The 144,179-nt window shown below is 38.0% G+C and overlaps 1 pseudogene across 1 annotated transcript; it reads right to left on the bottom strand.

Moving 5' to 3' along the window:
* Positions 1-40,266: 40,266 nt before the first annotated feature.
* On the bottom strand, positions 40,267-110,977 carry LOC149252897 (inactive poly [ADP-ribose] polymerase RCD1-like; annotated as a pseudogene). The gene is made up of 12 exons (XR_016265463.1): positions 110,950-110,977; positions 110,393-110,511; positions 109,057-110,255; positions 108,627-108,868; positions 108,362-108,465; positions 105,672-105,854; positions 105,471-105,566; positions 99,072-99,125; positions 77,133-77,237; positions 75,645-75,749; positions 40,747-40,860; positions 40,267-40,597 (listed from the first exon to the last, which is right to left on the bottom strand). The product of XR_016265463.1 is annotated as an inactive poly [ADP-ribose] polymerase RCD1-like (transcript).
* Between the last annotated feature and the right edge of the window lie 33,202 nt (positions 110,978-144,179).

The following is a 144,179-nucleotide window of genomic DNA, read 5'->3' as shown; positions in this document are numbered from 1 at the left end:
GAATTGTACCATACATCTCGTGGTGATCCAGAAAGGCAAACTTCTAAAAAAGATCAACCTAAAATAAACTGAATGAACTTAACAATGCTTTGCAACATAACACACAACATAGAGGTCTAGGCTAGAGACGTGTTCCGGCGTCGTAAAGCCTGGTGACTGTCGATCTCGTTGAAGGTGGGTGATTCCTCCTGAGGGACGATAGCGCCAGTACGGATTGTACTCCCACGTACCGTCGCGTATACATTGGGAGACCCCTATAGGCATAAAACCTTTATCCTTAGGAAGCCGTGTCGGCCGCCCTACTGATCGCAATGCACTGAACACAGCATTCAGGAAGATCGACCGCCCGTATCCTAAAAAGTATTCTGCGGTTTTGCGAAAAGTTTGGCACACCCTCTACCTAGAACTCCAGAGCAGTTCCTTTTGGCCTTTTTCAGACTCTATAACGGAAAAAGTCCATCCGAGCATTTGTCACTTCGGGCTCGTTAAAACATCGAAGGAGACTAGAGTCATCTTTAGCTTTTTCTCGACTCTCTAAAATTGAAAAAGCAAGTTGTGTCTAAGCGTCGTTAAAAATTTATTTTAAACGGAACAATCACCCTTTATTCCTGCGTTGATCTTTAGGTTGAAAAAATGGAACCCACCAACCAAGGAATTCCCCTTGGTGGAAATCCTAGTCCCTTCTCCTCTTGGGGAGATGTTGGTGCGCCCCATATGGCCACATTGTCACTTCCAGGACTGACAATTGGCCTGCCGGTCTGGCTCTTTTCAACCAATGTCGTTCAGAACACCACTATTCCTGAACAGTCGAGTCAACAGTTAGACCAGACCAGAGTCGCCCACCAGCCTTCTACTTCATCTAAGTCTTCCTCTCCTCCTTCCTCTTCGCTTGACGGAACTGGTAAAACAAAAAACCGAGTTCCTAAGGAGAAGAAGGAGAAGAAGAAGAAAGAGAAGAAGAAGAAGGAGCCAAAAGCAACTGGGGCCAAACAAGTGTCGTCTGACAAAAATCCACACACAGCACTGGCAAGGCCTAAATCGCCATGCGTCATATGCAAGGGAGACCACTTCCACAGAGATTGTCCCTGCATCCCTCGGATACTAAGGGACTGGTCTCCCCATTTGCACAATTCGGTGGCGTCAACCTCTGATAGCCATGTTGATAGCACACCGTCGACTAGTGAAAGTGAAGCCACAGGACAGAGAGGGAAAGCCAGATTTCCCTGCAAACTGTGTGAAGGCGACCATGCCATCCACCGTTTTCCCTTCTTAGACGAGGCTAAAAGAGTTTTGGAAGATCGCCCGATTTTACGAGCGCAACTTCCTCCTGGATATCAAAAACTCCTGCCAAGTCCTTCACTAGTTGAGAACCCGGCTGGCCCGCTCAGGTGCTCAGCTGAAGCACCTATCATTGAAGATGAACCGTCTGAATCCATACCTGACGAAAGTCAAAAGGTTGAGGCGGCAGTTGACCCGGTTTTGCCTTCAGAGGCTCTATCTTCGAATGATACCATCACAGAGGAGAATAAAGACGACACCGTCCAAATTCTCTTCATCAACACAAACTCCGACGAACACAGGGGCAATGCACCCATTCCTTTATCGCATGAAGGAAGTTCGTCAGAGTCATATCCGGCCGTCTATTCGGTCCCACCACCAAGCAACCTAGTTGTCTCGTTCGACTGGAACCAACTAGGCAGACCCCGCTTGCCAGCCAGCATACCATTCAGAATTATCGTTCAAATATACAGAATGGTAATGGCTGGCACAATCATTGATGAGGGGGCATCTGTGAGTATCCTTTCCTCTATTGCTTGGAAAGCGCTTGGTTCGCCAGCGCTTTTGCCTGAAATGAGAAATCTATCAGGCTTTGATAAAGGAACCAGTCGACCTTTAGGGATCCTCCCCAATGTGCCTATCACATTGAAAGGGAAGACCGTTCAAATGAACGTGATGGTCGTTCAAGGACCCTTGGATTATAACCTACTCCTTGGACGCGACTATATATATTGCATGGAAGCCATCGTCTCCTCACTCTTTAGAGTAATGTGTTTTCCGCACGAAGGAAGAGTGGTCAAGCTCGTGGACCAACTTTCATTTCCCGGATCACGCATCGCAAATAGTCATGTACCATCCCTAAATGGTCTCTTCACGCAAGAAGTGTCTCAACCCACGGTCCGTCCTCCTGATGAGCGCGAGTAATCCGAGAGGATATGACTGGAACCCAGGGGGCATGCGTCCTGGTCTGCTTCGGCAGGAAAACTTTGGGTATAGGGTAGGTTTCCGCGGGAGAATATGACTAGTCTGTACCCCGTCCGTCTAGGAAGAGGGGTTATTCTAGAATAAGATTCTTTTATCAAAGTTATGTGAGTTGGCGGGCTTCGTCGCTCACCTTTGTCTATTTCGGTAGACATTGCCGAGGAAGTGTTTTGTTTGAAAGATTAACGAGACAATCTTTGGGTAACCTGAAAGAGGTAAGCCTCTCTCGTTAAAACAAATGTTTTGACGGAAAAGAAGTAGAGGTAACCTTGAAATCATACTTTATGCCTGGGGGCATGCAAACCTTTTTGAGTGCAAGCAAGGGGCGGCTATTTATTTTTTAAATTTTTAGGACCTCTAACCCTTTAAACTCGTAGGATTAGTCGTTTCCGAACTTGCATAACGGAAGGATGCGGGGCATAGCTTTGTGAGATGAAGCTCCATAAAAAATAGAATCTTAATGAGACTTTCTTATCATATGACTGGGTTATTCGAGCAGTTTTAGCACACAGTTCATGCTCGTTAAAAAATAAACGCAAGATCCGAGCAGTTTTAACGCGGACTTCATGCTCGTTAAAAAATAAACATAAGCAATGAGCAAGTGTTTCCACCAGCGTTTAAGCTCATTTTAAAATAAAAAATGAACCACTACCCGGTAAATAACCACTGTGAATGTAACCTTATCAGCCATTAAAGCCTTGGTCGTGTTTGCACCGTCACCTCCACTTTTCATTTGGCCGATCGTTCACCTCCATATGATTGTTTACCCATTTTGAGGAACAGTTGCGAAGAGTGATTTCACCTAGCCATCCTTGTGACACTACCGTGATTGGAAAATTCCAACTTGTACCTGGAATCAGCTGCTAACCCTGTTTATCACTCGTTCCTCAAAAGACGAGTCTTCTTTAAGCTCTTTTCATCTGACTCGTAAAAAATGAAAAGATTGTCGAGTCCTTGGCCTTCCAGCTCGTTAAAGGGACAGGAAGTGCTATCCCTCCTCTAGATTTTAATCTTTTTGGACCTGAGGGATTATTGCACAAAAAGATCGAGTGCTTGTTTTGTTCGGCTCGTTAAAACTATCGAAAACTCATCCCTTCTGTATTGTTTTATACTTTTTTCGGACTTAAGGGATTAGATGACGAAAAAGGAACTTTGGAGTTATCTTTACGTACCTTTTCAGACTCCCTAAAAATGAAAAGGACCGAGTTATCTTTGTCGTTAGACTCGATAAAATCATTAAATAGCGACAAACTTGTCTTTAGACGAGAACGAGTTTCACTATCGCTAGGCTCGTTAAAACATAGCGATGGGCTTGCCCGAAGGGCGAGTTATAGAACAAGCATATGTTATCCTCCTCAAGCTTGACAAAAATAAAGAGGTACTAGTCAGCAATGACTGGGGAAAAATTGGGAGAAACTCAAGAAAACTTTGATGGTAGCAAGTCGCTCTTGGACATGACACTTTTCCTCCGTACCACAATCGGGTTGGGTTGTTTCATTCACCGGTCACATCACCATGGTCTCGCCATACCATCCATATTTGGGGTAATGCTACCGATCCATCGCATCAGTGTCGCCATATGTTCAAGAGAAGTCGTTCAGAGAAGTCAACCGTGTCCCATCCACTGTCGTACATTATCCTTCATCCTTTCATGACCGCCACCCTGAATCATATGTCACAGATCATTTTCACCTCCATCAAAATCATTAGCTTTGTTCCGTGTCATTGATGTGGGATTCATTAAGGCCCTCCTTTGATGGATCACTTCTTGTCGACATCAGCTCATTATCCAAGAAGTTGATCTAGGAACACCCCCTTCAGTACTTTGAAGCTTGCATGCCTCAATGGCAAGTTTCTCACTTTCGGCGACAGGTATACATCAATGACCTTCAACCGAAAGATTTTGCGTGGTGTTCGACGCCAAGTCCTTTATTCACACCACGTGAATTGTACTGCAGTACCTTGAGGGTCATTATCATTATCGGTGATTCCTCTCGCGCTTGTTAACGGTTTACCTCATTGACCGGTAATCAAGCGATGTCTTTCCATGTTCGACTTCAGAACATTTCTCACATGGATCGACTTGTACTTAGAGTGAAGATCGAACGAGTTTGAAGACCCCGGATCTAGTTTCATCCATCCGAGCTGCGATATATATTCAGGAAAAATAAAGACATTGACATGTACATCATTGCAGCAGATAATCATCCTACTCAAAGGATGATAATTTCATCAAAATTATCAGTCTACCATCAGACGATTGTCTGTTCTATGTACAGAAAAATGAATTTATAAAGCTGAGCATGGGAATGCCCGCCTCAGCTAGATCATGAAAGCAGTATGAAAAATAATGTATTGTATTGTATCTTATTACAGGTCTCCTCCCAGCATTGGATGAACTTCGGACCCTCCTGGATAAAGCATTTCACCCGATAAACGGCCTCATACTTTAGGGGGCAACTGTTATAGACATTTTTGTGCCTTGCAGCATTGAGCGTGAAATGTCCGTAATCTAAGGGATCCAAAGTCCCTAAACATGTTGTTCCTACCCCTAGAGGAACAAGGCTAACAAACCACAGCAATTCACAGAAGTTCTCCACCAGAAACTGCTCAAAAACAAGTCAATTCAGGATCAATTCAGTGGCTCCACTAGCTGTCTGCGCTGAATGTCAAAGCCAACACTGGCTACCTGCGCTGAATGTCAAAGCCAACACTGGCTACCTGCGTTGAGCGAGAGTTGACATGTGGCAAGTTCATTTCACAAGGTGTCAAAACCCAGGAAGCTTCCAAAATCTTCCTCAATGACACTTGCCTCAGAGAATTCGACTGGTGATGAGTAAGAGGTTCCAAATCTCCAAGTGGAAGCAAGAACCTCCAAGTGGAATCAAGAACTGACAGAGGGAGAGGACACTAGTCAGATCTCAAGCTGACTCATCCTCTCTCCAAACATCTATATATGGATCTCTCCTCCATGAGATCTAGGGGCTGGAATTTTGTTATTGCAAAGAATTGCTGTTGGTTTGAGATTGGAATTATTGGGTGCTTAATGCTTTGAAGGGAGGTGAAGATAGGAATTCCATTTGCCGGGAAGGAGATGCTGGATTGGAGCCTTCTTGGTTGTATCTCTTCCTGAACCTTGTTATTCATCAATAAAGCTATCTTGGTTTCTCCTATATACTGATGTATCTTTGATGTATGATTGCATTAGTATGTTTAGTTTATTTCTAATCCTGAACTAGTTATGAATATGAATCTATGTCTTTGTGTAGTGTTCTCTTCTTGTGATCTTGCAGAGACCTGTTGAAGTTGGGCGAGCGAGAAGGCAAGTAGCTGGGAACTCTCAAAGAGAAGAGAAGCCGGATCGAGGGACAAACGGAAGACACCGGTTAGTCCATCCATCTCTCTTCATTCTTAATTCATAAAGGAAGAATACTAGAATAGCTGTTTTTGTTTGTTGCTAAGGCACTGTCACACCTTAGGTGGATAGGATCGTCCTGCATAGGCATTTTTCCCCACAACACCAGGGTCTGGGAACTACTTCCCATACATCATTCTCCATAATAGACTCATATTCTATGGTCATAGAACCCTTCCATAGTTAATGCTTGACGACATCTGAGAATGATGAAGGCTCATTTTGTATGATCGTGCTCACGATGGTCAGGTATCCCTGATACCTGTTAAGTTTCTTACTTTGATGGAAGGTTCCTCAGGGTGCAGCATGTCCTTCAACATCATCAAGTATCCCCTAAGCCATGAAGGCATCTTCCTAGAAGAGGAAGGCTCATGTGGATGAGAATCAATCAGATCCATGGGTTCTTCTACATCAGGCATTGATTCATCATCCTTTTCTTTCGGTTCCCTGGTGTTGGCTTCTTGAGAGCTCCTCAAAGTCGGAAGATTGTTCACCTTGTGGTGAACTTTTCTTCAGGAGTCTTGGAACCCAATGCTTGATGAGGGCATCGATTTTGTACATATACGGTGGTGATTGTAGTTTCATCCCATGGAAACTTCGGAAGTCTTTGATCAAGTAGCATGTCCCGGACAGCTTCCATCATCGTGCGGTTCTTCCTTCCCACCACACCATTCTACTCAGGAGTATGTGGTGTAGTAGTCTCCCTCTTAATGCCAACATCAGGTATGCCTGAGTGAACCAACTGTAATATATTGGAGGTCTTGATTTTGCTTGAGGGGAATGGTCCCCTTTTGAGCTTTCCTTTGGCACATCCTAGACATACACCTTCTTTCTCTACTCAGAATTCGGGCATCCCTGTCACCATTTTTCTTACACCGAGTATAGCTTTATAATGAAGGGGGGAAACCTCCAATGCCAAAGTTCGGACTGAAGAGATGTGTCATAAGACATGACACCTAGCGAACTTCCATTGACCTGATATAATGAATCAACACTAAACCCAAGAGTAAAGGCATCTTTAACATTATTTTTCCATATACGTACCTTGCCATCGCTAAAGGTTACCTTTTAGCCTTTGTCTTCCATTGCCAAGATGGACACTAGGTTCCTTTTGAGGTCAAGTGCATTTAATACATCCTGGACTTTCTAGCCTTCTTGAATGGTTGTCCTCTTCCTCGATTCCCAGCTCTCCTCTTACCTTTGCTATTGAATTTTCCATCCCTTCGATTACCATGAGAGGGATTTTGATCAGCGTCCCAGTGTGAGTCCTTCCTATCAGGGCACTCCCTTGTATAGTGGTCTGCTTTATCGCAGATGTAACATCGTCATTTTCTTCCAGCCTTAGGTCCAACCTTTCCTTTTGATTTAGTCCCGGAATTATTTCTTTTCTTAGCATGAGAAGAAAAGGCAGCAGGAGGACCTTTAGGCATGTGCATTTCTTGCTCTTCTTCCCTTGTTTCTTCTTGCATGCATCTAGCCATTAATTCTTTGAAACCAGGAATTACATTATAGTAGAAGAGTAGTCCTGAACACGTACCATTTGGATGGTAATCCAGTCTATCATAGATTTCCTTAGAGGTGTCCAGTTCAGAGATGTAGGCCACCAAGTGCTTGTCGATAGAGTCTCGGATGATCTTCTATTGTTTTGACTTCTCCATTTTTCCATTTGTTCCAGGCAGCAGCGGATGCATTTGATGGAGGCTCAATAATATTGCCTCTCACATGATCCAACACTCCTTGATTCTCAAGGGTTAGATCAATAGACATCTTCCATTCGTGATAGTCAGCTTTCTCACGGAGCTTGTCTTCGGTAGGAAAGAGTGTTGAGGACCCCATAGTTCTTTTAGGATAGCCTTGCCAATCTTCTCTTCGATGATTTCTCTTGCTCTTGCTCGGGTTTTGTCTTCACCTCAGCTTTGATACCATGTTAAGTTATGGTATGTTCTATGCTTATAACAGTTTACTTCTTTTCCTTATTATATTCCAAAGATTAGCAATCACATGTACATAAAGTAAAGTGCAGATAGAACATTAAACGATCGACAGAAAACAAGCCAAGACAAGAGACACAAGATGTGGCGGCTAGCCAGGGACAAACCCCACAATGTGTGGGGAAACCCTTTGATCAAATCTTCTTTTATCTTTAATAATTCAGCAGAGAGAAATAGTACAATAATTCTTATTCATATCGGTAGTAGCAAACCCTAGATCAATAGCATCAGCATTAGCGGCTTCATTATCAAACTAGGGCAGACGATATCTTGCAAACCGTTCGTCGAATTGACTTCATTCCACCACCAAAAGTTGCGGCTTTTAGAGGAGGTTCAGATGAACCTACAGCGCAGTTCCAAAGAGGAGATCTTCTACGCCACACAGGTCAATCTTTACTTCTGCAGTTGAAGCTTCAGTTTCAGCAGTTTCCAGCTTCAAACTAGGGCAGTCGATATCTTGCAAACCGTTCATCGGATTGACTTCATTCCACCACCAAAAGTTGCGGATTTCAGAGGAGGTTCAGATGAACCTACATTGCAGTTCAAAAGAGGATATCTTCTAGGCCACGCAGTTCAATCTTTACTTCTGCAGTTGCAGCTTCAGTTTCAGTGGTTTCCGGCTTCAAACTAGGGCAGTCAATATCTTGCAAACCGTTCATCGGATTGACTTCATTCCACCACCAAAAGTTGTGGCTTTCATAGGAGGTTCAGATGAACCTATAGCGTAGTTCCAAATAGGAGATATTCTAGGCCACGCAAGTCAATATTTACTTCGCAGTTGCAGCTTCAGTTTCAGCAGTTTCCGGCTTCACATGTGTGAGAGAGAGACCCATTTCAGCGCAGTAGAGAAGAGACTCATTTCTACGTAGTAGAGAGAGAGAGAGAGATGTGATGAGATGAGTGAGTCCAAATGAGGAAAAGTCCTCTTATATTTATACACAACGTTGGTGGGTGAATAGATGCGACTGTTGGGCTTCTGAGCCTACATGAGTTGTAGGCGGCTTGATAATAATTCCATAATCAAAATAAATTCATATCTCCATGAATACTTATCGGAATCGGATGATCTTTATATCAATCCTACACCTCTCGACGAGAGGAATCTAATAAAAATATTATCAGCCATGAATAAGATGACCCACATGAAGTTTTGCCCTAGTTTCCAATTTTAACAGATGGCCCTGTGCAACCACTGTTCAAGCCTCTGATAGCCTTGTTTTCATGGTTTTCTTCATGTTTTTAAGGCCCGATAGTGTAATCCGATATCCTTAAGACTTCCCCTTTTTCGATGGTTTTGCCCTTTTGGGAGATTTGGAAGACTTAGATGGTTTTTAGACCCATTATTCAAGGGATTTTTGCCTCTTTTTCCTTTGAAAAAGGGTAGCTTCATTTTATGATAGCTTTCCCATCTGAAGTCTGTTTTCACTCATTTAAGTTGCGTAGGCTTCTGGCTTCTTTTCCTTCTTCTGCTTCCTATATGTGGCCATTTTCTTCCAACATCTAGAAACATTATGGTTATCCAAACCACAAAAGGAACATGCAACTCTTTCCCCATACTTATGTGGAAATTTATCATGCTTTGCAAAATCACAAGGAATATGTTTAGAACCAGATTTATACCTGCCTCTTTCACCTTTATTGCCTTCATGAGGGGGTGAAGAAAATGAAGAAGTAGCTCCCTTTGGAATGCCATCAAACTCTTCAAGGTTGTTAGAGTCTCCCAAAATCTCTGGTTCAAGTGTGTGCTTCTGAACACCTGTGCTTCTGAACACCTACATCCTGCAATTGATGTTTCAAGCTATTGTATTCCTCTTGCATACAACCTTCACACTTCTGAGGTAGAGGACATGAAATGAAACTCCTTCTTGGGACTGTTTCAATGGCATTCATGGCAGCTTTGGAATTCTCTCCATAAGACTGTCCATAGCCAAGACCCAAATACTTAGGCCTTTCCTCAACCATTGTTGGTTCAACAATACCATTTGCATGCTTACCCAAGCCTTTTCCTTCATAGCCCATCTTGGACATTAGCTTGGAACCTATGCCTTTAGTATATTTTTCAAAAGAACCAATACAAGCATTCTCAGAAGAATTTGAAGAAAAACTAGAATGGCTTACCTCTTCTTTAACCTGGTACTTGACTAAGGCTTCTTGGGCAACAAAGAGTTGTGTTTCCAACTCATGCATCCTTTTCAGGTTCATATTTGCAATATGAAGTTGCCTCTCCATTTCCTATAATTTGTCAACAAGCAACTACTTCTCTTCCTTCATGGAATTCAACTGCTCTTTAAGCATGCTGCTCTTTCTTCCATCCTCATACATTTCTCTCACCATATCCATCATGGTGGAAAATTCTTGCTTCATGTCTTCATCAAAGAATCTTGTGAATGACGCAGAATTTGAGGACCCACTTGTAGAAGTTGTTATTATGCCAATGAACAAAGAACTTCAATCAAGAACAACAAAGAGCTTTATTCAAGCAACCTTTTGCAACAAACCTCTTATGCTTCAAGGACTGCTTTGAGGTCCTTTGGGATAGAAGAATGCCTTCAGCCCTTCTCCTTCTTGTCCTTCTTGGACTGAGCTATTAATAGCTTTCCCTTCACCTCTGCAAACTCATAAAATAGTCAGTCTGCAAAACAAGCATACAATCAATCCTTGATTGCCCAAACATCCTTTAGACAAGCAATATTTACCCTGTCAACCAAGCATTCTGATATAACCTTCTTAAAGGTGTGGTTAATCAATATTAAGCTCTGATACCACCTGATCTGAAAATGGGGCACTAAAGGCTTCTTGTCTAACTTACAAGAACCTCTCCCACTTCCAAAGCTTGAATATTCCCAAGTCTATTTGATTAACCAATGCGAAAATAAGAAATGCTTGACAATATAGTGTATGCTTATGTTTGTCTTAAACTGATTATATGCTTTAAAAATCTGTTGTTTGTGTTGATATGTAAATGTGCTTACTGATATATATATGCATATAACAGTGAATAATACAGTAGAAAAAACAAACACATAAGACAGCAAATTAATTAGGAGTTCACCCACAACTCTTGGGCTACATCTCCGTGAGCTCTAGTTAACTCAACTAGGCTCTCTGGGATTATGGTATAAGTATTTTTACAAGCTCTTTGGCTCAAATCCTATTGCTATACACATAAATAGTGGGTTCAGACACCATGTTATCCCCTGGCTCTTGAAGCTCTGGCTCTTGGCTCTAGCTTTTGGCTCTTGGTTCTGGCTCTTGGCTCTGACTCTAGCTCTTTGGCTATAGTTCTGCCTCTTGGCTCTGACTCTGGCTCTTTAGCTCTAGCTCTAGCTCTCTGGCTCTTCGCTTTGGCTTTTTTCTTCCTTCTGCAACCTTCAACTGTCTCGCTTTTCACTTGAACTTCAAGTGACCACAAAGGCTCCCTCAGCTGCTCGATGCAATAGCTCTTCGGCTCTCTCTCTCTTTGCTCTCCTGGCTCTCTGCTACTACTACTTTCAGCATCCAGCAACAAACAACAACTTGGCCACCATCAACAACTCAGCAGCCCTCCATCTTTGACATTCATGGCTTAAAAGCCAAATCGGCGTTGTCTGTTGGTTTTCCCTTTCGGGCTCTATGTCTTCCTGCCACAGTCTACTCGAATCCCTTCTTTGAGCATTATCAATCATTGTTAAATGCCCTTGGGGATGAATGCCACCTATTCCACAACAGAAGGAACCACCGGGGCTTAAAATTCCCCAGAAACAGTTGTTCTGTGTTAACACAGGAAAACGCTGCAATACACAGAAAAATCCGCACGAAACACTATTCCCGGACTTCAAATTTTCATAACCGTGTTTTATTTTCCTATCGGGTCTACCTGTGAGTCGCTATCGCATGTCGCAATGCCTGCTCCATAGGTTTCCCCTTTGTGTTTTTAAAATACGTTAAAACATGGAAAATAACACAAATATGGCTTTGGATGGATTTGAAATGTTATATATTTTCATTCCGGAACCTTTTCGAGTCCGGTTTACATCACATTGCACTTCCCCTTTGTATTTCACTTAATAAGCGAGATATGCAAAAATGCATTAAAAATGCCTTTCGATGGATTTTAAAATATATAAAACCCGATTCATATCGTTGTCGGGTCCGACCATCGCATCGCATATATACATTTATATGTGGCCCCGCTCCATTGTAATGCTCCGAGGCGATATTGCGATGCGACATGTCGTAATCACAAATCGCTCATGCCCCGGGCCTGTGTAGCGCTCCGTTATGGTCGCCAATTCTGATATCGCTCTGTTGCAATCATCGATCGCAATCTCAATAACCATATATTGTGCTCTGATATCCTTTGATAGCCACTACCGATTGCGATTGCCGATCGGATCTGGACCATTGATCGACCAGATCCGACGGCCCCTATGCAACCACTGTTCAAGCCTCCGATAGCCTTGTTTTCATGGTTTTATTCATGTTTTTAAGGCCTGATAGTGTAATCCGATATCCTTAATACTTTCCCTTTTTTGGTGGTTTTTCCCTTTTGGGAGATTTGGAAGACTTAGAGGGTTTTTAGACCCATTATTCAAGGGATTTTTTCCTCTTTTTCCTTTGAAAAAGGGTAGCTTCATTTTATGATAGCTTTCCCATCTGAAGTCTGTTTTCTCCCATTTAAGTTACGTTGGATTCAGAATGAAGGGATCTCTGCAATGAGACTATTTCTGAGAACAGCCTGTAACTTTCATTTTCCTCTTATTTACAATGGATTTTTTCCATTTGGCACCTTTTACCTCTTGTTGAAGTCTTTTAGACATAGAGGTTTGTCTAGGATCCATTTTTGGATCACTCTGCAATCACACTGTCATACTCTGAATTTCCCAACAAATACTCCAGCAATTCAAGTTCCCTGTGACACTTCACAAGTACTTCATCATCCCTTATAATTCATGCATTTATACTTAAATTATCAATTTGAAAATTACAAAGTTCAACAATCTCAATTGTTGCTTCACATATCAGTTCTTCTGATTCTCGTCTCCTTCTTTCAAAATAATTTGTTCTTGTCTTGTAACAGCTTCAAACATCATTGTTACCAAAGTCTTTATGATTTTTAAAGTCCTCTACATGACTCATAAATATTTCAATGGTCTTCTCTTCAGCCTCTTCAAGCCCTCCAATTGGTTTCTTGATATCCTTCTCCACTTCTTCTTGCTTTTGGTCACCATCATAAGTCAAATTTCCTCTGCTTTTAGTCTTTGCAATATGCTGAAAAGTAAAACTTTTCCCCAACTGTGTACAAGAATTTACATTAGACCTATCTATCTCATCTTCTTTCAAAACATAATTTAGACTATGCTTGTCTTCTTCCTCCTTTACGACAATATCAGAAAATTGTCCTTCCTCACATATTTCATCTGTAAACATACCCAAATTTTCAGATTTAAAATCATGTGACCCTTCGGTCTCACTTGAAGTTTCAGTCTTCAAGTCTTCATCTTCACCCAGAACTTTGCCCTGCTCTAGTTCACAAATGGACTCTTCCATTTCTAACTCATCCTCTCTGAGTTCTTCCACCAGGCTCTTCACTTACCTCTATTGTAGTTTTCTCTGTAACTTAGACCACTTCACTGCCTTTTTCCTCAAGGCCCAACCTTGTCTTTGGCTTTCCTCCAGTATCCTTCTTAATGCATCGAGTTGTTCTTTTAACTCTACCATCTCCTTATCACATTCCTCTTGACTCATTGTTGGGTCCCCATAATACTAGTGATTACCCCATTACTATTGTAGTTATACCCCTTATTAATATTGTTGTGCCCCTATTGCCCCCATATTGTTATTACTGTGCCCCATAGAATCCCTCTATTGTTATTCTTGTGGCTTTATATTATTATTGTTAGGTCAACTGGATTATATTGTGACTCCTTAGACTCCTATATATAAAAAGCAGGTTTTGTCATTTGAATCATCCAAGAATTGTTCATTTATGTAATGTAAAGGAGGTTACCCCCTCGAAGAGGCTGAATTCTAAGGCGTTGATCTATCTTTTCTATCTTTTCTTGAGCTGGTTTCATAACATTTGGTATCAGAGGTTTGGATTCTAGGGTTTCGCTGCTCCAAACAGGTCATCGTGGCATTTTCGTTATAACTTTTTTTCTGCGACGTTTCAGAAGTTTCAAAAAAAAACCCATTTGAGAAGAAATCGTGTTGAACCTCAGGTCAGAATTTCAGAGCTTTTCGCGCTATATTTGCGGAGATATGATCTGAGGAAGTTGGTCTTTTTGCAGACTCCTGAATTACATTCCAAACAGGTGACCTGGGGAAAATCGTCATAACTTTCTTTCTGAGCATCGGATTTAAATTTCGCAAGAAGGTATAGAAATAAGATGGCCTGTAGTTTTCTTTTATATATTTTTTAGAGACAAAGGTTGAAACAGTGACGCGTGGCACTTCATACAAGTTCGCTCTACTGAACTAGTCTACAATCAGGTCACTGCAGGAGATTGTGCATAACTCTTTCTTGGAGAATCCAATTTGGATTAGACTAGTGGAATTGGAAAGAAGACACAGAAGGCTAATATAGATCACAATTTTAGAACTGGATGATTTGAAATTACAGAGATACATCAGATTCAATATTAGGCTTCTACAAAGTGAAAAAAGGTGTGTAATTTTTTTTTAATTTTTGCGTAAGCCTGGTTTGAAGGAATTCAAAGGGCATAGTAAAGCATTATTATTGGTAATTGATGCCCCGAGGAAAGAAAATGCAAACACCTAGTAAGAAACCTGAAAGCTCTAGCATGACTTATGAAGAAGAGGAAGAAATGCAACATGATATAGCAAAATTACGAGACCAAGTGCAACAAGTGTCACTTGCACAAAAAGGAATAGAATCTAAGATGGATGGTTTAAAGAAAGATGTAGAAGCTAAGATGGATGGTTTAAATAAAGGCGTAGAAGCTAAGATGGACGATTTGAAGATAGATTTGAAGACAGACATGGAAGAATTGAAGAAGTTGCTACAAGAAAGGGTCACTAATGGTGAAAGGGTAGTAAAGGAAACTCATGATGAGAACAAAAGAAATGTTAATCAAGATTCCATAGACTCTAATGTTGGATCGAAGACCCACCATATTCCAAAAATCAATATGAGGAAGTTTGATGGCAAGGATCCCGCAACATGGATATTACAGATGGGGCAATTCTTCGATCTCAATAATGTGCAAAACACACAAAAGGTACGTATGGCAACTTTATATTTGGAACCAAATCAGTTTGTATGGTATCAATGGCTTTGGTCTCGTAAAAAATTTATCACTTGGGCAATTTTTATAGAAGAATTGATAGCACATTATGAGGATACAAAAAGCAACACTTTTTTAGCCAATTGATAAGTCTCAAACAAAAGGGTTCAATAATGGAGCACATTGAGGAGTTCCAAAAATTGAACATAAGGGTAAAAGATATTCCAGAGGAGCATAGAATTGATGTGTTCATAGTGTCTTTAAAGGATAATATCCAACATGATGTTCGCCTTTGGGAACCTGATTCATTAGAGAAGGCATTCAGGTTAGCAAGAAAAATGGAAAGCAAAATTATGGCAACCAGGAAGCATACCACTCACAACTATAAAGACGGAAGTGTTGTTGCCCCTAGTCTTCCACAACCTATAAGGTTGACACCACAACAATTGGAAGAAAAAAGAGCAAAAGGGATTTGTTACAGTTGTGATAGCAAATACACTAAAGGTCATAAGTGTGCTGAGAAGAAATTATTCTACATAGATTGTGAAGAGGAAGAAGAAAAGGAGCAAGAAAGGTCAAAAGAAGAGGATATACTCCAGGAACAAAGCCTAGATGAAGAACAAATAAATCCGACCATATCTTGTAATGCATTGGCGGGAATTACCACTCCTCAAACCATCAAGATAGAAGGACAAATCAAGAAGAAAAAGGTAATAGTGTTGATTGTTAGGAAGCACCCACAATTTTATTCATTGTAAGGTAGCAAAAGAATTGAATTGCTTCCTATATCCAGCACCAGAGTGTCAAGGGATGATTGCAAATGGAGGAACAATAAAGTGCTCTAGAAAGTGCCATAATATCAAGCTATCCATGGGAGAATATGTATTCACTAGCCCAATGCTTTCCATTCCAATGGGAGGTGTTGATGTTGTACTAGGAGTCCAATGGCTACAATCCTTGGGTACAATAGCTTTTAATTTTCAAGAACTTTTCATCAAATTTTCTACAGAAGGAAATGAACTTGAATTAAGGGGTATTGTAGGGAAACCAGGAAAGATAATCAGCTCTAATGGTATGACAAAGCTTCTAAAAAAGGAGCAAAGAGGTGTAATTGCACAATTATGTTCGCTAGAAGGATAATAAATTATCACCAAAGTATTATGGTCCGTACAAGGTGTTGCAAAAGATTGGTACTATGGCATACAAATTGGAGCTTCCTACAGCTTCTCGATTGCACCCAGTTTTCCATGTTTCATGTTTAAAGAAGGTTATAGGCGACAAGCTCCCAGTTCAAACAATATTGCCAGAACTTGACGAGGAAGGAAAAATTATATTGGAACTGAAGCAGTCACAGAAACAAGAACTCGACAGCTACGAAATCGATCAATTTCAGAGTATCTTATCAAGTGGAAGAACTTATCCGCTGAAGATTCCACATGGGAGGATGAGAATTTTATGCAGAAGTATCCATAACTACTCAAGCGTTGAGGACAACACTTTTTTGAAGGAGAGGGGCATGTTGGGTCCCCATAATACTAGTGATTACCCCATTACTATTGTAGTTATACCCCTTATTAATATTGTTGTGCCCCTATTGCCCCCATATTGTTATTACTGTGCCCCATAGAATCCCTCTATTGTTATTTTTGCGGCTTTATATTATTATTGTTAGGTCGACTGGATTATATTGTGACTCCTTAGACTCCTACATATAGAAAGGAGGTTTTGTCATTTGAATCATCCAAGAATTGTTCATTTATGTAATGTAAAAGAGGTTTCCCCCTCGAAGAGGCTGAATTCTAAGGCGTTGATCTATCTTTTCTATCTTTTCTTGAGCTGGTTTCATAACACTCATCATCTTGCCACTTACCTTGGCATTCTCCTTATTCACTTTTCTTCTCCTGTGGTCTTCTTCAGAACCTCTGTTATGACTATCAGTGGTCATCTTATTCTCCATCTCTATGAGTTCCTCACTCATTCACTGTGAGCTGCATTAAAGCCTCCGCACAGCAAGTCCTCCCTGCTGCCACTTACCTCACCAAGCTTTCCTTTGTACTTGGTCTTTTGGCAAGCCCTTGTTTCTCTGGAACCTCTTTTGAGCACTTCTCTTTTCTCCTTCTAGGCTTCAATTCATCTACATATTTTAAGAATACAATCATCCTCTTGTACTTCAATCACAATTGAAATACTAATTTCTGACCACCTCTTCTTTTACTCAGAAACTCTTACCAGCTTTCTTCATCCCTTAGCAATTCTACCCACATCCTTTGTGGAATTCCCTTTGTGAGCTGCAACAATACCTCTGCAGTAACAAGTCTCCTTCTTGCTACATATGCCTCACTAAGCTTCTCTCCTCTGAGCTCAGTCTTTTAGCATTTCTCTGGTTCTTTCCTCTTGAACCAATTGAGCACTCTTTGTTCTGGGTTGCTGCAATCTTCTCACCTTCCTTTGCTGTCACCTGTATATCAATGTTATTCAAACCAAAGATCATTTCCAAGCTTTCAAAATCTTGCTTCTCAGCTTCCTTCTGAGAACACTTCTTATCCTCTCTGTCCAACCTTCAATTGGATTCTTCAGGTTCACTGCCACTGCATGGCTCCACAAGCAGTCTCCATCCATTCTTCACATTCGAGTGAATCTCCATTCTTCTCAAGAAAACCAACATCACTATGTTTTCCTTATGCTTCTGCAATCTTTCCTTAAGAGTATCACTTACTCTCATCTTATCTCATGCCTTCTACTTATCAGATTCAAATAACTTGATCTCCATCTGCCGGTATACACATCTTTAAAACATAACACAGAATTTCCTTAACCTGGCTCTGACTCCACTATGACGCAGGTTTAAACCCGCTATACCCACATTATGCATATCGAATGCATATTCTCATTTTTCCCAGGAATTTCTATGACCTGTTTGGCCAAACCTTCATAAGCTACGGTTAAGGCCCCATCATTCTCACAAAATGCGGAAACGTTTCATTAGACTTTCTATAGTCTAAACCTTCATCAATCTTTCTATCGGGACATTATAACTCAACCCTTCATCTAAAATTTAATCAATCCTTAAGCCCGCACATATATAACCATACCTTTTCGCCTTCTCCTCGGTCTTCGCACATTACACGATGCTTACTTTTATTGCAATCACAATCTCCCTCCACCATTAGAACATGCCTTCAGAACTCTTGACTTACGATATGCGACTGCCTTCCCTACCATTGATTTCATTCACCAGATCAATGGCTGTCGCAATATCGCATCAAACCATCTTGCGACTTCATCGCCTCTCGCATGTGATATGCGATCACAACTGGAATTCAAATAAAATGAAACTGTGCCTATAACCTCCTCGATTCTGCCTTTTACATTTTCTTTATCACTTCAATCTCCACCGTCGATCTTACTTTCGATCCGATGGTTGTACTTCTTCCCAATCAATAGACTTGCCCGACACTTTATAACCGTTGATCAAGATCCGCTTGATCCGACAGTCCACAATGATATCGGGTGGAACACTTACGCGACATTTTAACATCTTTTCGGACCCGATGAGAATTATAAACACTCTATCTAAAGAAGTTCGGGTCTACCCTTTCCATTAAAGCTCAATCTCTTTAAGGCCCGATATCTGTTGGATGATGAGGCTTTTAGATCCTACGATCTGCGGCCCTTCAACTAACACATAGTTTATCCACTCACTTAATCCCGCAGTTGACTATGATGTAAGCATTGACTTTGGCGATCGACGGTCAAGATTTACTATGGGACTTCAACTACGATCAAAGGAATTTGTTCTTTCCTACCCCCGCTGCTCTTTACTTTGGGTTTGCACTGTTTCTTCAATGTCCTTCTGTGGACTCGCTTCTTTCAGGGTTCCGGTCCTTCGTTGTTCCGCCACAATTCTCTCTTTAACTTAATTCCACTCGTGCCTTTATGATCCTCCACCTTCACTGTAACACTAAAGGCTTCCTCCTCAATGTGTACAGAGTCGTAACACAAGCTTCTATGGTTCTCTCCTTGAATTGCTTGCCGACTAACAATTCTAACCAACACTTCTTTTGCTGGAATTGTTCTCCCTAAAACAACTCTACCCACAATCGCAACTGTGGAGTTATCTCAACAACTTCTACCCAACGGCAGCTGGAAGTTTTTCTGTTACACTTCTCTGTATCTCGCCTCTCTTCTGGCTCTGTACCTGCAACCTATGTTACACTGAATTACTCTAGTCACACACAAATTATAATTCAGTTACATAGTACACATTTTACAAACTCTGAATCGAGTTATCTGTATTAAATAACAAGTATTTACACAAGAGCCTCCCTCTCTAGCCTGATTTTCTGATCAATGGCCTTTTCCTCTTGCCTGTAGGCTTACAATCTAACTCTTTGACTTACTAGCTACTCTTCTAACTATTGACTTCCTCCCCTCGCCTTTTAGGTTTACATTTATACAAGAAGGTTCTGTTGAACTAATTCTATTTCAAATCCTTAATTTTCTAAACTAACTCCTAAATATCCTCTCTAAGTCCACTTTTGACTCCTACTTACCCCTAAGAACCCTCTCTAGCTCCTCGAATCATGAAACCACTTTCTAGTCCAAGACTTACAATTGATTTCTAACTCTCTCATCATCATTAATCACCCATGTTCCCCTACATTCAAGAACATCCTCACAATATCTAATCAATTCCTACATTAACCACTCAAAACATTAATAATTACATACATAGGAATCCCACTTTCTTGAAAACACAAGACCCCCTAAGTCAACTAAAACATAATGAAATTGTTGAGCTGTATGCTCCTACATCAACTTTCAGGGCAGATGTATGAGGGGTTCAATTCGAATTTTATTTCTCTCATACCCAAAGCTGATAACCCTAAATCCTTTTATGATTACCGTCATATATCCTTATGCAATTGCATATACAAAATTATATCAAAAATTATTGCAAATTGTATCAAGTGTATTCTATCCAAGATGATTTCCAAGGAACAATTTGCTTTCCTTAATCATCGCTAGATCCATGAAGCCATTGAGACAGCACAAAAAGGGATCCACTCATTAAGCTCAAGAATTCTAAGAGTATCATACTAAATATTGACCTACCTAAAGCATTTGACAAAGCTAGTTGGACATACCTCCAACTCATTCTAACCCATATTGGATTCCATCACTCATTCATTAAATGGATCATGTGTTGTTTCACATCTGCATCATATAGCATACTCATTAATGGGGTTGCATCTGAGTTTTTCCATTCTTAACGTGATCTGCGACAGGGGTGTCCTTTATCACCTCTACTATTCCTCCTGATCATGGAGGTTCTAAGTAGACTTATATCAAAATCTTGTGTTGAAGGGTCTTTAGGTGTTGTAAAGATGTCAGATGTTTCATATCTTTCTCATCTACTGTTTGTAGATGATGTACTTGTTTTTTTAGATGGTTCTGTTGTAACATGATTATTTTTGATAATTTAAATTTGTTGATATAATAGGTTTTAGTAGTTTAGAAATAATAAATGGTCTGCAAGAGTAAATGCACCCTCAAAATGTAAATTTAAGTTTCATTAGCTAGTTGATTTAGTTAATCATGCATTTAAACATGATTAAAATGATGTAATAAACTAAATTCAAACATGGTTTACAAACCTCTGAGAACACATTTTCGAAAAATGAAAGATGTGTTTGTTTATAACATCCTCATGTACAAAAACCTCTCTTCGTTTTGTAACAGCTATTATGGATTGAGAGATGCAAATGCATCTTTGAAGGAATGTTTTCCAGAAATTTCCTGTTTTAGTGACCTTTTTGCAGAGGATAGTGTGACTAAACAAAGATGAATATTTGAAAAATGGAAGAGGTTTTGTTTCATAAGATTCCATAATACAAAAACATATCTAACTTTTCACACAGGTGTCAGGGGTTGGTATATACACTCTCATCATGTTTATCCTATTTTTCTGATTGTGCAATGTCCTGTTTAAGCCACCTTTTTGCAGAAACTATTGTGGATAATCAGAGATGATTCTTGAGAAACTGATGGAGGTTTGTGTTCCTAAGATGCTCAAGTACAATAATCCACTTCAGATTTTACTCAGCTATTACATAATCAGAGATACAAGTACATCTTAACAACCTATTTTTCGGACTCAGTAAATTCCTTTTTAGACATTTTTTTGCAGAAAGTATTGTGAACAGCTGGAGCCGAAGTTTGGGAAACTGAGAGAGGTTTATCTTAAGAACATATTCATCTACAATAAACTCTCTCAATTTTTACATAAATATCTTGGATTGAGATATAAAAATGCATGACTGGACCCTATTTTGCAAGATTTCAGGAGGAAAATACTCAAAGACTGTTAGGCCACCTCATCAACTAAGAGTTGCAATTCAATTCAAATTTCCCTTTTTTGTAAACAGCAATGCATAATGATAGTGCCAAGTAGATACATTAGTTTTTAATGTCCTATATTTAAATTCTATAAGGGTAAAACAGTTTAATATATTTGTAAACAAATCTTGATATTTTTTCAAGATATTTGAATTTAGAATTTGTATAAATACTTCATCAATTGAAGTAATTGGTGTTGGCTTTTGATGCCAAGACTCTTCACTCTGTAATAAGGCTTTTTTTTATTTTTTCTAATGAAAGCCTTACGGCTCTAGTTTTGACAGAATTTTGCGCTTCGAGTATGTTTTTCCAGTTTTTCATATCTTATTTCTACACATGAAAAAAGTGTTTATAGGAAGGTCTGCAAAATCATTATCTTTAGAAAGAGATTTGTTTATTGGATTGTTTGTTCATCATAACTCCTCTTTAACTGGTTTTGTTTTGTGCTTTCTGACAACCATTAAAGAGATTAGCTTATTGGACTATCTATCTGAAATAGCTCCTCTTAGAATTGGTTTCAGTTTGGCCTTCTTGAATACTCTATGTTTTGTTGGGCTGTAGAAATCTTCTACACGCGTCCAAATTTCCCTATTTGTTAAGTAGTCAGTTTGACTGCTCAATTATTAGGAATCCCCTTAAATTCTTCTACCATAATTCTTGAAAAAGCTAAGTCATTTTGTCAGGCTGGAAGCTGACACTTTCAAAAGGGACCCTGTGAGAGAGGCCTTTAATCATGATTAGGGATTTTCATTGATCGCCAACCACCCCAATTAAAACCATAAATCTGGCCATTGTGCTTCAAAGGTTGTTGTTCAGTGACAGGTGAATAACGTTAAACAAAGCCTTGTAACAGCTGAGGGGGCCCCTTCTGGTTCAAGGGCCAGCTTGAACCTAAAGGCTAGTTGAGTTGGTTTCCTGGCGTAGTCCTCACAACCAAGCACTGCCTATGGGAAACAGGTACAACATTTGGCGTCGTTGCTAGGGAGCAAAGTAAAAAATATCTTTCTCTAGGCAACGATAAAGTTTAGATATATTTCTTGCTAGTGAACAAGGAACAGGCATTTGTATTAGTTGCATTATTTTCACCTGGCGATTCCACTGGATTACCGATCTCACTCTTGTTTTGAAATTTTAGCTGCATTTACTGCTATGCAAGGTTCATTGATACTTGCAATCAACAGTGTATGTCTTTCCCTCTCAGCCATGGGATTTCATGTTCATATTGTATATATTCTTCAGATTTTTAGCTGCTAGCAACTTGGTTTGTCAATAAATCCACTCCGCACTTGGTTACATTGGAAAGCATATTACACCTAACAATGTAAAGTTTTTCAGTTCAGTTAGATAGAGGTGTGGGATTGATTAGCTACTTTCAGATTCAAGGTGCAATAGATCTACAATTGTTTCAGTTATATTTCAATATTGCAGTATTAAGTATGGTTTGGTTGAGTGCAATGACTTCCAAGGGATTAACTAATTAACTCCATAGCTCGTGAATTAGGCACTCTTGTGCTTATTTCCACTTACATTGTCAGTTGTTTCACTTCAGTAGTTTTCAAGTTTCAGATTTCAGTGTGAAAGAGTATTCGAATTAGTGCAGGCATATGGTTGCATTTTACAATTGTAGGTTGCAATGTGCAGTAGCATAGTATTGAAATGACAACATTGATCCATGGGGATTGGTTATAATTCTACATAAGATGGAAAAACAGTGGTTGGTGGTTTTATGGTATGACTCCATGCCCAACACTAAGGCAACTAGTCTACTAGTTCTTTGCATACCACAGGGGGAAGCAGTGCCCATTGGGGCCGATGTTGTAACATGATTATTTTTTATAATTTAAATTTGTTGATATAATAGATTTTAGTAATTTAGAAATAATAAATGGGTTTACAAGAGTAAATGTGCCCTCAAAATGTAAATTTAAGTTTCATTAGCTAGTTGATTTAGTTAATCATGCATTTAAACATGATTAAAATGATGTAATAAACTAAATTCAAACATGGTTTACAAACCTCTGAGAACGAATTTTCAAAAAATGAAAGAGGTTTTGTTTATAACATCCTCATGTACAAAAACCTCTCTCAGTTTTGTAACAGCTATTATGGATTGGAAGATGCAAATGCATCTTTGAATGAATGTTTTCCAGAAATTTCCTATTTTAGTCAACTTTTTGCAGAGGACAGAGTGACTAAACAAAGATGAATATTTGGAAACTGGAAGAGGTTTTCATTAATAAGCTTCCAGAATATAAAAACCTATCCCACTTTTCACACAGGTCAGGGGTTGGTACATACACTCTCATCATGTTTAGCCTATTTTTCCGACTATGTAATGTCCTGTTTAAGCCACATTTTTACAAAAACTATTGTGGATAATCAGAGATGGTTCTTGAGAAACTGAAGGAGGTTTGTGTTCCTTAGATTCTCAAGTACAATAACCTACTTCATATTTTACTTAGCTATTGCATAATCAGAGATACAAGTATATCTTCACAGCCTAGTTTTCGGACTGGGTAAATTCCTTTCTAGACATCCTTTTGCAGAAAGTATTGTGAACAACAGGAGCCGCAGTTTTGGAAACTAAGAGAGGTTTATCTTAAGAACATATTCATCTACAATAACCTCTCTCAATTTTTACAGAACTATCTTATATTGAGATATACAAAGGAATGACTGGACCCTATTTTGCAGGATTTCGGGAGGAAAATGCTCAAAGACAGTTAGGCCACCTCATCAACTAAGAGTTGCAATTCAATTCGAATTTCTCTTTTTTGTAAATAGCAATGCATAATGATAGTTCCAAGTAGATACATTAGTTTTTAATGTCCTATATTTCAGTTGTATTTTTGTAAAACAGTTTAAGATATTTGTAAACAAATCTTGATATTTTTTCAAGATATTTTAGTTTAGAATTTGTATAAATACTTCATCAATTGAAGTAATTTGTGTTGGCTTTTGATGCCAAGACTCTTCACTCTGTAATAAGGCTTCTATTGTATTTTTTCTAATGAAAGCCTTACGGCTCTAGTTTTGACAGAATTTTGTGCTTCAAGTATGTTTTTCCAGTTTTTCATATCTTATTTCTACACATGATAAAAGTGTTTATAGGAAGGTCTGCAAAATCATTATCTTTGGGAAGAGATTTGTTTATTGGATTGTTTGTTCATCATAACTCCTCTTTCACTGGTTTTGTTTTGTGCTTTCTGACAGCCATTAAATAGATTAGCTTATTGGACTATCTATCTGAAATAGCTCCTCTTAGAATTGGTTTCAGTTTGGCCTTCTTGAATACTCTGAATATGTTTTGTTGGGCTGTAGAAATCTTCTACACGCATCCAAATTTCCCTAGTTGTTAAGTAGTCAGTTTGACTGCTCAATTATTAGGAATCCCCTTACATTCTTCTACCATAATTCTTGAAAAAGCTAAGTCATTATGTCAGGCTGGAAGCTGACACTTTCAGAAGGGACCCTGTGAGAGAGGCCTTTAATCATGATTAGGGATTGTCATTGATCGCCAACCACCCCCAATTAAAACCATAAATCTGGCCATTGTGCTTCAAAGGTTGTTGTTCAGTGACAGGTGAATAACGTTAAACAAAGCCTCGTAACAACTAAGGGAGCCCCCTCTGGTTCAAGGACCAGCTTGAACCTAAAGGTTGGTTGAGTTGGTTTCTCAGCGTAGTTTTTGCAGCCAAGCACTGCCTATGGGAAACAGATACAACATTTGGCGTCATTGCCGAGGAGCAAAGTAACAAAGATCTTTCTCTGGGGAACGATAAAGTTTAGATATATTTCTTTCTGGTGAACAAGGAATAGGAATTTTTATTGGTTGCATTATTTTCACCTACCGACTCCACTTTGTCGGATGGCGATTCCACTAGATTACCGATCTCATTCTTGTTTTGAAATTTCAGCTGCCTTTACTGCTATGCAAGGTTCATTGATACTTACAATCAACAGTATATGTCTTTCCCTCTCAGCCATGGTTAGAAATCTAAAATGTCTATAGAGGATGCAACTTTTAAAGTACACTTGTGAGTATAAGTTTTCCATGGGATTTCATGTTCATATTGTATATATTCTTCAGATTTTCAGTTGCTGGCAACTTGGTTTGTCAATAAATCCACTCTGCACTTGGTTACATTGGAAAGCATATTACACCTAACAATGTAAAGTTTTTTAGTTCAGTTAGATAGAGGTGTGGGATTGATTAGCTACTTTCAGATTCAGGGTGCAGTAGATCTACAATTGTTTCAGTTATATTTCAAGATTGCAGTATTAAGTTTGGTTTGGTTGAGTGCAATGACTTCCAAGGGATTAACTGATTAACTCCATAGCCCATGAATTAGGCACTCTTGTGCTTATTTCCACTTACATTGTCAGTTGTTTCACTTCAGTAGTTTTCAAGTTTCAGATTTCAGTGTGAAAGAGTATCCGAATTAGTGCAGGCATATGGTTGCATTTTACAGTTGTAGGTTGCAATGTGCAGTAGCAGAGTATTCAAATGACAACATTGATCCATGGGGATTGGTTATATTTCTACATAAGATGGCAAACCAGTGGTTGGTGGTTTTATGGTATGACTCCATGCCCAACACTAAAGGCAACTAGTCTACTAGTTCTTTGCATCCCACAGGGGGAAGCAGTCCCCATTGGAGCCGATGTTGTAACATGATTAGTTTTGATAATTTAAATTTGTTGATATAATAGGTTTTAGTAGTTTAAAAATAATAAATGGGTCTGCAAGAGTAAATGTGCCCTCAAAATGTAAATTTAAGTTTCATTAGCTAGTTGATTTAGTTAATCATGCATTTAAACATGATTAAAATGATGTAATAAAGTAAATTCAAACATGGTTTACAAACCTCTAAGAACGAATTTTCAAAAAATGAAAGAGGTTTTGTTTATAACATCCTCATGTACAAAAACCTCTCTCAGTTTTCTAACAGCTATTATGGATTGGGAGATGCAAATGCATCTTTGAATGAATGTTTTCCAGAAATTTCCTATTTTAGTCAACTTTTCGTAGAGGATAGTGTGACTAAACAAAGATGAATATTTGGAAACTGGAAGAGGTTTTCGTTAATAAGCTTCCAGAATACAAAAACCTATCCCACTTTTCACACAGGTGTCAGGGGTTGGTATATACAGTCTCATCAAGTTTAGCCTATTTTTCCGACTGTGCAATGTCCCGTTTAAGCCACCTTTTTACAAAAACTATTGTGGATAATCAGAGATGGTTCTTGAGAAACTAAAGGAGGTTTGTTTTCCTAAGATGCTCAAGTACAATAACCTACTTCATATTTTACTCAGCTATTACATAATCATAGGTACAAGTATATCTTCACAGCCTAGTTTCGGACTCGGTAAATTCCTTTTTAGACATCCTTTTGCAGAAAGTATTGTGAACAGCAGGAGCCGCAGTTTGGGAAACTGAGAGAGGTTTATCTTAATAACATATTCATCTACAATAACCTCTTTCAATTTTTACAGAACTATCTTAGATTGAGATATACAAAGGAATGACTGGACCCTATTTTGCAGGATTTCAGGAGGAAAATGCTCAAAGACAGTTAGGCCACCTTATCAACTAAGAGTTGCAATTCAATTCGAATTTCTCTTTTTTGTAAACAGCAATGCATAATGATAGTGCCAAGTAGATACATTAGTTTTTAATGTCCTATATTTCAGTTCTATTTGTTTAAAACAATTTAAGATATTTGTAAACAAATCTTGATATTTTTTCAAGATATTTTAGTTTAGAATTTGTATAAATACTTCATCAATTGAAGTAATTGGTATTTGGTTTTTGATGCCAAGACTCTTCACTCTGTAATAAGGCTTCTATTGTATTTTTTCTAATGAAAGACTTACGGCTCTAGTTTTGACAGAATTTTGTGCTTCGAGTATGTTTTTCCGGTTTTTTATATCTTATTTCTACACATGCAAAAGTGTTTATAGGAAGGTCTGCAAAATCATTATCTTTAGAAAGAGATTTGTTTATTGGATTGTTTGTTCATCATAACTCCTCTTTAACTGGTTTTGTTTTGTGCTTTCTGACAGCCATTAAAGAGATTAGATTATTGGACTATCTGTCTGAAATAGCTCCTCTTAGAATTGGTTTCAGTTTGGCCTTCTTGAATACTCTGAATATGTTTTGTTGGGCTATAGAAATCTTCTACACGCATCCAAATTTCCCTAGTTGTTAAGTAGTCAGTTTGACTACTCAATTATTAGGAATCCCCTTACATTCTTCTACCATAATTCTTGAAAAAGCTAAGTCATTCTGTCAAGCTGGAAGCTGACACTTTCAGAAGGGACCCTGTGAGAGAGGCCTTTAATCATGATTAGGGATTGTCATTGATCGCCAACCACCCCCAATTAAAACCATAAATCTGGCCATTGTGCTTCAAAGGTTGTTGTTCAGTGACAGGTGAATAACGTTAAACAAAGCCTCGTAACAACTAAGGGAGCCCCCTCTAGTTCAAGGGCCATCTTGAACCTAAAGGCTGGTTGAGTTGGTTTCTTGGCGTAGTTTTTGCAGCCAAGGACTGCCTAAGGAAAACAGCTACAACATTTGGCGTCATTGCCGAGGAGCAAAGTAACAAAGATCTTTCTCTGGGGAACGATAAAGTTTAGAATATTTCTTGCTGGTGAACAAGGAATAGGAATTTGTATTGGTTGCATTATTTTCACCTACCGACTCCACTTTGTCGAATGGCGATTCCACTAGATTACCGATCTCACTCTTGTTTTGAAATTTCAACTGCCTTTACTGCTATGCAAGGTTCATGATACTTGCAATCAACAGCATATGTCTTTCCCTCTCAGCCATGGTTAGAAATCTAAAATGTCTATAGAGGATGCAACTTTTAAAGTACACTTGTGAGTATAGGTTTTCCATGGGATTTCATGTTCATATTGTATATATTCTTCAGATTTTCAGTTGCAGGCAACTTGGTTTGTCAATAAATCCACTCTGAACTTGGTTACATTGGAAAGCATATTACACCTAGCAATGTAAAGTTTTTCAGTTCAGTTAGATAGAGGTGTGGGATTGATTAGCTACTTTCAGATTCAGGGTGCAGTAGATCTACAATTGTTTCAGTTATATTTCAAGATTGCAATGTTAAGTTTGGTTTGGTTGAGTGCAATGGCTTCCAAGGGATCAGCTGATTAACTCCATAGCCCATGAATTAGGCACTCTTGTGCTTATTTCCGCTTACATTGTCAGTTGTTTCACTTCAGTAGTTTTCAAGTTTCAAATTTCAGTGTGAAAGAGTATCCGAATTAGTGTAGGCATATGGTTGCATTTTACAGTTGTAGGTTGCAGTGTGCAGTAGCAGAGTATTGAAATGACAACAAATATCTATGGGGATTGGTTATATTTCTACATAAGATGGAAAACCAGTTGTTGGTGGTTTTATGGTATGACTCCACGCCCAACACTAAAGGGAACTAGTCTACTAGTTCTTTGCATCCCACAAGGGGAAGCAATCCCCATTGGAGTCGATGTTGTAACATGATTAGTTTTGATAATTTAAAATTGCTGATATAATAGGTTTTAGTAGTTTAGAAATAATAAATGGGTCTGCAAGAGTAAATGTGCCCTCAAAATGTAAATTTAAGTTTCATTAGCTAGTTGATTTAGTTAATCATGTATTTAAACATGATTAAAATGATGTAATAAAGTAAATTCAAACATGGTTTACAAACCTCTAAGAACAAATTTTCCAAAAATGAAAGAGGTTTTTGTTTATAACATCCTCATGTACAAAAACCTCTCTCAGTTTTGTAACAGCTATTATGGATTTGGAGATGAAAATGCATCTTTTAAGGAATGTTTTCTAGAAATTTCCTATTTTAAGTCACCTTTTCGCAGAGGATAGTGTGACTAAACAAAGATGAATATTTCAAAACTGGAAGAAGTTTTGGTTCTTAAGATTCTAGAATACAAAAACCTATCCCACTTTTCACACAGGTGTCAGGGGTTGGTATATACACTCTCATCATGTTTAGCCTATTTTTCTGATTGTGCAATGTCCTGTTTAAGCTACCTTTTTGCAGAAACTATTGTGGATAATCAGAGATGATTCTTGAGAAATTGAAGGAGGTTTGTGTTCCTAAGATTCTCAAGTACAATAATCAGATTTTACTCAGCGATTACATAATCAGATATACAAGTACATCTTCACAACTTGTTTTTCGGACTGTGTAAATTCATTTTTAGACATCTTTTTGCAGAAAGTATTATGAACAGCAGGAGCTGAAGTTTGGAAAACTGAGACTTTTATCTTAAGAACATATTCATCTACAATAGCCTCTCTCTACTTTTACAGAATCATCTCGGATTGAGATATACAAAGGCATGACCGAACCCTATTTTGCAAGATTTCGGGAGGAAAATGCTCAAAGACAATTAGGCCACCTCATCAACTAAGAGTTGCAATTCAATTCGAATTTCTCTTTTTTGTAAACAGAAATGCATAATGATAGTGCCAAGTAGATACATTAGTTTTTAATGTCCTATATTTCAGTTCTATTTGTGTAAAATAGTTTAAGATATTTGTAAACAAATCTTGATATTTTTTCAAGATATTTTAGTTTAGAATTTGTATAAATACTTCATCAATTGAAGTAATTGGTGTTGGCTTTTGATGCCAAGACTCTTCACTCTGTAATAAGGCTTTTGTTGTAGTTTTTCTAATGAAAGCCTTACGGCTCTAGTTTTGACAGAATTTTGTGCTTCGAGTATGTTTTTCTAGTTTTTCATATCTTATTTCTACACATGATAAAAGTGTTTATAGGAAGGTCTGCAAAATCATTATCTTTAGAAAGAGATTTATTTATTGGATTGTTTGTTCATCATAACTCCTCTTTAACTAGTTTTGTTTTGTGCTTTCTGACAGCCATTAAAGATATTATCTTATTGGACTATCTGTCTGAAATATCTCCTCTTAGAATTGGTTTCAATTTGGCCTTCTTGAATACTCTAAATATGTTTTGTTGGGATGTAGAAATCTTCTACACGCATCCAAATTTCCCTAGGTTTTAAGTAGTCAGTTTGACTACTCAATTATTAGGAATCCCCTTACATTCTTCTACCATAATTCTTGAAAAATCTAAGTCATTCTGTCGGGCTAGAAGCTGACACTTTCAGAAGGGACCCTATGAGAGAGGCCTTTAATCATGATTAGGGATTGTCATTGATCGCCAACCACTCCCAATTAAAACCATAAATCTGACCATTGTGCTTCAAAGGATATTGTTCAGTGGTATGTGAATAACGTTAAACAAAGCCTCGTAACAACTGAGGGAGCCCCCTATGGTTCAAGGGCCTGCTTGAACCTAAAGTTTGGTTGAGTTGGTTTCTTGGCGTAGTTTTTGCAGCCAAGACTGCCTACGAGAAACAGGTACAATAGGTTCTATGCATGATACCACTTGCTTCAACAATATTATATCCATTTTTTGTAAAGCTACAAGTATGGAGCCCAACTACAAGAAGTCCACCATCATGTTGGTGTCCTGCTTACCAAATGAGCAAAGACATGCATTACATCACTCTCATTTTGTCAGAGAAGAAATGGAGACAGGACTCAAATACCTTGGATTCAGGCTCAAGCCAAATGATTATCGCATTGTGGGCTAGACATGGCTTATCGAAAAAATCGAAGGGCGAATCAATATATGGCAGCAGAGATGGCTTTCTAGAGCGGGAAGACTAACTCTTATAAAATTTGTTCTGGAGGCCATCCCAATATATTGGATGGCTCTTGCCTGGATCCCAAAAGGCATAATCAACAGAATACAACAAATTTGTTGTCAATTCTTATGGCGAGGGAAAAATATTGGGAGGACTTTTACTTGGGTTAGATGGGAAAGAATTGGTAAACCAAAAAAATGGGGAGGTTGGGGTATAAAGGATCTGCACTTATTTGCAAAGGCACTTGTTGCGAAGATGGGGTGGCAGATTATCACATCTGATAGCCTATGGAAAGAGGTGGTTTATTATAAATACATACACCCTCTATCAGTAATGGACTGGATACGCAAGCCAAGCCGAGGCAATTCTTGAGCCTCTATCATATGGAAAGCTATCACTCATTCCATCAATGTCATTAAGAATGGACTGGCCTGGCGTATTGGAAATGGTGAGCTGGTGCAACTAGGCATTGATGCTTGGTTGGGATGTGGTAATGCACACATTCTACCACTAGAGCTCAGACAGACACTTGCACTGGACGGCATCACTCAGCACTCACAAATAACAAATGGAAGAAACTCATCCTGGATCTCACAGAAATGGTTTAATGCACAAGAACTCAGGATACTGCAAAGGTGGAGTAGGGTTTGACATCATTTCATAGGAGCTCTGGAAGAAGCACGCATCAGGATCACTAAGCAAGAGGATGAAATCATATGGGCGACAGCATCACATGGTCGATACACCCCCAGGGAAGGATACTCAACTCTAATATCTGCACAGGATCCAGTGGAGGTCATTTGGTGGTGGAGATCGCTTTGGAAGCTTAAAGCACCTCACAAAGCCCGCCTATTCATGTGGTGTATATTATCAAATAAAGTGCCCACAGATGATAATCTAAAGCGTTGTGCCTATCTTGGCCCATCTAGATGTCTTTGCAAATACCAAGACAAAGATATTGATCACCTATTCCTTCATTGCCCTGTGACTAGTCAAGTGTGGCTACATATTACTCGCTCCCTCAACATAGTGCTCAGATGGGATGGGTCTCATCTATCTGATGTCTGACAATCTTGGTGGAACTTTACAGCGACACAAAAAATTAAAAACCTCCCATTGCTAGTATGTTGAAGTAGTTGGTTGACCAGGAATCATACTATTTTCAAGATGCCCCCATACTATGGTCAGTCATATATCATTTGATCCCTGAGGAATTGGCAAAAAACCCTGCTTGCGTCATCAATTCTGAAGTTACTGATGAGAATATGCCTTGGGCATATTTTGACGGCTCAACACAAGACAATGGATGTGGGGATGGTGTTGTACTACACATTACTAAATCACATTATTTCAAGCTCAAAATGGGATTGGGGAGAGGCACCAACAATTTTGTTGAACTAAATTGTCTTAGATACCTTCTCATTTTTGCTCTGAAACAAAATTGTCACAAGATTCAGATCTTTGGGGACTATGATTGTTATAAACTAAATCAACTCTGCATATCATTGTCACATGCACACACTCATGGGTTTACTAGATGAAGTCATCACTTTAAAATTGCATTTTGATTTTATTGTATGCTCACTTATATACAGGGAAAGGAATTTGGTCGCTGACTTTCTTTCCAAGAAGGTCACGTAGCAACACATGTTAGTGGTTGATCCAAGAATTCTGACACCAAGAGTTCTATCAATTCTTCCACCGGTCATTCATTGAACAGGATGGGTTTACATCTGAATGTTTTGCCAAGATCATTCGGTTGCTAGAAGCATTTTTTATTTTATTTGTTTTGATCTATATGGACAGCTATGTTTTTATTTGTATATATTTATGTCTTTTATTGTATATATTGGATTATCTATATGAACATTGATCTAGATAGGATGGCGTGGTACATTACTTGTGATTATACATACTCACATGCATATGATACAACATGTAATTTTCTTATTTTGCTAATAAAAATTACGATTTTTTCCTTGGTAAAAAAATTAATTAATTAATTAATTAACTATCCATTCTTTATTTTATTTTAATAAAACATACCAATATTAAATCCTTCACATTTTTCCACTAAATATTAATCATTATCCATATATTTTTTATTTTTTTAAATATTAGATCCTTTGCATTTTTTTCCACTAAGTAACATATATTGAATTCTCCATATGCAAATGTCATCACATAACCAACCATTTAACCATATAATTATATAATATTTGCCTCTTAAATTCTTCTTATAATAACCAACCATTTAACCATATAATTATATAATATTTTCCTCTTAAATTCTCCATATATAAATGAGACCATTTTATAATAGTGTAGGTATGAAATAATGATATAATTAATAAAGAGAAAAATATCTTCAATTGAAAACCAATAGAGTAGTCTTTAAATGTGCATTTTGGGATTTTTTAGCTAAAATCCGGTGAAAAAAATTGTGATCAAATCTTGATTTGTGTTGTTTAAACTGATTTTTTGATTACATATATGGATTCAACGTCCTCAAAAACTCTTTGGGCACTTCAATTTTGAAAAGTTCACTCGTCAATCTTGTGATTTCATTGAATCCTTGTCAGATTCTAGACAAATTAGATCAGAAAATAAACCAAATAACTTTACAAAAAGTCAACACTTATAACCTACTAAAAAACCAACCATTAATCATATAATCTTTACATATTAAATTTTCTTATCATTAAATTTCTCATATATAAATAACATCATTTTATCTTTTATAAATAAACATTATTTATAATGATGTTTATAAAAATAAATTAATTAGTTAATACATCATTTTAATGAAATTTATATATCTTTTACTATACATAATTAATTGAAAAAAATGCAAAATAAAGTATTATAACGTGTATAATAATGGTAAAATAATTAACAAATATCATTCAAATATCAAAATCATTATATATATCATTAATCGACAAACTTTTTCGCATAAAAATATTAACATAATTTCAAAAAACAAATAATAAACTTCATATATCATTATCAACTTTAAAAACATATCATTTTAATATTAAAGACAAACTCTAAATCTATCATTAATCAACAAAAAAAATTCAAATATAATATAATTTTTAAAATCCAATAATAAACTTCATATAATATTATTTCTTCATATAATATTATTATCTCTTATATATATATATATGATCTATCCTAGGAAACATCTCTATGAGTAAAAGGTGGCTTACTATCTCAGCCATCCCCTGCCCCTTACTCTAAGAAGACAACATTGAACAGCAATTCAAACAATAATGGTGTTGTTTCCATCGCAGTGATGGTTCATGATATAATTGTCTAGGATTTGGGCAATGGGCAAGCCCCTAGCGTTTGGGCGTGTAGGACACCAAGGTGAGTTTATATCGTCCTTGCTCAAGAGGTCTCTAATATTTCCCTCTTGCAAGTAAAATTTTCAAGCTTAGTAGCTTTTTTGTTCAAGATTTTCTCTTCAGTTGCATTTGCATTGTCTTTGTAGAGGAGTTCGTTGGGCTCCAAGTGTTGCACGGTGAGATTGCCAAGGGTTGTGGTAGCCCAACTGTGGCTTTTGTTCTTCATCCTTTTAATATCTCTTCTCAGGTAAACAAGTGGGGAGGTGGGTCGATCAACTTATGTTTTTTGCTTCAGGTTGCAGGGTCTAGGAGCTACCTTAAAATTAATGGGAACTTTGAGGGGGTCGTATCTCCAATCGTGGAATGTGTTGGGTGTAAGTTGTCATGGGTACTACCCAAAGTAGGAGGGCAGAACCTGGTGGTCTTTACTTTCATGATTTTTCTTGTGTCTTGCATTGTGCATCATGCATTGGTATTGGTTTTCTTATTAGAGAAGGTTCCTAGGCTCATCCCCATAATTGGCACCACTGGTTTAAGGCTCCCAGTGGATCGTCTAAGTTAGTAAGTTGGATGAACACGCTGCTCTGGTAGGGACACGCTCGCAGGGGCACAAGGCCTCAAGATCAAGGCATTGTCCACTATGCGGAACACTATGATTTTGGTGAAGAGGTGGACCAACAACTCACTAATTCACCAAGAAGAGTACATTTATCCCCTCCCTTTGACTCTCTAGAAGCACAAATTCATACCTCATTGGTGTAGCAACTAGCTCAAAATCGACATGAGCACCGTAACGATATTATCGCTTCTATGAACAATCTCCTACGCAATCAATGGCACATAATGGATAGGCTAGTCTCATTAAGTCATGGTCAGAACAAGATTCAAGAGAGGTTGGATCGTGTTGAAGGTAGGATGGCATACATGGAAGCTCACGTTCATGAAGCCTTTCGTCCTCCTTCGTCACCTAGTAATGGACCAAATGCTATAGATCCAGAAAATTTAGCTGATCACAAATGACTGTTGATTGTATTTTGGTTCTTGGGCTCTTTTGGTTAGTTTGAGCTAACTGCATGGGTTCTCTAAGTTTCCGTTTGTTGTTGTCAATGTTTTATTGTCATTACTTTTTCGCCAACAAGTCCAATAAGAACAATGACATAAGCTTTTTGTAATCAAATTTCTAACGATGTATTTTAAGGTGACTTAATAGAAAATTTTGACTAACAAAAAAAAATTAAAAAAAAAGTGTGTTTAGAAAAGAAAGATAAAAACTAACACATTTAATAAAGACTAAAGATACAAAGGAATAATGACATACATCAAACAAAAAAAACATATATGCATTATAAAGAAATTTACATTGTTTATAACTGGCTTTAATTTAGTTATCAATATAACCCAAAAATACAAAGGAAATTTTGAAAGTATAGCTCTGCTAAATTCAAAATTAAAATTAAAGCATATGAAAATATATAATGCAAATTTATAAACACTTTAACGAAAACTTAGCTCACATAATGACAAAGCTTTCATGTATATGAAACCAATAACATCTAACATTTTGAGATGTGCTCCACAAACATTGATTTTGCTAAAAGGAAATTACTCTAAATAGACCAGGATAACTAAAACAATAAATTGAGATGGAAGAACTACATATTAACTATATTCACTACTCGAACAAAATATTGACCATTACCAAATTTAACTAGTTACATAAAGTAACATCCATGTTCAGTTGCGGAAACTTATTTGGTCTTGTAAAACTGTATAAATCCAAAGTTCACTTTAATAACAATTAAAATGAATACAGCGCCACACTATTTTTAAACATAATTATGTAATTTCTTATGCTTAAAATCCAATAACAACATTAAAATGAAACAACTATAATATTTGTAAACATAATTATGTACTTTCCTATGCTTGCAACTAACTGAAATTCAATGAATGCTCTCAAACTACACCGTCAACCAACTGAAATTCAATGAATTCTCTCAAACTACACCGTCAACCAACTGAAATTCAATGAATGCCATCAATAAGCAGACATTTAGAATAAGTTCCATTAGCAAAGCCACAATATTTGTAAACATAATTATGTATCTTTTATGCTTGCACCCAATAACAACAAAGATGATATTTGTAAACATAATTATGTACTTTCATATGCTTACAACTAACTGAAATTTAATGAATGCTCTCAAACTACACCATCAACTAACTGAAATTCAATGAATGCCATCAATATTTAGCAGAGGTTTCATTAGCAGAGCTACAATATTTGTAAACATAATAATGTATTTTTATGCTTGCACCCAATAACAACAACAAAGATGTTTTAAGATGTGCTACACATGCACCAATTTTGCTACCACATTGAAGTTGTTTTAAAATGTGCTACACACGCACCAATTTTGCTACCACATTCAAGTTAGTTTAAATAGAACAGTATTTTACAAAGATAACTAAACCAATAAATTGATATAATACTATATTCACTGCTCCTCAAACAATATTAAAATATTGACCATTAGTAAACTTAATTAGTAACATAAAATAACATCAATGTAACATAGCAGTCACATAAAGTAACATCAATGTAACATAGTAGTTACATAAAATTAGTATAAATCCAAAGTTCATTTTATAAACATAATTATGCACTTTCATATACTTTGAAACCAATAGAAATTCAATAAACACAAATGAACATGAACATAGACAACTAAAGGTTCAAAACAAAGATGACTAAATCAATAATTTGATATAATAGCATTACTATTAGCTATATTCACTGCTCCTCGAACAATATTAAAATATTGACCATTATCAAAATTAGTTACATAAAGTAACATCAATATGTAACATAGTAGTCACATAAAGTACCATCAATGTAACATAGTAGTTAGATAGGGTTGGTATGAATCCAAAATTCATTTTATAAACATAATTATGCACTTTCATATACGTATATGAAACTAATTCAATAAACACTCTCAAACTACTCTCTATAAATAATTTATAAATAATTTATAAACATAATTATGCACTTTCATAATTCAATAAACACTTTCAAACTACTCTCTAAATGAACATGAACATAGACAACTAAAACTTCAAATGACTATGATTTCATCAAGTACTATTTAAAAAGCATAATTTCATAATAAAATATAAGACAAACAGCTAAAAATTCAATTAACCATATCATTTCTTAAGATTAACGGATAGAGAAACACATTAATAATTTCAAAATGGATAAATAGTGAGTTTAGTACAAATTAAAATGCTACGAATGTCCATTTATTAAAATTGTGTCTACACAAATCAGATGTTCTGTTAAGACACTCCTTTGATATGAAGTCACTGGTTCAATTCCCCACCCCGATCAAAGTGATCTATTGGACACGATGAATATGTAGTCCTGCCAAACTTGAAGAGAAAAAAAAAAATAGTCGTAAAAATCAAATGTTAATATTGCACAACATAATCAAATTGTGATAAAGGTTGTCATAAAGGTATTTAAAGATGCTGCAACCATTTTCACTGATCCAAATCCAAAATTGCATTAAAAACTAACTTCACCAATCCAAAATCGCATTAAGAACTAATGGTCTATCTAACATCAACATCATAATTTTCATGAAAAGAAAATGGTAATCGTAAAGGAAAACATGAACATTTTGTACGGTAAAATCAGCAAGGCTATGTAGATATTTTAAACCATGATAGCAACAATTTTCATGAAAAGAAAATGGTAATCGTAAAGGAAAACATGAACATTTTGTACGGTAAAATCAGCAAGGCTATGTAGATATTTTAAACCATGATAGTAACAATGTGGCACGCCTCAATGTTTTCAAAAGGTTAAACATCGTTTGAAATAATTAAAAGATATAGGTAAGGAAAACATAAACATTTTCAAAAGGTTAAACATCGTTTGAAATAATTAAAAGAAATAGGTAAGGAAAACATAAACATTTTGTATAGTAAAATCAGCAAGGCTATGTAAATATTTTAAACAATGATCGCAACAATGTGGCACGCCTCAATGTTTTCAAAAGGTTAGACATCGTTTGAAATAATTAAAAGAAATATTAAGACAACAGTAAACTGTTGCATTTCCGAAAAGGAGACTTGGAAATACTTTCTAGCCACTGAAAAAAAAAACTTATGTAAGTCAACTGTTGCATTTCCCAAAAGGATATTTTCATGGAAATTTGAAAAATAGGAATTTTAACTATTGCATTTCCCAAGAGGGGATTTGGATATATGAAAGGTTAACTGATGCATTTGGAAAGACATGCACGGAAAGGATGATGACTATTGCATTTTAGGGAGAAAAAACAAATAACCGGAGGCAACTGTTTCGGAAATTACCAAAAGGTGTAAAATTTTCTTACAACAAAGTTTACAAACTAAATATCATTGAGAAGCATTTCACAAAAAGACGAGGCTAGAAATATTTTTTTAACGTAGACTGATCACTAAATCACTGATATCTTTCAACATCATATAAAAACTGAAGTATCACTTGAGAAAAATAATCATCAGCATTACAAAAAGGAATGAAAAAAATCATTACCAATGGGTGTACATTGCCAACGCCCTGAAAAGAAACTTTGGAAATATTAGAGAAAATATTGGAAAATAACGGAACATAAACCAGGACCCCAGAAAACCTTGAAAATATCTACGACCTGAAAAACTCAGAAAGAAATCAAAAGCTTCAGGTTTAATTAAAACTAACCGGGGCACCCGCTTGAATAATCCTACCCAACAGAAATGCAAAGCAACAGCACAAGTCCAGTGTAATTCTAATGTTATCACTTGATGCTTTAGAAGAACCAAAATGGATGTAAAGGGCAAACAAGCACCAAAATAGTAGGTGATATCACTTGAAATAGTGTATGTGAACCACTTGCTACATATTTAAGAGTGGGTGGATTTCTACAAAATCAATTCTAAATCTGACATGGGACCAGATCATAGCAAATTGAACGGATATGTATAATTACCAATTTGTTCGAATTCCCCAGTTTCAATAACAAGTGAATATAACTTATAGGTGCAAAACTGGCTCATCATGTCACACTTCATACCAGTTTACTTCTTATTGCTGAGAGGTGGAAAACATAAATAAAATAAAATAAATATCATTAATAGATCATGTTTTGTATGCCATAACGACCAAAGCATGCTATTGCATACTGTTCTTATCCACTTTCAATATACACAAACTGCAACACTGCATCTTTTATTGCATTTGCTATGACTGACAGAAAAAAACCCTGGTAAATCATACACTGCCCAATATACTTACCCAGTCATTCATTTTTTTTTCTGAAAACATATTTTGGAACATTTTGCATATACCTAATGTATTTACAAACTGGTGGCACAGTGGCACTATGTGTACCGTTGTGAACATGACAGGAAAGGCTTCATGCAATCAACAAAATTACTACTGCACTGTTTGAAAACAATCACCACAGTGAAAACACTGGAGTAGCCTTCACTCTAAAATTATAAATATGCCAAACAGTCGGTACAATAAATTCCCAACCAGTATGGTAAAATTCTTAATTTCAGCGATCTTTTGCGATGTATTTTTAGCAACTCTAGAAATGCACAATAAACTCCTGAAACAATATCTTAATGTTTCTAGCCTGCCACCCAAGTGTCTTAACCTAAAATAAATTCTAGAATATACAACTAATAATTATTAGACAAAACAAAACTAAGTCATAAGTTACTGACGCTGAATGTAAAATAGCCAGCAATAGAAACCCAATTATATCATCGATTAATAGTAAGTTTTATTTTGCATCCTACATATTCTGACAGATTTCACTGGTAACTAGCATGGGATCGCATATGGAAGACCAACAAACACATTATGACACTGGCCATATATCGATCCAAGAAAAGCCCATTTTTTAAACCCGCCAAAATAAAATGCACAGCATCGTATTAAGTCGACAAATTTCCTTCTCAACAACTTGTATGCAGAGTTTATGCTAGATCTACAAAGCTGCCAAACCACCACTTGTTTCGGCATCATCAAGGTAATTAACTTGTGACAACCATACATTAAAAGACAAAAGCATAGGAACATGTTAACCATAAAAAATTAGATGTGATTGTTTGCAAATGAAAAAGCCTTCAGTGAGTGGAGACTTTTATCCCAAAAAGAGGTCCAAAACTCTTTCATGCAAGTTAAAATCCAGTACCTAGAAGAGTGCCTGCAAATTTGACCAATTTACAAAATGTTGTTCCAGATTAGAAGGTCGATCTTAAAAATGCCATTGCCTGTCAATTATTTTTAACCAAAGGAAATCTTGCAGAATGTCAGCACAAAAAAAAAAAAAGTGTTTTCCCATCCTTAGCTCACCTGACTGCTGTGAGAAGTAAACTCATTTGTACAACGAAACTGTTGGGCATCAACGATGGGCTTGGGCCTATGTGCACTCTGACCCTGCAATCCTGATGGTCCAATTACAGAGGTCTACAAAGCCATGGAAAAACAATTGCATCATAATCCTGGTCAACAAGACTACTCAGTTGAGTGACGCCCAATCAACAAGTGTAAGCTGCCACTCTGACTGTCTATTACATGCTATATTCCAAACCGTTTCAATAACCTGGAACGCCTTCAGCATGTATTGATAGTTTTCTCCAGAGTGAAAAATAAAAAACATCACATTAAATTTTCATGAAAAGCTACTAAAGGCGCTTATAAACTGTTCTAGTATAAAAATCTCACAGTGATGTTGATGGAACAAACAGTTATTTCTGACATTGGTTGTTGGTTTGTACCATGTAAACATTTGTATCCATTTATATTGTGATTAATGTTAATGACATGCAACCAACATGTGGCTATTACTGTTAAACCACCATAGTAGATTTGTGATATAAATTGCGTATGATGTGTGGTATAATGTGACTCTACTATCTAAGTTTACCGACATTATGAGCTATTCCCTCGCCTCTATTGTGTACATTGATGATGCGATACATATTCTTCAACACCCAGCAGGGTATTCAAATCAGGTTAAACAATGCTTGTATGGCCCATCAATGAATGTAATCTGGGTGAAGGCAAAACAATACTTGTGTGGCCCCATAAATGTGTGCAGTCTAGTGAAGACAAAACAATATTTGTATGGGCCTATGAATGGTTGTAGTCTCCTGAGAGCAAGACACTAAACTACCAGCAATTGATGAAGACTCTGCCTGTTCATCGGAGTGACATGGGTTGTGAAAAGAGAAATGAGATGACATGCAACAAAGATTAGAAGACGTTTTAAAATATAAGATTTACAAGAGATCCTAGAATCAAAGATGCAGAGAAAATTATGGAAGGTGTCAGAGACCCACTGAACCAGGCACAGCCCAATGTCACAGCAACCATACAGCCAACTATTTTTTCGCAGGTGTGGTAGCAATTGTTGATACTGGGACAGCAGAAGACGTGAGTTATTGAGCAGTGTAGAAAGGTCCATGTAACAGAGGATGAACCCACGATTTGTGATCGACAAATCCACAAGTATCAGCCACTTCTGAGACATGACAACATCAAATGATTTGCAGAAAGCAGCAGCTCCTGGTAGGCAACCACATTAGGGATCAAACCTGTCTGCAGGAAGGAGGAGATAGAAACATATTTTCAGTGTCACCATAGGAAGTACAATCAATTTTTGGCACTGCCAATTTGTTGGAGCCTGGAACCCAGCCTGGGGAGAAATGCTAGCAGGAAGGGCCTGGCCAACGTAGAATAGCAAAAGAAAAGTAAACCCGTAATATATACACTTTCAAGCAGCAAACCAGCAGCACCATGCCTGTTCCTGTATGTGCATTAGTTGTGCTTCATGTCTGTGATGTTCCTCCGTTCTGATAATTGCTGTTACCCAGAGAAAACACTGAACAGTTTCAGCAAAGAAGAAACAATGATGCCAGCACAGGGCAGTGTCAAAACCACACATGAATATCTGGCCAATCAGCAAGACTGTAGCAGCTCCAACTATAGTTTGACATGCAGAATCAACGACGGTTGAAGTTGTTTGTAAGAGCGTAACAGTTGATGTTGTTTGAAACAGAATAACAGAAGCAAAATCAATAACTGTTCAGTTTCGAGAAGGGGAGACACAGTGATAAGGAGGTAATATATTACTTTGTTGGGATTAAAAATTATAAAGATGCGTTGAAAAAATGTATCGACCGCAAAAGGAATAGACACCGTTGTATCAGAAAGTGAAAACAAGGACACATTTGCATAAAAAATCAAATTCAAACTTATTAAATTTTGTTGATGATGCCAGTAAATTTAAAATAATTGGAAATTCCGGCACAAGATATTTCCATGACCTAGTGAGACAGTTATAGACTGAAATGTTCAATCAGATGTAGGTTATCCAGCCTCTCTCATTTCGTCCAGGGATGTTGGTTTTGCGCTAAGCTGGAACTCGCTCATATACGTGAAGTCATAATGGGGCCTGTCACCTATTTGAGTTTTTTCCTTAGGTGTCCGAACCACCCTTCTTTAGTTCCCCCATATGGGTAACTCTTTATACATCATCTTTTTATATTATCATCCTTATCCGGAGTGGAATCAAGAGAGAGCACCCTTCGTAGTGACGCACCGGAGCACCTTAAATAAAGAAATACGGTGTCCCTTCGTCCTGGTTCAACCTTTCCCTGGCAGGAATGAGGTGAAGGTGGCGCGAGTGGTCTTCGTTTGATTACTTCGTCCTGGTTCAACCTTTCCCTGGCAGGAATGAGGTGAAGGTGGCGCGAGTGGTCTTCGTTTGAATGGGTAATCGTACCCTTAATTCCAAACGTTGCAAGCTATCTTCGTGCTAATCCTTTTGACTTGCCTTCACCTCTAATTGTGCGAGTGGTCTTTTTCTGGTCACAGAAAAAATGAATACTCTCTCTTCTGGTCACAGAAAAAATGAATACTTTTTCTCTTTCCTCTTTGGTAGCAAGAAGCATTTAAGGTCTCGCCAATGCAGTCCTGCTATGACATTGAACATGGCCAGCTCAATATCCCTTGGCATCTTGATTGGTTGAAACTAGCAATTTCAGCTTTATGTAGAAATTATTCTGATGTGTCCAAGGTGAGACCAAACATAAAGTTTGGTTATCCCTTTGGAAGACAAGTTGAAAAGTTGTGTTGGTTTCTCAGAGATCAAAATAAAACTCACAATAACATGTCAAGTAATATCGACATTCAAGTCACTGATAATGTGAGAATCACATTAATGGTCAGTGTTCACTGTTATCGATGGTCAGTGCTATCTGGATCTATTTTGCCTAAAATCACACGCGACAGGATTTCTATTGGCAAGAACATCTCCCAAAACCACAATCACTAAAGAAATCGATTTCCAACATCAGTTTCCATTTCTGGATGGGGAACCCAATTCTGGCGTCCTTTTCCCATTTTCTTGATTGGGAACCCACTTCTGGCGTCTGTTTCTGTCTGTTTCCCATTTTTCTTGATGGGAAACCCACTTCTCAAGAAACTGTCCATATATCACAAGGTCGACCTACAAGAAACACCCCAACATAAATTTAAAAAGCACAAACTAATCCTCGTGCTATCTTCGTGCTAATCCTTTGACTTGCCTTCACCTCTAATTGTGCGAGTGGTCTTTTTCTGGTCACAGAAAAAATGAATACTCTTTCTCTTCTGGTCACAGAAAAAATGAATACTTTTTCTCTTTCCTCTTTGGTAGCAAGAAGCATTTAAGGTCTCGCCAATGCAGTCCTGCTATGACATTGAACATGGCCAGCTCAATATCCCTTGGCATCTAGATTGGTTGAAACTAGCAATTTCAGCTTTATGTAGAAATTATTCTGATGTGTCCAAGGTAAGGTAAGACCAAACATAAAGTTTGGTTATCCCTTTGGAAGACAAGTTGAAAAGTTGTATTGGTTTCTCAGAGATCAAAATAAAACTCACAATAACATGTCAAGTAATATCGACATTCAAGTCACTGATAATGTGAGAATCACATTAATGGTCAGTGTTCACTGTTATTGATGGTCAGTGCTATCTGGATCTATTTTGCCTAAAATCACACGCGACAGGATTTATATTGGCAAGAACATCTCCCAAAACCACAATCACTAAAGAAATCGATTTCCAACATCAGTTTCCGTTTCTGGATGGGAAACCCAATTCTGGCGTCCTTTTCCCATTTTCTTGATTGGGAACCCACTTCTGGCGTCTGTTTCTGTCTGTTTCCCATTTTTCTTGATGGGAAACCCACTTCTCAAGAAACTGTCCATATATCACAAGGTCGACCTACAAGAAACACCCCAACATAAATTTAAAAAGCACAAACTAAAAAATAAACAAGAGAAATCACCTGCAAAGTAAAATGCTTTGAGCTACATGAGGAAACAAATAGTGTTACATGGAGATGTGTTTCCAAGTGTAAGGAACATGCTCCCAGCATATGCATACCCCAAGTCGAACACATTTCCCCCATCCCCTTTCCACGGGGGCTCAGTCGAGAAAATCCCCCTCCAAAAATGAGACAATTCTATGCTCCCTTTTGACCAAAGTCCATTTGCAGGAAAAGAAGACAATAAAGCAAAGTTATAAAACACAACAACAAAACAAAAAAGCGAGTGTAATCCTAATGAACATGTAGGTAACCACCAGGGGATCAGCTCAATCAATTGAACTATCCAGCCAAGGCATGTTTCCAATGGAATGACCTTACATCATAGGTTCAAATCCGATAGAGACCCTTGCGGTTACCTACTACTATTATGGACACTAGTAAAGCTGTCCACCATATAAATGTTCCAGTTGAAAAGGGGGTTATCCAGCAAGATATTCCTTGGAAGTTGGAATTAAAAACATGACGAGGGGCCTAATGAGGCACAACTCAGGTTGGTTGATATGCCACTGAGTAAAAATAAAATGAATGTAAACTCAATGCACAGATAGATGAAGAGCACCTGATGATGCGCAGCTCAAGTTGGTGTGCCATTGAGTAATATTATGTAAATGATTTTATCTAGATAGCATCATTCTGACGATTGGTCCTTGTCCCTTTCTGCAGTAGCTGGATGCAGCAATTAATCGGGCATTGCCATGAGCAGTGATGCTCAATTGTCATTTGCCCTCTCATCAGATCAGTGATTTTAAGATTTAGATCTATATCTCCTAAATTTTCTAAATACAATGAAAAATACAAGTGATATATGATTTGTGATTCATGATTATTATGTTCTGTTACAACATTACATTTACCATGTCTAATTTATTATGTTACATGTAATGGTGTATGTTATTGCCGCATCCTTATGCATAAGATTTCAATTATTTGAATTTTAGATTTCATATATTTTATTTTATTTTATTTTGTATTTTAGGCAGAATCCCCACTCTGTCAAAAGTCATGACATTCCCTGGAGTTCTGCATACCTCCCCATCTCCTCTGGATCCACTTCGACATCACTGTGTCCTGTAAACTTGGGGGAACAATGGCCAATGTTCCACCAGTTTTATGGGACACACGGACTGGATCCTGTGACCTCACGTCATGTGACATAGGTCCACAGCTTTGGCAACTTTGAAAGCAAGGAGGTTAACAAAGAAAACTTTAATTTCAAAGTGAGCCTTTCGAAAATAAGTCCAAGATTTGGTTAGACTACATTGTAGAGTTTGCTACACTGCAATATCCTTGATCTACAATCCACTAGAGTAGAACACTCCATCTACAAAAATGCGTGCTCTAAACTTGGTTTCTCCATCCTCTCACAGTTACAGTTTTTACTTTTAAATAAAGAATGGCACAAGGACTTTTTCCCTTAAAAGTTTCCTTTACAAGGAAAAACCTCTTGTGCCATTCTTTATCGAAAATTGTAACTGTGAGAGGTTGGAAAAACCTTGCACATGGTTGTCCTGGAACTCAAAGTTTAGAGCACAATTTTTTGCACAAATGTTGTCTTGTGCTCTAGGAAGTTGTAGGTTAACGATATTGCACTACATCAAACTCTATAATATAGTATAATATAGAAGTTCAGAATTTAGAGCCATGAAATGCAGTTTTCTTATTAAATCTTTTGATATCACCAAAATAAAAAATCTTACATAGTAAGTCAGAGACTCTATAGGTGGAAATACTAGTGCCAAATACAAAATAGGATAGATACTCATAGGTCATCATTGCCAATAGTCCTCCATGTCAGAATCATCAAAATCACTACCACTACCACTGCTCACTCCATCCTCCTCCTTTTCCTCCTCTATATCTAATCCAAGATCTGCATTCACTGGTGTGGAGGATGACCCCTCAAGAGGATCACCATCATCAAAAGAATTATTGGCTCGGTATTAATAATGTTAAGAGGGTGAAACAAATGAGATGAGTCAACAAAGACGAAGTTGGCCCAAAAAGAAGCACACATGAACCATTCAAATGGCACAACCAACCCAACCAAAGTCAAGGGTCATGGCTCCAGATGAGACAAGGGTGGAGTCGTAGAACACGAGTGAACTCTAGAGGAGACAAGAACTCGAAGTTCATAACAAGTCGTAAGACAAGTGGGGAGACAAGTACAAGGTCGCACTAAAGAGCAGCGGAGCAAGTAAAGGCAAGGACGACCTAAATTGAGACAAAACTAAGGGCGCAGGAGCTCAGGTAATTCTGTGTCAGGGTAGACAAATCGAGCGGGACAAGTGAACAAAACCAAGGGTATCGCAAGTAAGGTGAAGATGACCCATCGAGTCGGTCAAAACTAGTTATAGGTTTTGTTAGGAAAGTAAGGTTTTGTAGCTTGTTTGTTGTATTAAGAGTCAAGTGATTGTCTCAAACCCTCGTGTAAAGAAGATTTGCATTGATTAATAAAAGAATGCCAAGGACCATTCCATACAATTCGTGCATTTTCCATTTGTGTGTGATTTATTTACATGTGTTGCTCATGAATGAATGATAACTGAGGTAGTGTGACAATAAGATTTACTTGCACTGCATTAAAGGGTTATGAGGGTGGAGTAACATTGTACCACACTAGGTTGTTGCAAAACATGAAAACACCTTAGTGTGGAGGATGACCCCTCAAGAGTATCACCATCATCAAAAGTGACATGTTCACTAGTTCATTGATATCCAAGGTGGCTAATGCCAACCATTGTTGCACGAAGCGGGGACGTTTTTTGGAAGTGGGGATGCGGAAGCGTCATTTTCCAAAAATCTAGGAAGCGAAGCGTTTGCTATATATACATATATATATTTTATATTTTTTTGCATTTATACTCGAAACAAACATCCCAAATACCAAATTAGTTGTAGAAGAAATGAAAACATGCATATTTTTGCATAAATCAAGATAGATATAGCATCCATTGTGCATTAATGATTAATTATTCAGGCATCAACCATTTAGATGCATCAACCATCTAGATGCATCAACCATCTAGAATCTAGATTCTTCTCCTCTTGTCTAGCCTTTGCCTCTACCTCGATTGTCTAGAGATATTAGTCAACATTGCCCAATTTTGATCAAACTACCTAATTCAAGACTTAAAATATGGTAGAAAAAGCTTAACATGCTTGATCGATGATTTTGACTTGATTGAAAGGTAATTTTTTGCTAAGGGCGTGCCACGTGACAAAGGAGTTCAACAATTAACACCACCAACACTAGGGTACATATAGGGCTTGGTGCTCCTAATTAAATGCTAATCGCATACCTTCACTTTTTATAATCTAATGAAATGCCACAATCCCATTGAAGCTGAATTCCTGAAAACTGTTAAGTATGCTAAATTTTGAATAGGATATGAAATTCTATTTTCTCCATAATGAGGCTGGAACCACTCAACCATCCCGAGTCATTTCATGGTAATGTTAAAAATTTAAGTAAACAGATGAAAATGAAAAATAAAGGAGAATGTCACTTTTTAACATTACCATGAGGAAGCATCTGCTATATTTATATTTTTTTATATTTTTTTTTTTGCCTTCATTCCTCACCATAACCCAAGGTGGACCCACCCCCAACAAGCAAACTCACCTAAAATTACAAAAAAAACGATTTTCTAAACAGCGGGACATTTTTCCGGAATCGTACGGAAGCGTACGCTTCACCCTCTGAAGCGCCACGCTTCGTACGGTCAAAGCACCGTACGAAGCGCGCTTTGGAGGAAAGCTTCGGAAATTTCCAAGAAGCGTCCAAAACAGGCGGAAGCGCGCTTCTGAATTTTGGAATCGCGCTTCCGAGGACACTTCCTGGACGCATCCGCACAGGACGCGCTTCGGGCCTTAGAAGCGGGGAGGCGCTTCCTGCAACATTGATGCCAACTAAACAGAGGATGACCCCTCAAGAGGATCACCATCATCAAAAGTGACATGTTCACTAGTTCATTGATATCCAAGGTGGATAATGCCAACTAAACATAGTTATCCAAACCCATATCATTAAGAAACACATCCCACATTTTTGTCTTCATCAAGAACCACCTTTTAATGTCGGCATTATGATACAAGTGTTGTCCTTGATGGCAACTCACTCAGATGAAAGATCACGGTGTAGCATGACAACAGCAAAGAATTACAAATCAGACTACAAAGAATGAATAAAGAGAGGTATACACAGGTTCACCTTGACCAAGCTGCGTATACATGCAAGTTTACTGAACACAAGTGGCGTGTACATACACACGCACTTTCACAAAAGGAAAAGCGCGTATATGTTGGAAAACTAATTTTTTGGTCCGAGGTCTTTGGTCCAAGGTATTTTGATCCAAGGTATTGGTCCAAGCTATTTGGTCTGAGGTATTGACCCTAGGTATTTGGTCCAAGGTATTGGTCCTAAGTGGTTTTGATCCATGGTATTGAGAAAGGCCTAAAACTACATAAGGAGGAGAAGATCATTAGGCCAAAGTGTGCAATTTGGTCAACAATGTACCAAAGGGACACACACTACCCGATTTTGAGAAAATGGAAATCACGCCACATTCTTCCAACATTTGAGGATCTTTGGGATGTGAGAGAGCTTACAAATATTGATGCATCAATTAGAAGTCTTCTTTGAAAATGTCATCACATTAAATGTAGGTACATCTCCTAGAGACAGCATACAATTTGGTCAACAAAGCACCACCTAGTGACTACCCAAATTATGAGAAAATGGAAACCTCAATTTTCACATAAGAGAAGGCTCATAATGACACTAGGAAAAGTTGGAGGGATTTTATGTCAAACATTATCTCAAATGCTTGGACAAATTTCAACCAAAAGTCTTAACCTAGGTCGCCATCGTGTGGGAAACATGGTAAGAGCAAGAGCACCATTTCACAAAAAAACAAGCAGCAAATCATGTCGGGGGTGCTTCTCATCTAAAATATATTCATATATATTATATTGCATTTATTTTAAAAGACATGCAAAATGGCATTAATTGCAAAATATATGAAACCATGCATATTTGAGCTACTTGTAGAAAAATACTACATTGACATAAACTTTGAAATGCCACCCCACACTACATTAAGCATCAATGATCAGTCTTTCATACCCAAACCATCTAGCAATTGCAAACATACAGATTTTTAAACTATATATTAGGGTGTAAACTATTAATGATCAGTCTTTCACACCCAAACCATCTAGCAATTACAAACATACAGATTTTTAAACTACATATTAGGGTGTAAACTATTAACTTATAGAATGAAATAGGTCATCTACCAACTGAGGGAATTACCGATATGTGATGTTAAAAAACAATAGGAAGCAAACTATTAACTTATTGAATGACATAGGCTATATACCAACTATGAGCATGACCAAAAAGTAATGCTTACAAATATGTGATGTTACAAAACAATAGGAAGCAGACTATTAACTTATTGAATGACATAGTCTATCTACCAACTATGAACATGACCAAAAAGTAATGTTTACAAATATGTCATGTTACAAAACAAGAGGAAGCAGGCTATTAACTTATCGAATGACATAGGCTATCTACCAACTATGAACATGACCAAAAAGTAATGTTTACAAAATAGACCATAGATCACAAGTTCTAAATGATAATTTCGTGGAGGATGAAAAACCAAAAGGACCAAAACACTATACTAAAAAAAAGCCAATGACAAACAAAGTAGGGAAAAGGAGAAACAATTACCCTAATTTCTATCAACTTTACTTCCTCTTTGCTCCACTGCGATTTCCTCATGAGCCAAGATGTGTTAGTGGAGTTAGAGCCAAAGCTAAAGTTGAACCCAGAGGTAACTACGTAAATGTACATGAAAGTAAATCTAAAAATGAAGGACCTACTACTGGAGCCTTCGTCAAGGTGACCATGGACATAGATGGGAGCAGCATCTCACCATAATCATCATCATCAAATATATCATTCTCCAATTGCTCCAAGAGCAATGCTACATCCTCAAAATCATCTTCTTTGGATAGTTTTTTAAGGTGATTCACGAACACTGGGTGACTGCTACATCCACGAAAAAATCCAGGCAGCTCAACCTTAAGGGATCTACCCATCGACTAAACAAGCAGGGCCTAACCCCCAACGTGTTGAGGAGATTTGACCTCGTGACCTCCCAACTAGCAAGGTACTTAGCAACGGGAACTCAACCAACTGAGCTAACCCTCACAGTAATGGGACGATATCACAAGTTGTAATGCACATTCACCAGGCTCTCTGACCGTTGATTTACATTCAACCCATTTCTTCTAACACTTTAGATAAACCTTTAGGTGCTCCAACAGCTCTAAGTCGAGAAGTGTTCACCCCCTATGACAAATTTCCTCACTCTCTACATTCAAACCATTTCTTCTAATACTTTGGAAGAAACAATAGGTGCTCGAAGACATCTATGTCGAATAAGTGTTCACCACTTATGAAAGCACTTGTGTTGCCATGCATATGTTCAACACTCAAGAAAAGAACAATTCCCTCAATCTCTAATTTCATAGTTAGTCCCAAAAGCATGGTTGCCATTATGTAGTGGCTCAATTCCTTCTCTATGGTATCACACCCCTCATCAAGGACTAGTTTTTGTAATGCTTGCATATAACGAACCAAAACCTCTAGATAATAGTGAGAATTTCGCCCCACCTCTACAGTGCTTGTATCCATGATGTATGACAATATTTTGGGGTAAGCGCATATGCTAACTCAAGTAATGGAATATTTAGCTTTTCCAACCATTTTCCTACCTCTATATCAATATGACAATAAACGTCACATCTCTAGAGTGAAACATGTCCTTAATATGGCTTAGCATGGTGTCAATCTACTCATACACCTCCTCAAGACTCATCAACCTGAATCTACAAACCAAATCATGTTATAAATTGGCTTGGAATATCGCAAAACATAATAGTGTCCAAACATGACAATAAAGAGTTTCCTTCATTACATTAGCACCCCTTATATCAATGCTCAAGTCATCTCGCTAATCATCATAGTACCCACATCATGTCTTACTCCCACGAAGCACTAGATGGTGAGGAAATAGTTAGTAAATCTAGTCTTTGCAACCTAGAATGAGTACCATAAAGGAAATGGATGAATGTGTGCCCAGAGGAAAACTTGTTGAATTTCTCCCATCTTGTATACATCATTAATCCATCCACAGCATCTATGACTGACAATATCATGCATTAAACACAAGACCAAAGATATGAGGTTGCACCCACATAATGATTTGTCCTACTCCTTCTAACTTGTTGCATTATCAATGCTTATTTGAATCACAATAAAAGGACCAACGTCATTTTGATTTTCTGAAGGAGGTCTAAAATATTTTGCACAAATGTAAGTAGAGTCATTTGATGCAAGGAAAACTACATCTCTAGCGAGGAAACCAACAATATTTATCAAATGTGGGTTTCTAACATTGCATCCTCATGGTGGGCTTTGTTGATTGCCTAAAACATATCATGCCAACAGGGGAGACGGAACGTTGATTGATATACCACATGCTTAGAGAAAATGCACAACTTTTTCATCCACCTCATCCCTACCACTAACATAAAGAAACCTACTATTGTTTTTCCAAATCCTCCCCTTTGCATGCCCTCAAGTTCCAATAGCACAAGGGAACATGCCATGAAATCTAGATGATGCATAAAAAGAAACCTTTCATTTTTTAACCATGCATTCTTCACACGACTTCCTCTAACTTGATGTATTTTTATCTATCTTCCTTTGGTGCCCTCAGTGAAATTCATATCCAAATGGCCCTATCATTATCATCTCTCTCCCATACTTGACAAGAAGCCCATGCACACAAGTACATACATGAACCAATGCAAGGTTTCCCTAGATGATAATCATGCCTTCATAAAAATTCAATGGTTTCAAGCCTTTCACCCCTTCTAGTTTTGTCACACACCTCCACAAGGGCGTTAATGAAGTTTTGCTACTACCTTCATTGCGACCAACTTCATAGCATTACAAACCTTGTTCACGTTAATATAATGATCAGTATGACTATGATTATTGTCCCCTTCTTCCTTCACATGTTTATTCCCCGCCAACAGCATGAGAACCAAAATTGGAAGCATAACCATAAGCAGAACATTTTCCTCAAGTCCATGATGAACAACATACAATAGAATGAGGGAGGAGAAGAAATGGGCAAAGTAGTAAAAGAGGAAAAATTCACAACCAAACACACGGAGATGCAAACAATTACAAAGAACGAGCTTTGGTCTTACCAATTTTGCTCTCTAAGTATTTGCAGTAGTAGTATGTGTTTCTGGCATTTTCAATCACTCCTCCAAACACTCGCAAACTTGCCTTCCTCAAAAACGAGAAAGAAGACCAACGTACCCGCTCTAAGCTCGAGCACACAAATATGAATGTAACCAGGAAAATGTTGAGGGAGAAATGTCTTTGTTTCCCCCTTGAGCTTATCCTAACAACCTAACCCTACCCTAGGGCCCCATCTTTTTAAGAAAACAACAAATTAAACAAAACCAAAAAAAAAAAATCTCTTTCTACAACAAAGCATGTGTGCACTCAAGGAGCTCACAGGGAAGCATCCAACATCATCTATGATTGCACGCTATTCCATACAAGCGCTAGGAATTATCAATACACTCTCCCAAGGGCACTCCTTGCCAAATTGCCACTCAAACCATGTTTTCAAACTAAAAGCATGGCTTAAGTGAACACCATCCCAATGCAATAGATATGTGACTAGTTCAATGATGTGTCAAAAAAATTGTAGTAAATATTCCTTCATCCATTCGGTGAAGAGAATTTGTCTAACTTCACAAAAGGCTCAAGATTTGGTGTGTATTTACTCACATCCCTTGTCTAACTTCACAAAAGGCTCTAAGATTTGGTGTGTATTCACTCACATCACTTGTTCGCAAACAATTCGGAATTTGGTGTGTATTCACTCACATCACTACCTTCTATCCTCACAACAGTTGAACTACATAGAACACACTAAAATGTGGAATTATTGTGGTTCTCAGAAGGATGATGATAATGCATTCCCTTTGATTTGCCAAACCTCACCTACTAACGCAATAACATACGGCCTACCTAACAAGACCCACTAGAATGTGGTATTATGGAAATTCATAGGATGATGATGATGATAGTATGCCTTTGGAGTGTTGCAATTGAATGCAAATAATCAAACTTCGAAGTACTGCCACTAGATCATTCACTCCATAAGAAGCAACACGTGTTCGATCCCAAAATATTAGTCTATTTGTGCATTAATCTATTATTTATGAACTAACCAATCAAACAATTTATATTTTCCATTTTTGCAAACTTTTTGTTATAAAGATGAATCATGTTATTGGGGATGGCACGATTTTTGTTACTAATATGAATCCCTTCCCAAGCCTATACACTTGACAGTGACTGATCAACTCAAAAAATTTCCATCTTCTTACTCCAGTTTGTGTCTATTATTCACATATGTCTGTTTCTCTAGTAGGCGAGCTTGACACAAGTGTCGATAAGTGTTACACATTATTTGTCGCATCCAAGGAAATGATGTCAAATCCAGATCTTTCGCCATCCGAAGAACTATTGTCATCAATCCCCAAGAAAGACGGAAGAAATACCTCTCCACGAAAGATAAGAATCTTGGAATAGATACCTTAAAAACTCTGTTTTTGGAGACCATCCCAGGTACTAGCATTACAACTTGTAACATAACACCTTTCACAGTTAACATCTTGCGAAGTCATTGTAACTTGCCTTCATAAAAAGTGTGTCGGTCTTTTTCCATGGGTAAAAAATAAAAAAGGTTACGAAACTTCCATTTTAGAAGCCTCGTGAAGGTATCTTTTCGATCGGTGAGGATATGTGCTCAAATTCCTACCATAGTGGGGATCTCATCCATAGCTTTGTGGATCTGGTTCCTACCTAAGTGGATCTCAAACTTCCATCCTTAGCCTACAAATAGTATGCACTCAAAGGAAACGGGGTTGGATTTTTTACTCTTGAAACTAAACTTTCACTCTGCTAAAGTATCCATTGAAGGCTTTTGAATGCGAGGTTAGAATTGAGGACTATTGGGAGAGAGCTATATACCCAAAGCTATATACATCAAGCCTTTGGTTGTAACTCTCTCCTTTTTATTACTAATACAAAGTATAGTTCTTTCCCACAAATGTTGTATCATTGTGCAAATATTGTAATGGAACTACATGATCATTCATTTAGAATCTGTTGAACATTTTATATATCAAATGCTTTGATTAGTTGTTGGTGATAATGCAAGTTTTCGATTTCAAGGATCAAAGACAAAACAGGAGCTACAAAAAACAAAGAATTAGCAAGAAAAAACTTCAGATTACCATGTGTATCCATATTCACATTTTCAACAGTATTCTATGGAAAGTTTATACATTTTTGTCAGTGTTTTGTTCTAGTGTTTCATTTCCAAACCTAGGGAGATTGCAATTGTCTGCAAGAGTGATTTACCCATCAAACAAAATTGGCGACAATACTGGTGAATGAGTTGTTCCTTAGTAGTTTTCCTTGTTTTCTTAAGTCGAATTGTGCCCGAGTCTCTGGCAAACCCCAATTGATTATAAAAACACAGATCTTTTAGATTTTTTGAAAGTTTATTATAAATTTTCTTGAGTTTTTGCGCTTGTTTTAGAAACTGCAACTATCCATGTTCATCGAATTGATATGTATTGGATACGTGCATCAATCTTTAAAAAATTGAAATTTTCCCCAAGGTTTCCTCTATGTGATCTTGCATTTGTTGATTATTGTCGTTTTGAGTCTGTTACCAGCCTACTATAGGTCAAACTGTAAAGTTTTGGTTTTGTTTGGTTATCTTATTGTGAAAAATTATCCTTTTTGCAAGTACTTTGATTTGATTGTTTTATTGATTTATTGAAAGAACGATAGTCTCTTGCGTCTTTGAATATTCAAGTTTGTTGATTCTTTCTTTCTTTATTTCAATGATCATTTCTAGAGTTTTGTCATTTATATTTTGGTGAATAGCTTTTATTCCTTTACATAAAATATTTTTTTCACAAAGAACAAAAAAAAAATTAAATAAATATAAAAAAATAAAAATAAAAATTTGTTGAATTAATTTGTTTGACACTGAACTCATTTGCATTATTGTGTGTTTCATTCTATTTGGGAAAAAAACAAAAATATAGATTCTTGCATCTTAGACGGTATATTGTTATGTTTTCAAAAAATTATTTTTGGAATTGATTTTGGTTTAAAGAAATTTGATTAAAGGACTTTTGCATCTTCGGAATTGAAAAATCTTGTCCTCTCTATAATTAGGAGTTCAATGAGTTGAAAAGATCGCAACTTCATATTCGTTGCATTAAGATTTGAGTCGAGTCATAATACCATTGGTTTCATTTCCATTCACCTATTGAGTAAACAAAGACTGTAAAAATAATGCTTAATAAAATCAATCAGACATTTTTATATTTCTATTGTAGCTACACCTACATTGGTTTAAGTGTAGGGATCTAGATTAGGCATTGGAAGTTAATAATAAAAAGTTGTAAAAAAAACATAGAAGTTTGTGATAGGAAGAGAAATTCATTACTGCATCATCTCTAGAAAGCTCCTCTTACACAGGAGTCAGGCACGAGGTCACATCTGACCCAATGAAGTAATTTACCCAACTTTGTTGGTTATGGTGGCGTTGATTTGCACACGTTACAAACGATGTTAGAAGGCACTTGGGCATCGCTTGAAAGGACTACCTCATTTTGAGGGATGTTTCAAGGTGATTTTGAGCTTTCTTACTCTGCCCTTGTATGTGTATCCGACTTACGAATGTCCCCCAAGCCAGCTTTTTGTAGGTGATAACTTTAGTGACCATAATCCTAGGGCTATTACACAAGGTGACGATGAGGGGGAAGTCCTTCTTGTACCTGGGATAGATGTTGACTAGACTCACTCGGGCCTTCCTAGAGGGTGCTTCTCTATATGTGAAGTTACTTGCACCGGGTCGTGACCCCTTAAGTAGGGTGTTAGGGTAACTAGTTCCACCCACTCTATCTCTAGCCACTTTCCATATTTATCTCTGTGATGTTGGATTCCATCACCCACTAGTATGGTCACTGTTAAAAGGTTGTTTGTGTGGTTTTCCTCATATTTATTAGTGTTTGTCACTTTGTTTTACTTTTTAGCAATACCACAGGTGTGAATTGTTAAATTCTTGATAAACATTCAACGTGGCATGTTTACCTAGAACATCATAAGTTACAAAACCTGAAACATCATCACATGTTAAAGAACCTTAGATCACAAGATCTGAAACATTGCAAACTAATGTGGTAGAAACTCTTATAGACCCCTGCAACAACAACACATGTTATTAAAAAACCTTAGATCACAGGATCTGAAACATTGCAAGCTAATGTGGTAGAAACTGAAACAATTGAAACTTTAGAACCAAGAGTAATTGAACATGAGATTTCAAAAACTAAAGTCACTGAACCTGAAACTAGAATTACTTTCACCCGAGGAACCAAAATTTGCCGAGTCAATAACTTCATAAACGTATGTCTCTCCTTCAATATGTCTAGCATACCCTTTACCAATTACATCTCAAGAACTTGTGTCTTTAGGTGACAAAGTAGACTATCTTCCACCCGGTCTCTTGAGTATCAAAGAAATCATTGAAGAATTTGATCCTACCAATCCTCCCATTACTTGGGTTACATGACCTTATCTTGTTCACCCTATATCTCCTTTATGACAAAACCAATAGCATCGAGCTCTTTTAAACCCTCCAAGACCCATCTCTGATAGTCCACCTGGGAGAACTCCCTCCTTACGCACTCCTGCATCATTTCTACCTATCCCAACCATGACTAGAGTGGACCTTTTGAATCAAGTATGACTTCCATGTTCACTAGACCCTCTAAGTCCTACATTTATGGTGGACCTTCTGCACAAGTTGGGTATCAGTGACTCAGCGGAACCTTTTCAAGAGCTATAGTTGGTCCTTTTCCTCAATTTCGTACTTTGTCCTCTGAAATCCCGTCTAGTTCATCTCTAACAAGTATTGGTCAAACTGTCGAAACTGTAGTTGCTCTAAAAACTCCCTTATCTCGGGTACATCCATTTGATCAACAACTTAATTTGTTATTTGTTGGTGTAGGGTTTCCACAACAACTCCCAATAAGATCTTATCCTCTTAGGGGGCAATCTTCCTATGGTCCTTATTTTTCCAAAGGGGGAAACCTCTTGTAGGAACATATCCTCCACTAGGGGGGGTTGACGGTGATGGACATCTATCAACCAAGGGGGTCTCCCCGATGTGAAGTCCACATTAGACCTCACACAGTTTGGAATAGGAGACTTATCCGAGGCATCAGCCCGTCTGCCATATTTTCTTACAAATTTTCCTTGGCTCTAACTGTCAACAAGAGAGAGGAATGCAAATGTGCCTTTGAAAAGCAAAGGGGGTTTGCCTAGTGAGTGTTGAGTCGTATGTGTGTAAAAGTTCTTTTACCGCGGAGGGGGTAGAGAAGTGAGCCTCTAAGAGAGGGGTAATAGTACCACCCTAGCAGAGACACATAAACAAGAAGAATATGTTCAACATCCAACAAAATAGTCCACAAAGATGCGACGATCATTGCAACCATTAGAAAAAGGAATATCTGTCTAATATCCAACGGAATAGTCCACGAGGATACGACAGCGATAATTACCATTACAGCGCATTCTCAATATAATAAGTACCAAAATAAACGAAATAGTGCAACTACTTTAGTACAGATGAAAGCAAGCATGAATTACAAACATTCATAGAATAGTCTTACAAATATTCATAATCCATGCATGAAGAATGTGTTGGCCATAAGGCTTCTAATATTAAGTAAAAATTCCAAGACACATGTATACACTGAACACCACTAGCTCCAATAGTGGAGAGTTGGAGCCACTCCTTTCTCCCCAAAAGAACTAGTCTGTCTCTCTAATGCCTTGCGAGAGGAGCCATGGTGAAAAGTACTTTCCTCATACAATGAGGGTCTATATGTAACAAAGAGGTCATGCTTCACCTTCCTTGTGGCTCTTTGACTACCCTCATGATTGTTTGACAGCTAAGAATTTTCGACTTTACATGACTCTTGATATTCTGAATATGTCCTTTGGACTTCCACTTTACAATACATTTTGAATACGTAGTTACATAATCCACAATAATGATGTGGCATATGAGACTTATGACAGGACATGACATGACACTTGTGACATCCAGTGCATGACAATGTGACAGTGCCAAGTTTGTCCTTCTTGCCGCTTCTTTCTTCATGTCTTCTTGAAAATATGGTACATGTTCTTCTTCTTCCTCCTCCCTATGACTTGGAGATGAGGAGTCTTCCATGTGATCTTTATCTTCATCTTTTGTTATAGTTCGGTGCTCCTTCATCTTCTATGATCATCTTATCTATTCAGCTCCATGTGTCTTCTAGCATGTCCTCCTTCTCCATCTTCATCATCTTGCCATAACATCATGGAGTACATGCATCTGCAATCCACTCATGAAAAGACTACATCAATCTGATAAACCCCTAATCTAAGATGGTGCATATTGATCCATTGACTTAGCCGGAACCAGGTGACAAGCTGGGAAAGAGGCTCAGTAATTGCGCGACTAAGGAAGTGCACGGTGAAGCTTGAGCCTTGAGACTACACAATGCACTTTTCAGGTTGGATTGAGGAAGAAAATTGCGCAATCTGGGAACTCAGTGTGACAGGTTGAGGAGATGGGCATTGGATCAACCTATTGCGCATTTTTGGAGGACAGAGGAGCCCAAGTGATTACGCAATTGCACAGTTTAAGAGCTCAAGGTTGAGGGTTGAGCCTTCAAACTACACAATGCTGACCAGGTAAGAGAGGGAAATTGCGCAGTTTTGGGAGTCGGTGAGCCAAGTTGAAGGGATTTAACATTGTTTCAGCCAACTACGCAATTCTGGAAGGCAAAGAAGGCCTGGTGATTACACAGTTCAAGAGCTCAAGTTTTGAGCTTAAGCTCAGAGATTGTGCAATACACAATTAGGGACAGGCAGGTGGTTTGAATTGCGCTATTCTGGGAGCCAAAGGTCAAGATTGAGCACTGGAACGCACAATGCACAACCCTGGGAAGCAAGAACTGCACATTGCGCAGTGTCAAGGGACAAGGATGCAGCTTAAGGGTTGGAAATGCACAGTGCGCAGTTAAGGAAGGTCGGATGCGTCTAGGTTGCTGGGGAATTTCCGAATTGGCTACGTGTGGGACCGAAGAGACAGATGTGAACAACAATATGACTTTATTGTGATAACACACTTGAAACACTTTGACAACACAACAACATAGATCATCTGGAACACGTTAACAACATAATTCCCTCAATGCGACAACTTTGCGACAAGTGCAACACTAAAGGTACACTTTGCAATTACTATGACCACACTTGTGCGACAGTGCTTAAAACTTTGGGAATGAGTGCAACTAGTGTTTACATGGTTAGACCAACTCATTCACACAAATATAACCCCTTGAAACCACCAGAACAAGCATAGATACATTGTGTGACAGCTAACATGCGAAAAGACGACAATTGCTAAGTGCAAACGACTCTTGTGAAATGTGAAAGACAGTAAAAATGACACATGCCAGAGCAAAGATAACATCAAAACGACACTCATTAGAGCAGTGTTGACAATATCGTCGGTATTCGCAAATATCGCGATATTTTCGGGGAGACAAGATATCACCGAGGAAATATCGTGATATTTTCAGGGAAACGACACTCATTAGAGCAGTGTTGACAATGTCGTCGGTATTCGCAGATATCGCGATATTTTCGGCGAGACAAGATATCACCGAGGAAATATCGCGATATTTTCGGGGATTTCCAAAATATCACTGATATCTCGAGAAAATATCACGCTACGATGCAAAATATCGCCCATGCACAGGAAAAAAATTTATCCCCGAAAATATCGCGATATTTCCAAAATATCGGCGATATCTCGAGAAAATATCGCTCTACGATGCAAAATATTGCCCAAGCACAAAAAAAAAAAAAAAAAATGTCGCCGCGGGCTAGGAAAGGCCAATTTTGCATTTTTTCATTCATTTTCATTTCTAGTTGCTCGAGAAGGAAGGGGAGAGCTATGTGCTTGCTGCCAAGGAGGATTTGAGTGTTGAATAGCCATTATCACATGCAACAACGAAGATTTTGTTGATCTAAGATTGAAGAATAGTGAGACAATTTCATTTCTTCCATTAACAAGTATGTTCAAATAAACCCCTACGTTAATGAATTTTTTGATAGTTTTAGGATTATTTTTGCTCACCTATTTGCCTACAAAAATTTTGCTTGTTTTTTTCCATTTGCTATGCTTTTCATGCCCATAAGCAAATGCAAGGGTTTTCTCCATATTTTGACAGCAAACTCCATTTTTTCTCTAACTTTCAAATGCACCCTCTTATTGTCATTTATGGTTTTTCATTGAATTCACATTGCAAATGATGTAGCAAAAAAATTATTTTGTAAAATGAGGTGGTTATTACTTATTAATTCCAAAAAAAAAAATATTTGGTGCCCGAGGTTTGAGTTAGCTCACTACAAAATTCAAATATGCCAAAAGCCTTGGACCCATTTTGGGAGTATGGGGAGCCTGATGGTGGGACAAATCGAGCATATCTTACATGCAAATTGTGTGGGACCAAGATGATAGGAGGGGTCACACAATTGAAATACCATCTGGTTAGACTCAGTGGACATGATGTTGGGATTTGTACAATTTCTAGTCTGGAGCTTATACAAGTAAGCTCTTGAGGCAATTGATGAAAAAGACAGAAAGAAGGAAGAGACAGAAAGAAACAAGGCTGAACGTGCAGGTAGATCTTTCAGGATATCTTCTCCTGATTTTGATGCTGAGGGTAGTGGGGCTCCACAGCATCACCCGCTAATACTAGTGCGAGGTCATCATTTTTTGTTCCACGAACAGGACATGGATCACAACCTGGCATAAAATCACATGTTAAAAAAAAGGAGAAGCAAGAAGTAGATAGAGTCATGGGAAGGTGTCTTTCCTGGAGCGACTTACCTCTCAGCATCACTAAAACCAATCCATTTTGGCAGCCAATGTGTGATGCTATTGTTGTTGGGGACCCAGGGTACAAAAGTGCTACATATGAGGAGTTGTGGGGGCCAATTCTTCAAGCAGAAAAGCAGGACATCAACTCTAGATTGGCGGAGTTGAAAAAAACATAGGAAGTTACTGAATGCACAGTGATGTCTGATGGTTGGACAGATAAAAAGGGTAGGACCCTTCTAAATTTCTTGGTACATTGTCCTAAAGGTACCATGTTTATTAAATCAGTGGATGCATCAGAACATATCAAAGATGCAGCAACGATATGTGAGTTGTTAAATGGGTTCATTCGGGAGATTGATGTGCAGAATGTGGTGCAATTCATAACATACAATGCAACTAATTATGTGTCTACTGACAAGATGCTTATGGAGAGGCATCGCACATTGTTCTGGACTCCGTGTGCAAAACATTGTCTCGATTTGCTGCTTGAGGATATGGGGACACTCTCCTTCATCAAGGAGGCAGTTGATATGGCACAGCAGCAAATATAGGTCAAACTTCATGAGGAAGTTCACTAGAAACAAGGAGTTGTGGCGTCCTGCGATCACATGTTTTTCCACAAACTTTATTACTCTTCAATCTTTGCTTCGATGTCAGTTCGAGTTGAAGCAAATGTTTGTGTTTGATGACTAGCGTAATTCTGGATACAGCAGGAGACAGGACGGGAAAGCCATTGCAAAAATGGTGTACTCTGAGATGTTTTGGCGTGGAGTAGAAGAAGCATGCTTAGTTAGTGAACCTATAGTAAAGGTTCTCAGATTGGTAGATGCGGAGAAGCCTGCAATGGCTTATTTGTATGAGGCCATGGATAGGGCCAAGGAGGCCATTTGTTCTTATTATGTAGACAAGGGTTCTGCTGGCCTTAATAGGCATATGATGTTATGGGATGTGATTGATAGTCAGTGGACAGTGATGCTTCAGATGCCGAGGTGATGGAAGGGCTCCATTCCTGTATTCATAGGATGGTACCTGATCCTGAGCTTCGTAGCAAAATCAATCACAGGATACAATTTTATCGGGATTGTGTTAGCCTATTTGGCTTTGATGATGCTATTAGAGAAAGGACCCTCTTCATGCCACGTAAGTGACAAGTCATCACTCATTAGAAATTAGAATTTTCAATTTCGAATTTCCTTACTTATAATTCTATTTTTTTTTTAAATTCAATTATGTAACTTTTATTTGAATGTTTAATTATGTTTTAAGTTTTTGAATTATTTATTTCTTTATTTTGTTGTAGATATTTGGTGGCGAAGCTATATGGTGCAAGGGCACCAAATTTGCAGAAATTGGCCATAAGAATCTTGAGTTAGACATGTAGCTCTTCAGGGTGTGAGCGCAATTGGAGTGTATTTGAGAAAATACACACAAAAAAGCGCAACAGGTATAACTTTGAGCTCCAACCTTCAATTGAGCAATTACACTTATTGTAATTTTTAATTTTTAATTTATGACCTTCAAGTGTCAAGAGTCAAGACTCGTTAGTTTTTTTGACACTTTTACAAGTTGGAGTTCGCACGCCTCAATGATTTAGTGTATGTGCATTACAACATCCGACTTCGAGTGAGGCAAATAGAAGCACTAATGGATCCAGATTCCATTTCCTTAGACAATATTGATGTATTGTCTCAGTGGAGGGTGGAGTCTGAGGATCACTTCTTGGAGGAGTCACCTTCATGGTTAGAGCCAGATGATCCATTAGAACAGGGGCACCAAGAGGAGGACTCGGAGGAGGAGCAGCACTAGGAGGAGGAGCAGGACGATGAGGAGGAGGAGGACACTGTGGGAGAATCAACATCAACACCATCTGCTATAGATATAGGAGAGCACAGCTCCATACCTAGCACTCATTATTTGACATTAGGTGCAGAGGCAGGACCAGGGCCTTCTACTACTAGGGACAGGCCTGGCAAACAGCCCATCATGTTTTCCCGTAAAAGGGGGAGAGCGTAGTGATTTCAGATAGATAGCTGCTAGTTTATTTGTTTTGCTACATATAACTCATGATGATGAGACACTTTTATATATGTGATGTTATTTTGTATTGGTTCTCCACATTTGAATCCTTGAATGGACAATTATCAATTTATCAGGGATCAGCACGATTTGGTATCGCCTTTGATGTATCATTTCTATTTGACATCATCTATATCAGTGATTTCTTCATATTTATGTGCCAATGTGTTTATTTCATGTTGTTATTGCTTTATATGTTTAAAAATCTGAAGAAAAAAAATATAATATGCATTTTTTATGCTTGCCGATATTTGCCGATATTGCTGATAAGATGTTTTCTGGACCCTCGCCAATATTTTGTCGATACCGATATTTTCAACATTGCATTAGAGTGAAAGCAAGCGAAAGCGACAACCAAAAACATGAAAACGGCACTCGGGAAAACAAAGGTGCATGGAACCGGCACTTTGCAAAACTCACCGAAATGAAAGTGCAAACGTAGATAGAATGTGAGAAATTGTCGTTATCAGTGCGCACTGACTATCGACATGGATTGGACATCGCACAGGCACAATCTTGATGGAACGTGCTATGCTTGTCCAAGCTTGCATAAAAGAATGCGCTCATGCACTTGTTACAGACTGAGCATGTGTGAGCAAGTGACTTTGACAATTCCAATCCCTTCTCCAAGAAGTAACTACAGAACGACTAAATTGCAAAATCCACAATAGGCTCCAAAATCCAAGTATAAGAAAAATTTTGGAGGGTGTTTGTCGCAGCGACAACAGGGGGCAACTTGATGTTGCATCTTGTCCACCTCCTGATCAAACACCTCAAGTAAGTTTAATGCAACCTACCGGAACTTAAACTCTTACTAGGGCCCCGTTCCCAGGATTGGCTAATACTTCTTAGAACCTTGCTTATGGCAGTGTACCTTAGATTCCCTCCTCTCAACCTATTCAAGGTGTACCACAGATTCCTTTTGGTCAACCTGTTCAGGGTGCACCTCAGATTCCTACTGGTCAACTTATTCAAGGTACACCTCAAATACCTATTGGGAAACTTGTTCAAGGTATACCTCAAATGCCATATCAAGGTTATCCTCAAATGAAAACAGGTCAACCTTTCCAAGGAGTTCCACTTATAGCTCAACCTGCTCCAGGATACCCTAGATTTCCTCCTCTGACTTTTCCTGGTAGAATGTAGATGCCTATGGTGCAACCTATTCCAGGATATCTCAAGTATCCTCCGACAATTGGAATTTATCCACAAGGCTACTCGTATCATCGGCCTGATTTCAATATGCAATTACCATTTCTTTCTAAGTTAGATTTACCACACTTGTCTCAACATACCAATGATATGATTTATCACCACCCTTTTATGCTTGGCTATTCCTGCAAAGCTACCAAGCGATATACCAATATTCTCCCTTGGTCGCTCCCCCAACCCAACATTTCTCCACTTCTACTTCATCGAGATTACTTCTAGTATCTAGCCACATCATATGGTATTATTGCTATGGTACTTGTCCAAGAAGACGATTCGAGTGATGAACATGTGATATACTATCTTAGTACAAATCATACCACTTCTGAAATGAAGTATTTATATGTGGAAAAATTGGCCTTGGAAGCATTCAAGTTGTCCAACGATTGCGTCACTACACTTTGTTACACAAAACCACTTTGATTTCTAATTGTAACCCCATGCAATATATTCTCACTCAACAATTACTTGGGGGTAAATATTCGAAATGGATTGTAATTCTTCAAGAACTTGATTTGGAATTCAAATCATCCAAATCTATGAAATCTTTGGTTTATGCTCAACTAATATGTGACCTTTCCTACACTCATACAAAAATGGTGGCAAAAGATTCTATGCTTGATGAATTTATACTTTTTATCTGTTCCTCAAATCCATGGTATGTGGATATTATTGTTTAACTCTAAACTCAAAACTTTCGACTCGAATTATCTTGTACCAAACATCGTTGGATCCAATAACCAAACCCAACAATATCATATTGTTGGCAATACCCTTAATCGTCGTTGTGTCAAACTAGTTTTTCAACAATGTTTAACACACGAAGAAGCTGAAAAAGTTTTCAATGACTGCCATGTTGGAGCATGTGGTGGTTATATGCCCGCATATGCCACTACCCAAAAGATCCTGCGTACCAAATATTTTTGGCATTGTCAAATATATAATCGTAAAACGTGTGCACCTACGGCTCCACTCCATCCTATAGTCATTTTTAGCCCTTTTGCAAAATGGGGCCTTGATTTCATGACATGTGACCCACACTCACTTGGGGTGCATGGGTATATTATGGTTACAACCGATTATTTTACCAAATTGGTTGAGGCCATGCCTACATTCAATAACGACGGAGAAATTGTTGTCATATTCGTATTCAACCATGTAACCACTAGATTCGGTGTTACTCAAGCCATCGATAGTGACCATGGCATCCATTTTCGAAATTTTATAATGTTGGAACTAATTGCCAAGTTGGGTTTATGCTATGATAGCTCAACTCCTCCTTATCCACGGGCCAACGGCCAAATATAAGTTGTAAACAAAGTTTTGACTACCATACGGACAAGGATTCATAAAACGAATTGGCATCTCATGCTTTTTTAAACATTACGAGTATACCACACCTTAGCAAAAACGGATACCAAATTTACACCTTTTCAACTTTTATAAAGTTTGGAAGTTGTCTTACCAATTGAATGTGAAATTCCATCCCTGAAGCTAGCCATTGAATTACTCCTTGCTACTTCTGCCAAGGAAAATTATTTTTTGTATTTAGCACGTATAAATGAGACTCTTCGAGATGCCACTCTGGTTAACAAGGCCCATAAAAAAATATTAAAGCACACTTTGAGATAAATGTTAATCCTTGAGTTTTTTCTAAAGGTGACTTGGTTTTTTATATGATTAAGAGCATAATGCTAATTCTTGAGTTTTTTTCTGAAGGTGACTTGTTCTTTTATATGATCAAGAGCACAATAAGCTAGGAGCTGGTAGATTGAAGCCTATCTGGCATAGCCCTTACATCGTCAACCGTGTACTTGAAAAAGGTGTCAATGAGTTGATGGATTGCGATGGAATTGCTTTGTCTAAGTCCAAAAATGGTTTTATCTTAAAATGTACTATGCTTAGGTTTTCTACATGTACCATAGTGTTTTGTGTGTTGCATTTTTGGTTTTTTTGAATGATTTTTGCCTCTGTTGCTTATCTCGTGTTATACTTGGTTTGTAAATATCAATGTTCCCTTTACCTTATGTTGGCTTTGCTAATGGTGCTAGCCTTGGTACTCAAAATCCTTTCTCTTCTGCATTGGCAATCTATATGCCTAATGATGAGTTAGTGAGTCTACCTGGGATATGTCTGCATCGTACAACTAACAACATTGTGGAATATAGTGCAGTAATTGGACTATTATTCGATGCCATTGTTTTTGGTATTCGTTATTTAGTTGTTAGACTAGATTCTCAGCTCATAGTACTACAACTAAGTAATGTTTATTTTGTCAAAAGTCCCTCAATTGTAAGAATGTTTTTAAAGGTTCATCTCTTGGAAAGAGAATTTGACTACTTAAAATATCAACACATTCCGAGAAGCATTAGCAGACAATATATTAGATAGACATTTGCAGAATTTGTAAAAAACAATAACATGCATACATTGTACAAAGATAAATAGCTCAAATAGAAACCGTTTCCATACATAGTTTTTGCAAAGAGTTTTACAACAAAAAGTGTTCAAGGCACATGAGGCTTCCAACCTTTATTTATCTCATATATGTCAATAGTACCAAAACCAAAATCCAACCCTAAATGCATAATTCCTAGGCATGATGCTCATGGTAACAAACTACAGCCCATGCTACTCGCTGAAGCAACCAACTTATTTGTCAAGGTACTCCTACATTTTGTCCCTGGTAACAGAGAGGGATATCATCAATATGTGAATCGGGAATGCCTCAAGTAAGACCCTCAAGGTTTTGCTCAATTTCTCCAAGTGCCTTAGTTGCTTCTAGATTATGTTCACCTATCTCAACCTATTGTTGGTCACACCTTGAAGTAGGTTGCATTCTAGCTGGTCGTATTGGTCTTGCATTTGCATGATAATTTAATGTTAACCTTGGCACGAAATCCAAAATGCATAAAAATCAAATATGTTAAAAAAACAACAAAAAAGGGAGTCTTTTACCTGATTCATCCCACTACATTCCCTCAAGAAGTACTAATTATGGATCTCCTCTGAAGTTAGTCCCTGCATATGGGTAATCCTCAATCATGATGATTTGTTGGAGTAGCCACATGAAGAAAGTATGATTGAAGGACATCATTTCGCCACCACCATGGTGTGCCATCAAATCTACCCATCTCCTCATATGAGGCTCTCTCGGTCCAAGAATCTCCACTTTTACCCTCTAAGAACAAAGTTGTGGTACTTTCTCAAGGGAAAAAGACACAAGATCAAATTCTAACCAAAGTGTTTCATTCGACTCATTTTGCATCTCGTAAGTTGTTCTTTCTTATTAACTAAGAGCCCCTCACACCAATTGAACAATGTTTGACTCCATGCAATCAAGGGCATACTAGATTTGGGCCTTTGTGGCCAAGTGTGGAGTCATGCTCCCAACAACACAGATGATAATGAACAAAATGGTTTTCAGTGGAAGCTCTCTTGTCCTTAATTTCAATCTTTCCATTGTTAATCTTTCATGCTCCGGTAACAAAATATTCAATGACATAGTAGTCAGTGAGTTTAGCACCACCTCTATGGCCGACTAGTGAAACCTTGGCTCCTCTCTATGATAGTCCAGTTAAGAAATAAATATCTTCTACCTCATGATGAGAGTGTGAGAGCCAATCTGAAAATTTTGTTCATTTATATCCCATGTTCTTACCAAATAATCAAGAAGTTCTAACTGCGCTCTCATCCCTAGGATTATGGGGAATTTTGCTAGCGCACATTCTCAGAATGCCAACGTGGTGTTGGCATCAATAGCTGCAATGAGGTCATATGCCTCATGCTCTCTCTCTCTCTCTCTCTCTCTCTCTCTCTCCCCATTCCAACAGCGAAAAAACCTGTTAATAGCAAGGGGAAAACATGTTAGATAACAAACAATAAAAATTTCGAGTTATTTATATTAAAATTTTAAAAAAATGTGTGCCTTTCGCAACTATCGTAGTTGTCTTTTAGTGATAGTGTGATTTTGTCGCAAGTATCTTTTAAAGAGTGATTATGTCGAAATTGTGCCTATCCGAACATTACAAAGTTTCCTTTTTATTTCTTTTTCGAACTCTTTAAACGTGAAAAAGAAGTCTAGTTATCCCTTCATTGGACTCGTAAAATGTAAACAACATAGGACTCATCCATCATTGATGAGATCAAAGCACTCCTTCCTAGGGTTCTTTAAAAATACTCAAAGGACTCATCCGAAGGATGAGCTTATACTTCGAGCATATGTTATCCTCCTCAAGCTTGTGTAAAAATAAAGAGGTACTTGCAAGAAATGGCAAGCGAAATTGAGAAAGAAGTATATAAATTACGTAGTTGCAAAGCAACAAGTCACTCTTGAACATGACACTTTCTCACTCTTCGTGTAAGGATTGGGAAATCCACTTGTCTCTCTATTGATCATGCCTCATTGAAATTCTTCAAACTGGTCTTTGATCCCATTTTGATTCAAGTGTTACCAAGTTGTTGTCGTGTCATCAATATGTTCAATAGAAATTCAACCTAAGTCAAACACTTTTGCAATCCTTAAAGCCTTCAATCACATCAACCATCCTTGAGTCTTTCCTAAATCACTCCTATTTTGTTCTAGTTCAAATCTTGACACATTTTTTGTGTTGTTAAAGGGGAATACATCAAGGCCCTCGTGTGACGGATCACTTCCTAATACCTATCGACTTCAGCACATTATCTAGGAAATATTTAGAAACTTTTTAGTACCTTGGAACTTGCATGCAACAATGGCAGGATCCTTACTTCAGACAACAAGTTTATATGATTGACCATCGATCAAATGATTCTACGGGTGTTCAACTTCAGATCATTTCTTCACACTCCATAGAATGTACTAGAGTGCTTTGAGAGCCATTGTCATTATTGGGGGTTCCTCTCACATCTGTTAATGGTCCTCATCATTGACCAGTAATCAAATGGTTTCTAGCACATTTGACTTCAATCGACTTCTCCAACTCTGCCCTTTGCTCTGCAATAGAGGAGCTATTGCACAAATCTAGGCTCCAATGCATTGCTGCAACATCTGCCCACTAATTAGGGCATCTGACAGTCCGTGTTAGCCTTATCTCTTGGCAGTTACAATCCTCCAAATCTAGTCCTCTCTTAGGACACCATCCTCCTAGCAACTCTCATCAACAAGAGAGCACATCCTCCAACATATTGTTGGTCTGCTCTTGTCCTTGGGATCTGTGTATGCGTAGAACTGATTAGGTCACACTTACGCAACCCAAAAACATTGTCGAACCACTGTGTTGCCCTTCTAGACTGTTGCCTTCCTTCGTTGTGCTTACCAATCCTTTCCTTGCATTGTCATGGACCTTAGGCACCTCCACAAGGCATCCTACAACTCACAAATTACCCACAGCTCTGGAATCTGACTTCTAAAAGGGTTAGTACCCCTGTTCCACCTACGTTAAGTTTGGAGAGGCTACGACTAGGGAAGAGGAGCCTTGCCAGCCCTCTCGGCCCACACAAACAGTCCTCCACAACTTGTTGTAGATACAGCTCCCTCTGCAACCCAAAACAAGTACTAAACGCAATATAAAATAGACACATAACAGCTCTTACATCTCCTTATGCTTGAGGCCTAACTCATCAAGGAAACCCGCATCCAATCATGTCCTTAACTTGTCTTTCAAGCCTACTTCTTGTCTACCTTCGAACCCTAGTCATCTATGACCTATCTTCATTAGAATTCTGCACCAAAACAGTGAAGGATCCTCCTCCTTGCTTCCTCGATAGTCTGCGCCAAATCCGCACTAGTTTCATAGGTGTCTTGATGGGTTGCTCACTTGGATGGGTGAGGAATGAGGCTCCTCATTCCTTTATATAGTGTTCCTTAGGCTAACGTCGAGCCCCTCCAAGGATCTCTACAAGTGAAGCCAACTTGTTTTCCTTGGGACAAGTAGCCCACATAACCTTAAAAAATTCATAACTTGATTTCTACAACTCATAATTGAGTGATTCCACTTGCATCTTTCTTGTCTCGATGTCCTCTATCATCTCATCCCATCACGTGTAGAAATATAGTCACAGTTTTGGCCCAAATCCCGATGGATGCAAAACTCCAATCTTGGATTCCAGGCCCACAAGTTACTCTTGCGGTGCTTTGCCCTCCAATCCCTAAACCCTAGGGCTTCGAGTACCTCCCAAGCTACTCAAAAATCAACACTCCCTCTTAGTTAGGGAGGTACTTCCAAGTCTAGGAAGTAGCCATCATCATCTCCAACGACACTAGCCCATCTGGCATCCATCACTACATTATACCCTGTAGAATGAATCCAACAATCTCAATAGTGCCTATGCCTCATCACATCTGAACCTGAAGATCCCAAACCTCCATAGGGCTACTCCCCCTGAGGCTAGGCTCCCTCTGGGCCTACACGATCGCCATTGGCTCAGTTCTGAAAGCACTCATCCTCTTGGAACAAAGACTAATCGTGCAAATCCCTCCAATCTCAAATATGCAACACCATGATCCGATGAAGACTCTAGCCTGCCAATATCCAATCCATCACATGAAGTCATCTCGGTCAACCTGAACTCATACATGCCAAAGAAACCCTCGAGTTGTCCCAAGCATCTTTGACAAATCAACGGAAGTCCATGATCAACAATATGCCCTACAACAAACTGTTTTTCGCGAGGCTCACCACCAATCCACTAGAACTCCCAGCCAATCTTGCTACCAAGCAAGTCAAGACCACATCTCCATGTCTTCAACTGAACCCTTTGCTCCATGATCTAGATACCCACAACTCCCTCTGAGTTGTTACATTGGGTACACTCTGATTCAGTGTCCCTCAAAGTAGCTCAGATACGCTCTGATACCATGTTGAATTTCCACGATCTTGGGTCTCGGATAGAATCTTAAAATATCTTATACTACAAAACCAAGAATCTCAATGATACTACTTTGCATAGCAGAATATAAATAGCAATAAATCACACATGCACAGGATATAGACAACTTTTTACACTTTTCAACCCAACTTCGTTATATTAAACAACATATAATACAACAGACTAGGGCTCCCGTACCAGGGATAATGGCCCTCATACATCCCACTAGTAGAAGAATACAAAGTAGGGCTTGGTGTCAATCCATCAACAACCAATCTACCCTCAACAAGATACTTTGACCATCTGGCTGTCGCATGCTCTCTCAGCTCCTCTCGGACGTACCCTCTAATTGCCTAGTCCTTTAGCTCCCGATCTGCAGCTCCTACCTCTATCAATGCTCCAAGTCTATCTAGCCACTGAACCTCGACTATCAATCTACTCTCTAACTGTGCCTTAGTCCATCGAGGCCACAACACATCGAGACTTCTGTCAAGTTGTTCACATCTCCACTTGTGAACAACTCTCAATTGCCCACTACTACTCCTCAACTACTCAAGGACTTGAGCCCACTATGGTCGTCTTGCGCTGCTCCGATGAAGACCAACATACGACACGACAGTTGCCACCTATCACTGCAAGATGTCCATCTCCCACAATGAACAAGGGCTAGGGGGACTGCCAATCTTCTGCTATAGATGTCCTTCTCCACATACAAGTCTTGGGCTCCACAAACTACTCTTGGTTTATTAGACCCTTGAGCTCAACAACTGCCTCTCTCGGAACTACCTTTTTCCATCAAGGTGTTGCTCATCGAACTCCAACTTGGACACTATCACGATGTTCTCCAGCAGACCATAAGTGCCCAATCCACATTCACACTTGGTCCACTTTCACACTGCCCTCCAACATTCCACGAGTGACCAAGTCCACATTGTAGCATATGTACCTAGTTAGGGCATCCTCACACCTAGGAGACCCTTACACACAGCTGCCAACAAACTTCTCCAACTTTGCCCTTTGCTCTGCAATAGAGGAGCTATTGCACAAATCTAGGCTCCAACGTACTGTTGCAACATCTGCCCACTAATTAGGGCATTTGACAGTCTATGTCAGCCCTATCTCTTGGCCGCTACAATCCTCCAAATCTAGTGCTCTCTTAGGAAACCATCCTCCTAGCAACTCTCATCAACAAGGGAGCACATCCTCCAACATACTGTTGGTTTGCTCTTGTCCTTGGGATCTGTGTATGCGTAGAACTGATTAGGGCACACTTCAACAACCCAAAACCACTGTGTTGCCCTTCTAGACTGTTGCCTTCGTTCACTGTCCTTACCAATCCTTTCCTCGCATTGTCATGGACCTTGGGCACCTCCACAAGGCCTCCTACAGCTCACAGATTACCCATAGCTCTAGAATTTGTCTTCTAGAAGGGTTAGTACCCATGTTCCACCTACGTTAAGTTTGGAGAGGTTGCAGCTAGGGAAGAGGAGCCTTGCCATCTCTCTCGGCCTACACAAACAATCCTCCACAACTTGATGTAGATACAGCTCCCTCTGTGGCCCAGAACAAATACTAAACGCGCTATAAAATATACACAGAACAGCCCTTACCTCTCCTTACGCTTGCGGCCTAGCTCAGCAAGGAAACCCGCTTACAATCCTATCCTTAACTTGTCTTTCAGGCCTGCTTCTTGTCTACCTTTGGACCCTAGTCATCTACGGCCTATCTTCATCAGAATTCCACACCAAAACAATGAACAATCCTCATCCTTGCTTCCTCGCGAGTTTGCCCCAAATCCACACAAGTTTCAGAGGTGTCTTGATGTGTTGCTCACTTGGATGGGTGAGTAATGAGGCTCCTCCTCATTCCTTTATATAGTGTTCCTTAGGCTAACGTCCAGCCCCTCCAAGGGATCTCTACAAGTGAAGCCGACTTGTTTTCCTTAGGACAAGTAGCCCACATAACCTTAAAAAATTCATAACTTGATTTCTACAAGTTATAATTAAGTGATTCCACTTGCATCTTTCTTGTCCCAATGTCCTCTATCATCTCAACCCATCACATGTAGAAATTTAGTCACAATTTTAGCCCCAATCCCGATGGGTTCCAGGCCCACAAGTGACTCTTGTGGCGCTTTGCCCTCCAATCCCTGAACCCTAGGGCTTGGAGTACCTCCCAAGCTACTCAAAAATCAACCGTAATCACAGTAGGGCAGCAGCACCCTACCGCAGTCATATGCCCCATTTTCAACATCCATTCTGTAGCTATATCTTGGACAGCAAGCTGTGGTTACCATCAGGAAGGGCAGTCACACACCTGTTATCTAAACCTGCCGATTACTTTCTGGACAGTTGGACTCCTGTGCAGTAAGCTTGAGTAGCATAACTGTACTGGTGGTTTTGGATAGGATACATTTACTGTTGTGGGCAACTAGCCCTAGCTCCTGTGGTTTTGAGAAGAATTGTATTGCTGTTCAGTGTTGACAGTCAATAGATTATTCATGCATGCCTACCGTTTCTGTTGAAAGATATTTTATATTCGTATATTACATAGATAAATGCCCACTGTTGTATGAATGAACAAATTATGTTGTTGGAAACCCCAGCCAGCATAGAAACCCTAAGGGAAAAAATTTCCTTGGGATTTACAAGATGAACATGCACCAGTAATGAAAACACATGGTGCAGTTCACCATAGAAAGCACAGGTTGCCCTGGCAAGAAAAAATGCAGCAAATCATAGTCAGGAGTGTCAATATTGTCCAAACCAAATAGGATACAGCAAGCACAATGTCTAACTACCATGGAATTGGAAACGGATGTGCATATAACAAACATCCAATATCAGAATAAGATACAAGAAGATTGCTGAGCACATTGATTTAAATTTCTGCGCATGTTTCTTATTTGTTTTCTACCAAATAGCTGCAGTAAACTTCTATACCTGTATATAACCTATACCTACTTCAAAGATTGCTATCATTCCTCAAAATGGCATTAAAGTCAAGCCAGCAGCAGTTCCTTCTCGAATCTCAACCATCTAAAATCAGATTTATGCTAAGTCATTTACCTAGGACTTCCCCACTAATGGCCACAGAACAATATGTTTACTCTATTAAACAATTTCACTTTCTTGAGACTCTCTGCACAATCACTGTAAGTCCATTCTCCAAGTTATCATATCTGACATGAAATAGGCAAACCTATTACACTCCCGTTATTGTGGCAATGTTGTACCACAACTTCAATTGAGAATCGTGATAACTCCACTTTATTGGATCAAGGGATCAATACAACACGTATCCTGACTTGTGCATTCTTAAATTATTTCCTTTCCAAAATCAAACTTACTTTAATTTTCTACAAGCAAAGTCGTTGAGAATTGCTGGCAGTACAAGATCAACTGAACTAGACTGCACAACTCAACGCACTAGAAACCATCATGATGTGCTTGTCACAAAACTGGCAGTTAAACCCACCAGTTGCAATCACTGGTTTTCAAAACAGAACATGAAGTTGAGTCAAATATTGTCACTACAGAGTAAATCAACTGCAACCCCTGAAATTTTAATGTAAAGAGCCATAACATGTACACTACCTCATTCAGGAATGAGGTGAACTCAGTTTTTGGGTGCACTTTCTCAGAACCAAGACCAGAATGTGGACTACACTCCCCACTTTCAATACTCTCCATACAATTTTTCTGCAAAAACAAGACACCAATACCAGATCAACTGCGTTAATTCAGAAAAATTAATAAACCAGAAGAAAAGGAAAAAAACAGAAAAAGTTTGAAATTATAATATTTAGATACCACAAGGAAAACAACACAAAACATCCGAAATAATCTAGTACAAAAGAAAGAGCTTGTAGAAGATGGAAGGTCGCAACAATCATAAAAATGTTTACAAATGTATGATAACAACAGGTACAAATTCTGAAGCTGGTATAATTGTTTACAACAAAGTTCCATATTTAACTTTTCATGTCATAATCCAACAAGCAGCATAACAGTAGATGGAATCAGCTTTGCGTCTCAATAAGGAGAGAGAGTTTCTACGGTCCTTACAGCTAAAATCCCTAGGACCCCTCTTCTTATAATCCCCATGGTAACATTGCTAATAACCCCTAATACCTCTATGGTCCATGTGCTAAGAACCCAATACCAGATCAACTGCGTTAATTCAGAAAAATTAATAAACCAGAAGAAAAGGAAAAAAACAGAAAAAGTTTGAAATTATAATATTTAGATACCACAAGGAAAACAACACAAAACATCCGAAATAATCTAGTACAAAAGAAAGAGCTTGTAGAAGATGGAAGGTCGCAACAATCATAAAAATGTTTACAAATGTATGATAACAACAGGTACAAATTCTGAAGCTGGTATAATTGTTTACAACAAAGTTCCATATTTAACTTTTCATGTCATAATTCAACAAGCAGCATAACAGTAGATGGAATCAGCTTTGCGTCTCAATAAGGAGAGAGAGTTTCTACGGTCCTTACAGCTAAAATCCCTAGGACCCCTCTTCTTATAATCCCCATGGTAACATTGCTAATAACCCCTAATACCTCTATGGTCCATGTGCCAAGAACCCAAATGGAATAACCCCTATGGTACCTATGCTAATAACTCCTATTTCCTAACACCTAGACACTAACATCCCCATTGTGCACCCTGCTAATAACCACCATGGTACTCGCTCTCACAGCTCTTCCAGTTCATGTGATAATAACCTATGTTGGCCCTTTGCTAATAACACATATACCCTGTGTAACTATGTGGTCCCTCCGATGATACTTGTGCTATCATCCCTTGTAGCCCTGATGGTACACCAAGAATAATGGCCCCTATGTTCGCCACAAAAACCACTAACACTTTTATGGCTCCTATCATGTGATAATTATGATAACAGTGTAGCCTCTCTGATCCTTGTATTACATGAACTAGTAACCCCTATAACCCCACCAATTGCAATCATTTGTTTTCAAAAAAGCCAAAAAATTTAAGTCAAATACTGTCAGCGACTAAATCACCTACAACCTCACAAATTTTAATGTAAAGGACTAGCATGCACACTACCTCATTCAGGGATGAAGTCAACTCATTCTTTGAGTGCAATTTGTCAGCGTTGAGAACATGTTGTCCATCATGCTCTGCACTTTTCAACCCTTCCCTGCCATTCTTCTGCAAAGGCGAACAGACACCAATACCAAAGAAAACTGTAGTAAGAAAATAATCAAGAAAAAATCAATAGCAAAAAAAATTGAATATGTAATGCCATAAATCTAGTACAACAAAAAACAAGTGAAATATGAAAAGTTACAACAAAGAGCACTGACAACATAACACAACAGGTTGATGAAGTTCGACAGGAGTGAGGACTAACAGCAACAAGCAAGTTGATCAGACTTGTATTAAGTTATTCAACCCAAGTGGGTGTGGATGAGCCCAGGTGCAAGCTGTGGGTAACTTTGACAGCATAGATACACCCCTCATAGGGTGGAAACTCAGACAAAAAGATTTTATATGAAGCATTCCTCAAAAAAAATGTGTTACCAAAAAAAGTATTCAGGTGATAAACCAACAAGAGGCATAACCATAGTAATGGCTCATAAGTTCATAACACCTATATTTCCCCTGGTAATTACTAATAACCCCTATGTTCCTTGCATTAAAAAACCTTATATCGTCTTTGTTAATAGCCCCTATAACCTATATAACCTTTGAGGTCCACATTTTAACAACCCTTAGGGTTCATTTGCTAAACCTTAGGGTAGCCATAGTAATAACTGCCATGGTGCCCATGCAAATAACCCTTACATCATCCTTTAGTTAATAACCAAACCCTAACATCCTAATGGCATTGTGAAATTAACCTCGAACACCCTATTGATCCTTGTGCTAATCATGAAAGTAACCTTTTATAACCATAATAATTCCCATGGTACCCATACTACAACCCCAATGGTCCCCATACTTGTATCCTCTCTATAACCCATATGGTCCCCCAGGTTACTAACCCCTATAGTCTCTTTGCTAATAACCTTATAAACCCTATAAGGTTACCAACACATATGGTCCCCCGTGGTTACTATAACCCCAATAGTCCCCACTATTACTACCCCATATGGCCCTTATGCTCATAACCCCTACAATACATGTCTTTAACTCTTATGGTTTCCTTGTCAACAACCCTAGTAGAGGTCCTTGTTTTGAAAACCCATATGGCGCCTTCCCAATAACCATTATGGTCCCCATGTTAAAACCCTTATGTCACCTACTACAGGCCTCCCTTAGCCATCGAAGCACTCCATACAAACAACTATTAGGCTAAATTCAAACACCAATAGCAATGTATACAAAATTCATATGCAACAAAAATACAGCAATCATTGAACACATCAAATTCCTACATTACCCATTGAATTCAAGGCATTGCATAGTTTCTTCCAAACAAAAGGCATTTCACACAAGGACAATATGAAGACTTATCTATAATGACGAATTTAACTGTAATATGAAGACTTGTCCACCAAACCACTTGTTTAGTAGCAATTCATCATCAAACATACGAATAAACAATATATTCCACCACCAACCTAAACCAAAACAACAAGGCAAAGGAAGCTCCTATATGACTCTCATCTTACTCAACCCAACCCATTTCTCACTTGATATAGCCAATATAGCTTGCTACCAAGCATTACAAGGCCCCTTCCAACAATCAACCCACAATAGCACTCTCTTCCCTTCCACAACACAAAATATCTTCCCTTTCCCTAATCCACATTTCCTTAGGCATCTTCTTTCTTTAAATGCAAGCTAAAAGTGTCCAAGGCTACCAATACCTTACCCAAAATAGTCAACTAGCAACCATAACTAAGTTGCCTGTTTCTAGTGTTTGTTTCCATTGTTGGAAGATTGGAGCCTTGGTTTTACCCTCAAAACCATCCCATTTTCTCTTTGAATTCTCAACAATATATAGTTTCCAAAACTATGAAAGTGTCCCAAAATAGTGGGTTGGCCCCATTCTCCTAATTTTTTTGAAAACCACTTGGAATCTATCAAAATGACTTTATCCTTCCTATTCAAATTTCATCATGCACAAAGACCATTGGAAAAAAGTACAATCTTGTCCTCCAAAAATTGGAAAAATTCAAATTCAAATTTATAATCATGTGATGAAATTTCGATAATTGTCGTCACTGTGGACTTCCATTTGAAATTTCAACTCCATCTAAGTTTGTATGCACAAAATAAGATTTTGGTTCCAAACCTTTCTTTTAGTAACAAAATATTTTCCACCACACAACAAACATTTATTGTCGTGTAGGGATCAAAGGCCTCTCTCACATGAAGCCATTGATTTATTTCGAACGTTATCTCTTGTAGAACATCAAGCTCCTCTTTGATAAGGTCCCCAAGCCTTATCAAACTTTGTTGGATACCTCACACCACTAGCCTATTCTCAACATCAACCCATTTTCATACTAAGCCAGTGGACAAACTTTTGTTGGATACCTCACACCACTAGCCTATTCTCAACATCGACCCATTTTCATACTAAGCCAGTGGACCCTTGTAAAACAAAGATCCATCAAACCATTTTGCCAATTTTTGGAGATTCAATGTCGAATCTACAATCCTAAGCATTAGGATATTTTGATAGTTTTCATCTCCATGGACTTCCACTTGAAATTTCAACTCCATTTGAGATTGTATGCTCAAGTTATGCACAAAATAAGGCTATGGTTCTAAACTTATCTTTTAACAATATATTTTCCACCACACAACAAATGTTTAGTGCCTTGTAGGAATCAAAGGCCTCTCTCACATGAAGCCATCTGCTTATTTCAAACATCACTTCATGTACAACATCGAGTCTCTTTTTAACAAGTGCACCAAGTCATTATCAAACTTTGGTTGATACCTCGCACCACTAGCCTATTCTCGAATCTCAACATCAACCCATTTTCAAACTAAGCCATCGTGTCGTTATAAAACAAATATGCATTGGGCCATCTTTGAAGTTTGAGCCATTAGCCACTTCTCGAACATCAAAGAAATTTGAAATAATTGCACAAATCAAAACATCTATCCAAATTTCAAACTCAACCATCATTAGAGAAACTTTTAGGCCTAAAATGGGCCTGACAAAAAAGATAAAAATAAATAAAATAAGAGTCAAGAATTTTCAAAGCAAAAGAAAGAAAAGAACAGTTTATAGTATTTTTAGCTTATCTCCTTGTGGGTTTACTCAAATTGTAAGTTTAGGCACTCATTGGAGGTAGAATTAAATTCTTCATCAAACAAATCCCTGCACTTGCAATTTGAGTAAACCTACAAAGAGATAAGCCAAAAATATAATAAAAGAATAGCTTTTTTCCTTTCCCTCCAAAATTATTTACCCTCATGGATGACATCATCATCTTGAATCCTATTGGTTCTTTTAAAGTTTACATTGATAACATATTTTATTTTATTTTGTCTCAAGGCACATTTTTTTACCTCAACATTTCTCTAATCCATGCCTCTTCAAAACTTTGACCAACAAGCATTCTCACATCAAGGAAAATCTTAACATCAACCCTCCTCCAAGCTTCAACCATCAACCCAATTAGAAACAATGTGCCTCAGCTTGCTAAAACACCCCTTAAGCGTCTTCTAAAACAACACCCACCAAGCTCTTTTGTTCTATCAGCCCAAATTTGCACTTCAATCCACTTCAAAACTTCAAGGTAACTTCAAAGTCAAAAGGAAACATTTTCATCCTTTTACTTTAATAATTTAACATTATCATTAATTACATAGCATTAGTAGGGCCTTCAGGTTGAATATTAAGCTTCCCCACTCAAATTATCGTTTTCAAGCAAAATCAAGGGGCCACCCACAAGCACCCCTCTTTTGGAGAAACGAATCCCCCACAAAGGGGAAATGTTTCACCCTGCATCTCCCCAAAAGGGAGACACGAGTAAATATTTCCCCAGGCATCCCCCCATCCCATGTGCATGGGAAGCATCAAGTGCGTGCACCCCACCCTCAGGGACATGTCCTTGTTATGGTCCTCATGTTAACGATCCCTACAATCCACTTACAAATAACATCAACACATATAGTCCTTGTGATAATAATACTCTTTGTGCTAATAACCCCAACAACCCTTATGACAATTGTATTAATAACCCATGTGGTCATGCTAATAACCCTTATGATTCACATTTGTCACCCTATTAACGCCTATCCATAGTCCCCTTATTAATATTCCCAATAGCCCTTCTGATAGTAACCTTCATAACCACTACCATCCTTGTGACAGTAACCCTCATAGCCCTATGGTACCTGTGCTCACACTGAACATATGGTCTCATGACAATAAACCCAAAAACCAAATTGCCCCCTCGTTAATATCCCTTGTAACCCAATGGTCTTGGCAATACCCTTACGGTCCTTCTCCCAACAACCCCTATAACCATTAACCGTTGTAACCCCTATCACACTTAAGAATATAACCCATAGGTGTTATCATAATTTTTTTGGATTCATTATGCTTTTAGCTATGTAAGCAATGTTTTGATTCTTGAATGGCCCTTACAACATTATAGTCACTACGTTCCATAACCACTATGGTCCTCATGTTAATAACCCTACAATTGCCTTACCAATGACTCTTATAACATCTAAGGTCCTTATGATAATAACACTTCTGTTCCTCATGCTAACAACCCCTACAACCCAACCGTTAATTGTGTCAATAATCCATATTTTCGTGATAGTACCCATATGATTCATATGAGTGTTAGATTTCCTCAAAATATTCACAATTTTCATAATATTCACAATTTTCCAAGTGTAAAACCAAAAATACAAACAATAGTTGTTCCAGAAATCTAAATTGCAAATACACTAAGTTTTCTAACTTAGCATGCACAACGTAAATTAATAATAATTCAGAAGACAAACACACATTCAACACATATAACACAAGATATACCCAGGAAACCCCAACTCCGTGGAAAACCTGCAACTATGTGTGTTTTCTATTAGCTCAGCAAATAATAGATTTTTCAAAAATTTATACAGCAAGGGAATGCTTCCCTTCTACAGCAACTCCAATCAATAACTAATATTAATCAAATATGCATAAGAACCGTTGCACAAGGTTTGCGCAAACCTGCTCTTTTGCACACAGATGCACATTGTATGACCGCGCAAGTCGATTTCACTTTGCACATTGCAACTTGTTGTATGACCGCACTAGTTCTGAGTTGGGTTAAGGATAGTCGACCAGTTCCTTCCTGCCTCTTGATCCCTAATCTACTTGTTGATTGTTGAAAACCCTTCCCTTGTTGAGCCAACACTCTTTGTGCTCATCGATCTAGCCACTTACTCGCTCCATCTTCTCTTATAATATCAAACTAAGCTCCTTCACTCTCAATGGCCGAGATTAAATCGTGATGAACAGCTAAGATCAAATCATAAGTTAACTTGGGAGTTCTAAATTTTTCCTAAGTATAACTTCAGGAAATAGTTAAATAAATTAATATTCTGCTAAGTGTTTGTCTTGAGGGTCTCTCCACTAACCTTTGCACCTAAGCAAGCAGAACCCTTACTTCTCTACTACAATCAACACTCCCTCTTAGAGAGGTAGGTGTTTTGCACTACACGCAACTTCTCTCTGAGTTAAACAAATCTAGCCCCTGGCAAAGCCTTAGAATGTATAATGTCTACTCGTCTGTTGGTACGTACTAGAGTGTAACTATACCTCTCCGGACAATATCCTTGATGTGATGATAATGTATGTGGCTGTGCTTTGAGCAATCGTGAAACATTGCATTCTCGAAGAGCTTAATGCAGCTTTGATTGTCATAATGAATCACAGTGGGCTCCAACTCTATCTAAAACAAGTCCACAAGAAGCTTCCTCAACCAAATAGCTTTGCGCCATGCCAAGATGGCAACCATGTACTCGGCTCGGCTGAGCTTAATGCCACTGATGTTTGCTTCCGATTGAACCAAAAAACAATTGTTGATCCAACACTAAATGTGCATCCCGATGTGCTCTTTGTGTTTGTGGAGCTCTCTGCCCTATCTACATCAGTGAAGCCCTCGAGCCTCACCCTGTTTATACAACAACCCAAACTCTATTGTCCCCCACTGATATCTCAATATGTGCTTGGCAGCAACCCAATCCGCTCTAGTAGGCTCGACCATAAACTAGCTCAAAGAGTTAACTGCAAACCACATATCAAGTCGCGTATTTACCAAATTCATCAACGACCCAATTAACTGTCGGTAAGTGAAGGATATACTCACTCTGCTTTGGATGTATCCACCATCTACCAATTTGTGACAAGACGCGTGGTCATGGGCCTGCAATCCTGCATTTGAAGCCTCATCAAAATCTTCAGAGCATACTTGCCCTGCCCAATGAAGTTCTCGCCATCACCCTACCAAACCTCAAGCCCAAGGAAATAATGCATCAACCCCATATTCTTCATCTCAAACTCGCCTACAAGATCTCTCTTGCAATCTTGGATGAGCTTGTTTGAACCTATCAAAATTAGATCGTCCACATATATCACAAGAATAAGTGGCTCACCTCCAACAACAATGTAGTAGAGTTTGTGATTCGCTTCACTCTTGGTGAAGCCCAATCCCTAAAGATAGTTGTCTATCCAAGCATACCATGCCCTTGGAGCCTATTTGAGCCAATACAAGGCTCTCTTGAATTTCCATACGTGTCTCTTTGTTGCCTGTTTGAAATCTCTCCAGTTGTTTAATATAAACATCCTCCTCGACAACCCCATTGAGGAACATTGTTTTAACGTCCATCTAGTGGATCCTCCACCCAAGTTGCGTTGCCCTGACAGACAAATATTTGGCCACCAAGGCAAAGGTCTCATCATAATTGATCCCCTCTGCCTGCAAGAACCCCTTTGCCACAAATCTTGCCTTGTATTTTTCGATGCTCCCATCAACCCCATGCTTCATCTTGTAGACCCAGCCAGAGCCCACCACAAGATTGCTCTGACCTCGATACCACTTCCAAGACATCATTCTTCATAATGGAGGCATACTCCATTGCATCTCTCCACACCTGCTAAGTGGTTGCCTCCTGGTAACTGGAAGGCTTGGCATCCAACAACTCGATCATAAGTGTTGTATATATTGTGTACCTTTGTGGCTGTTTGTTTTGTCTAACTAATGTTCTAGGAGCACCAACCTATTCTTGTGGCTCCTGGATTGATTGTTCTACCCATCTCACTCTACTCTCCTCCCTATGTTGGGGGTCGCAATTTGAGTGGGTTCTACTCTCTCCTCCATCTATGTATTCCTCTTGTCCTCATGTTGCCCATCCTGCCCATGCACACCATGGGAGCCTATTATTCCTCCCCGTGCAATGTAGCTTACTCACGCTCTAAGGACTTGCTCAAAGCCCTTCCCTCCTCAAAATTTACATCTCTCTTGATCATTATGTTCCTGAGTGCTTGTTGCACCACATGAGAATGCCCTTCTCTATTGTGGGCTCCAACTTCTTAGTTTTTTCCTCTAATGAATGGCAACACACAAGGCTACAGAATATCTGGAAATGCGATACATTTGAATATCCAGAAATGTGATAGATTTGGTTTCTTCCTTGTAAACGCCTCTTCTGGTGTAACTCACCCAAACACTCTGTGTGGGCTCCAACTCTACAACAAAATTGTTGTATTACATGCCTCAACCCAAAGAAACTTGGGCAACCCCTAGTCATGGAACATGGCTTGCCGCTCCAACTATGGCCCTATTCTTGCGCTTTGCCACCCTATTCTGTTGAGGATTATATGGTGTAGCCAGCTCCCTTGTGATACCGTCGTTGGCACACAACTCCTTGAATGTATTTGTGGTATATTCCCCACCATTATCAGACCCCAGTGCCTTGATTTTCTTACCAGTTTGGTTCTCAACCAAGCCCTTGTACTCCAGAAACTTCAACAAGACTTCATCGTCTTTTTTCAAAAAAAACATCCAAGGCTTCCTCGAGAGATCATTTATGAAAGTGACACAATACTTGTACCCAGTAAGGGATATTAGAGAGAAAGGACCACAAACATTTGAATGAACAAGGTCCAAAACCCTTGGCCTTGCTATCTCTACTAGGAAAAGGGGTTTTGGCATACTTGCCAAGTGTGCGGCCCTTACACACCTCATGTTGATCCATGTTGCAATGTGGCAGCCCTATCACTATCTCCTTATGAATCTTCGACGCACTACTGAGCAGATGCCCCATGCACCTATGCCATAACTCTCCAAGCTCCCCTCTTGAGTCAGGGCTTCCTCTGCTAGTTAATGCGGCTATCTCAAATTGCAATATGTACATACTCTTGTGCCTAACTCTGATCTGCTTAGCCACCTTGGAGTGTGAGGGTTTTATGAAAACCCTACCCACTCTAAAAGTCACCTTACATCTCTTATCCTCCAAAGAGGAAACTGAAAAACGGTTCTTCTTAAGCCCAACTACGTAAAGGACATTCCTGAGATACAAAGGGCTTCCAGTCTCCCTCTCAAATTTGTTTATACCAGTACCCTCATTCTGGGACTTCCCATCATCTCCCATCACAATGTCAAGATGCATGTCACATTCAGACAATTTGTTGAAATACTTCTCATTTCCCGTCATATAATAGGACGGATTGTTGTCCACATACCATACACTGGGAGCTATTGACCTTGCCATGTGAGCAATGAGCAAAAACTCCTCAAAATGAGAGGATCACTCATCTATCTTTGCAGAAGCTACTACTTGGGCATTCCTGGACCCTTTCTTTTGGTTAGGGCATTTAGTAACAAAATGGTCAAAATAGTGACATGAAAAGCACTTGATCTTGTTGAGATCCTTCTTCTTCTCACCCTTGGAACTCAATTCTCCACCACCACTACTCTTTTTACCTTTGGAATTGCCCCCTTTGCTAGCTAGGGCAAAGTTCTCTTCATCTTCTTCAATCTTAACACGAGACCCAGCTTGTTTGTGAATGTCCTCTTCAACACAATCACCCCATAATCGCTCCCAATCTGAAAGCTTTTCTCTGGCACAAATCCCATCCATAAAGGTTTGCCACAATTTGGTGAAACCCAACAGGGCAAATTTTACTAGATCTTTATCTAGAATTCTCTCACCTACACTAGCCAACTATTCCCTCACTTGGTTAAATATGGTGAGGTAATACCACAGAGTTTGACTTTGCCATTTTAATGATCCTGAGCTTGTCCTTCAATACAAATTTCCTAGCCTCACTCAAACCATAATAGAGACCAATGATGGTTATCCACATGGATTTGGTTGTCTTCTTCCCAGTCAATTTAGGAATAATGTGGTATTTGACTCCCTCCATGATGATTCTTCTTGCCTTAGTGTATTTCTTGTTATGTTGAGCCAAGTGTTGAGGGTTAGTGGGTGCAGCAGGGACATTATCAACAAACTCCCACACCCCTTGCTCCTCCGAAACCACTGCTATGCTTTCACACCATGAACAAAAGTCAAACACATTGTCCAAACTATCCTCAAATTTGAGACCTTGATACGCCATACTATCACATCACATTAGCCCAAAAACAATGTGCATTGTTCAAAAACCCTAGCGGTCAAATTGATTTGATAAACTCGCTCCCTCTAAATTGCAAATTTGCTCCAGAAAATAAAATTGTGTTTGGTCTTCAATCAAAAACTATGCTATGATACCATGTTAGATTTCCTCAAAACCCAATGGTAACTAATTCACAATTTTCTAAGTGTAAAACCAAAAATGCAAACAATAGTTGTTCTGAAAACTTGATACACTAAGTTGTCTAACTTAGCATGCACAATAGAAATTAATAATAAATCAAAACATTCAACACATAGAACAAAAGATATCCCTATGAAAACCCATCTTTCGAGGAAAACCTCCAACTATGTGTGTCTTCTATTAGCTCAGCAAATAATAGATTTTTCATAAATTTATACAACAAGGGAATGCTTCCCTTCTACAACAACTCCACTCAATAATTGGTTTGAATCAAATGCAAGAGAACCTTGCACAAGGCTTGTGCAAATCTGCTCTTATGTGCATTGTAAGGTCACGCAAGTTGATTTCTCCTTGCGCACTACAACTCATTGTACAGTCACGCTTGTTCTAAGCTGGGCTAAGGCTATTCGACCTGTTCTTCCAGCCTCCTGTTCCCTTATCTGCTTTATGATTGTTGAAAACCCTTCTCTTATTGAGCCAATCACACACTCTTTGTGCTCATTAGTCTGGCCACTCGCTCTAACTCCTCTTATCATTTTGACCTAAGCTCCTCCTTCACTCTCAACCTCTGAGATTAAATCATGATGAAGGATTGAGATCAAATCATAAGTTAACTTGGGATTTATAAATTTTTCCCAAGTGTAACTTTAGGAAATAGTTAAATAAATTAATATTATGCTAAATAGTTGTCTTGTAGCTCCCTCTACTAGCCTTAGCTCTTAGGCAAGCAAAACCCTTACTTCTCTACTTCAATCAACAATGTGCACATGGTCCCCGTGTTAATTAATATCCCTTATAACCCAAATGGCCCTACTACTATTAACCCTTGTAACCTATATGGTCCTTGTCTGAATAACTCTTATAATCGCTATAATCATTATCCTACTTCCAACCATCGCTATAATCATTAGGGTCATTATGTTAATAACATCTATAACCCCAATACACACATGATTATAACCCATATAGTGTTATCATAAATTTTTGGATTCATCGTGTTTCCAGTGATGTCCACATTTTGACTTGACCATTCACAACCCATCATCGAGACTTGAGAGATAATGAAAATGGATCTTTTGCCATAAGATCAGATAACATAACATAACTTAAATGATATCCAACATTTGGCCACTAAAGTAGGTCAAAAGGATTGTTGGCTACAATGATGTAAATACAAAGTGGGAACATTGAAGCGACTCCTATAAATATAGAATGCAAAAAAGCATGTGGAACCAATATCTAGACTCCATAGTTCGAGGTTACTCTGAGAGAAAGATGTACAATATAGGCAAATCCATAACAAGGGTTGACATGGGACCATTACACACATTATAGGACTCATCAAGCTAAGCCAATTCTCTTCAATGATGCAATTTTGGAAGATAAATAATACAGAAGTCATGACATATTTTGGTTTTCTCCAATTCAAGAGCTTAACATTCATCAATGGGGTCATGATCCCACATGGAAGATAATGCCATGCCAAGCCACCCACCACACTTCAATTCCCCCAAAGGCACAAATTTATGACTAGGTTTAGGAGCAAGTTCTATGTGAATTGGATGGAATGGTACCCCATGTTATGATCCCTTTGCCCAAACAAAAGGGATCAAGGTTATTAGTTCATACCTTAAGGATCATTTCAATTATGATCTCAAACCACTTCTCCTCGACCTCTTCAAGCTAATTGTAATGATGCCTCGAAAGTTAGTTGTAATGCTTCTCTCCATTATAAACAAAACATTAAAAAAAACAAGTGGTCCCAAAAGTAAAATATTCTAAGAGATTACAATATAATAATATATACGGTATTTTATAAACCATGGCTTTAAAACTTGACTTGTTTGAACCACTAATCGATCAAACCGACTAGTTCATTAGGTTCAGAGGTCGACCTGGCCAATGACCCCAGTTTGGGTCAAGGTAGACCCCGATTTGGTACCAAATTGGCCATGAATCAACCTCTTTGGTACCAAACCGACATGAACCAATATGACCAAGCAAGTTCTATCATAACCCGACTGGGTCATTGAGAGCTCCCACATGCACAGTCGTGGACCCACATAGAGTTGTTTAGGGTGGTTGTGAGTTTTTTTGGGGAAACTAGTACTAGTGGTTGTTTCCCTCCAAAAACAACCCCAACAAGCCTATAAAATCATTCCTCCCTTTTCATTTGTTTCACATATCTCATTTGGAATTTTTGTGATCTTAATTGTGTGCTTGGAGTGTGTTGAGATTTTGCAAGAGTAGTGTAACAACAGAGGGTTTGGTCTGTATTTTCCATCTTGAAGTTGCTTTGGAGCTATCTAGTGTAGTTGGCATCTTCAAGAGGAGGCTAATAGCAACTAGTTTTCATTTTAAGGTAAGGATTTTCACTTGGAAAAATCGATATTTCATTGGTGTCCATGTATTCATTTTTTTTTTTTGGTTCTTTCAAATTTCAATTTGTAGTTTTCAAGTTTTAAATTTCAGCATATACATAAGCTAAAGTTGTCCTATTTTTTTTTCAAATTTATATCGGGTTTTCCATTTACTTAGCTGACTCTTTATTTTTTAGATTTATTTATTTTACACATTTCATCAACCACCATGCCCCCAAAAGTGAAGGATTATGATATGATTGATGACAAAATGATCTATAAATATTACCAAAAATCTATTTAAGGGGGGTGGGTGTATTCATAGATTGAAAAAAACTTGGTGGGGATAAGAGGCCAAGTAAAGCCATGTAAAGCACCAAATGAAGTGATAGAGCATATTAGGGCAGAATTCCTTGAGAAGTTTGACGATCACAAGGCTAGGGATAAGGCTAGCCAAGAAAAAATTGCAGAGGAGGAACTCGTACAAGCCATGAGAACAAGTGGGTGTGAAGATTTTGAGATTTAAGACCCCTCTTCTATCCCTTCCACCAATGTCCATGACCCCTTCCATCATGTTCCTCCTACTCTTGGGTTTTACAATCAAAGCCAACATCGAGTTATGTCACAACTCCCCTCTCTGTTGCCTCTACTAATGCCACTTCCTCCCAACCAAGTCTAACTCAACCCACCTTGGATAACCATTAAAAAGCAATTCAAATAAGTTGTTTTCCAATAGATTGTGAGATGGTGGTATGATGTAGATATCCCCTTTTTTAATGCTACCTGTTCACCTTAATACCAAACTATGTGGGACATGTTACATCTATAGGAAAAGGCTTCAAAGGTCCTAATATGCATCACTTGTGGGGAAGTCTTTTTCAAAAAGGGATTGTTTCCCATTGAAAAATATTTGATTGAGTATAGAGTGTCATGGACTAAAACAAGTTGTTCCATTATGTTAGATGGATGAATTGATGTAAAGAACCACACTATCATTAATTTCCTTGTTTCTTGTCCTCAAGGAACCATGTTTTTAAAATCAATTGATGCATCTAATAGGGTGAAGGATACAACCGTTCTATTTGAGCTTTTGGATGAGATAATTAAGACAATGAGGGAGCAAAATGTTGTGACAATCATCACTGATAATGCCTCAAACTACGTTGTTGATGGAAAGATGCTAGTGTCTAAATATAGGACCATATTTTGGACTCCATGTGTTGCACATTACATAGACCTCATGCTTGAGGACAGACACAAAATGGAGTGGGTAAAGAACATTGTAGAGCATGCCAAGTGTATCACAAAATACATCTACAACCACACATGGGTATTGAGGCTAGTGAGGACAAACACTAGGGCATGGATCTTATTAGGCTTACCATTATGAGACTTGCAACTCGCTTCCTTATGTTCCAATCTCTCAATTCTTAGCAACAAAACTTGTTGAAAATGTTTTCTTTTGATGTATGGAATTCATCTCCGCGTAACTCACAGACAATATGGCAAAGACACCAAAAAAGAAAATGTTTGACAATTCTTTTCGGAAAAACTTTGCAGAGGTTGTGAAAATTGGGAAGCCCCTTGTCGAAGTGTTACGATTGGTGGATGGGTAAAAATTGGCCATGGGCTACATCTAGAAGGCTATGGATCAAGCAAAGGAGCACATACAAGCAACCTACAAAAATATTCTAGGTAAATCTAGACCAATTTTGAAGATCATTGGTAACAGATGTAACAATCAACTCCCACCATCCAATACATGCAACCCGGTATTTACTAAACCCAAAGTATCATTATAGAGCTCAGCTAGGAGAAATTCAGACTGGGGAGGTCACAGATGGGTTGCTTGGAGCACATGTTCCCTAACGAGTTTGAGCAGTTGGAAATACATAAACAGATTTGTCTTTCACTAAGACCTCAGGTACCTTCGGCAAAAACTTGGCAAGGATGACAAGAGATGTGGAACAACCACGTAGTTCAATTGTTTACAATTCAAACTGTAAATATTTGCCTTTTCAGCCAAACTTAATCTAAATTGTTGTATAATGAACTAACTATAGGCTTTGTCATTGTAACACCATGGGGGCAGTCATTTAACAACCAATGTTCTCAATTGCAAAAGCTTGCAATTAGAGTCCTCAGCCAAACTTGCAGTGCTTTTGGTTGTGAGCGCAATTGGTCTGATTTCGAGCAAATACACATGAATAAGAGACTTTGTATTTTAAACAAAAACAATTAAATGATCTTGTCTTCGTGCAATACAACCTTCAACTAAGGCACAACCAATTGATGAATAGAAGACGTGATCTAGATCCCATTGTGTTGGAGGATATTGATCATTAGAATGGATACTCAACCAACTAAGTTTGATCCTGATTTTAATATTAATGCCATGGAGCTGGGGGATGAGGATTGATTTAAACAAAAATTTCGTTGTGCCAATGGAACCAAAACCAATAGTTGAATCAAGTAAAAGCAAGCATCCAATAGGAGGCACTAGTCATGTAGCTCGACCAAATCATGCATCTATTATGTCTAGTTTTGTTGTTGCTACTACTACCATTGGTTGCAAAGGACTCTACGGTGTCTTCAAACTTTGAAACAAATAATGTTTATGTAGCTCTTGTTGATTATCCCATGGTTAGTAGTGGTGATGAGTTTGATGAGTGATCATGTTGATCACTGTTATGTACACTTATAGTAGGCCAATTGCCCCGTAAGCTTTATTGGACTCTAGAGGCCACTTAGAGCCTCATTGATTATGTATTTGGTTGTCGATATGCGTTGCCCTCAATACCATCTGGATATATTCCCCATTACATGGTAAATAGATGAGCAAACTTTGCCTATTTTGTCTCTAATAGTTTGCAATCATGGTTTTAATTCTTAAAAATATTTTTTCCATTAAAAAATTATTATTTCATGTAATTTTTTAAACACCAATGCATTGAGATCTAACCACTCCAATTTCTCCAGTTCTAGTTCAAAAACTAGTTTGATAGATCTACCAAGTCGATTACTTGTTCTAGTTTTTAAACTATGTTAAAAACTAATCAAGCCAAAATTGGAACTAATTGATCAATTCAACATAGAACCCATCAAAGCAATAAATTCAACCAATGCAACTTTCACGTACATGCATATGGTTTTTCAAATTAGTTTTTCATATTTTATGTATTTTTAGTAAATCAATTCATATATCAAGTCCTCAATCAACCAAATCAAAGTTCAAATTCAATAGCACACACAAAAATACATAAGAGATAGATAAGCATGCGATCTGTATTATTCACGTGATATACTATAAATACATGTCTTTTTGACCATTGGTTTCATATTCCAAGAGGTCTCTTCAACTCATCATAATTGTTCGTGTTCACTTGAGGCCTTTCGCATTCCTCTCAAGTCTTCTATTGGTGGTGGTTTACGTTGACCAACAACTCTTGAACTTGGCTCGAAGAAATGCCTAGAATAATTCTAAATTTGGCTAAAAGCTTGTCTTCCTCTAAATGGAAGTGTTCCCAAATGATTGTTTAAAGTTGACCACAAGTTGTTGAGATGGTGGTTTAAAGATGACAACAAACTACAATCTAGTAAAATAAGTAATTCTTCCACTAAAAATTGATTTAAGGAGGACCACAACCCAAATGCTACTCATGGAACACGAATTCATCTTCACATACACCTCTAACTCTTGCTCTACCTGATTTTGGCTTTATGCTTTGGCTCAAGCTCAATCTCACTTTATACGACTTAGGAACTAATAGTTGGCTATGGCCAACTCAATAACAATGCCAACATTTGAGAATTTGATGAGGATGTAAAGCAAGTACATTTCCCACAATGCTCACTAGGACGAATATCAAAACAGTGACCTTTCATTTGGCCAACTCAATAACAATGTCCACATTTGAGAATATGATGAAAATGTAGAGTAGGTGAAGATGAGTTTTGAAGAAGCCCAGCACTTTGAAATTGAATACCCTCCTTCCATTGCTCAATCCAGCGTTTACGATTCCTAGATCACCACACATGGGCAAGTTGTACCTCCAATCGATCGGCTACCCGACCATCCTACTTTTATCTAGCCTTCATCACAACGGAGTAATCCCGAGGGGGTTCCCGGGAGAGCGATTAGGTGCTCCTTTTCCTTTTGAACAGTTCAGGACCTTGCCAGATTTATGCCTGTGGAAAGTTGTCAAAATCTCTTTTGAGCCAGCAGCTTCATCTCTTCCTTGGATAGTTTGGGATGTGAAAGGTCACTTGTTTTTCATATCCAAGACCGATTTTGTGCTTGTTGCTAATGAATTTTTCTAAGGTATAATGATGGGCTTGCTGTCAATCTACTTCTGACATTGCATCACTAACCTGATCATGTGTTGATTGCTGACAGGATTCTTTTTCATACTCAAAAAGAGATTATAAATAAGACCTAGCTCCAAATTTTGACTCTTTTCCTATAATTCATCTCGTTGGAGTTGTGACTCAAGATGAAGAAACTCAATTTTGTCATGTGTAACTTGTAAGCAAATTTGAACATTAGCAAGGTTTCTTTTGTCAACTATGACTGAATTGCCAAAAGTGGAAGGTATTAGAGTGTTCCTTCGACAATTCAAAGCATTTTCTCAGGCTCAACAAATGAAGGGTGTCAAACCTTCCAAGTAGTTTTGACACATTGTGATAAAAACTTTCCAAAACTTGAATACTTTTATTGCAATAACTATTGTCAAGGAATAGATGTTGGATTGGTTTAACAAGCTCAATCCCACTTTGGTGGCTCAATCACTACTTGATTCGACTAGCCAAAAGCAACTTTGCTTGATTCCCCTTGCACTGTCTTCTCCCATTGTACTAGTCTTTGCAAAGTAGAAAGACTCAAATGGTACTCACCTCCCTCACGACCACATGTTGTTAGTGTTGTTGAATCACTGGTTCCAACAAATTTGGAAACACAGTCGGCACCTCAAACATCTCATTTTAAAGTCAAATTGATGAATGCACCATCTGCTTCTACCATATGTGATGTGATGTCAATCATAAGCTTCTACCATATGTTTTGGCAATTATTGTATTGCCAGTCATATCCTTCATATTCAACAGCTCAGATTTACTTCAAACCAATATTTGTCAAGGCATAAATATGCTCCTCTCCCATTGCAGACATCATACTAACAATAAGATCTTCAATATCTAAGTAAGAAGTTGTTCATCAAAAGGAAGCCTAAAGATCATCCTTGGTCTTTCCATTTCATCCTCAATGTTTCTTGTATTGGTCTTTATAAAGTATGAAGACTCAAATGGTACTCTAGAAGTTTCATTTCTAGAAGAACAAATGGCACCTACTTCACCTCCTTCAAGACCACATATTGTTGGTGTTGTTGAATCATTGGTCGCGACACATTTGGGAACATAGTCAACAGTTTGAACATCTCATTTAACTTATGCAAGGTTCTTAATTCTAAAATCGAATTGATGAATGTACAATCCACTTCTACCATTTGTTGTGGTGTCAATTATCTTCTCCTGCCATGTGTTGTGTTTTCAATCATCCGCTTCTACCATATGTGTTGTGGATCATTGAGTTGCCAAGTCATATTCATCAATTAAGATTTACTTCAAATCGATATCCTTCACAACACAAATATGCTCCCTTCCCATTACAGACATCATAGTGACAACACAATTTTCAATATTTGGGTAAATAGTTATTGGTCAAAAGGAAGCCTAAGATTGTCCTTGGTGTTTCCATTATCATCCTATAAACTCACAAATCAATCCTCAAAAAAGTCAATCAATTGAAAATCAATGCAAGTAACAAGTGGGACATCCCAATTCTTATTCCATTGAAAGCAATATCATCCAAAATTCCAACCACAAGTTTCATTCACCAAGAACTCCCCCACTAGTACCTACCTTGTTGCCTCAAGAAAAATGACGCAAGGTTGGTATAGCATGTTGTTGATGAGACTTGTCTATGAAAGAAAAAAGAAAAAACTTCACAAGAATGGTTGAAGGGGGTGAGAGGGAAGATATGGAAACTCGACCAACGTTCAAATCAGTAGCCAAAGACTGTATCCTTAAGCAGTCATGTACTCCATCAAACTTCATCCATGGAAATCACAAACATTATGGAGAGCTTGGCCTCATTTTCTCCCTCACGGCATTCCATTTGCCACAAGCTTACAAGATCATCTCAAAATGTGCAAACATAAATAAATGTAGCCACATAATATTGACCAATCCACCTCAACAACCTACCTGGCCTGACCTTGGCCCCTTGTGGTATCCAATCTTCATAGGATGCATCTAAATGAGCAGTTGTCTATTCCCTATATTGTAATCAGAACCAACTTCTATACATCTGAAAGCAAAGATCTATTATAAAGATGTTACTAGCAATGAAAATATATCCGACTAATAAATAAACAGTGACCAGCATCACATGCATGTTGCTCTCTTTGCTCTTCTCACAAACCTTCACATCACATTTTAATCTTCCAATGACGAGATTTAGGAATTTTCAATGATGAGGTGAATAAATGCCCACTAACAATTATTAAACCTAAAGATTCCAACAACCCAAATTCGATCCAAGTGTTAATGGGTGTGCATGAGAGTGTGGCGCAACCATATTAAGTGGAGCACACACGGGTATATTAAAAAGCATAGCACACATTACAACTTTTGTTCTCTCCAAGTGAGCGTGAAAAGATATCATCAAATGTGCTTGCACAAGATCTTATTCTCACAGTTGTTGTCCATGGAATTAATGCACTAGATGGTAACAGTGATGTATGTCTTGCAACAACAACGACTCTGATGGAGAGGTAGAATGCCACGATGGGAAAAATCGCATGCAAACAGTTTATGTGGGAATGACTGAGAGTAATGGTTAGGTCTAAGTGATAACAACAACAAAAATTAGAGCTTGAAACCGATAGGCACATTATTGGACTGCAAGAAAAAGGTCTAATGAGCTTAGGATTGCTCACACACAGAGAAACAACTAAGGATAGAGATAAAGGTACCGTCATATTTGATATACGTAAGAAAAGAATCATTAGTACAAAAGAAAAGGTATACAAGAGGACAAGCGAAAAGTATTGACAACCAAGGGCCTAGCCAAAATGTAAAATGCCAAAAATAATCACTCACCTCTGGTACCACTGTTAGCACACACAAAAATACATAAGAGATAGATAAGCATGTGATCCATATTATTTACATGTACATATAAATTCATGTCTCTTTTACCCTTTGTTTCATATTCCAAGAAGTCTCTTGTACTCCTCATCATTGTTCATGTTCATTTGAGGCTTTTTGCCTTCCACTCAAATGAATAATACAATTTCACACAATCCCCCAAGGTTTATGTTTCCAACAAATTTGACCCTCTCACCAATTTTGATGCAACTCCTATTTATCCCTCTATTTATAATACGTTTGAGTGAGATATAACCTCAAGTAATTCACATCATAGTCAACATTGACCCTTGTCTGATTCAGCGTTTTTAAAATTACTAGGGCGCATGAACATTTGGAAAGTTGTACATGGGTACATGTGTGCATATGTATATAGGAATTATACATGTTTTTCATACATACATATACATCTATACAGTGTTCCACGAGAACATGTTCCCTAGGGTCGAGTGAATGCACCCCACGCACTAGAGATGGGGGAGAATTCTGGGGTTGCGTTTGCCCACGCACCCCTTTTGGGGAGTCATGGGAGACACGAGGGGTGTGTTTCCCAATGTGGGGGACACGACTCGCCAAAAGGGGTGCTTCTAAGCATCCTCCCTCACAAAAGGTGCTTATAAGTGTCCCCCCTCAAAAGGGGTGTTTTTGAGTATCCCCTTTTGATGGGAGAGACGTCCCACCCTCGAATTTGTCTAATAACATTTAATATAAAGAAAATAGAAGATTTAAATAAATAAAAAATTGAAAATTCACGTATTAATTTGAAAATTCCCCAATGCCCATTTTTTACTTTTCAATTTAACTTTTGAGTCATGACACTAGATATTGATGACCTTAGACTGATTATTGACTCCTCACTCTTAACTATTTTTGAGTTTGATAGTTATCTGAATTTTGAATTTAGTAATTTACTATTTTAGTGTTCAAACTACTTTTCAATTTAACTTTTGAGTCATGACACTAGATATTGATGACCTTAGACTAATTATTGACTCCTCACTCTTAACTATTTTTGAGTTTGATAGTTATATGAATTTTGAATTTAGTAATTTACTATTTTAGTGTTCAAACTTCAGTATCTAGTATATAGTAATATACTAGTCTATCTTGCTTTTAATTTAGATTCTAGAATGATGAATGATGAATGATATTATGGCTCAATGTATTTGAATATATCATTATTGAATCTCATGGTATGGATGAATGATGACTATGTCATATGAATGATGTATGTATCAAAATGAATGATGAGGATGGATCAATGTATGTCATTATTTAATTCAATTATGAATTTAAATTTTATGTGTGGATCAATGTATTTACTATTTCTATTAGTCTATTTATTCTTTCATTTTTTAATATGAGCTTGAATATATATATCCTTACGTCCCCCCCAACCCCCAAAATTTCCCTACAATTTGAGGGTGCTCCCACACGTCCCCCCCTATGCGTCTCCCCGCACCGGAGCCTTGGTGGAACACTGCATCTATATATGCCATGGAAGTGTTTAAATTTCACACTAGGGACAAAGAGGAAGTAAGAAAAATGCTTAATATCTTTTGATTGTCAGCAACCATCTAGTAATCCAACTCAAGGTATGGGCACTTATTACTAGTCATTTCTAAGTGATCAAAACTAGTGAAATTATTAGTTCCTTATTCAAACATCATATGTCCACTAGTCATTTCTAAGTGATCAAAACTAGTGAAACTATTAGTTCCTTATTCAAACATCATATGTCCACTATACATTCTAAACTATTTAGGAAAGGCACGGGATATTAACAAAGTTGATGAAATGTCTGAAAATTTTAAATTTACATGGATTGAATACATTATGAGTGGACAATGGCCAATTCTTACATTTTTGGTGCTTCATGTTTATCCCATTTCATGTTCAACATAAGTCTACTATCAGCGGAAAGCATATTCTCAATTTTTGAGGTGGTTTCTTCGTTATACATTTGAAAAACTGCTTGTAATAAAATTGTTGAGCATTCTCTCAATCCAAAAACTCTAACAGAAAAGCATAAACATGTATCATGTTAGCTCTTCATGATTCAAATAAAATCACACTCTATCCACAAGAAAAGAAAAGAAAAAGCACATAAATCCAACTCCAGCACATAAAGGTGAGGCTTCTACAGAGTTGGCCCCCAACAGATAACTCATTACTAAGGTGCCAAACAGATGGTCAACCTGAGGAGAAAATTTCTAGCATTGCAACCCCTACAAATAATCCATTGCATTACGACCCATTACTAAGACACCAAAAAAACATAGTGAAACATTAACAAAGATGGGGTCCCATTTGAAAATGTGACCTTTTTGACAATAATAAGTCCCCTATCAGTGAGATAAGATAGAGAGAATAGATAAGATTCACACTCCAGTGGTAGCTCTCAACCAATCACGCTGCTACATTAGCTCAAACATGAATGACTTCTACCTGTAAGGGATCTCTATCAGAAATATTGGAGGCACTTCAGTATTTTAGAAATATTGTCTTCAAAATGTCATAACAGAGTTATTAAAGCCCAAATAAACAATAAAATGCATATGATGAGGTGCTAGCGATTTTAGGCAGAGTTGGGCAGTTGGTTTGGAACAAGTAGCTTTATCTTGGCCTGCAAATAAGAATATCTATACAATGACAACTCTGTGAGATCCTGTCTATCTGTCTAATTACCTGTACAATGCTGCCAATTTGTTTATTCAGGCAGTCAATACACCTTACTGCACCCTACAAATTGGAAGTGAAACATGATAATCAATGCACCTCACATTGTCATAATTTCAACAGACCTCAGAATACAATAGATGCAGCCACATAGCACTCAGAAAGCTTCCAAAGTCCTCAATATATATCATATTGAATAGACATGCTAGCTTATAACAACTGCTATCCACTATTCCAGATACGACAGAAAAAGAGGCAATTATATTCACAACAAAACAAAGCAAAGAGTATCTATATGAATATCTGTGGTTTACAATGGAACAGTTTATTTATTTAGTGTAATATGGAGTTATAATGGACACTAGATAGATATCAAAGCTCACTATGCCGAGCTGAATGGGTTAACTCTAAGTTATCAGGATTCGGATCCAGATGCGTATGCGGATATGGATCCATCACATTTTTTAAAAGCCAGGATCCCGATACAGCGGGGAAACGGCATGTATATAGTAATAAATATTTTCCAGAGTATGGAAAAGGCTACAATATTCATGGTTACTGGTCTAACCTCAGTTGATACAATCTGAAGATCTCAGCATGCAGCTGCAGCTACATCATTATGTGTAGACAAAATTGGCCATCTAAAAATAACTTGTAACTTGTATGTGATATGTAATAGGGGCGACTTCCACCCTCACAAGATACTTTTAGGTCTTGAGCCATTAATATGTTTCCTTACTTTCAAAGAAGATAAACATTAGCAATTATAGTTTGTAAAAATACAAAATTTTAAATATATAATTATATTTATGTGATATTTAATTATAAATATATATTTTCAATATATGATATAATAAACTAATATATTTAATTTAATAGATATATATAAGTTTTAATATTTCTACTTACACTGCAATATATAAATTATAATATAAATATAGAACTTAATTTTAAATTATAATCTTTTTGAAGTCTAAATTTGAATCTTATATATATAATTTTAATTTAGAAATATAAATATAAATATAAAACTTAACTTTACAATACCAAATTTTAAAATTTAATTAATATATATGAGCTTACAATATTATAAATTTAAATTTGTATAATATATCTGTATTATTATTATTATATATTATAAATTACATAGTTATTAATATTAATAAGTTATAAGTTGAGTTCATTAATATAGGAGCTTACAATATTATAAATTTAAACTTTTATAGTATTATCTGTATTATTATTATTATTATTATTATTATATGTTATAAATTATATAGTTAATAACATTCATAAGTTATTAGTTGAGCTCCAACATCTGAACGTGAATAATCTCTAGAACATTAATAAATTTTCCGTAAATGTCCCCAAATGTCCCCACGTTCCAACAAATGGTCAGCCCCTGGTTTCCCATACCATCGTATTTCTAACATTACTGATATGTTCCATTCGTATTTCTAACATTACTGATAATGTCCCCAAATGTCCCCACGTTCCAACAAATGGTCAGCCCCTGGTTTCCGATACCATCGTATTTCTAACATTACTGATATGTTCCATTCGTATTTCTAACATTACTGATATGTTCCATTCGTGACGGGATGACCCAGCAAGGGTCCCGCCATGGTGGCTACAACCAACCCACCGAATGCATTTTACCAGCCAGCTATTAACGGTGGGTTGCATTTTACCAGCCAGGTATTACGCTAAGTATTATTTGGGAAATAAACTCTTCCGTGAGCAAATGGACCCAAAGCTAGGTATTTATTCAGCGAATGTTAACAGTGTGTTAATTCAACAAATATTAATAGAGTATTAATTCAGTGAATATGAACTTCTCCCGTTTGAATTCCGGGGTGCACATTATGGTGAAGAAAACATTTTCATATGGGTCCTTAGGCGGATCCAAGCGAATCCGGATCTCCGGATCCAGATCTGGGGATCTGCGAATCCATCCCCCGAGGCTGACGGATCCAGTAACATAGGGCTAACTCAACTGACTGTCCCCAATGTTCTTAGGTACTTAGCTAGTTCTATGACAGCAGGTAGAGCCGGTTCAAATCCCCATGGGTAAAATCCCAAATTGCAGGAACCGCAGTTTGAATTCTGGGGTGCACATTATGGTGAAGAAAACATTTTCATATGGGTCCCTAGGCAGATCCAAGCGAATCCGGATCCAGATCCGGGGATCTGCGAATCCATCCCCCAAGGCTGACAGATCTGGTAACATAGGGCTAACTCAACTGACTGTCCCCCTAGCTAGTTCTATGACAGCAGGTAGAGCCAGTTCAAATCCCCCTGGGTGACATTCACTAGTCAAAACCAACAGGTTTACCAGCGATGCCATCCACAAATGTTGGGAAGCATTCATTGGATTTCCTCACAAGGTTTTCATTAAAGATAAAATAAAACCAAAAAAAAAGTCATCATGCAATGTTCAACCAGTGAAATAAACCTACATATAACATATATCGCAAATAACCTACACTGCAAAAATGATGGGAAGTGCAAAACCAAAGAGAATCATTAAACCATGATAAGTTTTTCAGAATCTTGATATTTCATTTAGCTATATAATAGAAACCAAACACGATACAGATGAATGCCTGTTCGCGGTATCTTGGGAATGGTGCTTTCTAGTATTTCTAATTTACTATATGAGTTCTATATACAATCTTTATATTATTTCTTGATTTAAAATTTCAAGATATCCAATATTTCATTTCATCTAATACTTCAAGGGATGCATTTTAGTGGGCATAGGTATTTTATTTTAATGGGCCAGTTCGAAGCGAAGATGGAAGACAATGTTTTTTTTCAATAATGGAAGGGTTCTACCCTTTCATAAATGAATATATCCAGTAAAAGATTTCAAAAAAATTCAGTAAATAAAGCAGTAATTGTCCTAGTTTCATAATGAGGGGTGAACCTATTTTAGCAATTTGAAATTTTCCTTGGTTGCCATGTTGTGATGTCAACTGCACTTGCATTATCTTCCTCAAACTGAGCCCGCAGGCTGATGTTTAGGTTCTGAATCTCTGATGAGGTGAGGGAGCATTAGCAGTCTCACTATGAGAATTTTCCGAAACAATTCTGAATTTACACTGGCAGGAATAAAGTTAATCCTTGTGAGCTCCAAAGCATTATCATTCTCAAAACAATAATACTCATAAGGGTAGAAAAGGTCCTGAGCCCAGATGGGGCAACATCTATGCAATGGTTTCATTCTGAAGATCAGTCATCATCAGGGAGAAGGGTAATACCAAACAAGATGAATGGAAGTCTTGGAGGGAGGTTTAGTTACAAAAAGGACTTCAGTCCCCTTTCACCATGTGAATCATTCCTGAAGGTTTCACCTCTGAATAGAGGATGGGACCAGTTCCAGATGAGCCAATAAATCTGCAATTCACCAACTAATCAGAAATCTTAAAAATAATTTATATTTTTGTCAAATTTTCGACAATTTTTGTTCAAGATAAAATTCTTCTAATTTTTAATTTCCAGACCATTGCTGAGTTATTGACGTACAAGATTTGGCAAAATTGGATCACACAGAACAACATAACATGAAACTATTGGCAACAAAGAAGAGTGTTATGTGACAGGGAATGATTATGCACAACTTAAACAAACAGCAATTTTTCATCCAAATTGATGGGAGGTGCAGCAAGGTTTCAGGTTTGTTAAATCCCTAGTGGATCTAAAAGGAAGGTTTGAACAATGTTGCAGGAAGCACCCCCTCCCCCGGTTCTAAGGCCCAAAGCGCGTCCCGTGCGGATGCGTCCAGGAAGCGTCCCCGGAAGCGCGATTCCAAAATTCAGAAGCGCGCTTCCGCCTGTTTTGGATGTCCTGTAAATTTCCGAAGCGCGCTTCATACAGCGCTTCGGCCGTACGAAACGTGGCGCTTCGGAGGGTGAAGCATACGCTTCCGTACGATTCCGGAAAAGCACCGCGCTGTTTAGAAAATCAATTTTTTTTATTTTCTTGTTTAATTTTAGGTGAGTTTGCTTGTTGAGGGTGGGTCCACCTTGGGTTAAGGTGAGGAATGAAGGAAAAAAAATATTAAAATATATATATATATCGCAGATGCTCCCTCATGGTAATGTTAAAAAGTAACATTCTGCTTTATTTTTCATTTTCATCCTTTTACTTAAATTTTTAACATTACCATGAAATGACTCAAGGATGTTTGAGAGTGGTTCCAACCTCATTGGACTTCATATGGAGAAAACAGAATTTCATATCCTATTCAAAATTCAGCAGACTTAACAGTTTTCAGGAATTCAGGATCAATGGGATTGTGGCATTTCATTAGATTATATCAAGTATGAAGGTATGCAATTAGCATTTAATCAAGAGCACCAAGCCCTATATGTACCTTAGTGTTGGTGGTGTTAATTGTTGAACTCCTTTGTCACGCGGCACGCCCTTAGCAAAAAATTACCTTTCAATCAAGTCAAAATCATCGATCAAGCATGTTAAGCTTTTTCTACCATATTTCAAGTCTTGAATTAGGTAGTTTGATCAAAATTGGGCAATGTTGACTAATATCCCTAGACAATCGAGGTAGAGACAAAGGCTAGACAAGAGGAAAAGAATCTATATTCTAGATGGTTGATGCATCTAAATGGTTGATGCTCGAATAATTAATCATTAATGTACAATGGATGCTATATCTATCTTGATTTATGCAAAAATATGCATGTTTTCATGCCTTCTACAACTAATTTGGTATTTGGGATGTTTGTTTTTTTGAGTATAAATGCAAACAATATATAAATATATATATAGCACACGCTTCCGCAGACGCTTCTCTTCCTAGATTTTTGGAAAATGATGCTTCCGCGTCCCCGCTTCCAAAAAACGTCCCCACTTCGTGCAACATTGGGTTTGAGTTTACTGAGTCCACAGGTCCAGGATTCTGAGCCAAGGATACAGAAATACGGGAAGACCTAGATTCATGATAACTTGCTTCACCAAGTAACCAAGGATTGCCATTGCACTACCATGTAAAGACTCACGAGGGGTCCTTCTAGTGAGATCTCCTGCCAGGATCAAGTAGATTCATCAAGCCAAAAGAAAATTGAAACCCTTGTGTATAAGAGGAGAAGGTCACAAGGGTTTGGATGCTCAAGTCTGCAACTATTTTGGGTGCCTAATCTCTGGATATATTTGGTTGAGGTTGCTCATCATTTAGTTCCCTTCTTTTCATTTATACCATTGGTTTCTTCAATACCTTGGTGAGTTATACTTCTTCAGTTTGGTAAGGACTCTCAAGTGATGGTCTAAACTAGATCGGAAATGGGCTCCCAACGTGCAAGGAATTCCATGTGCTCACAAGTGGCGTTTTGAATTAGACTGGAAATGGGCTCCAGGCAGGGAATTCATTGTGCTCACTATCAGTCATGAGTGTGTGTCATCCCGCTGAGATGTAAGGGATTGGAAAACAATTCTGAATGACTACTGGGACTGAAGAGCATGAATATGAGACAATAACAGCCATCACTATTCTTTTATATTAAGAAAGGACTCCGTTGGGCTGCTGGGACAGAAAAGAATGAATATTAGACCAGTGTAGATCCATCTTAACCCCAGATTTAAAAAGCACTAAGAAGGCCTCAAAAGGCATAGAAACATAATTCTCTGGGTGCTTAAAATTTCTGGGGTGAAGATGGATCTATGCAGGTTTATTTTATTATAGATTTTTATGATAATCATGGTCTCCTTTTAAGAGTTGTTTACTATTATGGTCAGCTATTTTATAATTTTCATTTTTATGGACTTCATTTTTTTCAATTGAGTCTTTTTAATGTTACAGATGTGACATCTCCCTGGGTGTAGATGGTGCTATCTATTCCTGGTGCAACGAGAACAACTATTACTTTTTGTGCAACCAGAATAAAACTTGTAATATAATAAAGAAACAAAGATCAGAATGCTTTGTTATCCATTTAATTATATACTTCAAACATTTGGTAAACAGTATTGTTGGTAGAATGGAAAACAGATATTGCCCGAACCCGAATCTCAGATATCCATTAAAATCTCTATCACGTTTTCTTGACATCATCAACTTTGTAAAATGCTAGTGACACGTAATCCATAATCCACTAGTAACAAGTAATCCATAATCTATTAAATTGATAACCTGCCGCCCAGTGAACTTCTTAAGCCTTTGAAGATAGGTACCATCAAGTGCTTTAAGACACAAGCACTTCCGTGTCCATGGAATTGTCAACAACGATAACCAAAAACTGCAATTACTTTTGAAAAACCTTTAGTCAAATCAATACAACCAACAAATAATTTCCAACTTTAATAACTAATCAACATTTGGAACCTGCATAATTACACTATATACAACAGTATATTGAATTGTACGTCCAAAATTGTACAATTGTTTAATACCTGGCTTTTGATGCTTTTAATGGCAGCAATTAGCAATTTGTCTCCAGCAATCTTTCTAACCATCTTTATAAGAACTTCTCGAGATATTCTCCTATTCTGTAATGGCCATGAACCAACAGATCTCAGCTACTGAGATAGTTGAAAACTAAATGAATTAAACTTTAGAACATAACTAGCTAGTACAGAAGTTGTAGAAATAACCTTAAAATTGGAATAGTGACGCTCAAGTGAATCAATACTCGTTTTAGACAAGTGCCTTTGAATAACAGAAAACAACATAGGAAAAGGCATCCACGCAGAAGTTGGCATCTTTACAGGTACTTCTACATGTCCCTCAATCTTTTTTTGGTCTTCCTTTACTGGATAAGACTGCCGGTGCCTCGCCTGGATGATAGAACCAAGAAAATTTGCTATAGAAATTTGCCATGAGCATAATTGGAGCGAATCAACACACATATATACCACAACGATCACTTCAACATGCATATCTATCATCTCATCCACAAAGAGTTCAAGTCACTTTATTCTGAGAAAATGACTTTCATAACAATCTCAATCTACAGATCTGCTGTTCAATAGAGGAGATGAAACAGCGGTCACTGAGATGTATATAAGTATGCTTCACTGAGATGTATATAAGTATGCTTGGAACCTCCCTTAATCCAAAGCAAACTTTCTTGGCACATCAGGAATGGTAAGAAAGCATAAATTTAGAATCATTCTCTGATGGATGAGCCTACCTGAGAAAGAAACCAAATTTTAAGAGAATGGAAACTGCAAATATGCAAACATATTTCCATTTGTAAAAGTAAACGTAACTTTTGAAGAGTTTAGAGAGATGAACCCAAGCAAGCTAAGCAGGAGAAAACCACAGCAGAAGAAAACCCAATTGCCTTTATCTAGCAAAAAGACGGGATATCTTTCTACATTTTGTCCCACAGGACAACGTCTTAACAGTGGAAAACCATAGATTGAGATGACTCCTGCAACCATGCAAATGTGTCTACTGTAACAAGACACAAGGCCAATTCACCTGTTAGATAGCTGCCACATCACAAAAAATGTGCATGAAAGAAGTGCTATCTCAATTCAGTGAAGACAGCAGTCTACTAAAGTCATTCAAACTGCTCCATAGCAAATTGGAAAAAAGCTGACATACTACTCTAAAGGACTGGAAAAAGTGATAACTGCTCAGAGTAGTTTTGAATCTCCTCCCATGGATAGTTTTGGGATGGCATGGCTGAACAGGCATGAGTGGAAAGACCTATGGGCATGCATTATAGATGAAATCACTATTTAGATAATCCAGTAATAGGTGGAAGCAATCTGTCTGTTATGACACAGAGATTAAGGATTAAAAATTGGTGCCTGGAAGACTAAATCAAGCTTCCATTCTACTCAAGAGGACCATTGACTTAGTATAAATAAATTACTTGGTGCCTTTAAGAGCACTCCGGCCAATCTGAAAGTCGCCATTATCACTAAAGCAATAAAGAATGACTTACACTTGGAACTGGTTGCTAAACTAATTTAAAGCACAAATAATCAATGTGCCAGATGGTTAAGGAAGTTTGACCATGTTGGAGAATGACAAAAGTTAACATCTTAAAGGAACACAAAAAAGTTTATAGATTTAGTAGAAAAGAAAAGCAGCACAAAGATTATAACATTGGTTTAATTATTAGAAAAGAACAACCAAATCCTTGGTAAATACACAACCCAGTTTATTTTATGTACAGAGGCAGGATATGAACCAGGAAGCACAGCATAAGAGTTCATAAAACAGCATGTTTTTCAATAACAAGTCTTAGATGAGATTTGCAATGGAAATAACATGCAAGGCCTTCAATTGAGGGATCAATAAGGGTAACTCCCAGCATCCTTGTAAGGACTCAGAACCTCGTGGCAACTACAAAATCAGTCATGTATGTGATGTGTTTGAGAAAAGGGGTATATTGTATTATGCATATCATCTCAGGATAGAAAAACCATAACCTGTTTTGGAAGTAGCCACTTCAAGCAAATGCTAATTATTGGGACATTATCTGGAGCTAATCCTTTCTGCTGATCATCTATGTATAGACTCCAGAGTATCCTTGCCACCACACAAGACCAGATGGAAAGAACACTTGCTATGCAGCTAAAGATATAGCCATATACATTGAAGCAGGACACTTAGATGAGTGCGTAAGGACTGAAACAGTTTGAATGAAGACAACACTGCAGAGGAATGGCAGCTCTGAAGCAGGAGGTGCTGAATGCTTGGAAACAAATGACTAGTTATGAATGATCTCAGGAATAATTTCCAAGGGGCTCTACACAAAATTCAAAGTAGACACTGCACAAAATTGAGCACTTGCATTTGTAGTCTTCGGTAGAAGCACTCGTTAACAAAGAAAAACGATGACCAACTCACCCCTTTCCGAGTGTCTTACTATGTAATTGGTAGTTTGATCTATTGACAGGGTTTAATAGACATTGGTATCCTCACAATGGAAGTTGGAAACCAGTTTTAGTTACTAGATCTTCTGTAAATCAGACTATAACCACTACTTCGAACTTCATAAACTTGGACTTTGAAGAAAAATTCAGTTTCTTTCTTTCCCAAAGACAATCTCAATTAACATTTCCAGGAAAGATATCAGAAGTGTTTGTCATAGTGCTTCTAAGAATTTAGAACGCAAAATTTCTGTAGGATTTCATTTGAATATATAAATATAAAGGTTACCGACTATGTATGATACTAGGGACAAGTCTACAACTATTATGACAAGTAATGTATAATCACTATCCATCCTTTCCTAACTTCACGACATGAATTGCGAAATCTTCAATCAGTAATTTAGTTGAGCAATTATACTTATCATAAACAAGCCACACAATGATCTTACCATCTCATTAGGATACCCTTGCTGCCAAGGACCATCCAGCATTGTATGTTTCGCAGTCGCCAAATTGCTATGTGCAAAGTGATCCGCTTTTGATCCAGGGTAATCTATTCAGAAGAACATGATACAGTAACTAATCATGAGTATCAACTTGTAACCAATTCCCGGCATCTCAGCTCCCCTCCCCTTTGAAAACTTACCAAAAACTTGTAACAAAGTTGAGCACTAGTTCATCTACACAGTATGAGAAAGGACGGGAGAAAATTACCATGCATTTGGGTAGAGACTTTAAAGCTCACAACGTACTCTGGATGAATATGAGTATTCATGTGTGTGCTCCAAATAATAAAATGTTTTGGATTTTTTATATCATCAACACCACTGTCGCAGTGTTCATTGCTAGGATGAAATTGTTGAGAGCCAGGTTGAACCTGCTCCATGTTTCCCATTATTACTCGGCATAATACCATGTGCCGTAAGCCATTTTCGTCAACATCTGAATAGCCAGCACTGCAAATCATCCAAATGATAGCATGACACTATGACACTTTTTCTAAACCAAATGCGAAACACAAAGGACTCGGAACTTGGAAGTAAAGAAATGGTAAACATAAGGCAGCTTCTAACATCCTCAAACGTATTCCCCGAATTGAGGACAGAAACACTAAATGTAGATAACTGGATAGACTATAACACACCTGACATGCGAACAATCTTCTGGAGAAAGATAAACACCAATGCCATAAGCTGCCCCATTGTTGGGTGTATTGGTTTGGCCAAAACCATGTAATACGATGCCAGCTACACCCTTCCGAGAAGTACCATGCCAGGCATATCTGATATTAGCTTTGCCACGGAATTTTCTAGTAATCTCAACGTGATTTTGAAATGCCTGCAATCGAGCCTGTGCCGAAGAACTTGATGGCACACATCGATAAATACCAACAATGCTGCTAAATGTTACAAGTGTACTAAGACCAGCCAGAAACTTGTTCCTCACAACTACATACTCATGATTACCATTCTCTAATTTAATTAGTTTGTCAGCTAACTCACCATATCCAAAAGTTTCAGAACTATTAATACAAAGGACAGATTGTGATTCACACACACCCATTCCATAATCTGCATTTGTTGCATTTGTTTCTTTAGACAGAAAACCCTTGCTCAGGTTCCCAGTGTCGCTGGAGTCTTGCTCCAATTCACTGGACTCCGTATCCAAAGATTGGGACTGAGATTCCTCTGATTGGCAATTAGTAACAGATACCTCGCCGCTATTTTCCGACTTAGAACTCTCTATCCCACTTATTCCAATTTCAACCTTGACCTCAATTTATCGAGCTCGTTCACTGCTGAAACAACACTGATGAGTTCGTTCCTTGTTGCCATGCCCGCCGTTTAAGCAGCCGTGCATCTCACTGCCCTCGAAGAAATACTTGGAAAAGAAACACTTGCCATTTTGATCTATCCAAGCAATTGATCGCTGAGTTCCTGTTGCCAGATCGATCTGAACCATCCGTAGAAAGTCAAGCAGATTCAAAGAGCTGTCAATTGACACCTCTGCCGCTGATTTTCCAGACTGAAATACATTCCTCACAGAGGCAACTATATTTTCAAGAAAATCATTCCACTCTCCTTCCCAGAAATACATGACCCGGGACGACAACGCACTCTTGCTAAAATTGCCATAATTGTGCAAAACAACTTTTCTAGAACAACAATATTTTAAATCATCTCCATAGCATTCCAAGGCCTCTGTCTTACGGCGCTTAGTTGATGGCGTTGGGTTAGTTACAACACCTTTCGCAGAAGAAGTGAATGCAGTCAAATATGCTGCACATCGACTTGCGCGCTTTCTTTTTTGAACTTTGTTAAATTCGGCCAGCGCTTTGTTGTTCTTCACTTACATATTCATGTTACAAAACCTTTCAAAACCTAAAACTAAGAACTCAAAAACAGAGCATTTACAACACTATAGTACAGCTCTCCTTCGGAGAGAGGCCGAGAAAACCCTGTTCACACAAAGGGAGATACCAGTATACAAATTAATTTACACTCCCGTGAACCATTTTCACGTTTTATTACAACCACAATACAATCAAAAGGGGACAGGAAATCACCAACATGCCCTGTCCTCAGAAACTGAACAATTCCTGGAAAAAAGAGAAACCAAAAAAAACAAAAGACGTTCAACGTATTAATCCTATCTGAACATTGTATACACTGAAACACCAAAGAAAGCAAATCGCCCAAATGAGCCAATCTCCAAGTTTCAGCTACCAGGACAGATTCAACAAGCAGATGCCTTAATTTAAGCAATTTTCCAGTCAAATGCAAACCCTTCATTTAAATAATCTTCCAGTCATATGCAAACTATGAAGCATTCTTTCGACCCTTTTTTTGGAGATTTTACGAAACCTTTAAAAAAAAATATATATATATATATATATATATCTAAAAAATACAATGAACAAAATTGCAAGAGCAATCCCAACGGGGAAATAAATAGCAGTCCCTACTGAAAACAACAAACAAAGTCCCAGCCCCAAAAAATTAAAACAAAGCAAATCAGCAGTCCCCTGCTAAATTACCAAATTCCCATATTCCGATTTCACCCATTTTGTATAAATATAACCCTGATATTTTAATTTGAAGCTTGGAGCATAACCACGGATATGGAGAAACTCTGTTTCCCCTAAGCTATCATGTATAGGCAACCCGAACAAAACAGAAAATACCAAAAATTTGAGACATCCCTCTGAAAATAAAAATAAAAACCGCAATTTCAAGGAAACGAAACAGACGCAATCAAAACAACATACTAAGAGATTGCAGCAAATTAACAGCAAAGGAGATCTGATAAAACCCTAAAAAAATTATTAAGTCATAAAACCTGGTCATCCGTTGAAAAACAAAAAAAAAAACACTTCATACATCAAATTTACCCAGGAAAATTTGCAGTGTAAGATCAGTGCCTATAGTTTGGGGGGCTCGGCGCGGCTAACGGGGCCATCTCCTCCAAATTTCGCTCAGTATCGGATCATAAAAGGCCTGAAACCCTAGCTCGTACGCCTGCCTCGCTTGCCTGTGGAAATTACATCCCAAAAAAAATTAAAAATAATATTTCATTCAAACAAGCTCTCTTTCTTTTTACACATCGTCATCTATTGCATGCGTCTTATCGCGCTTGAAGCCGTGGGCGCCCCCCACCCTGGCTGTCAGGCGGTTACCCCCGCCTCACGCAAACGGTGGTCGGTTACTACGGCTTGCTTGTGAGTCAAGGCACTGACCGGCCGAAATTGCTAATTCCGGTCAACACTGACCCAGATTGAAGCCGCCCGGAAAGTCGTGCGAGGCCGGGATTTAAGTCTCCGGTTACGGCTTTGGAAAGTAAAATAAGTAATGCGAAGCGTTGCGGCCGTGTTTTCTATAACGGTTAATTCGTCGATGCCACGTGTACGATGTTTGCCACGTGGGTTTGTCTAGATAAGAAGGGGATGTTCTTTTCGGTTTGGTGGGGTCCACAACAATAATAAAAAGCGCATCAAATCTGGCTTTTTCGAAAGTGATACATAAAAGCTAAGTCAATGATCTTTTCGATCAGCGAACAGCATGGTGTTACTCCCTTTACCGAGATTTAATTTTGTGTGGAACATAATATAGCTGTAGGATATTGAGCTAATGTCTCGAGGAATTCGGCAAATTAGGTTAGGTTTAAAACATTTCATTAATTTGATTATTCAACTTAACAAGGGAATTTTTTTTAAATTAAGATGGAACAAATTTGTAGAATTGTAAATCTCTTAATTTTGTAAAAATTCAACCAAAAGTTTACAACTTTTTGTTCCCTCTCTATAGATGTAACTTATAAAGGATTTAGTTTGATTTATTTATATTTTTATTAAAATTTATATAGTGGATTGAGAATAGTGTATTTGAGATATTTTATATGTGAGACAAAATAGCTTCCAAAATGGATTGTACAACTTAATAGTAGATATAATAGAATAGTGTATTTGAGATATTTTTATTTGTGAGAAAAAAGAGTTTGAAAATGGATTGTACACTGTAATAAAATAGAATTGTAATAAAATAGAATAGTGTCTTTGGGATTTTTTTTATGTGTGAGACAAAAGAGTTTTCCAAGGAAAAAGAAAGGGGTTAGTGAGTCAAGTTAATCAATTTCAAGATGAAGATCACTAAGATGTCATTTAAATTTGATCTAAGTTCTTGTGAGTCGAGAATACATGTTTTACTCGTGTGTAATTACCCTTGGGTCATTTATGGAATATAAGGAAGCAATCAAAGGATTTTCTTAAAGACATTTTTCAAGAGGAAAAAATTAAATATATAAATATAAAATACACACACATATAGTCATAGTCTACCTGTTATATATTTTGGAGCTTTTTCGAGCATATTTTTTGATCAAATTTGTGCAGAATCTGGCAAGAATCTGTTGGAATCACAAGTTTGAGTTATGGACTCTCCATAATCCTACTGCCCTATGGTGTTTTCAAGGTGTTGAATCCATATATGCAATCAAAAACACATTTTGGACAACAAAAGATCACGATTTGACCAAAAAATATTTCGTCGAATTTCGGCAAAAAACTTCAAAATATATAATAGTTACACAACACACATATATATATAGAGACTAAGAGAGAGAGAGAGCGGGGGGGCAAGGGGCTCAGCTATCTCAATTAGTTGAAACAAATTGTTTCAATGCAAAGTTCATTGTGAAGTTCCTAATTCTAGTTTGAGTTTGACTAAGTCTTGTTGGGTTTTAAATCACTATTATGGTTGGCATTTGGGTTTTTCTCCATATGAAGGATTCCATGAGGTTTTCCTTGGAAAAAAATATTATAATTATGTATAAGTTCCAATAGAACAACTTGATTGATTCAACCAATGTCATTAAGGCACAATACAAATAGAAGTTGCAAGATCCATTCCCATTGTGACATTAAGGGTTATCGATTACTTATATCACTCGCAATGTATCTATTATCTATGAAAACATTTAAAGAAAGATGAAAGGATTCTCCATGAATTATTTCCTTCAAAAAAAAATTGATTAGTTTGAATAATGTCATGAAAGTATAAAGTCAAGGCAGGTCATGAAATCCATTCTCGTCAAGTCTTCTAAAGTTACTAATGAATTATCAAGTCCTCTAAAATTAATAATCACTTATGTTGTTCGCAATTTATCAGTTCTCTAAAGTTACTAATCACTTATGTTGTTAGTAGTTTATTGAAAATATTTTTTAATATGTCAAGAAAAATGAATAGATTCTCCACAAATTATGTTTTTAGAAGAATAAATAAGTACTCAATTACTTTGAATAATTTTATTAAAATGTAATATTAAGAAAGATTAAAATCCATTTCCATTCTATTTTTTATATTTATTAATAATCTTTAATATTAATTTATCCATCATCCGTTAAAATATTTCAAAAATGATGTAAAGGATTTTTCACACATTATTGCATGATATAAAATCAAACAAATCATTAAATTTTGTTTGGGATAGGGTAGGTGCCCTCTATGTAGAGCTAAAGAATAGTGTATTAGTGTATTACTACTCTATTTTTTTTTTGCTCTTTTTCGAAAGAGATACAAGCATAGGTATTTCTCTTAAACTTAATTTATTTTTTAGGTGGTTCACTTTATTACTCTTTTTCAAAAGAGACACAAGGATAAGCATTTCTCCTAAACTTCTTGTTCAATGTACTAATCTTGTACCAATTATGTCCTCTAACAACATCTACTTGCTATTCTTAGGAATCAATGTAGATAATCACGTTCTAGACAAACATGTCATAGCATGAGATTCAAAACCGGATAGGGAGGAAGACAACAAACCAACCCCATCATGACCTACAATTGCTTGACAAACTCTCATAAACTTAGAATGAGATAGGTGCCCTCTTTATAGTGCTAAAGAGGAGTTTATTACTTCTCTATTTATTTATTGCTCTTTTCCATACAAAGTGCAAAGATAAGAATATCTTAGACTTGAATAAGTCTTTTTGAAAATGTCATTATTATCCTTGTCACAGGCAAGTGATATACGCATTTGATTCAGTGTTGCCTACTAATTAATCTTTGCTTTGACTAAAAGTTAAATCACAATATATAAGGTTCACATTACCAAACAAATTAATTTATTGTTTAAAATATACAAACAAAATTAATTTGTTGTTTAAAATATTTTAATTTTATTTATTTAAATTGCCATTGGTTTATTCTTTTCACTCTTATTGTGTAATCATATTAATGTACCATCAACCACATCAACTCATAAAATAGAACTACCATCCCATGCCACATTGCTAGACCCGAGCCATTATGGATTGTGTGAGTTGGAGGATAAACGTACAACTGCATAATCTTTACCTACCTTTTAGTATGAATTCAAAAATCGATATCTCACTTTTTCATGTTAATACGTGTCCATTTATTGATGGTGAGAAGACATAACCAAACAAATCCAAACAACGTGAAGACTCAAAACCTTGGAACATTTTATAACACAACACGCCTAATAAAAGAAGACATGAATTGAATCTAGAATTTTATACTATTTCCATTTTCAACGTGTAGACATAAATTCATAACAATTGAATGTACGCTGAACATACTTTATATTCATTGATCTATAAACATATTTTACATAAAAACTAATGATAAATGTAGAATTAGATTTTTGTTGATACTTAATATGTTATTTATCAACTTCATATGAAACATATACAAAATTACATATTTTTATCATTTTATCAACACATGCCTTAAGAATAATCAAATTTAAGGGTGCAAAATTTTCCTTAAGATTTGATCCTTCATAATTATAGTGATTCACTAATTCTTAATAATTTTATATTAAGCCTTAAAGTAAATGCACATCTTTCTCGTATTGAACAAAACATCACTTAAAAATTTTAAATATAAGAATTTTTTACTTTTAATTGTCATACATATAATTAAAGTTGAAATATTTTAATCATAACTCATGTTCAATTATTTGTATATTTAATATTTATATAGAGAGAGCACATCTTCCTCATACTTGTAGAGAAAATGCATTGGAAACTAACGCAGTGTACCGTCATCTTTGTCTTTATTGTTTTTTACTTTTATTTAACTATATTTAAACTAAATGATGAAGACTAGCTAGTATGTAGCCTTTGTTAAAATGTTATTTTAGAATTTGATTAACACTAAAAAAGACATATTAATTTGGTGAACATCCTTTATCACCATTATATAGTTCTTGTGATTATTTTTCAATATAAACTATTACCTCTCATGTCAGTGTTCATAAAATTGAATAGTGTCACCATGTCGGTCTTCATAATATTTAATAGTGTAGAAATTAATGTGTAGATTCAATATTGCTCATAAAATTTGTTGAATCACAAGACTTGAAGCTACTATGTTGATCTGTGGAAGTTAATTCACCAACTAAAACAATAATCATAGAGATGCAAAAAGAAACATCACAGATGCACAAAGATTTATCTAGGGAAAAGCAATTGCTCAAAACCCGTTACTATTTATATTGCATTAATCAAAGAATAGAGAAGAAATACAATGCTCGATCAAGCTTGAGGACACCTTGCAAGTGTATAGTCTATTCATCTGCCTAACTGATTGAACCTGGCCCATCACTTAGCCAATTTCAAGCCTTCCCAAGCTCCTATTTCCTTGCATTGTTCCCTTGGAAATTGGCCCAATTTTTTAGGAATTTCACACCAAGGAATTGCACAATAGCCTTAGGCCAATCTCTGACTACATGCACCACTTTTACACATGGGAATATGCTACAACTGATAGTACACTACCTTGGAATCTCCATCTCAACTGGGTAACTCGAATTCTCCGCATGAAACAATGATTTTGGGTTGATTGATCAATTAATTGGTTGATCACTAAGTGTGGTTGAAGTTTCACATCCACAAATAGACCTCCACTAGTTCTGCTGACAATTAAAACTAGTTAAACCGACAGTAACTCAAATTAATTGGAAGAGATTGCTACAAATTAGCAATCAATCACGTAGAATTGAACTCAAGTGTCTCCAACTCGAATTTACTGAGTTAACTAAGTGAAAAGAGCCATGTCACCTTAGTTAACTACCTCCAAGTATTTTATTGAAATAGAAATTCAAATTTTAATATAGTTTGACCAAGGCAAAGTCAAAACTAGATTTCTTTTCTACATTTTCAACACTCCCTCTCAGCAAGAAAGGGATTATCAGATACCCCAGTCTTGCTTCTATGAAACTTGAATTTGCCTCTTGACAAGGCCTATGCCAAAATATCTGCATCTTGTTCCTTTGTTGGAATGTATTGCAACAACATAATCTGCCTCTACACACAATCTCGTAGATGGTGATACTAGATGTCGATATGCTTGGATCAATCGTGATATAAAAGATTCTCAAATAGTTTGATACAACTCTAGTTATCACAGTAAATAACAACAGGATCCATCATCTAACCAAATAACCCAACAAGAATCTTTCTCATCAAGATAGCCTCACATGTTGCTTGACTGGCAGTTATGTACTCTGCTTCTGCCGAGTTGAGTGTCGCAAATCTCTGCTTCCTGCTGTACCAAGAAATTGTTGTTGACCCAACACTGAAAATTCCTCCTGATGTGTTCTTCCTGTCTAATGCACTCCTCGCCCAATCTGCATCTATGAAGCCTTGCAACTTCACTCCCTCTGTCTATTTATACCAAAAACCAAATTGAGTAGTGCATCTAAGGTATCTCAACACGTGCTTTTCTGCCTTCCAATACAGTTTGGTTGGCTTAACCATTGCTTGGCTGAGTTGGTTAACTGCATAACACATGTTTGGTTGTGTGTTCACCAAATACGCAAATGAACCCACAAGCTTCCTGTAAATGGTAGCCTCCATTACTTCACCTGAAGTAGCATCCTCTTTCCTCCAATTTCGTGCTAGAGGAGTCTCAATGGGTTTGCACCTGTCCATGTGGAACCTCTGAAGTATCTCATTGGCATACTTGCCCTGAGAGACAAAGAGTTCCCCATATCCTTGCCATACTTCCAAACCAAGGAAGTAATGCATGAGGCCCATCTCCTTCACCTCAAACTCCCTTATAAGGTCCTCCTTGCAAGATCTGATCAATTGCACATCAAACAATGTAAACTTTGAAACGGGAACTATAAACTCAAAACAGGAACTCTGGCCAAAAAACCCCAAAAAAACATCAAAAACAATGTTAAAAACGAAAAGTGTGTATACTGGAACGATGTTTTTATTTTTTAGGCGTTAATTTTGAACATGTTTTAAAAATGGCAGTGAATACGAAATTTATTATGAAATTTTTGTGCAAACTATAGCTTCAAAATTAAAGTAATGATACTGGAAGAATGATCTTTTTTTTTAGGGTCAATTTTCAAAAAAAATTAAAAGTACTAATAAAACCAATTTTTTTATGTCTCCAACAAAGTTATTTTTGAGGAAAAAACACATTAATGTTTTTGGTAGAATATCATTTTTCTTTTCTAAGTATAAATTTAACGTGTTTTCAACCACAACATGCTAGATACAAAAGAAATTGAAATTTTTTCAACTGTAAAAATAAAAAACCATGACATTATGAACAAATTATATCACTAAATGAATTCCAAAGTCTTTATTTCTATACTGAATAAAACAAACATTATATCTCTAATTTGATATTGCATTGTAGATATTTAAACAATAAAATTTATCATACTTAAGACATATAAAAATGCTTCATAACTTCTCATTTAACAACATATGGAAAACATTAATTTTATTTGAATATACGATGCATACATCAGTTATATAAACTGTCTTAAACAATTATTCAAAATCACTCATATTTTCTTGCGCACCATCAGAATTCACATCTTCAGACGAGTGACTAGATGCTGACGAAGATGTTCCATATTATTCTCTTTCATCAACTAGTGCCCCATCTGAGTCCACATGTGATCCGGATTTAAACAGGAACGCAACAAATTACAGAGATAACCATATACACAAAGATGCAGCGGAAATAATACTTCGTTTCATTAATGGAAAATACTGAAATATGCTTACAAACAGAAATGGAAATGAACTAGCTAGGGCGATGGTAGCTTATCTCTGAAAGAGATGTGATGGCTACATGCCTCTGAACTGTGTTACAATGAGGCTCGAAGGCCTATTTATTGTTGAGAAACAATGGAAAAACCCTTAACATTCGAAAACCTAACCCTAGGAGATGAAACGCCAAACTATGGGCCCCGTTTGGGGGTAAGCTGGTACATCAACTTCCCGGGGTCGTAACTTTGGCATATGATCTCCGTTTGACGCGTACAATAGCTCATTAGAAAGATCTATCCGAGCACTATCATTGTTGGAACGGGCAACACCAGTCCATTCCATGGACTCGTGTTGCCCCCGAATTCCCCAAAAAAACGTCGTTTAGGGCCTCAAAACGGCTCCGGAAGTTCAGGACCCAAAAAACTGCTAAAAATAGTAAGTTGTGCTACAATTAAGGAAACTGAAAATGCTGAGAAAGACAATGGTGGGGGTCCAGGTGGACTTGGCAGGTGGCCACCAATATCCACCTGGATCATTCCTCCCCCCTTAGGAAGCAATGGTCCCCATTGCGTTGAGCTCCTCCATGAGATGAGGAAACTTCTGCTGAACTTGTTCCCTGGTGAGCCACTTGCCCTGCTGAAGGAGTTGGCCCGCTTTGACAACTCGATACAGTTGGATATTCTGTTGGCGAGTGTTCTTGATCTGTGTGTCCATGATCCGATCAGTTGCAGCTTGTTCCATGCAATCTGGATTTAATTCTGTGGGTTTGAGCTGTTCTGCAATGTCGGATGTGTCTAGCAATGGTGGAAAGTATGGCCGAAGGCGGTCCACATTGAATACTGGGTGCAGGCCAAGGAATGGGGGAATGCTGAGCTCAAATGCATTGTCTCCCATAGCCTTAGTAATGGTGTAAGGACCATATCGGAGTGGTCTCAATTTCCGATAGGCTCCAGTAAGGCGTTCCTTTTGCAAATGCAACCAGACTTTGTCGCCCACCTGAAACTTGTGTGGCACCCGATGTTGATCATGTCGCTGCTTGTACTTGGCATTTGATTTCTCAAGAATGTCATGGACCTGCTGGCGAATATGTTGGATGCGCTCAATGAAGCTGGTGGCCTTATCTGTTTCGGACTGGACATGAGCTGAATTCATGTGAGTAGCTGCAAGTGGCATGGCCACATCAATGGGGCATAGTGGCTGGAATCCCAAACCCACCTGAAAAGGGCTATGGCCAGTGGAGCTGTGAAGAGCTCGGTTGTAGCTGTGCTGAACGTAGGGGAGGCTCTCGTCCCATGTGCGTGGATGCTTTGAGTTATACATGCGCAGAATGTGCACAATCATCCTATTGACAACCTCTGTCTGACCATCAGTTTGAGGATGGAAGGCTGTGGACTTCGTGAGTTTGGTGTCCAGCATTGACCAGAGACTGGACCAAAAGGTGCTGAGAAACCGACTGTCCCGATCTGAGATGATAGACTGTGGGATCCCAAAGTGCACCCACACTCGTTCAAAGAAAAGTTTAGCAGTGGCTTCTGCTGTGATATTCTTCTTGCAGGCCATCATAATGGCCATCTTTGAGAACCTGTCGACGACCACAAAAACACAGTCATTTCCATGCTTAGTGGAAGGAAGGCCTGACATGTAATCCATGGAGATGGATTCCCAAGGTCGACTAGGGGTAGCCAACAGCGTATAGAGGCCTTGCTTCTTAATGGTCGGTTTGGCAATGGCACAGGCAGTACATGATCGGATGTACTTCCCAACATCCTGTCGAAGATTCGGCCAATAGAAATAGTTTTGCAGTACTGCCACTGTTTTCTCGACCCCGAAATGCCCAGCAGCCCGACTGTAGTGTGCTTCCCAAATCATCTTGGCACGCTCGCTTGAAGGAACACAAAGGTGACCGAGGTGGCAAAATAGGGCATCCTGGAGATGAAAATCTGCAACCTGCCGACCCTCCAAGAGTGTCTGGTATGTGTGGCCGAATTCTGGGTCGCTTTTGTAGAGAAGTGGCCAATCAGAAGTCTCGTGCCCGCAATAGTTGAGCACGGTGGTTAGCGCCATGATCGGTGGTCGACTGAGGCAATCTGCAACATTATTGGTGCTGCCCTTTTTATACTCGATATTCAAGTGAAACTGTTGCAGGTATGTAGACCACTTCTGATGGCGATCATTCTGCAATTTCCCTTGGGTCTGTATGAACTGCAGAGGTCGGTGGTCTGTGTGGATGACCGTTTCCTTCCCCAAAATGTAATGCTTCCATTGTCGGCAGGCCTGTACAATGGAATACATCTCTTTATCATAAGTGGGGTACTTCCGGACTGTGTCTGAAAGTGTTTCACTGTGATATGCCACTGGATGTCCATGTTGAGTAAGGACTGCCCCAATAGCATAGTCAGAGGCATCTGTCTCGACCTCAAATGGTTGTTGTAAATCTGGTAACGCGAGCACTGGTGCCGTGCAGAGGCGATCCTTCAACTCCCTGAATGCCTTCTGTTGAGATTCAGACCAAAAGAATTTTTCTTTCGCCCCGCCCTTGGTGACTTGACTCAAGGGCCAAGAAATATGAGAAAATCCCAACACAAACCTGCGGTAGAAGTTGGCAAGACCTAGAAAGCTGCGGAGCTCTGTTAGAGTGGTTGGAGAGGGCCAATCCCGAATGACTTGGACCTTGGCTGGATCGACATGCACCCCCTGTTCATCAATGATGTATCCCAGATACTGAACCTCGGTCATGCCAAAAGTGCATTTCTCCAAATTGGCACATAGCTTGTGTTGCCGCAGTGTTTGGAGAACCTGTCGGATGTGGTGGAGGTGCTCTTCCCAACTCTGGCTGAAGATCAGAATGTCATCCAAGTATACTACTACAAAGGAGTTGGTGAATGGCCGCAAGATGTCATCCATTAGCCTCATAAAGGTTGCAGGAGCATTCGTCAATCCGAAAGGCATGACCAACCATTCGAAGAGGCCCTCCTTGGATTTGAAGGCAGTCTTCCACACATCTGAGGGTTCAATTGGTACCTGGTGATATCCTGACTTCAGATCGATCTTGCTGAAATATTTCGCCCCCTTTAGTTGGTCTAGGAGGTCATCAATCCGCGGGATCGGGTACCTATTATGGACAGTGATCTTGTTCAGCGCCCGATAGTCAATACAGAGTCTCCACGTCCCATCCTTCTTCTGTACCAACACTATCGGGCTCCCACAAGGTGAAGAACTCGGACGGATGTGACCTTTCTGCAGGAGCTCCTGAATCTGCCTCTTGATTTCATTGTTCTCCAAAACGGAGCGCCGATAAATTGGTCCATTGGGTAGCGGCGCACCTGGGGTCAGATCGATGGAGTGCTTGACTTGACAGTGCAGAGGAACCCCTGCCGGGGAGGTGAAGATGTCTTCGTACTCCTCCACAATCTTGTCCATCTGTAGCTGCCGTGCAGAGGGACCCCGTTTGGAGGCCGCGGCCACTGTCTTCTTCTTCCCTTGAGGGCGTATCATCAGGAAAACAAATTTCCTGGTTTTGGAAATGATCTTACTGCATTGTTTTGCAGTAATCAAAGAGATGGCGGCAGGTGGTGCTACCTCTGGTATCCTGAACAACTTATTTCCCAATGTAATAATAACAGCACGGGGCCTTGATTCATACACAGCATGTCGCTTCCACAAGTATGGTTGTCCTAGTAATACATCACAAAATTCAAGGGGAGCAATGTCACACAATACCTCATCTGTGAAGGGCTTGATGTTGTATGGAAGGCGACACTGCTGGCTCACGCGGAGATCTCGCCCTTGGTGAAGCCACCCAATGGTGTATGGTTGTGGATGTGTTGTGGTCGGTAAGCCCAACCGCTTCACGACCTCTGCCGAAATGAGGTTCTTTTGACTCCCGCTATCAACAATGAACTGTATCGGGGAGCCCTTTACCCACATCTGGGAGTGGAAGAGACGCTCCTCCTCCTCTGGATCTTCGGGTTCATTTTTCTGGATCTTTGCAGTAGCAACAGTGGCGCTGGGATCCGCATCAATGATCTGCTTCCCTTTTTCATACCCCTTATCGGGTTTTGACTCAGAGTCGGAACATGCATCTGATTCTGAAACCTTTAGCTCAGCCACCAGTGACTGCTTGGCCCGACACTCACTTGTGTTGTGAGTGGAGCTCTTATGGAACTCGCACCATTTTCCAGTGTCCTTTCTCGGCTTCGCGGCGTTGCTCTTTGCTTGCAGCTTCGGCTGGTTGTCTTGGGCTGTCCCGCCTTGGCTTTGTCCTTTGTTCTGTGGTTTAGGGGCACCTTTCCCCTGCTTTGGATTCGCAGATCCAAAGTCTCGCTTCTTTTGTTTAAACTTCTGCTCGACCTTGACGGCATACCGGTATGCTGCGCCGAGCGAGGGGATGTTTAGGAACTGTATTTCTTCCTGGATGTACTTGTGCAGGCAGCCACGGTATTTGAGTATCAAATGTTGCTCTGAATCCTTGATACCCAACTTTGTGCGAAGGGTATGGAAAATATTGGTGAACTCCGGCACGTCTTGGTCCCTTCCCTGCCGCAGCATGGTCCACTTTATGTATTCATCCTCATAGCTTCCGACAGGGTAGTACTGCTCCTTGATGGCATCCCGGAACGAATCCCAGGTGGGTGCGGCTGAAAATAGTGAGCCAGTACTTTCATCCTTCTGCTCGCAGTAGGTTTCCCACCAGTCCTTGACGTGGGGGGCTGCTTTGAGAAGAGCAAAAACAATCTTTTCCCGACTCGAAAATTCATGAACAGAAAAATAACCCTCTAGCAGATTTAACCATTTATCTACGGCATCGGCGTCTATCTGACCCTCGAATATGGGGATTTCAAAATTAACTTGTACCTTAAAGGGTGTGGCATTTCCAGAGGAGCTGCTGGAAGCCGATGCGCCACTTCTGGGTAGCCGCTGAAGGATCTGCGCAAAGCTGTCCATCATCGCGTTCCGTTGTCGCTCGAGCGCTTCTTCGAGCAAGATTTTGATGGGATCTCCTGCCCCCTCGTCTTTCTTCTCGTTCGCAATGGGAGGCCGTCGGGATTTGCGAAGCTGGTCTTACAAAGGTTCAACCAGTTCAAGCCCTAACTCCTTATATCCCGACCTTGTTGGGGACATGCAAAGAAAAACAGAGAAAAAGCAGACCGCTTTGATACCACTGATCCGGATTTAAACAGGAACGCAACAAATTACAGAGATAACCATATACACAAAGATGCAGCGGAAATAATACTTCGTTTCATTAATGGAAAATACTGAAATATGCTTACAAACAGAAATGGAAATGAACTAGCTAGGGCGATGGTAGCTTATCTCTGAGAAGAGATGTGATGGCTACATGCCTCTGAACTGTGTTACAATGAGGCTCGAAGGCCTATTTATTGTTGAGAAACAATGGAAAAACCTTTAACATTCCAAAACCTAACCCTAGGAGATGAAACGCCAAACTGTGGGCCCCGTTTGGGGGTAAGTTGGTACATCAACTTCCCGGGGTCGTAACTTTGGCATATGATCTCCGTTTGACGCGTACAATAGCTCATTAGAAAGATCTATCCGAGCACTATCATTGTTGGAACGGGCAACACCAGTCCATTCCATGGACTCGTGTTACCCCGGATTCCCCAAAAAAACGTCGTTTAGGGCCTCAAAACGGCTCCGGAAGTTCAGGACCCAAAAAACTGCTAAAAATAGTAAGTTGTGCTACAATTAAGGAAACTGAAAATGCTGAGAAAGACAATGGTGGGGGTCCAGGTGGACTTGGCAGGTGGCCTCAATATCCACCTGGATCAACATGCATGCCCAACATTCCAGGTTTCAAAATTCTTCTAGATCTACGACTGGTTTCAGTAGACTCCCATGTCAACACTGTTCCTTCTGGTAACAACCTTTTCAGAATCTATATCGTCTTGAAGCGAAGAGTTCCTCTCTTTGTTAAATTGAAGTCATAAACAAGTATGTCAACATCCTCCAATTGTAATATGTTTGTGCAGCGGCGATTTATATTTGTACCCTTTCTTTTTCTTTTTTCGCCATTTTTTTTGTCAACTACCATCTCTGGCTTATACACACCATTGAATGGGTGTGTATTTGTGGCATACCAATGTACTTCAACACCTGTAACATCCTCATTTTCTGTAAAGACCTTTATAACTTTAGCAACCCAAAATGGATAGCCATTGGGATCTCCATCTGCTAGCACTGCAATCATGCAACCCTCCTTAATATCATGTACTGAACCCCTATAAAGGTCTTCCATGGCTTCACGTTGTGCACGAGATCTTCTGGAACCAATATACATCTCTCTTTCCATTGCTTGTGAAGAATTAATAATACCTTGACTTTGTTGTCGTTCAACAATGTTTACTTCCTCATGTTCATTCGACACATTTTGTGGCCAAATAAATGGATTTTTCAAAGGTATATCTTCATTTGTTGTTGTTGAAATGATATCACTTTGATTATTGAAAAATGACTCCCACCAAACTGAATCAGACTCCCACCAAACTGAATCAGCAATGTCAAAGTACTCATATGTATATCTAATACATTTTTTAATTTCTTCTAAGCAATCAGAATAATTTATATGTCTATTATGTCTGCGTGCATTCTGAACTTCACCAACTGATTGTAATAACAATATTTTTGATGCAAATATTGGACGATCTGGAATGAACTTCAAAAATTGCAAACCTGATGACGGTGCCCATTCTGTAGTAGTTGAAAACTTATTGCCCCATATTAGTGTTTTCGCATCAATTTTTTTGATACGAAATTGATGTTGGAAGCTAATATCATTAAGTTGTTCAATGCATTTCCCCTCACCATATGATCCTAGAATAAACCTTCGCATGTCAACAGTTTTTTCCAACACATCAAAAGTAGGCTCTGGCATGTATGATTTCTTAATACATTCAATCAGTGATGACAAGCTCCCAACTTCCTTCCTCCTCAATGTGACTGAAAAACGACTGAACATCTGATCAATATGGTCATGAGTGTGCCCAACAAGAAGGAAACCAACCTTTACCTTTTCAAAAATTCTCAATTCAACAAGCATGTTCAGATATCCAAAAACAACCTGATTTTTGTTTTCACGGCAAGTGTTGTCCAATTGTAGATACAAAACTTCAGGAAGATTACCAGACCAATGAGAAATCACATCATGAATTATGGTTATGGTCAGATTTGAATCATTATGAATATTTGGAGTTGTGAAGTACACCCTTGGCAACATTTTCCCATTGAAGACCATACAACCGACCAAGTGAAACTGAATAAAATTTTCCTCTTGTAAATTTTTGGGTGTGCGAACAAAATGTGGTAAAAGTGTTTTCTTCTGGTCCATACCATCAATTATCAAACCGAAATATTTATTCGGATTATCATAACACTTCTTTTGATGCTTGTACAACTTCTTCCTTTCATTTGTTTGTTGTTCGCGATGCTCCTGAAGTTCTTTGACAATTAAATCTACACAACATAAAAGAAATTTATTAAGAAATATTTTTTCATAGTTGATGACTATACAATTTTAAAAGTAAAAGTTATGAACGCTTACCTCTTTCTGAGCCTTCACATTTGTCCCTTTTTGATTTAAGAAAAGCACATGTACTGCAAATCCCCATCCTTGTCTTCTTAGGAATACGGACATTATTGAATTCTTTCTTCCATATCTTCACAAAATATTGATATGTAATAAATTGGCCATGTCCCTCAACACTTTCTGCATATTCTTTGTATAAGTTGTAGATTTCTCGTCTTGAAAAATTATTTGGAATATGTATTGTCTCTCTATTTGGCATACACTCTCCATGCTTTGAAAAGAAATCTTTCATCCATGACATTGCAGTATTTGATAATGGCCCAAACTGTCTTTTATGACGTACTTCTGAATAAAAGGTGGGATCCTTTTCCAAATTTTCTTGAATTCTCGAGAGACGAAAATTCCCAATTGAATGAAACATTTTAAAGCTTTTCTACACAATAATAAATTCCTAATATGATAATCATAACCTGACAATGTAGATTGCATGCAGCCAACTAAATATGAGTTTTGCATGCTTTTATTCATTGACAAATATCTCTTCCTGCTTTCTAATGCAAATGTGAAATCCATATGTTTCAAGCAATTCTTTTGGCAACATTCACTTGAAATGAGAGCGCTGATAGAACTTCTTCTCGTCAGATATTCTGCTCTACCCCTTGTATAACTAGAATAGCTTGCATTGATACAAAAAGGCCTGCTCCTACTCCTCGATAGAATATTTCTTGGCACCATCTCCATCATTGGATCATCATTTTTATAAGAATATTCATCATCATTAAGAGGAATGTTATCCACACTATGATCAGCTCTGATTTTCAAATATTGACTTAGAGGATACTCTTCATCTTCCCCTTCTTCAGTGCTACTGTCATAGTCCTTAGAACTCGGACTAAATGGAAAACCTGAGTCGATGTTTAATGGATATTCTTCTTCATGTGCATTGTCAGTGCTACTCTCATAGTCCATAGAATTAGGACTACATTGAAAATGTGGCTGTTTATTTATTGAAGATGCTACATCCTGTCCTTTGTCACTGCTACCTTTATACTCATTAGAATTAGGACTAACTGCATCATCCTGTCCTTCATCACTGCTGCTTTCATAGTCCTTAGAATCAGGACTAAGAGGATACTGTGATACTCCAATCTTTTGAAAATCATCATCCCGCGCTTCATCACTGCTGCTTTCATAGTCCTTAGAATTAGGACTAACTGGACACCGTGACACTCCATACTTTTGAAATTCATCATCATGCTCTTCATCACTGCTGCTCTCATAGTCCTTAGAATTAGGACTAAGTGGACACTTTGACACTCCATTCTTTTGAAATTCATTATCACACTCTTCATCACTGCTCTCATAGTCCTTAGAATTAGGACTAAGTGGACACTTTGACACTCCATTCTTTTGAAATTCATTATCACACTCTTCATCACTGCTGCTCTCATAGTCCTTAGAATTAGGACTAAGTGGACACTTTGACACTCCATTCTTTTGAAATTCTTTATCACACTCTTCATCACTGCTGCTCTCATAGTCCTTAGAATTAGGACTAAGTGGACACTTTGACACTCCATTCTTTTGAAATTCATTATCACACTCTTCATCACTGCTGCTCTCATAGTCCTTAGAATTAGGACTAAGTACACACCGTGACACTCCATTCTTTTGAAATTTGCCATCATGCACGTCAAAATTGCTGCTCTCATAGTCCTCAGAATTAGGACTAAGTGGACACCGTGACACTCCATTCTTTTGAACTTCACCATCATGCTCTTCAAAACTGTTACTCTCATAGTCCTCAGAATTAGGACTAAGTGGACATCGTGACACTCCATTCTTTTGAACTTCACCATCATGCTCTTCATCACCGCTGCTTTCATAGTCCTTAGAATTAGGACTAAGTGGAATCTGTGACACTTTATTAATTTGAAATTCTCCATCCCCTCTTTCATAAGTGCTGCTCTCATAGTCTTTAGAATCGGGACTAAGTGGAAGAATTGACTTTCTATTCATAGTGGAAGAATTCCCGCTATATTCATCAATATGAATAGAGTTGTTACGCGATGAAGATGTTGATGGTGTATAAATTGAAACTTCACTATCAGAACAATCCATCCCTTTCAAATAGGAGATGTTGAATAATACAAATGGAGTCTCCTAAGAATATTATATAGCCTAAAGAATGAAATATTCCCTCCAAAAAATTTCGCGAAAATATTTCTCTCCAAAAGTTTTCGCGAAAATATTTCCCTCCAAAAGTTTGTTAGATTTATTTACCTTTATTATTTTACTCTACAATTGATTGAAAAACGTAAACTAATTTTTTTTATGAAATAAATCACTAAAACTAAAATTTCGCGAAAATATTTCTCTCCAAAAATTTTCGCGAAAATATTTCCCTCCAAAAGTTTGTTAGATTTATTTACCTTTATTATTTTACTCTACAATTGATTGAAAAACATAAACTAAATTTTTTTATGAAATAAATCACTAAAATTAAAATTGTAAACAACAACTTGTACATTAATTATTCTAATAGTTAAAGCATATAATATTTACTAAACAACTGAATTTTTTTTTAATTTTTATAATATATTCTAAAACAAATTAATCCCACATTCAATCCGTTGTAAAACAATTCTACAATATTCACTTTATAATATTTTAAAACAAATTATCCCACATAAATCGTACGGAAAAACATCTTCTTAATTTCACTTATATATTAAATTTCATTATCACAATTACTCACGTCACATCCAGGTTTTCTGAAGTTCGTTGACAGACTCGTGAATTTGTGGAGCAGCTATATAACAACATATTCAACGAACAATTATCGCAAGTGAAAGGTAAGTTCATTTTTTCTCTTCAAATTTTTCATATTAAATTAATTTAATGAAGAATATATATATTTTTTTAAATTAATAAGTTTTCCAAACCAAAATAACAATTATGTCAATCGTGAACATGGTGGGCCCGATCAAACTTAATCACCCAATAACCGTGGGTGGGTCGTCGTCATGCCGCCCATGTCCCTTCCCACTCTCCCTCAACCCATGCGCCCCCCCAGCCACCCCCCGTGCCCCACCCCTTCGTATTTCCTTAACACCCCCCTGCCCGGCTCCACCTCCCCCCTTCCCTTCTCCACCTCCCCCCTTTCCCCTCCCATTCCCTCCCCGGGGCTCGCCCCTCCCCCATCCCCTCCCCTTCCCCACTCGACCGCCCCCCCTTGCCCTCCCCCTCCCATCCCCTCCCCTTCCCCACTCAGCCGCCCCCCCTTTCCCCCTCCTCTCCCCTCCTCCCCGCGCCACCCCTCCACTCTCCTCCCCCTCGCCCCGCTCCGCTGGCCTCCTCCGCCCCCGGGCCCTCGCGGGGGCGCGGCGCCGTGCAGGCCCTCCGCCCAGCGCCGCGCCCCCGCGGGCGGCCTGGGGGCGGAGGGTCAATTTCGAGAATCGACCCTCCGCCCGGCGTCGCGCCCCCGCGAGCTGCCCGGTCGATTCCGGGAATCGACCCTCCGCCCCCGGGCGGCCCGTGGGGGCGCGGCGTCGGGCGGAGGGCCTGCACACGGCCCCGTGTGCAGGCCCTCCGCCCGGCGCCGCGCCCCCACGGGCCGCCCGAGGGCGGAGGGTCGATTCCGGGCGCGGGGCCCGGAGGGTCAATTCCGGGAATCGACCCTCCGCCCCCGGGCGGCCCGCGGGGGCGCGGCGCCGGGCGGAGGGCGCGTGCAGGCCCTCCGCCCAGCGCCGCGCCCCCGCGGGCCGCCCGGGGGCAGAGTAGGCCAGCGGAGCGGGGCGAGGGGGAGGAGAGTGGAGGGGTGGCGTGGGGAGGAGGGGAGAGGAGGGGAAAAGGGGGGGGGGGGGGGGGGGCGGTCGAGTGGGAGGGGGAGGGGAGGGGACAGGGGGGACGGCCGAGGGGGAGGGGGAAGGGGGGGGTGCGGCCGAGGGACGGCCCGGGAGGAGGTGGGGCCGAGGGGAGTGGAGGGTGGCAGGAGCGGGGGGGGGGGGGGGGGAGGCAGGGAACGGGGCTCGCGGGGGGGTGGGTGTTGGGGATGGAGGGAGGAGAGGGGAGTGGCTGGGGTAGGGGGTAGTGGTGGCCGGGGGGGACGAGGGTGAGGGTAGGGGTGTGCGCGGGGGCGGGGTGTGGTGGCTGGGGGAGTGAGGGTGAGGGTAGGGGTGTGGGCGTGGGTAGGGGGTTTTGGGGAGGTGGAGAGTCAGGAGGGGTGGAGAGTTGGGGTGCATGGGTAAGGGGGTAGAGGGGAGGGCATGGGTTGCGGATAGGTTGCTTGGTGGTTGTGGGGGGCGCGTGGGTAGGGGGGCTCGCCCATACTTGCCTAGATGTCCACTTAGCCCCATCATCCCTCACCCGACTTCTTGCCCGCCCATCGACCCACTTGCCCGTTAGAGGTGGCTGGGCGATTCTGATTATAAAAATTAAAAATTTATGGTATATTTTGGTTGTTAATTTAAGTTCATATGTTTTTTTATTTACTAATTTATGTGTTTTTATTTTTTAGGAAAATGGCATCAAGGAAAATTTCTGTGAATATTTCTAGACCAAAGACTCTTAAAGGTGCATCTTCAAAAAACATTGGTGAACGAACTCCACCTGAGCTCATGGCTACAAATATTTCAAGTGCCTTAAGTGATAAGAAGATAATTTCAGACTGGAAAAATTCAAAAGAGGTGAAATTTCCATCAAGAGTCTGGTATGTGAAAGAAAGAGAAAGCACAAATGTGAATATATATCTATATATTGATATACCCCATAATAATGAAAATTTGGAGGTGATGGGAAGAGTCATAGATATGTGTTCGGTGCTAAACACTGAAGTTGTTTACGTACTTACAAAAGTTCCCAAGTCACATGAAAGGATTAAATACCGACTATCATATTCATTATATGACACGAGAGAGGTATCTACAAAGTTGTGTAAACAAATCGTAAATGAGATGACACAAAACATCGTAAGTATTGTTATTTTGCGTTCTTGAAAGTGTCTCGCTATATTTTTTTAACTTTATTTTTTTGACATATGATATTTTTTTTGGCAGAATTTTGTTGAAAGTTGTTCAATTAGGTTGGGAGGCATTCATTTCATAGAGCATGATATCATGAAAGTTGTCAGCCATTTTTATTCAGTGTCAGAAGAAGATATGGAAAACATGGAAAATGTAGTAATTGATGATGCTACAAAACTACATCCAAAGAATCAGAAAAAAGGCCTCTGATGGATAAATCTAGCAAGGGTAAACAAGTTACTTTTGAGGACAATGAAGTTGAAATTGACAGTGAAGCATATGTTGCCATTATTGAAGATGACATTGGCACTGAGAAAAGTCGTAAAAGACCAAAATTAACAATGCCCAAGAATAAATCTATTGAGAATGTTATGACAAAGAAAAGTAGAGTTGAAGATCTTGAAGTAGTTATTACCAGCAGTCAAGAACCTAGTGAAACTTCAAAAGAAAGCAGAGAAATCATTACACCAGGAGCCGATTTAGATGATGGCATTATCAAAACAAAACAAAGTGCCATTCGACAGAATTTGACAAAGAGAAACTTAATTGATGGTGGTCGTACATTTCAGTTAAATGTCAGACAAACATACAAGGCAAGTGAAGGACAATGCCAATATCAAGTCAGAAAGCCACATCATTTGCATGTTCACAACTTGAAGACATTGATGAGGTACAATCTATATGCTCATGTGGTTAGTTATGTGCTTCTTGTTGATCTACTTCAAGTTCCCAACAAAGAAGCATTTGATAAGTCAAAATGTTTTGAATACAATTATTATGTGCTTGGGGGGAACCATTCTGTTGAAGCTCAAAGACAATTGATGGAGGAATATCCTAATAACCCACGTTTTGAAACAATGGAATGTATCATTTATGCTGGTTTAAATGAAACAGAAGCAAAGTTGGTGGCATGGGATCATAATTCAGATAATGAATATAGGATGTCTATGACTTTCATCCAAAGGGTTAGATTTATTCATAGTGAATTCCTAGAAAAATGTGGTGGGGATAGGATGAATATTATTGCAGATTTCCGAAAGGAATGTTGTATGGAAATAGGCTATCAAATTGAAGAGAAAACCAATTCAAAAGGTGGAAAAGACAGCAGATATAGCGATTTATTCAGAGGTGTTGATAACATTTTCCAATTGGCATTTAGAACTGGAGATATTTGGAAGTTGATTGATGAGATTTTTAGCATGTGGGAAGACATTGGCATTAAAAACCAGATGGTCAAAAATTCTAAGCCATTGATATGTAGCAACAATAAATCAGCTCCTGAACTGAAGCAACTTCCAGACGATATGACCATCACACCTTGGAGGGCGATGCAAGGAGTGAAAGATGAAAAAATTGTCAAAACAATATTATCTCGTGTGAGGTCAGGGGAATTATCATTGGAAGAAATGTCTGAAGAATTTCAAAAGTAAGTTTGCTGAATTATTTTTACTTATTTCTAGAATTATAGTTATCTTTTAAATAAAACATGTTGTTCTTGGTAGTATTTGTTATACATATCATTATATTAACTTTTTCTTACTTTATCTATGCAGTCACAAAGTTTACATGAAAATTCAGGAACAAATGGTTAGATTGTTGAATGAAGATAGTTGGGATGATGTTGTACGCAACTATTCAGATTCAAGTTCTACATCAACATTAAAAGCTTTTTATCTTGCATTTAAAAAGATATCTTGATTTATACATTTAGTTTTATTCATCTGTGTACTATTTTTAATTTAAAACTTACACATATTTTTGTTTATTTGATAAAAGATGAGGAAAGAAGATAATGGAGCACCAGACAATTTCAAGACTTTTATTGAAAAAATAAAGATTGAAAGACTGAGGAAGCAACGTATTAAGAATGTTGAACTTGATCCAACTCTTAATCATTTCATTTGTAATGGGCTAGACACTATTCAATATCAAGTAATACAAAGCCACTGTGAAGACATTGCTAAACTCATACCAAAAAGGGATTATGCCCTAGTTATTGCGGATATTCCCCATGGTTTCAATATTCCAAACATTTACTATGATAGTGACCCTTATACTTATCAATCTTTTAATAAAGTGGTTGCGGGATTTCTAGAAGTGACGTCATCACCATTATGGAGATTTGTGACATTTCATTCAGACATACAATTGGCAATGATATTATCAAGCTTCAAGGGGAAAACAAATTCAAAGATGCAGCTTACATGGTAAGACGTTTAAAAGGTATATTTGATTAATGTTGAAAAATTCATTTATGTACAAGTTCACTGAACTTTTACTATTTCATGTTACAGGCAAAAGTCAAATCTTCTTAACAATAAAGATCAACAATTTATAAATGACTGTGAGTCCATTCATATTGATAGTTGGGCAAAATATGATAGCCATATGTCTATGATTTTTAATTGGGTGGATAGAAAGAGTCATAGCCAAATACTGACTTATGATGCTGCTGTGAGAAAACTAACATATGAAGACAAAGAAACGAAAGGAGAGATGGTTAACATTTATCAAAAACCACAATTATTGATTAACTATCTTATAGACATATGTTCAAATGAAGGAGATTGGGTTCTGGATTTATTTTCTGGCTCAGGTAAGTTTTGCCACATGGAATTGAATTTCAATATGTTCTTTTTTGAATTAATATGTCATTGTACTAATTTAGTTCATTATTTTTTTGTGCTTGATAATTAGGTACAACACTAGCATGCTGCCTTCAAAAAAGAAGAAATTGCATTGCAATTGAGAAAGATCCATTACAATGTAATTTCATTCAGCAAAGAATTAATGCTCTTCAATTTCTTCCAGATGCAATGCAAGAAATTGGGTTGAAAAAAGGGGACTTTAGTGAATCACGTGTGGCAAAAAAGGCAAAGGAACCCCAACCACCATTACATGGAATGTTTGGAAAGACATATATTGGGAGATTCGCAGACATCAAAGACCCATTAAAAGAGGAAAATGCGCAAAAGGAAGTAGAAAATATTGTGGAAGAAGACAATGATGAAACTCTAGAGAACAAAGAGTTTGGATTACGTGACATTGTTGATTAAATTTAAGTTATACCTGGATATCAAGCTTTGCAATGTTTTGACTCTGAAATTTTATGAAAAGAATAATCAATCAATTAAAGTTGTTATGTGTTCAATATTTGTAATTTGTGATTTTCGCATTGATTTTTAAGTTAATTATTATTTTTTGAGAAAAAAATGATTATTATTATTTTTTTGACATGAAATTCATAAAAAAAACTATTATTTGACTATTTTTAGTTAATATTTCTGTATAAAAATTGTGATTTTGACATGTTAATTCTAGCAAAAAATTATCAAAACGTTTAGTTTTTTTGTTATATTTATGTTAAAAATGGTTATTTTTATGTCCATTGTTAAAAAATATTGCTTTTTAGAAACAATTATTTCATGTGGATTGAAAAATTAACTAAAGATGTATAAATATGTAGATTATTTAAAATTCAAACTATCGACTTTCTAATTTAAAAATGAAATACAATAAAAACCCCACTACAAAAAAAAATTAAAATTAAGATAGAAAACAAGAAAATATGAATGAAATGACCACTTCAAAAACTATCAAATTTAGAAAATAATCATTTACATTTCATACACTAGAAAATTTAAAGTCAAAAAATAGGTCTTTTAAAAGAAGGGTGTGATGCAGAATACACACTTTTTAAAATCAGCATGAAAATCACTACCATTCTAAAACGTAGTGCACATGAAAAAAATTAAAGTGCCAAAAACTATGCTCTAAAAAAACATGTGTATTCTGCATCACCCCTTTTCAAAATCAGGTCATTTTTTTGCATCTCTACGAAACGGGTAACAGTATCAGTTCCCGTTTCAAAAAGTTTACATTGTTATCATCTACCATTCTAAAACGTAGTGCACATGAAAAAAATTAAAGTGCCAAAAACTATGCTCTAAAAAAAACATGTGTATTCTGCATCACCCCTTTTTAAAATCATGTCGTTTTTTTGCATCTCTACGAAACGGGTAACAGTATCAGTTCCCATTTCAAAGTTTACATTGTTATCACCAATAAGGATCAAGTCATCAACATATAACACAATAATCAATAATTTACCTTCTACCACAATTTGATAAAGGTTTGCATCTGCTTCACTTTTGGTGAAGCCCAAACCAGTGAGATAGGTATTGATCCTGGCATACTAAGCACGAGGTGCTTGTTTGAGTCCATAAAACACTCGCTGGAGTCTACACACACATGACTCTCTGTCAAAGGTCTCAAACCCCTTTGGCTACTCAATATGCACCTCCTCCTCAATAACTACATTGAGGAATGTTATCTTCACATCCATTTGGTGGATCTTCCACCCTATTTGCGCAAATAGTGCTAGAATTGACCTAATGGATGAGTAACTTGCTACAGGAGAAAAGGTCTCCTCATAAGCAATTTCCTCAACCTAAGAGAACCCCTTTGCCACAAATATGACCTTGTGTTTCTCTATGATTTTGTCTACTGCATGCTTTACCTTGTAAATCCATCTCGAACCAACCATTTATTTGTTGGTTGGTCTTGGGACCACTTCCCAAACATTGTTTGGGCAATGAAGTCATATGCCTCTACCATAGCATCATAGCATCAACCCATATTGGTTGCTCTACAACTTCCTCGAACGAGGATGGCTCAGTCTCTATAAGCTCATTCATTAGAGCCATGTAGCCAGTGTACCGATCCGATGGCCTCTTCTGTCAATGTTGTGATGTGGGTGCTCCCATGTTCTCTCTAACATCTTGCAATAATCTGTCAGCTTCCCTGGTTCACTTCCTTCCTTATTTGGATGTCTCTGCTTGAGTGGATGTCTCCACTCTCTTCTCCTCTGCTTGTAGTTGAAACAATGTAAACTTTGAAACGAGAATTGATACGATTACTCATTTCGTAGAGGTAGCAAAAAAGTGACCCAATTTTGAAAAGTGGCGATGCAAAATACACGTATTTTTTTTAGTATAATTTTTGGCACTTTAATTTTTGTTTTATGTACATTACTTTTTAAAATGTTAGTGATTTGCACGCTGATTTTAAAAAGTGTTAATTCTGCATCAAGCCCTTTTTTTAAAAGACATATTTCTTGAATTTAAATTTTTTGATATAGGAAATGTGAATAATTATTTTCTAAATTTAACAATTTTGAAAGTGGTTTTCTTCTTCATATTTTCTTGTTTTTGTTTTAATTTTTTTTGTTTGTAGTGAGGGTTTTATTGTTTTGCATATTTAAAGAAGAAGGTCAATATTTTAAAGTTCAATATTCTATATATTTATATATCGTTAATTAAATTTTCAATGCACATCAAATAATTGTCTCTAAAAAACAATAGTTTTTAACATTTGACATAAAAAAAAACCATTTTCAACATAAATGTAACTAAAAAATTACACATTTTGATAGTTTTTTGCTAGAAATGATATGTCAAAATCACAAATTTTATTTTATTATTATTTTTTTTATTTTTTTTTTCAGTGGAAAAATCTGTAACCTTTATTTAAAAAATGAAAAGTTACAATTGCAGATGCATAGAGCATTTCCATAAGCTGCCCATTGGGCTCAAGTGCTTCCGCACCCTTCACAACGATACACAACGATCGTGCAAAAATGAAAAAAGAGAAAAGAAGAAAAAGAAGAGGGAAGAAGGGAGAAAGCAAGGAAAACTGAATTTGGATCTTCAGGTTTTCCTTCCCTTTTTCTTTTCGACCTTGCGCCACTCTCCTTGAGTAGGCTCGATCGAGGCTATGACTAACTGTGTTTCTGCTCTCTGCGGGCCTACTTCCTTGTCTGAATCTGAGGTATCTGATTGATGAAGTCGTTTAATCCCTCCCATGCTCTGATCTTCATTTGTCTTCCCTGCCTGATTTGGATAGAACTGTGGAGTCTTGTTTTCTGATGTATTTTCCTTCTGGGTTCCCATTGTTCGGGGTACCTCAACATTCTCTATGGGGGTATCGTCCTCTTCTGCTTCTGATTCTTCATCCTCTGAGATAGGGGGGGAGAATTGCCATCCTTTCCTCTGCTTCCCTTTCTGCTTTCTTTTACTGTTAGCTTTCTTAGCTTCTGGACATGTGCTTTGCAAGTGTCATGTTTGTCTGCACATCCTACATCTGAAGGCGGTATTTTCATAGTCTAGTACTTGCAGCCAATTTTGTTGTTTGTAGATCAGCCTTATGTTGTCTGACAGCCCTTTACTTAGATCTACTTCCACACAGATGCGTGCAAAAGTGAAAATCCTTTCATCGATCCTTTCCATATCTGTTTTGATGTATTTCCCTATGCTATTCCCGATTCCTTCCAAAACTCTTTCACTCCAAAAGTGAAGGGGAAGATTATGTAGGCGAACCCAAACCGGCACTTTTGATACAGTCATTTTGTTTGGATCAAAATCTTTAAACCATGGGGTCATGAACAGCCCCGCCGTTCCCCAGAACCAAGGCCCTGCACTGATGATGGTATCTCTGGCCTCCTTGGATATAAATCTGACTATGAAAAACCCTTTGGAGCATAGATGAATGTCGCATTCCATGGTCCAAGTGGTAAAAATCCAATGAAATAGATCTGATGGTTTTGGCCAGAAGCTGTTGAAGCGACATATTAGAGCTTGTGTTTCATAAGACTTAACATAGTCATCAAGCCCTGTGGAATCAATATTAAAAGCTGGAGTTTGTCCTAGCTGGTCTACTATGTAAGGCCGAGGTGTGTATCCACCTTGATCTGGGGAGGATCCTGATTCTCTATTGCCTTGGAGAATGTTTTTGTAGGATGAAGCTCCCTTGGGTTTGTGCTGGGGTGCTGTTTTCCCCTTCTCCCCTCCTGAACTGCTTGGCTGTCCCTGAGATGGGGCCCCTCCTCTCAGCCTGAGGTTCAAAACAATGGTTTCTCCTGGACTGATCTCGTAGCTTCCCAGGGTTCTGTTATCCTGGAGGGACCACCTGCCACTGACTAAGTGTTGGATCTGGCCAGTCAAAATCACAATTTTTATAGGGAAAATTTAACAAAAATGGTCAAATAATAGTTTTCTTTTTATGAATTTCATGTCAAAAAAATAATAATAATCACTGTTTTTTTTTAATAATGATTCACATAAAAATTAATGTGAAAATCACATAATACAAATATTGAACATTTAACAACATTTATTTAATGCTTAATCTTCTCATAAAATGTCAAAGTCAAAACATTACAAGTATAACTAATTAATAGTTACAAAAAATGAGTTTGATTTCCAAACATAACTTAAATTTAATCAACAATATCACGTAATTCAAACTCTTCATCCTCTAGAGTTTCATCATTGTCTTCTTCCACAATATTTTCTGCTTTATTTTGCTCATTTTCCTCTTCTAATGGATCTTTGATGTCTGTGAATCTCCCAATGTATGCATTTCCAATCATTCCATGTAATGGTGGTTGAGGTTCCTTTGCCTTTTTTGCCACACGTGATTCACTAAAATCCCCTTTCTTCAACCCAATTTCTTGCATTGCATCTAAAAGAAATTGAAGAGCATTAATTCTTTGTTGAATAAAATTGCACTGTACTGGATCTTTTTCAATGGCAATGCAATTTCTTCATTTTTGTAGGCAACATGCTAATGTTGTACCTAATTATCAAGCACAAAAGAAATAATGAAGTAAATTAGTATAATGAAATATAAATTAAGAAAGAAGATATTGAAATTCAATTCCATATAATAAAACTTACCTGAGCCAGAAAATAAATTGAAAACCTAATCTCTTTCATTTGAACATATGTCTATAAGACAATTAATCAATAACTGTGGTTTTTGATAAATGTTAACTATCTCTCATTTTGATTCTTTGTCTTCATATGCTAGTTTTTCCACAATAACGTCATAAGCCAATACTTGGCTATGACTCTTTCCATCTACCCAATTAAAAAGCATAGACATATAACTATCATCTTTTGCCCAACTATCAATATGGATAAACTCACAATCATTTATAAATGGTTGATCTTCACAGTTGAGAAATTTGACTTTTGCGTGTAACATGAAATAGTAAAAGTCAAATTAATTTATACATAAATGATTTTTTTTAACATTAATCAAATATACATTTTCAACGTCTTACCATGTAAGCTGCATCCTTGAGTTTGTTTTCCCCTTGAAGCTTGACAATAACATTGTCAATTTTGTGTCTGAATGAAATGTCACAGATCTCCATAATGGTGATAATATGACTTCTACAAATCCCACAACCACTTTACTAAGAGTTTGATAAGGGTCACTATCATAGTTAATGTTTGAGATATTGAAACAATGGGGAATATCTGCAATAATTAGGGAATAATCCTTTTTAGGTATGAGTTTAGAAATATCTTCACAGTCGCTTTGTATTACTTGATATTGGATAGTGTCAAGCCCATTCCAAATGAAATGAGTAAGATTTGGATCAAGTTCAACATTCCTAAGATGTTGCTTCTTCAGTCATTCAATCTTAATTTTTTTCAATAAAGATTCTGAAACTATTTAGTGCTCCATTTGCATCATTCCTCATCTTTAATAAAATAAACAAATATATGTATAAGTTACAAAATAAAAATAGTATACAGAGGAATAAAAATGAATGTATAAATCAACATACCTTTTTAAATGCAACATAAAAAAAAAATGTTAATGTAAAACTTGAAATTGGATAGTTGTGTACAACATCATCCCAACTATATTCGTTCAACAATTTAACCATTTATTCTTGTATTTTCATGTAAAATTTGTGACTGAATAAATAACGTAAAAAAAGTTAATATAATGATATATATAACAAATACTACTAAGAACAATATTCCTTGGACATTTCCTACAATGATAATTCCCCTGACCTGACACGAGATAATATTGCTTTGACAAATTTTTCATCATTTACTCCTTGCAATGCTCTCCAAGGTGTGATAGTCATATCTTTTGGAAATTGCTTCATTTCAGGACCTGATTTACTGTTGCTACATATCAATGATTTAGACGTTTTGACCTTCTTGTTTTTAATGCCAATGTTCTCCCACATGCTAAAATTCTCATTAATCAATCCCTATATCTCTCCAATTCTAAATGCCAACTGGAAAATGTTATCAATACCTTTAAACATATCAATATTTACTTTGTCGTCTTTTGAATTGATTTTCTCCTCAGTTTGATAACCTGTTTCCATACAACATTCCTTTCGGAACTCTATAGTAACATTTATCTTATCCCCACCACATTTTTCTTCAAATTCAGTATGAATAAATCTAACCTTTTGGATGAAAGTCATAGGCATCCTATACTCATTATTTGAATTATAATTCCATGTCACTAACTTTGTTTCTATATCTGATAAACCAGCATAAATGATACATTTCATTGTTTCAAAATGCGGGTTGTTGGGATATTCCTATATCAATTGTCTTTGAGCTTCTACAGAATGGTTCCCCCCAAGCACATAATAATTGTATTCAAAACATTTTGAATTATCAAATGCTTCTTTGTTGGGAACTTGAACTAGATCAACAAGAAGCACATAATTAACCACATGAACATATGGATTGTACCTCATCAATGTCTTCAAGTTGTGAACATGCAGGTGGTGTGGCTTTCTGATTTGATATTTACATTGTCCTTCACTTGCCTTATAGATTTGTCTCACATTAAGTTGAAATGTACGACCACCCTCAATTAATTTTTTCTTTGTCAAGTTCTGTCGAATGGCATTTTGTTTTGTTTTAATAATGTCATCCTTTAAATCAGCTCCCGGTGTAATGATTTCCCTGCTTTATTTTGAATTTTCACTATGATCTTCACTGTTGGTAATGACTACTTAAGAATGTCACCTTTACTTTTCTTCCTCCCAACATTCTCATCATTAACTAGAATAGAGACATTCCCGGGCATTATTACCTTTGCTCTTTTATGGCCCTTATCCTTTCTAACATCAGTTCCAATGTCATCCTCAGTAACGACAACATATTCTTCAGTGTCAGTTTCAACTTCCTCATCTTCAAAAGTAATATGTCTACCTTTGCTAGATTTATCTACTAGAGGCATCTTTTTATGATCATTTCGATGTAGTTTTGTAGCATCATGAATTACTATTTTTTTCTTGTTTGCCATATCTTCTTATGACCCTGAGTAGAAACTGTTGACAACATTCATAACATCTTGCTCTATGAAATGAATGCCTCCCAACATAATTGAAAGACTTTCAAAAAAATTCTGCCAAACAAAATATCATGTGTCAATAAAAACTAAGTTATAAAAATATAATGAGACAATTACAATAACGCAAAACACAAAAATAAATAACAATACTTACAATATTTTGTGTAATCTCATTTACGATTTGTTTACACAACTTCATAGATACCTCTCTCGTGTCATACAATGAATATAATAATTGATATTTAATCCTGTCATGTGACTTGGGCGGTTTTGTAAGTATATAAACAACTTTAGTGTTCGGTACCAAACACATGTCTATGACCTTTCCCAACACCTCATAAATTCCACTATCTTTAGGGATATTAACATATAGATATATATGCACATCTCTATCTTCTCTTTCTTTTACACACCATTTATTTTCTAGAAGTCTCACTTCTTTTGATTTCTTCTAGTATGAAATCGTCTTCTTATCGTTTGAGGCTTTTGAAAGGTTTGTAGCTATCAGCTCAGGTTTGGTTTGTTCAACAGTGTTTTTTGAGGATCCACCTTTAATTTTAGCAGTCATTGGTCTAGAAAGATTCACAAAAATCTTTTTTAATGCCATTTTCCCGCAAAAAAATACACACATATAAATCAGTAAATTACAAAAAAATAATAGCTTAAATTAACAAACAAAATGATAAATAATAATTAATTTTATAAAACATAACAATTTAAAAATTAAAAAAACACAGCCCCCTATCGCCCCACCCCGGAAAATCGGGTTGGCTCCTCACTTCCCACCACACCCCGGCGGCCCAACTGCCCGCCACCCAGGCTGGCCGTTGGGCCGTTGGGGTGGGGCAGGGGAGCCCTGATGGCCCAACGGCCCACCACTCGGGCCGACCGTTGGGCCACTGGGGTGGGGCGAGGAGGCCCTGACAGCCCAACGACTCGCCACCCGGGCCGACCGTTGGGCTATCGGGGTGGGGCAGGGGGTTGGGTGCCAACCATCCCGCCCCACCCTAGCCGGGGTGGCAGGCCGTTGGGCTATCGGGGTGGTGTGGCATGGGGGGGATGGGCGGCCAGCCCCCCCCCCCCCATGGGCTCGTTGGGCTGTCGGGGAGCATGACCGGGCCCACCACGCCCACTGCGGACGTAGTGGGTAAATCTGAATCATTTAAATTTTTAATTTCTTAAAAAAAATCATTAAACGTATTGAATTTTAAAACTTTCACATGACAAAAGAAAAACTAACCTTTCAAATGCGATAATCTTCCGTTGAATATGTTGTTGATAGCAATGTAGTTGCTCCACAAATTCGCTCCAAGTCTTTTAACGAACCTTGAAAAACTTTGATGTAATGTGAGGAATAGTGATAATGAAATTTATGTTATAGCGGAAATTACAAAATTGTTTTACCGCACAGTTAATGGGGACTAATTTGTTTTTATAAAAACTTTAACATGTGAATTTTGTTATAGTGATATAGAGAACTATGATAAAATGAATGTTGTGAAATTGTTTTACCGCATAGTGAATGTGAGATTAATTTGCTTTTATAAAGACTTTAACATATAATTCTTGTTATGGCGATATAATAAACTATGATATAGCGAACATTACAGAATTGTTTTATAGCACAGTGAATGTGGGATTAATTTGTTTAAAAAAAATAAAAAAATTACACATTCAATTGTCTAGTAAATATTATATAGTTTAAGTAAAAAAATTAATTTAAGTAAAAGATTTAGTTTACATTTTAATTTAAAAGATTTATTTCATAAGAAAATTTTAGTTTAATTTTTTTAATAAATTGTAGAAGAAAATTATGGAGAGAAATACATGAAACATAATTTTTGGAGGAAAATTTTATTATTTAAGCTATATATTATCATTAGGAGAGAGTGAATTTGTATCATTCAACCTCTTCTGTCTGAAAGGCATGGATTCTTCTCATAGTGAAGTTTCGATTTGTGAAGCATCAACATCTTTGTCGCGTAACAACTCTATGCATATTGATGAATATAACATAAATTCTTCCACTATGAATAGAGAGTCAAGTCTTCCATTTAGTCCTAATCCTAAGGACTATGAGAGCAACACTAATGAAAGATATGATGAAGAATTTCAAATAAATAAAGAGTCACAGTTTCCACTTAGTCCTAATCATTTGGACTGTGAGAGTAGTAGTGATGAAGAGCATGATGAAGAATTTCAAATGAATAGAGTGTCACGGTGTCCACTTAGTCCTAATCCTATGGACTATGAGAGTAGCAGTGATGAAGAACTTGATGAAGAATTTCAAAAGAATGGAGTGTCACAATGTCCACTTAGTCTTAATCCTATGGACTATGAGAGCAACAGTGATGAAGAGCATGATGAAGAATTTCAAAAGAATGGAGTGTTATAGTGTCCACTTAATCCTAATCCTATGGACTATGAGAGCAACAATGATGAAGAGCATAATGAAGAATTTCAAATGAATAGAGTGTCACAGTGTCCACTTAGTCCTAATCCTATGGACTATGAGAGCAGCAGTGATGAAGAACATGATGAAGAATTTCAAATGAATGCAGTGTCATTGTGTCCACTTAGTCCTAATCCTATGGATTATGAGTGTAGCAGTCCTGAAGAACATGATGAATCATTTCAAATGAATAGAGTGTCACGATGTCCACTTAGTCCTATTCCTATGGACTATGAGAGCAACAGTGATGAAGAGCATGATGAAGATTTTCAAATAAATAAAGAGTCATGGTTTCCACTTAGTCCTAATCCTAAGGACTATGAGAGCAGTAGTGGCGAAGGATAAGATGAAGCACTTAGTCCTAATCCTAAGGACTATGAGAGAAGTAGTGACGAAGGGCAAGATGAAGAATTTTCAATAAGTAAAGAGTCAGATTTTCGACGTATTCCTAATCCTATGGACTATGAGAGCAGCATTGACAATGCAAATGATGAAGAATATCCAATAAACATCGAGTCAA

This window comes from Pinus tabuliformis, chromosome 7 (assembly GCF_031772625.1).
Source record: "Pinus tabuliformis cultivar Carrire ecotype Pingquan chromosome 7, CPIR1, whole genome shotgun sequence".
Lineage (NCBI taxonomy): Eukaryota > Viridiplantae > Streptophyta > Pinopsida > Pinales > Pinaceae > Pinus > Pinus tabuliformis.
The sequence above is the reverse complement of the archived record's forward strand: the minus strand, read 5'-3'. Positions and strand labels throughout refer to the sequence as shown.